This window comes from Ranitomeya variabilis, chromosome 2 (genome assembly GCF_051348905.1).
Source record: "Ranitomeya variabilis isolate aRanVar5 chromosome 2, aRanVar5.hap1, whole genome shotgun sequence".
Taxonomy (NCBI): domain Eukaryota; kingdom Metazoa; phylum Chordata; class Amphibia; order Anura; family Dendrobatidae; genus Ranitomeya; species Ranitomeya variabilis.
The window spans coordinates 1044728938-1044873116 of record NC_135233.1 but is presented as its reverse complement, the minus strand read 5'-3'; positions in this window follow the sequence as shown (position 1 = coordinate 1044873116).

Genomic DNA, 144179 nt, shown 5'->3' with positions numbered 1-144179 from the left:
CCTTTGCAGGTGGAAATCAGTAGCCTTCCTACTTGTGCCTGTGTGTTGTAGTACCTCCCTGCTGAGCACCACGGGATAGTCCTAACAACTCTTGTATCTGTTTCTGATGTTCTCTCTCTCTGTCCCCCAGTTTGGATAGGACGCACCCGTATGACGGGGGTAGGCCTGGAGCTATTTTATAGGGACCTGTTGTGATTTCCGCTCTTGGGCTCCCTCCGGTGGTTGTAAGTGGCACTTTTGTGAGTTCTGCTCTTGGGCTCCCTCCTGTGGTTTTAAGTGGTACGGCTGCTCCTTGGATTTAGCAGTCAGCAGCTGCTTCCACTGATCGTCTATTCTGGCTCGGCTATATAGCCTGGCTCTATCCTTCAGCCTGTGCCAGTTGTCAATGGTTCCTGGTTGGATACACATCTCTGCTTGGATTTCCCTGCTATTCTGACCAGTTCAGCAAAGATAAGTCCTTGCTTGTTCTTTTGCTGTCCACATATTGTGGACTTTATCGTTCAGCACATTCTATGTTTTTTCTTGTCCAGCTTGTCAGTATGGATTTATTCAGTTAAGCTGGAAGCTCTGGAAAGCAGATTTACCCTCAACACCTTTAGTCAGGTGTGGAGATTTTTGTAAACTCTGTGGTGGATTTTTCTAGTATTTTTATACTGACCGCACAGTATTCTGTCCTGTTCTATCTATCTAGCTAGATTGGCCTCCTTTGCTACATCCTAGTTTCATTCTGTGTATGTCATTTCCCTCTCCACTCACAGTCTATATTTGTGGGGGGCTGTCTGTCCTTTGGGAATTTTCTCTGAGGCAAGATAGCTTTCCTGTTTCTATCTTTAGGGGTAGTTAGTCCTCCGGCTGTGATGAGGTGTCTAGGGAGTGACAGGAACATCCCACGGCTACTTCTAGTGTTGTGTTAAGCTCAGGAACTGCGGTCAGTACAGGTACCACCTCCCCCAGAGCACGTGATACCTGGTCAGGTGAACTCCTTTAGTGCCATCAGACGTACCATCACTCCCCTTAGCGGCAGAGCGCAATACTGCATGACCAGGACTCTGGGGTGCTGCACTCCCCCCCGTTAAATCCAGTACTCCTGGACTGAGAAATGAAGAACAACAATACATGTTAGCAAAAGACATACAAAATTTTCAAATGCTGTAAACAATTAAATATAAGAGTGCTTCCCTTTATGGGAGGTGAGGACACTTGAACATTACAAACAGGAACATATTTACATTGTGTTGAAGATTTTAAATAACACTTATTAAATAACTAGCTATAAATAACTATCATTACCCAGCCAGGCATAGTATCTACTATCTACTAAGTGCAAACTTTTCTGGAACAATAATTTAACTTTTCCTTTAAGGGCGTATACTGGACCCACTAAAGGCATATTATAAAACTTTACAGTATTAATTAACTTTTCTTTATTTCTCTTTCTTCCAAGTGCAAAATCTATGAACCATCTCTCTATGGCTCTCCGGAGGACTCACCAACCCCTACGGGTTCACTTTATTGAAACTCAGCTTTCAAACTCCTTCGTCCTCAATTCCTAAGATTCATCATTAAACAATTCTCATTACTATCTAGCTAACTACATACTATTTCTATGCAACACATTATCACTGTTCAACTCTCTGAAGGCAACGTTATAGTTTAAACTAAGTGCAACAATTAGACATTCCCTTTAAGAGGGTACCAAGTCTCTTCTGAGGTAGTGCAAATTCTCCATTTGCAAGTCCGTTTAAAAGCAAGAACTTCTGCGATGTACTCAGGAACAGTCTCTTCAAAAAGCTCTTCTTTTTGTAAAACCAGTAGGGGGCACCTTTAAGAAGGTGCAAACTATATAAAGCAACAGTTTGTGAATCATTCACCGTCCATGATTCGGCAGTCTTTTAGAACAATGTGGAAAACTTGTGCAAAATCATAAAACAATAGGGATCCCGGGTAAACGAAGGGATCCCTTTAAGAACTAACCCTGGTCGGGTTTTAGCAGCAAAACAGCAGGAAAACAAACAGTTAACTATTCACATGCTCATGGTTCTGAGGTTTATTCTCATAGTAGGTTGCAAGGCATCATTCGGTAGCGAACACTTCCTGGCCTGGGAAGATCTGTCAGGTGAACTCCTTTAGTGCCATCAGACGTACCATCACTCCCCTTAGCGGCAGAGCGACAATACTGCACGACCAGGACTCTGGGGCGCTGCATTCACGTTATCAGTAAGTTGGCTCCGCAGGCAGCATGTAGACAGAGCTTGGTAATCGGTTAGAATAAGTGACATTTTGTTCTTATAACAGTGGATTAACTTATTGTGCTTCAAAAAAGTAGACCCAAGTCCACATATTTTCAATGATGTTGCTATCCAGAGAAAATATAATAAAAAAATTAAGCAACTTCAAAAATACTTTAGAATGAAAAAAAATCTACAAATTTTTTATGTCTGCAACTCATAGGTACAGCGAAGCACCAAACAAAAAAAGCCTAACAAATGCATGTTGACCTGCTCATATACAGTACATTGGAACAAAAATAGAAATTCACCGCACACTCTCATTTTGGGTGATGCCAGAAAATACATTTTATTACAATTGGTGAAAACAAAAAAGGAAAACTAGCAAAGCTCAGGAAAAAATTTGAGAGCGACTTCATTTAATGGTGACGTTTCGACCTGTCCTAGGTCTTATTCAATATGTCATTGGAAATCTGTAGTCATTGGAGTGTGTGCAGTCTGTATGGGGATAATCCCCAGGTTGTAATAGTATGTGTAGAAAGCTGTACAGTCCTCAATATGAAAGTGATATGGCGATATGCTTTAGATTCTGTTTACGGCAGCGCTCCTGAGCCTTGCTTCAGGCATCTCCTAAAATGACAGACTGTGCGGTGAATTTCTATTTTATGGACTAAGGGTTATTGGACCCATTACACCAGCACCTCGCTATACGACAGAATGCAGGCCAATACTTTTTCCACAATTACATTGGAACAAAGTCAGCCAAGATGCACATCCAGCTCAAATACACCCCTCCCCTTCCACCTTCAGGCCCAGTCGTGGTCACACATTCTGCAACCATAATCAGTTATTATGTCATTTATATTAAAATATCTGTTGCCTACACTAGTTGTTGTAGTACTAGTGCTGTCACAGGCTGGTTAATAGTGTCTCTTTGGTGAGACGAGAAGGGTCTCCTGTTCAGATATGCTACTATGCATGTGCTCTGCAAAATCTTAATTGGGCATGGAATATAGCTTGTTTAGGAAATGCTACAAATTTGACTCAAGAATCTAAAAGCAAGACTTTCCGATAGTTATCGCTTTGCTTGTTGCTTACTATATGGCTATCATCCCACAAGCAATAGAGCATACTGCCCACCATGCTTGTAGAACTGAGGTCAACATGGGTTCACCTTCCACATCTTCTTCAGGTAAAGAAGGTTGCAAGCAGCCAAAACGCGTTGTGTATATAGTTTTTATCAGTTTGAGTAAAACATTTTTTTACCTACAAGCAACCTGAAATTTCTGCACCTTGATTTCTCTCAGTGGCAAAGACAGCATTCTTCCTTCAATGCTGTGCAGTCATCTTGTCTCCTTTGCAAAAAACACCCCCAAAAGTATGTTTCCCCCACCATGATTCACGGTTGGGATGGTGTTCTTGGGGTTATACTCATCCTTCTTCCTCCAAACACTGCAAGTGCAGTTGATAACAAAAAGTTCTATTTTGGTCTCATCTGACCATATGACCTTCTCCCATGCCTCAACTGAATGATCCAAATGGCCATTGGCAAACTTCAAACGGGGTCTGGACATGTGCTGGCATGAGCAGGGGGACCTTTCGTGTCATGCTAGATTTTAATCCATGATGGCGTAGTGTGTTATTAACAGTAATGTTTGAGACTGTGCTTCCAGCTCTCTTCAGGTCATTAACCAGGTCCTCCCATGTAGTTCTGGGCTGATTCCTGACCTTTCTCAGAATCATCCTTACCCCATGAGGCGAGATCTTGCATGGAGCCCCAGACCGAGAAAGATTGGCAGTTATCTTGTGTTTCTTTCATTTTCTAATAATTGTGCCAACAGTTGTTGCCTTCTCATTAGGCTGCTTCTCTATTGTCCTATAGTTCATCGCAGCCTTGTGCAGTTCCATAATTTTGTCCCTGGTGTCCTTAGACAGCACTTTGGTCTTGGCCATGGTGGAGAGGTTGGAGTGTGATCAATTGAGTGTTTGGACAGATGGCTTTTATATACAAGTACCTAGTTAAAACAGGTACAATTAATACAGGTTAAGAACTAGAGGAAACATCTGACTACTGTAATTACAAATGTTTCTGTACAAAATATTAAGTTCTGTTTTTCTATTGTATCAAATACTTATTTCATGCAATAAAATGCAAATTACTTAATGTGATTTTCTGATATTTATTTTTAGATTCTGTCTCTCACAGTTGAAGTGTACCTACAATACAAATTACAGACCTTTCCATTCTTTGAAGGTGGGGAAATTTGAAAAATTGAAAATTTGAAAAATTGGCAGTGTATCAAATACTTAATTTTCCCACTGTATGTTCAACTTGTTTAATACTCCATTACTTGTATTAATAACGGTTCAGAAAGAATCAAATTGCAAAGTATTTCATTTCACTTGAACCTGTGAATTTCATAAAATTCAACTTGAATTTGATTTCCAGTTAATCAATTCACGCATCTTTAGTGCTAATTCAAGTCATAATTAGATGGTTCTTTAGTGTATAGAATCAAAGGATCGTTAAGAGCTAGGAAGAAGACTTATTGAATCCAGAGCCAACTTTATTGTGTGCTGCTCACCCAAATTACAGACCAAGTCTGTTGCATAGATACTGATTCTACAACCAATCTATTGGATTTCCAAGATCATTAATTACTTAAGGTCAATACTGCTTAGGCAGGCCCAAAGTCAGACCACCTTAGTGCACTAACTTTGTCAGTCCAGAATATAATAAGTTATCACTGATCCACAGAATAGGTAATATATTGCTGGCCACAAGGCCCCACTTGAACTCAAAAATGAATTTCTTGAGTTGCTAATTTCAATGAAGGAATGGTTACACTAGTGCCCATCAAAATACATTTAATCCATGGTGATAGCCAAGCCCTGAACTCAGCGATCTCCATGAGTCCACTGTACAATTAATAGAGCGGTAGTGTGCATGCAAAAGCATCATTCTATTCAAACAACTTTAGAATCCCGTTCTCTTGGTCGATAGTGATCACAGCGGTTAAGCTTGTTGTCAGCCTCATATCACCTATCCTAAATCAGTGTTTGTTTACAAATAAAATATTAAACTAGTATAAATCAATAATGAAGCCACTGGACCAGGTATTCAAATTAAGGATCATTGCACTGGCAATGAAGACACGACTTATACAGTACATAGTTTGGTCTTTTCTGTGGTAACATAAGGATGTGAAACCTAGACGATAAAGAAAAAAACAGAAGAAGAACTGATGCCTTAAAAATGTGATGCTGGAGAAGTATGTTATCAATACCATGGATGGCAAGAAGAACAAACAAACCAATATTGGCCAAAATGAAAGCAGACATGCAAGGATCACCAAGCTATGGTTTGCCTACTTTCGTACTAAGAGAACAATCAATGGAGAAGGACATAATGGTCAGAAGAATAGAAGAAACAAGGCGAAGAGGAAGACCAGTAACCCCATGGCTTGATACAATAAAAATAACAGTGGAAAAGATCTTATTGGACCTCTCGAGGTTTGCACAAGATCAATCTTCCTACAGGTCACCCATCCACCAAGTTGCCTTGGCTTGAGTTTGAGTCAAGCACCCAAAAAACAGAATTAAGGATTTCAGCCTACATGGTCAATATTATCAAAATTGTTCATTTAAAATGGAAGCACAACACAAAATAGAAGAAGGCCATATTTAATCAAGATTATTTGCAAATATACAATATATTCTATCCATTAATACTGGTGTTGTGGTATTTTGAACTACCATACTACTTACCCAAGGGCTGTTGTACATGTCTGTTACAATATACACCCCCTTGTCTAAATTAGAATGAAATTGTGAAGCATGCTTGGCCATGCCAAATGCCATCGGAGCGCACCACAAAGTGGCAGCGCTGTTGTAAAATTATTAAAAGATGCACATTTTTCATACAACTTCAAGTTGTGCAAAAGTTTTGTGAGATTTCATAAGTTTTACTCCAAAATTTGGGTGAAAACATCTCAGTGAAACGTGCCCTTTAATTCTTTTGTATTATGGACTCATTGAGGCAATTAAAAAAATTAATTGCTGAGATGGACATCACATTTAATGACTTTAATGACAGTTTTATTAGTTATTATGAACCGAGAACATCCTGTGAAATCTGGAGATATCTTGACATAGCTCATGCAATGAAGAGTGAAATGTGTAAATTGTCACTCTTCTTCTGGAGAAAATTAACTTCAGTGCCACATAATTGCTAATATAATTGTGTTTTCATCACATTTCTTTGTAAATAAGATTCATTCTCCATGTGATTCTGATTTATGGGAATTGCTGACCTTGGGGTTCCCTTGCATATCATTATTTTCTTAGTCTTGTTTGCATTAAGCCTGTGCAATACCAAGAGGTCAAGACCTCATACGTCAATGCATTTTAGGCTTAATAGTATTTTACTGTTGGTTAAAATTAATTTGCAAATCTTTACATTGCCTGGAATTAATTATAATTAGCTGCACTAATATAAATGGATGAATGACAACGCTAAAAATGGTAATTTCAATAAATTAGAATTAGTAACACATTTTCTCTTTGTGAGAGGCAAATTATTATTTTCCACAAGTTCATGGTCAAGGAATTCATATCTAAATTATTCAAATCAATTAATTTAACAAAAAACGTATTCTAATCTGACATTATAAGAAATGAGTAGGTGTAGGATTATTGGTTAGTCATACAAAAGGATAAAATGTAAGTTGAAAAAAATACCTAGGAAAATATCAGAAAATACTTTTTTTCCCTATTTTTGATTAGCAATACCTTTTTCTTATCCATTGTTGGTATTTATTGATTTTCTAATAATAATAATATTAATAATAATAATAATAATAATAGATCCAGCAACAGCAGCAGGAGCTCCAGCAACGGCAACAGCAACATGTCCAGCATCACAACAGCAGCAAATTGAATTGCTGACAGCGGCAGTTCATGGCACAGCAGCAGCTCCAACTACAAGCTGATTTTTCCATCCGGAGGCAGAAAGGAGAGCACTGGAGAAAATATCCATGAGTGACGTCATAGAGGTCTTTTTGACTGTTTTTGAAAGGGTTGCCGAGAGTGAGAAACTACTGCCAGAGCAATGGGTGCAAGTGTTGATGCCATACTTAACATGGAAGCCCCAGAAAGCCTACTATGACTTAGCCTTGCAAGATGCCAAAGAATATGTGAAACTGAAAAATGAAATTTTGGGGCGCTTGGGGGTGACAATGACCGAAAAATCGGTCCAACTCTGGGCATATCACCGTGACAAACCCCCTCACTCCCAAGTGTTTGATTTGCTGCACTGGGTCCAAAAATGGCTGCAGACAGAAACCTCTAACCTTGCACAGAAGGTAGAGCATAGGGTAATGGGCCTATTTGTGCACTCCCTTCTAAGGTCAATGCAAACTTGGGTTGCCCACAGTAATCTCTGAAATGAAAATAACCTGGTTGGACTTGTCAAAGTTATCAGGGGTTGAGGGTTCCTTGAGGAGGCACCCCATTCCATACTGGGAGTCCCAACAGTGGGCAGAGACCCAAAAGGGGATGAGGCATCCAAGTCCAAAGAGGTTGGGAAGGTAATGCCGAAGGTCTCAACTGGTGACATTGTATCCTGCAAATGTTATATCTCAGGTTATATAGACACGCGTTGTCCCCTGGACTGTAGCATGTTCATATTATGTGAATCCGGTCTGCAGTGTGAATGGTTCACCCAGCAAGGGGCCACAAGCTTGTCCTGTAAAAGGTGAATGGTCTGAAAGTGACTGGACTGCTAGACTCAGGGAGTTTGGTGACCCTTTTGAGGGCCACACTTCCTTGTCAGCTAATCCCTGGGAAGAAGGTTGGTGTCCGCTGCATCTATGGGGATGCTTAAGACTATCAATAGGCCAGAGTGGACATTAAAACAACCCAAGGTACTGAGTCCTATGAGATCAGTGTGGTCCATGACTTATTGCACCCTATTATCATAGGAGGTGACTTTTCTTTGTTTTGGGAACTGTGGTGGAAGTAGACAGAGCTTGGTTACTCGTATATGATGGGCTTCACCTAAAGTTGTGCCACCCCCCAGAGCCTGACAGGTTTCCCTTCTATTTCCTTATGGGGGATGAAAAGGTACTGTCCACTGAGGCCGATATTTCTGATTTAGAGGTGACAGGTGAAAATTTTGGGACTGCTCAAATGAAGAACTTTACATCAAAAGGGGCATTTGATAATGTTACTGTTCTAAATGAGGTCACTAAAGAGCTAGGGGACGTCACCAGATTTCCATACTTTGCAGTAAAAAAGGACTTGTTATACTGAGTTAGTTAATTGAGAGGGGAGGTAAAAGAGCAATTGTTAATACCAGGACACTATAGGCATAAGGTGTTAGACCCGGCCCACTCTCATGTCTTGGGTGGGCATCTTGGTATAGACAAATCCCAAGAGAGGGCTCTTCAGAGGTTCTATTGCCCTTGACATCAAGTAGAGATATTTAAAAATTGCCTATCCAGTCCCACCTGTCAGCTAACTGCTCCAGTCTCTCACTTCTGTAGTCACCTAGTGCCATTATCTATTTGACCTCATTTCTGTGGATATTTTCAGACCCCTAGTTAACTCCTCCAGAGGACACCAAGATATCCTGGTGGTCATGGACTACACAACACAGAACCCAAAGGAGGTAGCACTGATAAATGCCTACGCCTGGACTATAGCCTGAGAGCTAATCCATATTTTTTCCTGGATGGCCTGCCAAAGGTAATCCTAATGGATCAATGAACTTCTTTCATGTTTAAAGTGATGAGAGAGTTGTGTAAGGCCCTCCAGAATACGCAGCTCAGGTCATCGGTGTACCATCTGCAGACAGACTTCCTGGTGGAAAGTAAAAAACAAACCTTGAATCCAATGCTTAAGAAGGTCATGGAGAAGAATGGCCAAGACTGGGATTGCCTACTCCCGTATCTGCTGTTTTCCTTTAGAGAAGTCCCACAGGCTTGTACAGAGTTTTCTCCATTCAAGTTGTTTTACCCTTGGGGATCTCTGAATATTGCAAAACAGACCTGAGAAGCAAAGGTTACACCCCACTGGAGCATCATCAAGCATACCTCCCAGATGCAGGAGAGGATTACAAAGATGATGCAGATTGTGTGAAAGAGCCTCCTTCAGGCACAAGAGGCCCAAGTGTGAGTCTACAACCGGTCGGAAGACTGACACAATTAAGCACTGGATGTGTTAGTGCTTATTTCCACTGTCAAAAGTAAATTTCTGGCCAAGTGGCAGGAGCCACACAAAGTGGTTGAAAAGCTGAGAAATGTCAACTACAAGGTCCAATAGCAAGGGAGAAGAAAACTGTACCTGGTGTAACACGTCAACCTGCTTAAGCCGTGGCAAGACAAGAAACTGGTGAAAGCCACATGCCTGGGGGCCAAACTTGAAGCCAAGGTCGAGGCTGTCACAGTGGCTGTCAGGATGTGCTCAGGTCATTAAGCAAGAAATCCTGCCAGACCCGCATGTACAGGTAAACCTAAAGCCATATGGAATTCCCAAAGCCCGCCGTGAAGTGATTTTGAAGGTGGTTAGGAGAATGCCTAGGCATCATTGAGGAGTAAAAGAGCAGCTGGTCCAGCCCCATTGTTTTGGTGCTTAAATCCAATGGAGGATGGTGCAATTATAATGATAATAGGAAGCTGAATGAGGTGACCAGTTCAAAGCGTATCTAATGCCCCAGGACAATTAATTCATTGAGAAGTTCGACTCAGCCAGATATATCATCAACCTTCACCTAACGAAAGGGTACAGGCAAATTCTCATGTTCCAAAGTGATAAGGAGAATACGGACTTCTGTATACCTGGTGGTTACGTCTAATACACTACATGACTTTCAGGCTGCAAGGATCCCCAGCCACCTTCCAGAGGGCCATGGAACATATCTTAGCCCCTCACAAGAAGTACTCTTCAGCTTACCGCGATGATATTGTGATCTTCAGCCCGAAAGTCATCTGCAGTAGGTCCAGGTGGTAGTGTATGCAGTGAGGAGGCAAGGGGTTTACTATAAACTAAAAATCCAAAAAAGTGTACCCTGGGGAAGGAGAAGGCCAAATACTTAGGCTATGTAGTCAGGAGGGAAGAATTAAAGCCGCATATGAACAAAGTAGTGGCAACCCAAAATTGGCACAATAGATCTCAAAGAAACAGGTTAGGGCATTTCTGGAAATTGTGGGATACTATTGGCGGTATATCCCGAATTTTGCCATAATCGCTGAACCCCTGACTGACCTACTTAAGGGCACAGAGTCGTTAACGGCCAAGTGGTCTTCCAAAGTGCAAATGGCATTCCAAGAGTTAAAGCTAGCATTGAGTAAATAATCGGACTTGGTTGCACCTGACTTCAATAAGTATTTCTAATACTTCATCTTCCATGTAGAGCATAGGCCCTGAAATTACACGGTAACACAGATACCCTATCTAGACTGGCCTATTTAGTGACTGAAGGTGCCAAAACTCCCAGCATTGGGCAGAGGGGGCGGATATGTGAGAAGGTCACAGGTAAAATACTGGTGGTTGGATATGTATCATTCTGGATGTTAGCTTTAATGATAAAGGGAAAAATGCTCTAGCATACAAAGTGCTGAGAGGGATTAATCGGCCATATTAAGGGCTAGGTATGTTAGGTGTCGAGTTCCCGCCGCTGCACAGGGGGAATCTTAAACCACCTCCGCTGCGGTCTCGCATTCTTCTCCAGCCGCAGTGGAGTCTGCTCAGCGGAGACGTCGGTCCCAGCGTCTGGCTCAGGCAGATACTCTGCGCTTGGCTGCTGCTACTCTTCCAGGCTCAGCTGTTGAAGCCAGTACTGGTCAGTGGCAAGCAGACGCCTCTGGGATTAAGTATTGCTTTTCCCCTTCTGAGCATGCCTGAAGGAAGAGTTCTCTTTGGAGGTCGGGGGTCACACGCTCAGGTCCTGTAGCAACTTCCATTGGTCCTCTAGGAAGGGGTTTGTCTTCTGCAGCTATGAAAGGTTTGAATGGCCGCACGGTATCAGCTTATGTTATGAGCTTTGCTATTTGGTGGTCATGTCTGCTTGTGGTCAGGTTCAGCTGAAATAAGCCCCTATAATACCGGCACCTCCGGTGAGGAGTTTTGTGTGTTTGAATTCAGGGCAGGCGTATAGCCACTAGAATTCCGGCTCAACCGGAGAGGAGTTGTTTGTGTGTTAAGCTGACTGCATGACCACTAATTGCTTTCTGCTCTGTTAGGTAGCTGTGATTCTCTGTGAGGTTAAAAGGGCACAGCGTTTTCCTATCTAGGTGACTCTGTGAAGTAACACAGTAACGTCAATTGCTAGCAGCAGGTTCCTCTCCTGCATCATGGACCCCGGGTTGTGAATGCACTTTTAATAACATATATATTTGGTGTGTTCCGCCAGCCCTAACAAGGTATTTGTGAACTGCTGAAGAGTTCGTGGGAGGGTGTTCACTAGGGTTGAGCGACCTTTACTTTTATAGGTTCGGGTCGGGTTTCACGAAACCCGACTTTTTCAAAAGTCGGGTCGAGTGAAATCGGACGATCCTATAAAAAAGTCGGGGTCGGGGTCAGCCGAAACTCGAAACCCAATGCAGTGCATTGGTTTTCCAATGGTTCCCAGGGTCTGAAGGAGCGGAAACTGTCCTTCAGGCCCTGGGATCCATATTTAAGTGTAAAATAAAGAATTAAAATAAAAAATATCGCTATACTTACCCTCTGATGCACCCTGGTACTAACCGGGAACCTTCCTTCCTTAGAATCAGCCTTCCAGGGCCTTGCGGTGACGTCACGGTGACGTCGCGGCTTGTGATTGGTCGGGCGGCCCCCATGTGACCGCTCGCGCGACCAATCACAAGCCGCGACGTCTCCGTGACGTCACCGAAGGTCCTGGAAGGGCTGATTCTTAGGAAGGAAGGCTGCCAGAAAGAAGCCGAGGGTGAGTATATTCCTATTAGCTATATACTCACCCTCGTACATGCCCTGCTTCTTTCCGGCAGCCTTCCTTCCTAAGAATCAGCCCTTCCAGGACCTTCGGTGACGTCACGGAGACATCGCGGCTTGTGATTGGTCGCGCGAGCGGTCACATGGGGGCCGCCCGACCAATCACAAGCCGCGACGTCACCGTGACGTCACCGCAAGGCCCTGGAAGGCTGATTCTAAGGAAGGAAGGTTCCCGGTTAGTACCAGGGCGCATCAGAGGGTAAGTATAGCGATATTTTTTATTTTAATTCTTTATTTTACACTTAAATCTGAATTCCGATACCAATTCCCGATATCTTAAACATATCGGGAATCGGTATCGGAATTCCGATTCCAGATTCAGAAGATCGCCGACCTCATGGCCGACCCCACACAGGGGTCGGGTCGGGTTTCATGAAACCCGACTTTGCCAAAAGTCGGCGACTTCTGAAAATAGTCGACCCGTTTCGCTCAACCCTAGTGTTCACCATATCTCCACCTCAGGGTGTGGTCCAGAAGATAAATGTGGAGCCATTGGGCTCATTCAGTGTTCGATGTGTCTGGAAATGAGATCTCCAGAACTGCTCTCATGTTTACTAAAACTGAACCTTGTTTTTGTTCCCCTTATGGGTGGATTCCCATAGTCATGCAGTCTGTACTGTATGCTATTTTGTTTTTCCCCATTATGCCAGAAAGCCTGTGTTTGTTTATTTAATTTTGGACTGGTTTATGCAGTGCACTTTTAATAAACCAATTGAAAACTTAAATGGAAGTCTTCCTGTGATGATCTCTTTAAGCAGACAAGTGTCTATATATAACTGGAGATATGTCCTTCTGTCTGAAGCCTCAACACCTGTGCAGTGTGGTGCCAGAGTCAGCGCATGCACATACTGCACTACGGCGCCAACGCCAGCCCTTACTACAGCTGGATGTGTGTCCTCAGATGCACAAGCAGCAGAAGTGTATTGCAGCGTGTGAACTTGAGCCACAATACATGCTGCTGGCCAATCAGAGGTCAGAAGCTGACGTTGGCATGCACGTCACTGAGCACATGGCACTGATGCCATGCACCCCGGTCACTTGGAGACTGAAGAAAGCTGCTGGCTTCAGAAGACGATGCTAATGTACTGCAGGAGAGTTGAGGAAAAGTGAGTAGGGTAGGTGTGTTTATTGTTTTTTTTTTTTTCAATGTATTGAACAACAGCAGTGCAGGCAGGATGTGGGAGCATATACCAGGTTGGGGGACATATACCAGGACGGAAGAACAACTACCAGGATGGGGAATATATACCAGGATGGGGGAACATATACCAGGATGGGGGAACATATACCAGGATGGGGACATGTGTATACCAGGATGGAGGGACATATACCAGGATGGAGGGACATATACCAGGATGGGACATCAAATAACAGGATGGGAGAGCATATACCTGGATACTGGAGCATATACGAGGATGGAGGAGCATATACCAGGATGGGGGAGCATATTCGTTTATATCCGTAGTCTGATAGCCCTGCTCCTGTCTGTTGCTGCATTTTGCTGCCTTTGCCTGCTCTCTGTTGCCCCTGGCTGTTCTCTGCTTCTCCATCTGCTCTCTGCTGCCTCAATCTGATCTCTGCTGCCTCCCCACCTACTCTCTATTTGTGTTATTTTTTCTAAACTAAAATATCAGTATTCAGGTTAAATTGACGTGTTGGCACTTTGCGATAGGTAAGTGGGATTTAGGGTTGCAGTTTTGGCACTCGGTTTCTAAAAGGTTCACTATCACTGTTGTAGTGCATTACTTTAATAAAATAGTGCCAGAGTCAGCACTTGCACACACCGCGATCTGTGAAGCCATTTTATTGTAGACAGTGTAGTGTTGAGCATTCCGATACTGCAAATATAGGGTATCGGAATTCCGATACAGAGTTCCGATATTTTTGTGATATCGGAAATCGGAATCGGAAGTTCCTATAAGTTCCCAGGCGTGTGCGGTGCGTATGGTTCCCAGAGTCTGGAGGAGAGGAGACTCTCCTTCAGGCCCTGGGATCCATATTCATGTAAAAAATAAAGAATAAAAATAAAAAATATGGATATACTCACCCCTCCGACGGCCCCTGGCTCTCAGCGGTGCAACCGGCAGCCTCCGTTCCTAAGAATGCAGTGAGTGTAGGACCTGCGATGATGTCGCGGTCTTGTGACTGGTCGCGTGACCTGTCGCGTGACCGGTCGCCTGACCACGACGTCATCGCAGGTCCTTCACTCACTGCATTCTTAGGAACGGAGGCAGACGCTTGCACCACTGAGGTCCAGGGTCCGTCGGAGGGGTGAGTATATCCATATTTTTTTTTTTATTCTTTATTTTTTACACAAATATGGATCCAAAGGCCTGATGGAGAGTTTCCTCTCCTTCAGACCCTGGGAACCATCCAGGATCACTTCCGATATTTGTGTCCCATTGACTTGTATTGGTATCGGGTATCGGTATCGGCAATATCTGATATTTTTGGGATATCGGCTGATCCAATCCGATACCGATACTTTTGAATATCGGAAGGTATCGCTCAACACTAAGGCTGGTTTCACACTTGCGTTTTGATCTGCAGCGTTTTAAAAAAAACCGCATGTGGTGAAAAAACGCATGTAAACGCGGCAAAACGCTGCATTTTTTAGACGCATGCGTTTTTGCAAGCAGAAAAAAAACGCGGCGTTTTGCGGCATTTACATGCGTTTTTTCCTGCGTTTGCATTTTTTAAACGCATGCTGAGAAGTGTATGACAGCTGCCAATCATCAAAATCAACTAGAGAACCCACTAAAACAGAAATAGCTAGGGTTAGGGTTAGGGTTAAGGTTAGGGTTAGGATCCCTAGTAACCCTAGGGATCCTAACCCTAACCCTAACCCTAGGGATCCTAACCCTAACCCTAACCCTAGGGATCCTAACTCTAACCCTAACCCTAAGGGTTAGGATCGTAACCCTAACCCTAAGGGTTAGGGTTAGGATCCCTAGGGTTAGGGTTAGGGTTAGGGTTAGAATCCCTAGGGTTACTAGGGATCCTAACCTTAGGGTTAGGGTTAGGGTTAGGATCCCTAGTAACCCTAGGGTTAGGGTTAGGGTTTTCTTGTTTTTTCTTGTGTTTAGGGTTAGGGTTAGGGTTAGGGTTTTCTTGTTTTTTCTTGTGTTTAGGGTTAGGGTTAGGGTTTTCTTGTTTTTTCTTGTGTTTTTCTATAAAAACGCATGCGTTCTTAACGCAAGCAAACGCATGTGCTTAAAAACGCATGCGTTTACATAGACAGCAATGCATTTTTTTGCCGAGAATAAACGCATGCGTTTTTTTGTGGAAAAAAACGCCTCTTGAAATTACTACAGGTTGCATTTCTGCAAATGAACGCACGCAACAAAAAACGCATGCGTTGCTGAAAACGCGTCAAAACGCACGCTAAAAAACGCATGCGTTTTTTAATGTTAAGTATAGAAAAAAAAATGCATGCGTTTTTTAGCGCTAAAACGCTGCAGATCAAAACGCAAGTGTGAAACCAGCCTTAGACAGTGTATATGAAAATTTGCAGACAGTGTATCCTGGATGTAAATCTGTGCAGACCTTTTGGTTTTTGAGCTAGCTATCTTTTGAGTATCTTTATGCCTATGTATAGACCCTGGCTGATTTGGTTGAATTTAAATTACACATCCCGGGAATTCTAGAGTTTGTTTGCTCCCGTATACTATTTCCTGTCAAATATTTTTTGTACCCTCTTAAGACAATAATTTGCTTGCATACACCATACACTAATTTTTTTTTTTACAAAATTTTTACCTAATTGTGTTAAAAGGCTAGTGAATTTGCATCACATTTGGAGGAACCTGCAAAAAATGCTAAGAAAACAGAAGATATATTTGAAGGTCGAAGAGAAGAGTTTTCAAGCAATTTGAATAATCTATTTGACATTGTACACGCTGATGCACTTCAGTTATTGAAAATAGAAGATGATAAGATCTTTTTTGCAGCACCAGAGAGACTTAACTGAAGCAGATAGTAAACTGTCTGAAAAAGAGGAGCACGGGAGACAAAGGGCTACAAAAAAGGAAAGTTGATGAACAAAAATTTTCTCTCTATGGCATCAACATCTTTGGCAGCATACTACTGTATATTATATTATGAACTTACCTGATGATTCATTTCACAGTTCAGCTGATAATATTGAAAGTCCACAAGAGCAGTTATCAACTTTGACTGAGAACTCACAATCAAAAACTCTTGTGAAATGAGATAGGAAAGATTTTGTTACTCAGTTCACTGCGATATCCCCCCGCTATTCCCCGGCCTCTCCCCTCTGTCAATCCCTTCACTGGCTCCCCATTGCCCAGAGAATCCAGTGCAAAACCCTAACCATGACGTACAAAGCCATCCACAACCTGACTCCTCCTTACATCTGTGACCTCGTCTCCCGATACATTCCTACACGCAACCTCCGATCCTCACAAGATCTCCTTATCTACTCCCCTCTTATCTCCTCTTCCCACAATTGTATAAAAGATTTCTCTCGCGTATCACCCCTACTCTGGAACCCTCTACCACAACACATCAGACTCTCACCTACCATCGAAACCTTCAGAAAGAGCCTGAAGACCCACCTCTTCCGACAAGCCTACAACCTGCAGTAACCACCGATCGACCAAACTTCTGCATGACCAGCTCTATCCTCACCTACTATATCCTCACCCATCCCTTGTAGATTGTGAGCCCTCGCAGGCAGGGTCCTCTCTCCTCCTGTACCAGTTATGACTTGTATTGTTTAAGATTATTGTACTTGTTTTTATTATGTATACCCCTCCTTACATGTAAAGCGCCATGGAATAAATGGCGCTATAACAATAAATAATAATAATAATAATAATAACGGTATTTTGTTACCAGCTTTGGATGCCCTAAATTTCAAAGAAGAACTTATTCTTACAGAAATTTTATTTGAAAATAAAGAGCAACTTTTAATTGCGTGCCAAAACTGGACAATTCAATCGGCAAAGAACAGACACAAGCTGTTTGGATTGTGATCACTAGGGTTGAGCGAAACGGATCAGACAATTTCAAAAGTCGCCGACTTTTGGCAAAGTCGGGTTTCGTGAAACCCGACCCGATCCTAGTGTGGGATCGGCAATGCGTTTGGCGATCTTCGCGCCAAAGTCGCGTTTTGTATGACGCTTTCAGCACCATTTCTCAGTCAATGAAGGTGGACGCAGAGTGTGGGCAGCGTGATGACATAGGTCTCGGTCCCCACCATCTTAGAAAAGGGCATAACAGTGATTGGCTTGCTTTCTGCAGCATCACAGGGGCTATAAAGGGGCATGCAGGCCGACTGCCATCTTACTGCTGCCGATCTGAGCATAGGGAGAGGTTGCTGCAGCTTCGTCAGAAGCAGGGATATTGTTAGGGAGGAAAGATTAACCCTCAAACCGCTTGTGCTGTAGTGATTTCCACTGTCCAACACCACCTTTTCTTTGCAGGGACAGTGGAGGCTAGATTTCTGTGCATCAGCTCTGTAGCTTATAAGGCTCCCTGATAGCTGCATTGCTGTTTGCATGCCGCTGTGCAAACCAACTGCTTTTTTCAAAGCAAAAATCCTGTTGCTTCTTTCTGCACAGTTCACTTGTTTTTTTGTCCACACTCTTGTGTGCAGCAGTCCTTTTTATTTCTGCCATACTTGTCCTTTGATCATTGTAGGGAGATTGAAATTCTACTACAGCCCTTGTATTTTTTTATATATCTGCCAGCCACTTTCTGCCAATCAAACTGTGTAGTGTAATACAGTGGGCCTGATTTTTTCCTGCATTCTCCCACACATAAAAAGGGAGATTTATATTGCCACTGAGTGCATCTGCGTCAGTCCTGTTTGTGGCATATCTGCCAACCACTTTCTGCCACTCAAACTGTGTAGTGTAATACAGTGAGCCTGATTTCTTTCTGCATTCTCCCACACATAAAAAGGGAGATTTATATTGCCACTGAGTGCATCTGTGTCAGTCCTGTTTGTGGCATATCTGCCAGCCACTTTCTGCCACTCAAACTGTGTAGTGTAATACAGTGGGCCTGAGTTTTCTGCTGTCTCCCACACATAAAAAGGGATATTTATATTGCCACTGAGTGCATCTGCATCAGTCCTGTTTGTGGCATATCTGCCAGCCACTTTCGGCCACTCAAACTGTGTAGTGTAATACAGTGGGCCTGATTTCTTTCTGCATTCTCCCACACATAAAAAGGGAGATTTATATTGCCACTGAGTGCATCTGCGTCAGTCCTGTTTGATGTCTTCAAAAGGAGATTTGTAGTTAAATTTCCGCGCTGCCGCTAAGATGAATTTCAGGAGAGTATAGTTGATTCACAGTGGTTTTATTCAACGCGTTTCAGGGGTCTCATGCCCCCTTCATCAGGTGTGGTATTTCCTGATGAAGGGGGCATGAGACCCCTGAAACGCGTTGAATAAAACCACTGTGAATCAACTATACTCTCCTGAAATTCATCTTAGCGGCAGCGCGGAAATTTAACTACAAATCTCCTTTTGAAGACATTAATTTCTTTGGTCGGTGAAGACCTGTGGATCTGCAGCAGCCGCTATCTACATGCTCTAATCTCATCCTAACCAGGTGAGCAAATTTGGTGTATATTCTCCTCTATGTAACGTGGATAAGACCCTATTGCGCTTTTTGTCTCCCCATTGTTTTGCAATCAGTCCTGTTTGAGGCATATCTGCCAGTCACTTTCTGACACTCAAACTCTTTAGTGTAATACAGTGGGCCTGATTTTTCTGCTGTCTCCCACACATAAAAAAGGGAGATTTATATTGCCACTGAGTGCATCTGCGTCAGTCCTCTTTGTGGCATATCTGCCAGTCACTTTCTGACACTCAAACTGTGTAGTGTAATACAGTGGGCCTGATTTTTCTGCTGTCTCCCACACATAAAAAGGGAGATTTATATTGCCACTGAGTTGATCTGTGTCAGTCCTGTTTGTGGCATATCTGCCTACCACTTTCTGCCACTCAAACTGTGTAGTGTAATACAGTGTGCCTGATTTGTTTCTGCATTGTCCTACACATAAAAAGGGAGATTTATATTGCCACTGAGTGCATCTGCGTCAGTCCTGTTTGTGGCATATCTGCCAGCCACTTTCTGCCACTCAAACTGTGTAGTGTAATACAGTGGGCCTGATTTTTCTGCTGTCTCCCACACATAAAAAGGGAGATTTATATTGCCACTGAGTGCATCTGTGTCAGTCCTGTTTGGCGCATATCTGCCAGTCACTTTCTGCCACTTATACTGTGTAGTGTAATACAGTGGGCCTGAATTTTGCAGCAGTCCCCCACACATATAGAAAGGGAGATTTAAATTCACAACAAGTTTACATACACCTTCTACCTTGTTTTATAGTACCATATAATGGTTGTTAGATTGGTTACATTTTCCTAAGAATGAGGAAGTCTGGTGGAAGTCGTGGCCGTGGGCGGTCATTGCCAGCTGGTAATGATGGTGGTGGTGGTGGTGGTGGAGCATCTGGTGGTAGTGGGAAAAGCAAAATAGCACCTAAGGCTCGAGTTGTTGAGCCAGCATCATCATCTGGCTACACAAGGCCTCGAAGGCTCCCTTTTCTGGAAGTAGGAAAACCGCTTTTAAAGCCAGAGCAGCAGGAAAAAGTTTTGGCTTTCCTTGCTGACTCAGCCTCTAGCTCTTTCGCCTCCTCCTCCAAAAGTTCCAAATTTAAAAGCAGCGAGTCGTCAGTGGATGCTCACGGTCAGGAACAAGTCGCTTCCTTGTGTCCTTCACCCAAAGCAAAAGTGAAGGATGCGGCAGGCGACACTACAGTTTACTCCATGGAGATATTTACACATACCGTGCCAGGGTTAGAAAGGGAAATAGTTCACAGCCCATTACAAGATGAATCAGACATGGAGTGCACAGATGCACAGCCACAGCTAGATTATTATGCTGTTCCATTGACTCAGATCACAACATTGCCCTCTCAGTGTACTCAGCCAGAATCTGACCCTGATGAGACTATGGTGCCCTGTCCCGAACGCTATAGCACCTTACACGGTGACACAGAGGAAGGTGGACAGGACATTGAAGAGGAGGTGATAGATGACCCAGTTGTTGACCCCGATTGGCAGCCATTAGGGAACAGGGTGCCACTGGCAGTAGCTCTGAAGCGGAGGAGAATGAGCCGCAGCAGGCATCAACATCGCAACAGCTTTCATCTGGCAGGCCCGCATCAGGCCCAAAACGTGTGTCAAAAACCACAACAGGTGTAAGACAGCGTTGCAATCCAGTGACTGTAGCACGGCGTGCAAAGCCTGAAAAGGTATTCCATAGTAGGACGAGTGCAGTGTGGCAATTTTTTAACCAAGATCCGAATGATCAGTCCAAAGTTATATGTAAGAAATGCTCCAAGACCTTTAGCAGAGGGAAGAATCTACAAAGTTTAAATACAACGTGCATGCATAGACATCTAACCAGCAGGCAATTGGAAGCATGGACTAACTACCAAACTTCCAGTACCGTTGATGGACCTGCTCAAATTGAAGTTAGTCAGCAACGCAACATTGCTTCCCTCACTGGAAGCCCACCAGTTATGACACCACCAGTAACAAATGTGGAGGCATTGTCGCAAGGCCAAAGCAGTCAGGGAATCACAAGGTTCTTGGTTGGAAACACTGTAGGTAGTCCCACATCAAGAATACCATCACCAAGCCTCTCTCAATCTGCCATGTCCACCACCACCCCCGCTAGTTCCACCATATGCAGCTCTCCAGTCCAGCTCAGCCTACAAGAGACTCTCGATAGGAAAAGAAAGTACTCTTCCTCTCATCCGCGTACACAGGGTTTGAACGGCTACATTGCTCGACTAATCTCGATAGAGATGATGCCATACCGGTTGGTTGAAAGCGATGCTTTCAAAGCCCTGATGGCCTACGCAGTACCACACTATGACCTACTCAGTCGACACTTCTTTGCGAGAAAAGCCATCCCAGCACTCCTCCAACATGTCAAAGAACGCATTGTCCATGCACTGAGGCAATCGGTCAGTAGAAAGGCGCACCTCACAACTGATGCATGGACCAGTAGGCATGGCCAGGGACATTACGTGTCCATCACGGCACACTGGGTTAATGCGGTGGATGCAGGGTCCACAGGGGACAGCCATAGTGGCACAGTTCTGCCTAGCCCATGGTCTAGGAAACAGTTGGCTGTAGGTGTTTGCACCTCCTCCTCCTCCTCCTCCAGAAGCGAAAGCTCGTTCACAGTGCTCAGTCGGACGAACACTCCATCCGCAGCTGCCAGTGTTGCACCCGTGGTGTCCCATTATGGAACATCTAGTGGTAAGTGTTAGCAGGCTGTGCTGCAAATGAAATGTTTGGGCGACAACAGACACACCGCGGAAGTACTGGCCAAGTACTTGCAGCAAGAAACTCAGTCATGGCTGGGCAGTGTACATCTTGAGGCAGGCAAGGTAGTCAGTGATAACGGAAGGAATTTTATGGCTGCCATAGCCCTTTCCGAAATGAAACGCATACCTTGCCTGGCTCACACCTTGAACCTTGAATTACTGCTTTTCGCCTTCCGCCATTACATCTATGAGATTGTGTTGAAAAGTATGTTTGAAGTCAAAACTCACCAAGTTACAACAGGCCTAGATATTTCTCTTTTAAGAAAGTTGGAAAAACATAGATGCCAATAAGATACAAATCTGCAAAGAAACTGTGGAAGCGCACTTAAACTCAAAAAGAAGAGAAAATATAGCAAGTTAATAGAATTTTCCTTCAAATTCTAAAGTGGAGATGTTGACCTGAAAATCAGACCTCCAGGTGCCATGCAGCAAGCTCGTTGGATGGCGAAAGCACTTTTTCTTTCTCAAGATATTGATTTGCAGCTCTCAATTCAGACTTACTCAGAAAGACAAGGCAGTACTGCTAGACTTGAGCTTGTTTATTGTCACATGCTATGTTAAGCCATGACTTAAATATGTTTCCTCAGTAAAAGAACCTTACTAAGATTTATGCTTCCTAAAGTAGATGAAAGTTTCTGAAAATGTAGACAAAAACATTTCGAAAGCAGCTTTATAGAAGTTTTGCCAACATTTGTGGTATTTAACAAAGTAGCTGTCTTGTCACTCTTTGACAATGAAGTTGACCAAGAAAGAAAAGCAAGAATGGTGACAAAGTTAAACAACAAAAATATATTGTCCCATGGGAAATCATACATGCAATCGAAGGAAAAACTTTGTAGGTCACTGTATGGAAAATGTATTGATAAACTTCATTATTCCCTTACCATTATCATGCTAACCGTTTTTTCTTTTAGTTCCGAGAAAATCATTGATGATTTTTTCAAGAGCAAGGATTTGTTCTCTCCTCTCAAGATTTTCTCCAAGAGTATCTTTCAATGGAGACTAGATCCTCATTTTTGGAAGCCAAAAATAGTGTATTGCCCTTTAAAGCAGTGAACGATACAGCTGAAAGGGCTGTAAACCTGATACAAAACTTCCATGGTCTAATTACTTCAGAAGAGGAACAAAAACAATTTTGGTTATGTTGGGTACAAGAATACAGAAAGTTGCACCCTGACTGAAAGAAAGAAACTGTTCAAATAAAATGTCCCAATTAATTATTACGAATGTATTAAGATATTATTATTTAAAAGTATTTATTACTTTATTTAATGTAAAATAAATAATCGATAATTTCAATAAATTCTTGCTTTTTTCTCTACAGTGGGGGAAATAATTATTTGATCCCTTGCTGATTTTGTAAGTTTCCTCACTAACAAAGACATGAACAGTCTATAATTTTAAGGGTAGGTTAATTTTAACATTGCGAGATAGACTATCAAAAATAAAATCCAGAAAATCACATTGTATAAATTACCTTATTGTTGGATTATATAAGACGCACTTCCCACCCCAAATTTGGGGGGAAAATGGGGGTGAGTCTTATAATGCGGATATACTTTACTGGTACTGTTGCTGCAGGCCACAGGCTGGGATGAGGGGGTGTCTAGCGATGCTGCAGGTGCCCGGCGCAGCTGCGGAGGGTGTCTGGCACTGCTGTGGGGATGTCCGGTGCTGCTGCAGGGGTCTCCGATGTTGCGGAGGGCTCTGCCGAAATTTTGTGAAAGGCCAGAGCCCCCATACAGTTCCATGGTTTCCTGTGTGGTGGACTCCAGGAAAATGGCCGCCGGGGAGTGACGCATGCCCAGATGGAGATCTCGGCACCAAGATCTCAGGATGCGAGATAGAGTCGGAAAAGGGGTGGCAGTGGACAAGGTTGCTGCAGCCATGCTAGCAGCCTGAACAGCAACTGCGGTTACATCCACAGCTGAGGTTGTGCGCTCAAGAGCCGCCAAGCTACCGCCCAGCTGCTGGATGTACCGCATGGATTGCTGTGTGTCCGCCATTGCTAGCCAGACCCTGGCGCTAGTTTTATGTTAGGGCTGGCGGAACGCACCAAGTATATTTAGATATTATCAACTCAAGAGAAAAACGAAGCTGCACAGCCGCTATATATATCAGCTTCAATAGCCTCGTAGTGAAAAAGGAGAGCCTGATCCTCACAGCAGCGGTGCTCGCATGAAGACAAGTGAAAGTCCATACCATATAGAAGAAAAAATGTATGCGGCAGCACTCACCGAAGATGTGTGGTCCAAGTCCTTTATTGAGAACGCTTACAGTGAAGATAACATGCTGACGGCACGGGGGAGCAGGAGAAACAAGGAGGTGAGCACCTCCTTGTTTCTCCTGCTCCCCCGTGCCGTCAGCATGTTATCTTCACTGTAAGCGTTCTCAATAAAGGACTTGGACCACACATCTTCGGTGAGTGCTGCCGCATACATTTTTTCTTCTATATGGTATACAGTGGGGCAAAAAAGTATTTAGTCAGTCAGCAATAGTGCAAATTCCACCACTTAAAAAGATGAGAGGCGTCTGTAATTTACATCATAGGTAGACCTCAACTATGGGAGACAAACTGAGAAAAAAAATTCCAGAAAATCACATTGTCTGTTTTTTTATCATTTTATTTGCATATTATGGTGGAAAAAGAGTATTTGGTCAGAAACAAACAATCAAGATTTCTTGCTCTCACAGACCTGTAACTTCTTCTTTAAGAGTCTCCTCTTTCCTCCACTCATTACCTGTAGTAATGGCACCTGTTTAAACTTGTTATCAGTATAAAAAGACACCTGTGCACACCCTCAAACAAGCTGACTCCAAACTCCACTATGGTGAAGACCAAAGAGCTGTCAAAGGACACCAGAAACAAAATTGTAGCCCTGCACCAGGCTGGGAAGACTGAATCTGCAATAGCCAACCAGCTTGGAGTGAAGAAATCAACAGTGGGAGCAATAATTAGAAAATGGAAGACATTCCAGACCACTGATAATCTCCCTCGATCTGGGGCTCCACGCAAAATCCCACCCCGTGGGGTCAGAATGATCACAAGAACGGTGAGCAAAAATCCCAGAACCACGCGGGGGGACCTAGTGAATGAACTGCAGAGAGCTGGGACCAATGTAACAAGGCCTACCATAAGTAACACACTACGCCACCATGGACTCAGATCCTGCAGTGCCAGACGTGTCCCACTGCTTAAGCCAGTACATGTCCGGGCCCGTCTGAAGTTTGCTAGAGAGCATTTGGATGATCCAGAGGAGTTTTGGGAGAATGTCCTATGGTCTGATGAAACCAAACTGGAACTGTTTGGTAGAAACACAACTTGTCGTGTTTGGAGGAAAAAGAATACTGAGTTGCATCCATCAAACACCATACCTACTGTAAAGCATGGTGGTGGAAACATCATGCTTTGGGGCTGTTTCTCTGCAAAGGGGCCAGGACGACTGATCCGGGTACATGAAAGAATGAATGGGGCCATGTATCGTGAGATTTTGAGTGCAAACCTCCTTCCATCAGCAAGGGCATTGAAGATGAAACGTGGCTGGGTCTTTCAACATGACAATGATCCAAAGCACACCGCCAGGGCAACGAAGGAGTGGCTTCGTAAGAAGCATTTCAAGGTCCTGGAGTGGCCTAGCCAGTCTCCAGATCTCAACCCTATAGAAAACCTTTGGAGGGAGTTGAAAGTCCGTGTTGCCAAGCGAAAAGCCAAAAACATCACTGCTCTAGAGGAGATCTGCATGGAGGAATGGGCCAACATACCAACAACAGTGTGTGGCAACCTTGTGGTGACTTACAGAAAACGTTTGATCTCTGTCATTGCCAACAAAGGATATTTTACAAAGTATTGAGATGAAATTTTGTTTCTGACCAAATACTTATTTTCCACCATAACATGCAAATAAAATGATAAAAAAACAGTCAATGTGATTTTCTGGAATTTTTTTTCTCAGTTTGTCTCCCATAGTTGAGGTCTACCTATGATGTAAATTACAGACGCCTCTCATCTTTTTAAGTGGTGGAACTTGCACTATTGCTGACTGACTAAATACTTTTTTGCCCCACTGTATATTTAGATATTATTATTGGTGCGTTCGCAGCCCGGGGTCCACTGTGCAGGAGACCAACCTGCTGCTAGCAAATGGTGGCACAATATGGCTGTAGAAGCGAACTCTGTTACTTCACACAGTCGAACAGAAGGGAAAATGCTGTGCCCTGTTAGCTTCACAGGGGAACACAGCTGCACACAAACACCTCCTCTCCGGTGGAGCCGAAATTCTAATGACTTTACGCCAGCCCTGAATTCACCATACAAACTCCTCACCGGAGGTACCGGTATTCTAGTGGCTTATTTCAGCCGGACCCTGACCACAAGCAGACAAGACCACTGAGTAGCTAAAGCTCATAACATAAGCTGATACTAGCACATGGCCGTGGGGCCATGCAAACCTTTTATAGCTGCAGCAACTTCAGGACCTTCCTAGAGGACCAAAGGGAGCTGCCACAGTACCTGAGCAACTTCAGGACCTTCATAGAGGACCAATGGGAGCTGCCACAGTACCTGAGCATGTGACCCCTGACCTCGAATGAGAGGTCTTACCCCAGGCATGCTCAGAAGGGGAAAAGCAGGACTTAGTCCCAGAGACGTCTGTTCGCCACTGACCGGTACTGGCTACAATGGCTGAGCCTGGAAAGGAAGCAGTAACCATCCGCACAGTATCAGGCTGAGCCAGACGCTGGGACTGACATCTCCGCTGAGCAGGCTCCACTGCAGCTGGAGAAGAATGGGAGACCACAGCGGAGATAATAATTTTTATAATAATAATTTTTATTTATATAGCGCCAACATATTCCGCAGCACTTTACAATTAGATGGTTCGAGATTCCCCTTGTGCAGAGGTGGGAGCTCGACCCCTAACACTCAGAGCTGAAATCTCATCTCCAGAGATCTTGGTGCCAAGATTTCCATTTGTGCATGCGCCGCCCCCTGGCGGCCATTTTCCCGGAGTCCATCACACAGGAAACCATGGAATTGCAGGGGCTCTGGCTTTTAACAAAATGTCAGCTGTTGTGGATTCTGTTTGCGGGCTCCCTCTGGTGGTTACTGCTGGTACTGGGTGACTTTGGTGGGTTGCGGCCTTTGGTTTCCATCTGTCCATCAGAGGCTGGGTGTTTCCTATTTTACCTGGCCTCTCTGTCATTTCCCTTGCCGGCTATCAATGTGTTCAGATGTGCTCTGTTTGGTTCCTGCCTACCTGCTCCCAGATCTTTCAGGATAAGCTAAGTGCTGATTTTCAGTTGTTTGTTTTTTTGTCCAGCTTGCTTAGAATGTCTCTTTGTTAGCTGGTTGCTCTAGTGGACTGAGGTTCTCCCCATGTGCCATGAGTTGGCACATGGGTTCTTGTAATCTCAGGATGGTTTTTTTGATTAGGGTTTTTTGCTGACCGCTCAGTCCCCTTTTGTGTCATTCTGCTTTCTAGTTTTCAGCGGGCCTCTATTTGCTAAAGCTATATACATCATCTCTATGTGTGTGCCTTCCTCTCATTTCACCGTCAATACATGTGGGGGGCAACTATATCTTTGGGGTTAATTCCTCTGGAGGCAAGTGAGGTCTTTGTTTTCTCTGCAGTACTAGTTAGCTCTTAGGCTGGTGCGTGGCGTCTAGAACCAACGTAGGCACGCTCCCTGGCTATCTCTAGTTGCGTTTGTCAGGCATAGGGCAGCGGTCAGCCCAGGTTCCATCACCCTAGAGCTCGTCCGATATTTATTATACTTTGCTCATCCTGTGCTATCCCTAGCCATTGGGGATTCATGACAGTATAGCCGGCCCACAAAGTGTTAATTGTTTGGGCTGAAGCAGGAGAATAAGAAGTGTTCAAGGAAAATATATATTTTTTTTTTCCTTCAGAGTTTTGCTGCCTAGCCCTTAATTGCTGTCTAGCTGCTTCTTACCTCCTCTTAACCCTTGAATGGCTCTGATCTTAGCTGTTTATCATGGATGTCCAGAGTTTGGCTTCCAGCCTGAGTAATCTCGCGGCAAAGGTTCAAAACATACAGGATTTCGTTGTTCACACTCCCATGTCTGAACCTAGAATTCCTATTCCAGAGTTTTTTTCTGGAGATAGATCTACCTTCCTGAATTTCAGGAACAATTGTAAATTGTTTCTCTCTTTGAAATCTCGCTCCTCTGGAGACCCTGCTCAACAGGTCAAGATTGTTATATCGTTCCTACGGGGCGACCCTCAGAATTGGGCATTTGCATTGGCACCAGGGGATCCTGCATTGCTCAGTGTGGATGCGTTTTTTCTGGCATTGGGATTGCTCTATGAGGAACCTAACCTAGAGATTCAGGCTGAAAAGGCTTTATTAGCCCTCTCTCAGGGGCATGATGAAGCGGAAATATATTGTCAGAAATTTCGGAAATGGTCGGTGCTTACTCAGTGGAATGAGTGCGCCCTGGCTGCAAACTTCAGAAATGGTCTTTCTGAGGCCATTAAGGATATTATGGTGGGGTTCCCTGCGCCTACAGGTCTGAATGAGTCTATGGCTATGGCCATTCAGATTGATCGGCGTTTACGGGAGTGCAAACCCGTGCACCAGTTGGCGGTGTCTTCTGAACAGGCACCTGAGACTATGCAATGTGATAGAATTCAGTCCAGAAGTGAACGGCAAAATTATAGGCGGAAAAATGGTTTGTGTTTTTATTGTGGTGATTCAGCTCATGTTGTATCGGCATGCTCTAAACGCACAAAAAGGGTTGATAAATCTTTTGCCATTGATACTCTGCAGTCTAAGTTCATTTTGTCTGTGACTCTGATTTTTTCACTGTCTTCCATTTCCGTCGATGCCTATGTGGATTCAGGCGCTGCCCTGAGTCTTATGGATTGGTCATTTGCTAAACGCTGCGGTTTTAGTCTAGAGCCTCTGGAAGTTCCTATTCCTCTGAAAGGAGTTGATTCTACACCATTGGCTATGAATAAACCGCAGTATTGGACACAAGTGACCATGCGCATGACTCCCGTTCATCAGGAGGTGATTCGCTTCCTTGTACTGTATAATTTACATGATGTACTAGTGCTTGGTCTGCCATGGTTACAAACTCATAATCCTGTCCTGGACTGGAAAACAATGTCTGTGCTAAGCTGGGGATGTCACGAGGTTCATGATGATGCACCTCCGATTTCTATAGCTTCATCTACTCCTTCGGAGATCCCTGCGTTTTTGTCGGATTATAGGGATGTTTTTGAGGAGCCTAAGCTCAATTCGCTCCCTCCCCATAGAGAGTGTGACTGTGCTATAGAATTGATTCCTGGCAGTAAGTTCCCTAGGGGTCGTTTATTTAATCTGTCACTGCCAGAGCATACTGCTATGCGGAATTATATTAAGGAGTCCTTGGAAAAGGGACATATTCGTCCATCTTCGTCCCCTCTGGGAGCAGGTTTTTTTTTCGTGGCAAAAAAAGATGGTTCCCTGAGGCCTTGTATAGATTATCGCCTTCTGAATAAGATTACAGTCAAATACCAGTATCCATTGCCATTATTTACTGATTTGTTTGCTCGCATTAAGGGGGCTAGGTGGTTCACTAAAATAGATCTTCGTGGTGCGTATAATCTGGTGCGGATAAAACAGGGTGATGAGTGGAAAACCGCATTTAATACGCCTGAGGGCCATTTTGAGTATTTGGTAATGCCTTTTGGACTCTCCAATGCTCCGTCAGTCTTTCAGTCCTTTATGCACAATATTTTCCGTGAATATCTGGATAAGTTTATGATTGTGTATTTGGATGATATTTTGGTGTTTTCTGATGACTGGGAGTCTCATGTTCTACAGGTCAGGAAGGTGTTTCAAGTTTTGCGGGCCAATTCTCTGTTTGTGAAGGGCTCAAAGTGTCTCTTCGGAGTCCAGAAGATTTCTTTTTTGGGGTACATTTTTTCTCCTTCTACTATTGAGATGGATCCCGTTAAGGTTCAGGCTATTTGTGACTGGACACAACCTACATCTGTTAAGAGCCTTCAGAAGTTCTTGGGGTTTGCTAATTTTTATCGTCGGTTCATTGCTAATTTTTCCAGTATTGTTAAACCTTTGACTGATTTGACTAAAAAGGGTGCTGATGTTGCTGATTGGTCTCCTGCGGCCGTGGAGGCCTTTCGGGAACTTAAGCGCCGGTTTTCTTCTGCTCCTGTGTTGTGTCAACCAGATGTTTCACTTCCTTTCCAGGTGGAGGTTGATGCTTCCGAGATTGGAGCGGGGGCGGTTTTGTCACAGAGAAGTTCTAATGGCTCGGTGATGAAGCCATGTGCTTTCTTCTCTAGAAAATTCTCGCCCGCCGAGCGCAATTATGATGTGGGTAATCGGGAGCTTTTGGCCATGAAGTGGGCATTTGAGGAGTGGCGTCATTGGCTTGAGGGTGCTAAACATCGCGTGGTGGTCTTGACTGATCACAAGAATCTCACTTACCTTGAGTCTGCCAGGCGTTTGAATCCTAGACAGGCTCGTTGGTCGTTATTTTTTTTCTCGTTTCAATTTTGTGGTTTCATACCTGCCAGGTTCAAAGAATGTGAAGGCAGATGCTCTTTCCAGGAGTTTTGTGCCTGACTCTCCTGGAGACACTGGGCCTGCTGGTATCCTTAGGGATGGGGTAATATTGTCCGCCGTATCCCCAGACTTGCGACGCGCATTGCAGGAGTTTCAGGTGGATAAACCGGATCGATGTCCACCAGAAAGACTGTTTGTTCCGGATGATTGGACCAGTAGAGTCATCTCCGAGGTCCATTCTTCTGTGTTGGCTGGTCATCCTGGAATATTTGGTACAAGAGACTTGGTGGCCAGGTCTTTTTGGTGGCCTTCCTTGTCTAGGGATGTGCGTACCTTTGTGCAGTCTTGTGAAGTGTGTGCTCGAGCTAAGCCTTGCTGTTCACGGGCTAGTGGGTTGTTGTTATCCTTGTTCATCCCGAAGAGGCCTTGGACGCACATTTCCATGGATTTTATTTCTGATCTCCCGGTTTCACAGAAAATGTCCGTTATCTGGGTTGTGTGTGACCGCTTTTCTAAGATGGTTCATTTGGTGCCCTTGCCTAAGTTGCCCTCCTCCTCTGAGTTGGTTCCTTTGTTTTTTCAGAACGTGGTTCGTTTGCATGGGATTCCGGAGAATATCGTTTCTGACAGGGGATCCCAGTTTGTGTCTAGATTTTGGCGGACGTTTTGTGCCAAGATGGGCATTGATTTGTCTTTCTCGTCTGCATTCCATCCTCAGACGAATGGCCAGACGGAGCGAACTAATCAGACCTTGGAAACTTATTTGAGGTGTTTTGTTTCTGCTGATCAGGATGACTGGGTTGCTTTTTTGCCACTGGCCGAATTTGCTCTTAATAATCGGGCTAGTTCGGCCACGTTGGTCTCTCCTTTTTTTTGTAATTCGGGGTTTCATCCTCGTTTTTCCTCTGGTCAGGTGGAGTCTTCGGATTGTCCTGGAGTGGACGTGGTGGTGGACAGGCTACATCACATTTGGAATCAGGTGGTGGACAATTTGAAGTTATCTCAGGAGAAGACTCAGCAGTTTGCTAATCGCCGTCACCGCGTGGGTCCCCGACTTCTTGTTGGGGACTTGGTGTGGTTGTCTTCTCGTTTTGTCCCTATGAAGGTCTCTTCTCCTAAGTTCAAGCCTCGGTTCATCGGTCCTTATAGGATCTCGGAGATTCTTAACCCTGTATCTTTCCGTTTGGATCTTCCAGCATCGTTCGCTATTCATAATGTGTTCCATCGGTCGTTGTTGCGGAGGTATGAGGTGCCTGTTGTTCCTTCGGTCGAGCCTCCTGCTCCGGTGCTGGTGGAGGGAGAATTGGAGTATGTTGTTGAAAAGATCTTGGATTCTCGTGTTTCCAGACGCAAACTCCAGTATTTGGTTAAGTGGAAGGGTTATGGTCAGGAGGACAATTCCTGGGTGGTCGCCTCCGATGTTCATGCGACTGATTTGGTCCGCGCCTTCCATAGAGCTCACCCTGATCGCCCTGGGGGTTCTCGTGAGGGTTCGGTGACCCCTCCTCAAGGGGGGGGTACTGTTGTGGATTCTGTTTGCGGGCTCCCTCTGGTGGTTACTGCTGGTACTGGGTGACTTTGGTGGGTTGCGGCCTTTGGTTTCCATCTGTCCATCAGAGGCTGGGTGTTTCCTATTTTACCTGGCCTCTCTGTAATTTCCCTTGCCGGCTATCAATGTGTTCAGATGTGCTCTGTTTGGTTCCTGCCTACCTGCTCCCAGATCTTTCAGGATAAGCTAAGTGCTGATTTTCAGTTGTTTGGTTTTTTGTCCAGCTTGCTTAGAATGTCTCTTTGTTAGCTGGTTGCTCTAGTGGACTGAGGTTCTCCCCATGTGCCATGAGTTGGCACATGGGTTCTTGTAATCTCAGGATGGTTTTTTTGATTAGGGTTTTTTGCTGACCGCTCAGTCCCCTTTTGTGTCATTCTGCTTTCTAGTTTTCAGCGGGCCTCTATTTGCTAAAGCTATATACATCATCTCTATGTGTGTGCCTTCCTCTCATTTCACCGTCAATACATGTGGGGGGCAACTATATCTTTGGGGTTAATTCCTCTGGAGGCAAGTGAGGTCTTTGTTTTCTCTGCAGTACTAGTTAGCTCTTAGGCTGGTGCGTGGCGTCTAGAACCAACGTAGGCACGCTCCCTGGCTATCTCTAGTTGCGTTTGTCAGGCGTAGGGCAGCGGTCAGCCCAGGTTCCATCACCCTAGAGCTCGTCCGATATTTATTATACTTTGCTCATCCTGTGCTATCCCTAGCCATTGGGGATTCATGACAGTCAGCAGAGCCCTGCAGCACTGGAGACCCCCACAGCAGTGCTGGAGATGCCCACAGCAGCACCAGAGACCCCCACAGTGCCGGACACCCCCGCAGCATCGAACCCCCACAGCAGCATCGGAGATTCCCGCAGCACTGGTCACCCGAAGCAGCATTGGACACCCGCAGTGGTGCACCGCACATCTGAACACCCCATCACCCCATTCCTCCCTCCTCCAGCAGTGACCCTGGGACCCTGCTTCACTGCAGCCACCACCCCCGGTAAGCAATAAGACGCATGGATTATAAGAAGCACCATCAATTTATTAAAAAAAAAATCCTATTTTTCTCCTCCAAATTTGGCATCTTATAATCAGGAGCATCTTATAATCCAAAAAATATGATATATAAATTTATTTGCATTTTACAGTGAGAAGTAAGTCTTTGATCCCTCTGGCAAATAAGACTTTATACTTGGTGGCAAAAACCCTTGTTGGCAAGCACGGAAGTCCGACTTTTTTGTAGTTGATGATGAGGTTTGCACGTATGTCAGGAGGAATTTTGGTCCACTCCTCTTTGCAATTTGCAGTTTACCAATCAGGTTAATTATTTTTATATTTTGATAGATGAGACTTTCTAAAAGCGGAGATGAATATGTGGGTTTTTTTTTATTTTTTTCAATATCTTTATTTTCAATGAGGATAAATGGGGGGGAGATGAACTTTTAGTATTTTTTCATATTTTTTAAAATTTTTTACTGATCTTCTTAGCTTGGGGGACTTGAAGCTGTGATCATCTGATCATTTGTGCTATATGCAGAAATGCCACAGCGATTATTAGCGGCAGGTCCTAACTGTTATACGCCCTCACAAATAGAACAAAATGAACAGCACATCGAAACTAGTGTGAACAAGTGCCAACTAAAAAAATATAACTATTGAAAAAGATTACGTTACACACTGAATTGCTAAGAATGATAACCCTTAAACATTGGAACTGCATTGCTGCCATAGAAAATAGGAAGCCGCTACATTATGTACGCATGCTATGAAAAGTTATAGTGAAAAAAAGATACTTAGGGCATAGATTGTCCAATATATGTGAGCCCAACTGCCACATCAGGGCGTCCATCATTGTTGGGTCCCTGTTCTGATGAGACACCTCTCCTGGGCAAAAAGTCTAGAATTTCTGGGGCAGGAAGGAACCAGCTAACTATTTAAAATCACCTGAGGCTGATGGGAGTTGGAGTGCACATTTCAAAAAACGTTTGCTACAAGTAAAAGAAATTGACTAGCACGTCACTAGTGTGAACAGGTACCACCTAAAAAAATATAACTATTGAAAAAAATTAAGCTGCACCCTGAATTGATAGAAATGAAAACTCTCGAACATCAGCCTCAGATGATTTTAAATAGTTGGTACCTTCCTGCCCCATAAATTGTAGGCTTCTGGCCCAGGAGAGGTGTCATATCAGGACAGGGACCCAACAATGAAGGACGCCTTGACATTGGCTTTTGAGTTCACATATATCGGCCAATCTATGCGCTAAGTACCTTCTTTTTTACTGTATCGCAATATTGCAGTTCTTTTTTCCAATATTCCATATGTAGATAATGTAGTGGTTTCCTTTTTTCTGTGGCAGTAATGCAGTTTCAATGATCTAAAGTTATAATTCTTAGTTTCTGGGAGCAAGTAATACACCTGCCGGGTACAGGGAGTGTTTAGGACTAAATGAAAAAAACTTGGAGGGTATTTGTATTGGATATCGTAAAAAAAAAGTGCCTAATGTACGGGACCCCCTAATATATATACACTCACCGGCCACTTTATTAGGTACACCATGCTAGTAACGGGTTGGACCCCTTTTGCCTTCAGAACTGCCTCAATTCTTCGTGGCATAGATTCAACAAGGTGCTGGAAGCATTCCTCAGAGATTTTGGTCCATATTGACATGATGGCATCACACAGTTGCCGCAGATTTGTCGGCTGCACATCCCAAAGATGCTCCATACAAGGCAGGATGGATCCATGCTTTCATGTTGTTTACGCCAAATTCTGACCCTACCATCCGAATGTCGCAGCAGAAATCAAGACTCATCAGACCAAGCAACGTTTTTCCAATCTTCTACTGTCCAATTTCGATGAGCTTGTACAAATTGTAGCCTCAGTTTCCTGTTCTTAGCTGAAAGGAGTGGTACCTGGTGTGGTCTTCTGCTGCTGTAGCCCATCTGCCTCAAAGTTCGACGCACTGTGCGTTCAGAGATGCTCTTAGGCCTACCTTGGTTGTAACGGGTGGCGATTTGAGTCACTGTTGCCTTTCTATCAGCTCGAACCAGTCTGCCCATTCTCCTCTGACCTCTGGCATCAACAAGGCATTTCCGCCCACAGAACTGCCGCTCACTGGATTTTTGTTCTTTTTCGGACCATTCTCTGTAAACCCTAGAGATGGTTGTGCGTGAAAATCCCAGTAGATCAGCAGTTTCTGAAATACTCAGACCAGCCCTTCTGGCACCAACAACCATGCCACGTTCAAAGGCACTCAAATCACCTTTCTTCCCCATACTGATGCTCGGTTTGAACTGCAGGAGATTGTCTTGACCATGTCTACATGCCTAAATGCACTGAGTTGCCGCCATGTGATTGGCTGATTAGAAATTAAGTGTTAAAGGGAACCTGTCACCACGTTTTTGGAAGATGGGATAAAAATAGCGTTAAATAGGGGCAGAGGTGGGCATTACATTAGTGTGTTTGTTATGCGTTTATTACCCACCTAAGTTGCCGAAATACCTTTGCAAAGTCTCCGTTTTCGCCTGTCAATCAGGCTGGTCTGGTCAAAAGGGCGTCTTGTCTTCCCCCAGATTTTGCGTAGTTTTCCGTTGGTGGCGTAGTTGTGTGCGCATGCCCAAGGTCCCAAATCCTCTGCCAGGGGATGTAAAAGAGCGCGCTGTTCGTTATTTCATTGGTGATCGGTGGGCGCGGCCATCTTCCTGGGATGCGGGATGCCGCGCGTGCGCAGATGGATATCGCGGCGGCCATTTTCCTGAAGCCGCGGCCAGCAGAGCGCCGCTTCTGCGCACGCGCGGCCAAAGGAAGATGGCCGCGCCCACCGATCACCAATGAAATAACGAACAGCGCGCTCTTTTAAATCCCCTGGCAGAGGATTCGGGACCTTGGGCATGCGCACACCACTACGCCACCAACGGAAAACTACGCAAAATCTGGGGGAAGACAACGCCCTTTTGACCAGACCAGCCTGATTGACAGGCGAAAACGGAGACTTTGCAAAGGTATTTCGGCAACTTAGGTGGGTAATAAACGCATAACAAACACACTAATGTAATGCCCACCTCTGCCCCTATTTAACACTATTTTTATCCCATCTTCCAAAAACGTGGTGACAGGTTCCCTTTAACAAGAAGTTGGACAGGTGTACCTAATAAAGTGGCCAGTGAGTGTATATTAGAATGTAAGTCCACAAGGACAGGGTCCTCTCCCCTCTGTACCAGTCTGTCACTGTAAACTTGTTTACTGCAAAAGATATTTATAACCCTGTATGTAACCCCTTTCTCATGTACAGCACCATGGAATTAATGGTGCAATATAAATAAATAATAATAATATATATACATATATATGTAATATTTAATTTTATAGATTCTAAGTTTTTAGTTTTAATCTATATCTACTATATAATTGTCTAAGGGTCACTTCCGTCTGTCCTTCTGTCTTTCTGTCTGTCACGGATATTCATTGGGCGCGGCCTCTGTCTGTCATGGAAATCCAAGTCGCTGATTGGTCGCGGCAAAACGGCCACGACCAATCAGCGACGGGCACAGTCCAGTGGCAAAATGGCCGCTCCTTACTCCCCGCAGTCAGTGCCTGCTCCAAACTCCCCTCCAGTCAGCGCTCACACAGGGTTAATGGCAGCGGTAACGTACCGCGTTATGCCAAGGGTAATGCACTCCGTTACCGCTGCTATTAACCCTGTGTGACCATTTTTTTATTATTGATGCTTCCTATGCGGCATCGATAGTAAAAAGATCTAATGTTAAAAATAATAAAAAAATAAAAAATAGTTATATACTCACCGTCCATCGGCCCTCAGATCAGGAACAGGCCTTCCCCGCTCCTCGCGACGCTCCGGTGACCGCTCCATGCATTGCGGTCTCGCGAGATGATGACATAGCGGTCTCGCGAGACCGCTATGTCATCATCTCACGAGACCGCAATGCACTCTTGGGACCGGAGCATGCGAGGAGCGTCGGATCTGGGGCCAACGGAAGGTGAGTATATAACTATTTTTTATTTTAATTCTTTTTTTAACAGGGATATGATGCCCACATTGTTATATACTGCATGGGCTGTGCAATATACTACGTGGGCTGTGCAATGTAATACGTAGGCTGTGCAATATACTACGTGGGCTGTGCAATGTACTATGTGGGCTGTGCAATGTACTACATGGGCTGTGCAATATACTGCGTGGGCTGTGCAATATACTATGTGGGCTGTGCAATATACTACATGGGCTGTGCAATATACTACATGGGCTGTGCTATATACTACGTGGGCTGTGCTATATACTTCGTGGGCTGTGCTATATACTACGTGGGCTGTGCAAAGTACTGCATGGGCTGTGCAATATACTGCGTGGGCTGTGCAATATACTACGTGGGCTGTGCTATGTACTACATGGGCTGTGCTATATACTACGTGGGCTGTGCTATATACTACGTGGGCTGTGCAACATACTACATGGGCTGTGCAATGTACTATGTGGGCTGTGCAATGTACTACGTGGGCTGTGCAATATACTGCATGGGCTGTGCTATACATTACGTGGGCTGTGCAATATACTACGTGGGCTGTGTTATACACTACGTGGCCTGTGTTATACACTACGTGGGCTGTGTTATACACTACGTGGCCTGTTTTATACACTACGTTGGCTGTGTTATACACTACATGGCCTGTGTTATACACTACGTGGGCTGTGTTATACACTACCTGGGCTGTGTTATATACTGCGTGCGTGGGCTTTTATATACTACGTGAGCTGTGTTATATGCTACGTGGGCTGTTATAAACTACGTGGCTGTGTTATATGCTATGTGGGCTGTTATACACTCTGTGGGCTGCGCTATATACTATGTGGCTCTGCTATATACTCTGTGGGCTGTGCTATATACTACGTGGCTGTGCTATATACTATGTGGCTGTGCTATATACTACGTGGGCTGTTATATACTACATGGTTGGCTGCGAACAATCAGCGACAGGTGCAGTCCGGCTGCAAATTGGCGCGGGATTTGAACCACACTTCGCTAATTGGTCGCGGCTGGACAAATCCTGTGTATTCAAAGTATTATTCTAAAATCTTCATAAATAAACAGAAACTGCACTCATCAAGGTGACCAATGACCTTCTGACAGCAAAATGTAACGGTGACCACTCTCTGCTCATTCTCCTCGATCTTTCTGCAGCTTTTGACACGGTTGACCACCCTCTCCTACTCTCTATGCTCCAGTCACTAGGCATTAAGGACACTGCTCTCTCCTGGTTCTCTTCCTATCTTTCTGAACGCTCCTTCAGTGTTCTGTTCTCCGGCTCCACTTCATCTCCTCTTCCTCTCACTGTCGGGGTACCTCAGGGCTCAGTCCTTGGCCCCCTTCTCTTCTCCCTCTACACGGCCCCAATTGGACAGACCATCAGCAGATTTGGCTTTCAGTACCATCTTTATGCTGATGACACACAACTATACACGTCATCCCCTGACCTTACCCCCGCTGTACTACAGAACGCCACTGACTGTCTGTCCGCAGTCTCTGACATCATGTCCGCTCTCTATCTGAAACTCAACCTCTCCAAAACTGAACTTCTTCTGCTTCCGCCTTCTACTAACCTCCCTAAATCTGACATTTCCCTCTCCGTGGGTGGCACCATAATAACACCCCGGCAGCAGGCACGCTGTATGGTTGTTATGTTTGACTCCCATCTCTCCTTCACCTCCCACATACAATCTCTTGCCCGCTCGTGCCGCTTACACCTAAAGAACATCTCTAGAATCTGCCCTTTTCTCACCAAGGAGACAACAAAAACTCTCACTGTCGCCCTAATCCACTCCCGTCTGGACTACTGTAACGCTCTATTAATTGGCCTCCCCCTCACGTGACTTTCCCCTCTCCAGTCTATCTTTAATGCAGCAGCCAGGGTCATCCATCTGGCTAATCGTTACTCAGATGCATCTGCTCTTCGCCAGTCGTTACACTGGCTGCCCATTCATTACAGGATACAATTCAAAGTACTTGCTCTCACCCACAAAGCTCTGCACAGTGCGGCACCCCCATACATCTCCTCCCTCATTTCTGTCTATCGGCCTAACCGACTGCTGCGCTCTGCAAATGACTTTCAACTCACCTCTGCACTAATCCGTACCTCCCACTCCCGACTCCAAGACTTCTCCCGTGCTGCGCCAATCCTCTGGAATGCTCTACCCCAAGATATTAGGACCATCCACAACTTGCATAGTTTTAGGCGCTCGCTCAAAACTCATTTGTTCAGAGCGGCCTATAACGTTCCCTAATCAAACTCATGTTATGTTTGTGTGTGTGTAGCCCATTCACTATCTCCATCTACCCCCCACCCCCTGAAGATGGCTGGACCATCATTGTAAATACATCATTGTAAATACACACCTGTGCTTTGTATCTCCCCCACCCCATTGTAGATTGTAAGCTCTCACGAGCAGGGTCATCTTATTTTGTCTTATTTTGCTTTATTACTGTATTGTTAACATTGTTACCTATGACTGTTGTGTTTGAAACTGTTAAACTGTAAAGCGCTGCGGAATATGTTGGTGCTATATAAATAAAGATTATTATTATTATTATTATTATTATTATTAAACTACATACATATTCTAGAATACCCGATGCGTTAGAATCGGGCTACCATCTAGTACATATATATACACTGTGTTCCAAATTATTATGCAAATTGGATTTAAGTGTGATAAAGATTTAATTGTTTTGTTTTTCAAATAAACTCGTGGATGGTATTGTGTCTCAGGGCTCAATGGATCACTGAAATAAATCTTAGGGTACCGTCACACAGTGCCATTTTCATCGCTACGACGGCACGATTCATGACGTTCTAGCGATATCCATACGATATCGTTGTGTCTGACACGCTACTGCGATCCGGATCCCCGCTAATAATCGTACGTCGTAGCAGATCGTTTGAAACTTTCTTTCGTCGTCTAGTGTCCCTCTGTGGCGGCATGATTGCATCGTGTGACACAGGTTGTATACGATGTGCGCACAGTAACCAACGGCTTCTACATCGCAAATACGTCATGAAATTATCGCTCCAGCGCCGTGTATTGCAACGTGTGACCGCAGTCTACGACACTGGAGCGATAATCATACGATGCTGCAACGTCACGAATCGTGCCGTCGTAGCGATGAAAATGGCACTGTGTGACGGTACCCTTAAACACGTGTGATGATTAGTTTTCCATGCGATTCTAATTAAAGGAAAACTACTTAAAAATGATGTTCCACATTATTAAGCAGGTCACAGGTTTCAAGTAACATGGGAAAGAAAAAGGATCTCTCTGCTGCTGAAAAGCATCAAATAGTGCAATGCCTTGGTGAAGGGATGAAAACATTAGAAATTTCCCGAAAACTTAAGCGTGATCATCGTACTGTTAAGAGATTTGTGGCTGTATCTGAGCACAAATGTGTTTGTGCTGATAAAGGCATAATGAGGAAGATTTCTGCCAGGCAAGTTCATCGGATTAAGAGAGCAGCTGCTAAAAAGCCATTACAAAGCAGCAAACAGATATTTGAAGCTGCTGGTGCCTCTGGAGTCCCTCAAACCTCAAGGTGTAGGATCCTTCAAAGGCTTGCTGTGGTGCATAAACCTACTATTTGGCCACCCTTAAACAGTGTTCACAAGCAGAAATGGTTGCATTGGGCCCACACATACATGAAGACTACTTTCCAAACATTCTTGTTTACTGATGAGTGTCGAGCAACCCTGGATGGTCCAGATGGATGGAGTAGTGGATTGTTGGTGGATGGCCACCATGTCCCAACAAGGCTGCGACGTCAGAGGTGGAGGAGTCATGTTTTGGGCTGGAATCATGGGGAACCAGCTGGTAGGGCCTTTTAAGGTTCCTGAAGGTGTGAAAATGACCTCAGCAAAGTAAATAGAGTTTCTGACTGACAACTTTCTTCCATGGTCTAAAAAGCAGAAATGTGCCTTCAGGAGCCAAATCATCTTCATGCTGACAATGCACCATCTCATGCTGCAAAGAATAACTCTGAGTCATTGGCTGCTATGGGCATAAAAGGAGATAAACTCATGGTGCGGCCACCATCTTCCCCTGACCTCAACCCTATAGAGAACCTTTGGAGAATCATCAAGCAAAAGATCTATGAGGGTGGGAGGCAGTTCACATCCAAACAGCAGCTCTGGGAGGCTATTCTGACTTCATGCAAAGAAATACAAGCAGAAACTCAATGGATGCAGGAATTGTGAAGGTAATATCAAAGAAGGTTCCTCTGTTAACATGTAACTTGGCCTGTTAGGAGGTTTTGGCGTTAAATATCTTTTTTGTTCAGTGAATGTGACCTCCTAATGCTGCAAATTCCACAAATGAGCATTTTCAGTTCTTTAAAACATATCAAATGTTTAGAAATTCTACTGTGCGTAATAATTTGGAACAGTACGTTTTAAGTTTTTATTCATTTTGGAGATTATACTGTTATCATTGGGAGGTTTCTTCAATAAAATTCAATGTATAATCTAACGGGTGATGACTTTTATTAGACTGACTGTCATTTGCACCGACCATTTAGGAAAATCAGAGAAAAATGTCATTTGCATAATAATTTGGAACATAGTGTATATATATATATATACAGTTAGGTCCATATATATTTGGACAGAGACAACATTTTTCCAATTTTGGTTATAAACATTACCACAATGAATTTTAAACAAAACAAAAGGGACCAAAAGTAATTGGACAGATTCAATAATTTTAAATAAAATGTTCATTTCTAGTACTTGGTTGAAAACCCTCTGTTGGCAATGACTTCCTGAAGTCTTGAACTCATGGACATCACCAGACGCTGTGTTTCCTCCTTTTTGATGCTCTACAGGCCTTCACTGCGTTTAGTCTTTAACAAGTGAAATGCATGCTCAATTGGGTTGAGATCAGGTGACTGACTTGGCCATTCAAGAATATTCCACTTCTTTGATTTAATAAACTCCTGGGTTGCTTTGGCTTTATGTTTTGGGTCATTGTCCATCTGTAGTATGAAACGATGACCAATCAGTTTGGCTGCATTTGGCTGGATCTGAGCACACAGTATGTCTCGGAATACCTCAGAATTCATTTGGCTGCTTCTGTCCTGTGTCACATCATCAATAAACACTAGTGACCCAGTGCCACTGGCAGCCATGCATGCCCAAGCCATCACACTGCCTCCGCCGTGTTTTACAGATGATGTGGTATGCTTTGGGTCATGAGCTGTACCACGCCTTTGCCATGCTTTTCTCTTTCCATCATTCTGGTAGAGGTTGATCTTGGTTTCATCTGTCCAAAGAATGTTCTTCCAGAACTGTGCTGGCTTTTTTAGATGTTTTTTAGCAAAGTCCAGTCTAGCCTTTTTATTCTTGATGCTTATGAGTGGCTTGCACCGTGCAGTGAACCCTCTGTATTTACTTTCATGCAGTCTTCTCTTTATGGTAGATTTGGATATTGATACGCCTACCTCCTGGAGGGTGTTGTTCACTTGGTTGGCTGTTGTGAATGGATTTCTCCTCACCGTGGAGATTATTCTGCGATCATCCACCACTGTTGTCTTCCGTGGGCGCCCAGGTCTTTTTGCATTGATGAGTTCACCAGTGCTTTCTTTCTTTCTCAGGATGTACCAAACTGTAGATTTTGCCACTCCTAATATTGTAGCAATTTCTCGGATGGGTTTTTTCTGTTTTCGCAGCTTAAGGATGGCTTGTTTCACCTGCACGGAGAGCTCATTTGACCACATGTTTACTTCACAGCAAAACCTTCCAAATGCAAACACCACACCTCAAATCAACTCCAGGCCCTTTATCTGCTTAATTGAGAATGACATAATGAAGGGATTGCCCACACCTGCCCATGAAATAGCCTTGGAGTCAATTGTCCAATTACTTTTGGTCCCTTTAAAAACAGGGTGGCACATGTTAAGGAGTTGAAACTCCTAAACCCTTCATCCGATTTTAATGTGGATACCCTCAAATGAAAGCTGAAAGTCTGAACTTCAACTGCATCTGAATTGTTTTGTTTAAAATTCATTGTGGTAATGTCTGTAACCAAAATTAGAAAAATGTTGTCTCTGTCCAAATATATATGGACCTAACTGTATATATATATATATATATATATATATATATATATATATATATATATATATATATATATATATATACATATAATTGTCTAAGGGTTTTTCCGTCTGTCTGTCTTTCTGTCTGTCTGTCTTTCTGTCTGTCTGTCTTTCTGTCTGTCTGTCTGTCCTGGAAAACCCGCGTCTCTGATTGGTCGAGGCCGCCAGGCCAGAGATGGGCACAGCATGGCGACGATGATGTCATAAAGGTTGCCATGGCAACGATGATGTCATAAAGGTTGCCTCGACCAATCAGCGACGGGCACAGTTTGCCGCGAATTCTGTAATCATCATTGTCCATATACTATGGGGACATGCATATTCTAGAATACCCGATGCGTTAGAATCGGGCCACAGTCTAGTATATATATATATATATATATATATATATATATATATATATATATATAAAACGAGTGTATGTGTGTTTGTGTGTATGTGTGTGTGTGTCGAAGATGATGTCATAATGGTTGCCATGGCGGCGATGATATCATAAAGGTTGCCATGGCGAATATGATGTCATTATGGTTGCCATGGCGACGATGATGTCATAATAGATTGCAATGGTGAAGGTTATTTCATAATGGTTGCCATGGCGACGATGATGTCATAATAGGTTGTAATGGTGACGGTTATATCATAATGGTTGCCATGGTGACTATGATGTCATAATAGGTTGCCTTGGCGATGATGATGTCAGAATGGGTGCCATGGCGAAGATGATGTCATAATGGGTATATGAGCACGGAACTATGGGATGGAGAATTTGTGATGGGTATATAGGCGCATGACTATGGGATGGAGGATATGTATGATGGGAATATGGGTATGTGACTTTGGGATGGAGTATATGTGTGATGGGTATATGGGCACGGGACTATGTGATGGAGGATGTGTATGATGTGTATATGGGCATGGGACTAAGGGATGGAGGATGTGTATGATGGGTATATGGGCAGGGGACTATGGAGGATAATCATTATAATTTGTTATAACTAACCACAGTTAGTTACTATGCCTGGGCAACGCAGGTCTCTTCAGCTAGTCTTTTATAAAGTGAATTTTGAAAGTTCTAAATGACAAATGTATGCTTCCTTAAAGAGAACCTTACAGTGTATACTGTACATGGACAGCATGTATTGGATGCTGGCTTAATTTTAAAACTCTATACATGCAGGCAGCAAGCTACCCATCACTCAAGGAGAGCAGATGTGGAGAGGCCAAGGGGAAGCAGCCATTTCAACAAGTCACCTGTGTATCTCGGTCCTTTGTGACTTTTACGGCATGTTTTTCTCTAAAATTTCTCACTATTTCAGAGTCAAACATACATGGCTGAAATCCCCCAGCAAGTGTCTGATAGATGCTTCTCGTGGAAAATAGTAAAAACAGAATTCTAAAAACAGTAATGAAATTACTTTTTTTTTACCATTTCACCCCACTTGGATTTTTTTTCATGTTTTCAAAACAAAATATTGAAAAATCAATGGGACCACAAGAAACTAGCCTGCTTAAGGCTATGTGCACATGTTGCGGATTCGGCTTAGGAATTTCTGGTGCGGATTCTGTCTCTCCTGGCAGAAAACGCACCTGCGGTTTTTTGTGCGGTTCCGCAGCGTTTTTGTGTGCGTTTTTGCTGTGGTTTTCTTGCGGATTTGCTGCGTTTTTTACCTCTGCGGTTTTCTATAATGAAATGGGTAAAAAACGCTGCAGATTCACAAAAAAGAATTGACATGCTATTTCTTTAAAACCACAGCGTTTCTGTAGCGGATTTTTCGCAAAGTGTGCACAGCATTTTTTTTTTCTCATTGATTTACATTGTACTGTAAATCAATTGCGGATCTGCAGCGTTTCTGCACCTCAAAAAACTCTGTGGATCCGCAGAGAATCCGCAACGTGTGCACATACCCTAAAGCTGCCTCAGCAGAAAAATAAACAGGTGTGGAACAAATGAAAACTTAACCAGGAGGAAAAAGGTTGACTATGAAAACAAATGAAATGGAACTGTAGATCAACCTAAAATACGACAATTGTTCTAAACAATGTATTAAACATTGCATGATTTACATATTTTTGTATAGCATTTATGCGTTGGTGTAATGAAATATAACACTGTACTTGGTGGCACCTTTCTTCCATTATTGTTCATATCATTTTTAAGAACAGAATTTTGGCAGCAAATTTCAATCACATATGTACTCCTTGTCCTAATAAAGAGATCTTTGGATCTGGCAACTAATCTTCTTTGTATCTGATTACTAGCAATATTTATATATAATCCGTCCTTTTACTTCGTTTTATCTATTCTATAATCAGGCTGTAAATTTGTCTACGACCATAGTTTTGTCATTCATGTACTTTATTTCATTTGGCTGCCCTCTACGGTTTTCCTGTTTTATCGTATGTTTAAAGACATCATAATCTTACAAATATTACATTCATTACGCTATCAATGTAACATTAGGAAATTAGAGTACACAATGGAGGTTATTTAAAAAAGATAAGCTAAGGAAAACACAGACCTTTTGCTCAGACACTCAATTTAAGTCACATTTTGTCCATTTCCGTGTGAGATGGTTCTACTGCTTCATTGGAGTCCAGCTGTGTTTAATTAAACTGATAGGACTTGATTTGGAAAGGCACACACCTGTCTATGTAAGGCTACTTTCACACTAGCATTTTTGGCTGCACATCGCAATGCGTCGTTTAGGAGAAAAAACGCATCCTGCAAAGTTGTCTGCAGGATGCGTTTTTTCCCCATAGACTAACATTACCGACGCATTGCGAAGTATTGCCACACCTCGCAACCATCGTGCGACGGTTGCGTCGTGTTTTGGCGCACCGCTGCCACAAAAAAAGTTACATGTAACTATTTTTGTGCGTCTAGTCCGCCATTTTCGACCGTGCATGCGTGGCCAAAACTCCGCCCCCTCCTCCCCAGACCTTACAATGAAGCAACGTCGGGCATTTTTTTCACAGTATGCGTCGGTAAGTCGGGCCGACGCAGCGGGACGGCCCCGCACCGACGCTAGTGTGAAAGCAGCCTAAGAAATCACAGCTCACAGTGCACATCAGACCAAATGAGAATCTTTAGGTTAAAGGAACTGACCAAGGAGCTCAGAGACAAAATTTTGGCAAGGCACAGATCTGGCCATGGTTACAACAGAATTTCTGCAGTACTCAAGGTTCCTAAGAGCACAGTGGCCTCCATAATCCTAAATGGAAGAAGTTTGGGACCACCAGAAGTCTTCCTAGACCTGGTCGTCCAGCCAAACTGAGCAATCTTGGGAGAGGAGCCTTGGTGAGAAAGGTAAAGAAGAACCTCAAGATCACTGCAGCTGAGCTCCAGAGATGCAGTAGGGAGATGGGAGAAAGTTCCACAAAGTCAACTATCACTGCAGCCCTCCACCAGTTTGACCTTTATGGCAGAGTGGCCCGACAGAAGCCTCTCCTCAGTGCAAGACATATGAAAGCTGCACAGAGTTTGATAAAAAACACATGAAGGACTCCCAGACTATGAGAAATAAGATTCTCTGGTCTGATGAGATGAAGATAGACGTTTTTGGTGAAAATTCTAAGCGGTATGTGTGGAGAAAACCAGGCACTGCACATCACCTGCCCAATATAATCCCAACTGTGAAACATGGTGGTAGCAGCATAATGTTATTGGGGGGGGGGTTCAGCTGCAGGGACAGAACAACTGGTTGCCATTGAAGGTAACATGAATGCCATCAAGTACAGAGATATCCTGGATGAAAACTTCCAAATTGCTCTGGACAATGATCCTAAGCACACAGACAATGGACAATGACCCTAAGCACACAGCTAAAATAACAAAGGAGTGGCTTCAGAACACCTCTATGACCATTCTCGACTGGTCAAGCAAGAGCCCTGACCTAAACCCAATTGAGCATCTCTGGAGAGACCTGAAAATGGCTATCCACCAACGTTCACCATCCAACCGGACGGAACAGGAGAGGATCTGCAAGGAAGAATGGCAGAGGATCCCCAAATCCAGGTGTGAAAATCTTGTTGCATCATTCCCAAGAAGACTTATGGCTGTATTAGCTCAAAAGGGGCTTCTCCTCAATACTAAGCAAAGGTTCTGAATACTTATGACCCTGTGATAGTTCAGTTTTACTTTTTTAATAAATTTGCAAAAATTTCTACATTTCTGTTTTTTTTCAGTCAAGATGAGGTACAGAGTGTACATTAATGGCTGCAATGAAACAAAGAGTGAAAAATTTAAAGGGGTCTGAACACTTTCCATACCCACTGTATCAGAGTGGGAATAATAAAATTTAACACAATTGAGCTCCTAGAAATCAATATTTCATGTATTCATTTCCAGTTCTTGTTGACCACTGATTGAAAGCAGCAATTTGTAGATGTATTTATTTATGAATATTGTCATACTATTACATCAATCATCTCCATTATTGATCACTAAATATATTTGAGAAAAGCCTAAAGGCCACTGCACATATTAGTCAAAGTCAGTCAGCCTCATGTTCCGCTATCTGATGTGTGTGCCTGATTCTTTTGTTCTCAGGAGAGATAAGTCACTGCCAAAGGAATCTCACAGCAGCTTTCTTCCCTTTGTACATTGAAAACACATAAATACTAAACCAATATGTAAGGGAAAATCAGGAAAGATACTTGTCAGCCAATTGAGCAACAGCTATCCCAAGTATAGTTGACTAATTAGGGAATGGGTCATCAGTAGTGTTGAGCATTCCGATGCTGCAAGTATCGGGTATCGGCCGATACTTGCTGTATCGGAATTCCGATACCGGGATTCCGATACTCTTGTGGTATCGGGTATCGGGTATCGGAACAACATTAATGTTAAAATGTGTAAAATAGAGAATTAAAATAAAAAATATCGCTATACTCACCTGTCCGACGCAGCCGGGACCTCAGCGCAGGAACCGGCAGCGTTGTTTGTTTAAAATTCCCGCTTTTACATGGTTACGCGAAGTCCCGGCTTGTGATTGGTCAGGGCGGCCATGTTGCCGGGCCGCGGACCAATCACAGCAAGCCGTGACGAAAATACGTCACGGCTTGCTGTGATTGGTCCGCGTCCCGGCAACATGGCCGCCATTAACCAATCACAAGCCGTGACGTCACGGGAGGCTGGAAACGCGCTCATTTTAAAAAGGGCGCGTGTCCAGCCTCCCGTGACGTCACGGCTTGTGATTGGTTGCGTCGCGGTCAACCAATCACAAGCCGGGAGGCTGGACACGCGCCCATTTCAAAATGAGCGCGTCCAGCCTCCCGGCTTGTGATTGGTTGATCGCGGCGCAACCAATCACAAGCCGTGACGTCACGGGAGGCTGGACACGCGCCCATTTCAAAATGAGCGCGTCCAGCCTCCCGGCTTGTGATTGGTTGATCGCGGCGCAACCAATCACAAGCCGTGACGTCACGGGAGGCTGGACACGCGCCCATTTTAAAATGAGCGCGTGTCCAGCCTCCCGTGACGTCCCGGCTTGTGATTGGTCAGGGCGGCCATATTGCCGGGACGCGGACCAATCACAGCAAGCCGTGACGTAATTTCGTCACGGCTTGCTGTGATTGGTCCGCGTCCCGGCAACATGGCCGACCTGACCAATCACAAGCCGGGAATTCACGTAACCAAGTAATAGCGCGATTTTTAAACAAACAACGCTGCCGGTTCCCTCGCTGAAGTCCCGGCTGCGTCGGACAGGTGAGTATAGCGATATTTTTTATTTTAATTCTTTCTTTTACACATTTATATGGTTCCCAGGGCCTGAAGGAGAGTTTCCTCTCCTTCAGACCCTGGGAACCATCAGGGATACCGTCCGATACATGAGTCCCATTGACTTGTATTGGTATCGGGTATCGGTATCGGATTGGATTCCGATACTGTGACGGTATCGGCCGATACTTTCCGATACCGATACTTTCAAGTATCGGACGGTATCGCTCAACACTAGTCATCAGATTGTTTTATTATGCTAACTTATAAACCCTGATGAAGCATCAGTGAAACGCGAATCAGATCATTGGTGGGTAAAGGTACCTTCACACTAAATGATATCGCTAGCGATCCGTGAAGTTGCAGCATCCTGGCTAGTGATATCGTTTAGTTTGACACGCAGCAGCGATCAGGATCCTGCTGTGATATCGCTGGTCGTTGAACAAAGTTCAGAACTTTATTTGGTCGTCAGACCGGCGTGTATCGTTGTGTTTGACACCAAAAGCAACGATACCAGCGATGTTTTACACTGGTAACCAGGGTAAACATCGGGTTACTAAGCGCAGGGCCGCGCTTAGTAACCCGATGTTTACCCTGGTTACCAGTGTAAAATGTAAAAAAAACAAACAGTACATACTCACCTTCGCATCCCCCGGCGTCCGCTTCCCACACTGACTGAGTGCCGTAAAGTGAAAGTGAAAGTACAGCACAGCGGTGACGTCACCGCTCTGCTGTTAGGGCCGGCGCTCAGTCAGTGCAGGAAGCGGATGCCGGGGGACGCGAATGTAAGTATGTACTGTTTGGTTTTTTTACATTTTACGCTGGTAACCAGGGTAAACATCGGGTCACTAAGCGCGGCCCTGCTCTTAGCAACCCGATGTTTACCCTGGTTACCCGGGGGCCTCGGCATCATTGGTCGCTGGAGAGCGGTCTGTGTGACAGCTCTCCAGCGACCAAACAGCGACGCTGCAGCGATCGGCATCGTTGTTGCTATCGCTGCAGCGTCGCTTAATGTGAAGGTACCTTAAGCCTGCATGTATTCTGTTGATTAGTGATGAGCAAACCCATGGGTGTTAGCCAGGTTTGGGCGGACTTTTTAAAAAGTTGAGTTCGGGACCCAAATTTGACCCCGTACTCCAAGACTTCATCACCGGCAGCTTTCTCTCTGAAGCAGCAGCTTGCTGAATGAGAATGTCATCCTGCTGCGCTGCTGTGTCAGATAGGAAGCGCCGGGCAGGAAGCAGGATGGCATCGGATCCCTGCAGTTATGCAGGATCGCTCCCTACCCACTGATTGCCCTCAGTGTTAGCCACCCTGCAGGGGCCCACCTCCAGGGTGGCTCAAGCCCCTGGAGCAGCAGGGGCCCTAGGCAGCTGCCGGCCCTGTATGCCAGCAGGTGTAAAGGACTGGGTCCACCGGAGAATCCTCCAGTTCCCCGGTGGGCCAGTCCGACCCTGATTAAGACCCTATTGTGCACTGTTTTTCCTAGTTTCCCATATCTACTTCAAGAGCCACCACAAACAAATGCATCCAGGACATGGGCTACAAGTGTCTCATTACTTGTGTCAGCCACTCATGACCAATAGACAACGCCAGAAGCGTCTTACCTGGGCCAAGGAGAAAAAGAACTGGATTGTTGTTCAGTGGTTCAAGGTGTTGTTTTCAGATAAAAGTACATTTTGCATGTCATTTGGAAATCAAGGTCCCAGAGTCTGGAGGAAGAGTGGAGAGGTCACAATCCAAGCTGCTTGATTTTTCTAGTGTGAAGTTTCCACAATCAGTGATGGTTTGGGGAGCCATGTCATCTGATGGTGTAGGTCTACTGTGTTTTATCAAGACCAAAGTCAGCGCAGTCATCTACCAGGAATTTTAGAGCACTTCATGCTTCCCTCTGCCGACAAGCTTTTTTGACTTGGCACCTGTCCACACTGACAAAAGTACCAATACCTGGATTAAAAACAACAGTATCACTATGCTTGATTGGCCAGGAAACTTGTCTGACCTTAACCCCATAGGGAATCTATGAGGCATTGTCAAGAGGAAGATGAGAGACACCAGACCCAACAATATAGACGAGCTGAAGGCTGCTATCAAAGCAACCTGGGCTTCCATAACATCTCAGCACTGCCACAGGCTGATCGCCTCCATGCCACGCCGCATTGATGCAGTAATTGATGGAAAAGGAGCCCCGACCAAGTATTGAGTGCATTTACTGAGTATACATTTCAGTAGGCCAACGTTTCAGATTTTCAAACTGGTGTTATAAAGTATTCTAATTTACTGAGATAATGACTTTTGGGTTTTCATTGGCTGTAAGCCATAATCATCAACATTAACAAAAATAAACACTTGACATAGATCACTCTGTTTGTTATGACTCTATATAATATATGAGTTTCACTTTTTGTACTGAAGAACTGAAATAAATTAACTTTTTGATGATATTCTAATTTTGTGAGAAGAATATGAACATGTTTATTTCCTGGAACAACAGGGAGTTAGAGTCTTAAATAGGCCAAGCAGCTGGTGTGAAAATTGCAAACTTTCAAATTTTTTCTTTTAATTCACACCATGTTATGAAAAAAAAAAAATGCCAAAAATAAAAAAGTGTACTATACACAAAAATCTGATTTAAACAATAGATAATTTTCTGATGACTCATTTTTTTTCAACCTCAATACTATATTAAGCAGAAACATAACAACATGGGTTCACCATCCTATGATTGTTTTCTATAAGGAAAACTGTAGACACTCTGCAATAGTGGATCGTGCTGGATCATCACATCCTCATCCAGCATCTTCATTTTGCCCTATCTATGTTTATTATAATCTGGGGTCTAGAGACACTCAATGGCATTCTAAAAATCGTCAAAATCAAATCCTGGCCAAATTCAAGCAAAGTGCTGAATTCAAACGTCGGCAGATTCCTCTAAAGGGGTTGTCTGACCATGGGGTACACATCTGCAGTCACCCTATCGGACTGCAGTCTTGTGGAACCTCACATCATGGGTATTCATAGGATTCTCAGGTGCTGGTGCCAGGAGTGGACAGTCAAGTGACACAAGTATGTGATTTATACACAGTACTTCCAGGCCAGCTACATTACAACTAGACCTGTCCAGCCTCTCTCCATACACTTGCATTGATCAAGGTGTACGTCTAGTCGGCACATGACCGCATGTGTGCAAAGTACATGCATGAATTTAGGCTCCTGGCGATCCCTGTGTCGGCACCAGAGAATTCTCACAGCGTGCAATGTGGAATGTGCTCAGCTCCTGAGCCTGCTCTATACAACTGCACCGCATACATTAGGTATTGGTATGTCACATAGCGGGAAGAGGTTAAGTTGTGCTTTCTACATATATTTTATTGACATAACTATAAAAAGATGGCTTTTACAATTTGTGGCAGGAATTTTAGAGTGCTTATAACAAAGCCGTAAACAGTTCTGCCGCTTTTTGTACTTCTTTTATTCCTCATTCATGTTTATATATAAATTGCCAACTAGGCGCCCCCAACTGGTAACACCCATTTGTCACTGCCGACATATCAGAGTGGTCATGAGTCCTCTTTAAATAACACTGTATAGATTGTTATGAGAATATTGTATCCATTATTTATTTTTTATGACATTTGTTATAATGTAAAAACCATATAAAACAATTTGCTTTATTACTTTTTATTTGTCTTTCACATCAACTGCTGCTGTGCCAGCAAGATAACAATGAAATATCGATCTAATTTTCCGAATGCCAAGTAGTCAGTTCACATAACATCTTTATATGTCATAGAGAGGGTAGAGTTTATATACTTTTATTACAGCAATCATCCCCTTTTACTATCCAATGAAAATATACTGTAATGCATGTACACTGCAAATCTGTTTTGATTTTAATTTTTTCCATGATTACCCCAAAGCGTTATAGTACTATAAAGGTGAGCCATGTGCAGTAGCTGCTACAGAAAAGGCCTAGTTTTAGCTGGTCTTATCAAGATTTCAATGAATGGTGAGGACCTGCACAGGGATGGACCTAAAATATTTGAGAATATCACTTTTAAAGGGTCATTTTTTTTCCTTTATACTTTATTTAAGAATGTTGGAACGAATGACAGCATAATTATACACAAAAAGAGAAAAAGCAAGTGTGTACATTGAGTATATCAACATTCGTTTTATATATGGGGTACAAACTTAAGGAGTCTGGGAGTGGAAGAAAAAGGAAAAGGGGGGTACTAAACAGGGAAAGTTCTGCTGAGAACTAGCAAATATTCTCCTTTATAGTGGAGAGACTACTAAAAACAAGTATAATTATAAAAGTGTCATATTCTGATCTTTACTATGCACATACTCTATGTACACCACCTATGTACACCACCGATCACTCCTACTCATCAAAAGAGTGATTGTGAGAATATAATAGCATTCTAAAGCCACATTCACATGTTCAGTATTTGTTCAGTAATTTACATCAGTATTTGCAAGCAAAAATCAGGAGTGGGTAAAAAATGCAGAAGTGGTGACGTGTTTCTATTATACTTTTCCTCTGAGTTATATTTCTGATTTTGGCTTACAAATACTGATATCAAATACTGACCAAATACTGAAAGTGAACGTCGCTTAAGAAAAATAGTCACACTTAGAACTCGTTCACATGACCATATTTTCAGTCCGAGTGCTATACATGAAAAAATTAGATTGCACAGGGACCAATGTAATTCAATGGGTCAGGGCAGATTAACATTTTTTTTCACTGAGTGAATCTGCACGTGAAAAAAAAAATCACAGCATGCGCAGTGATTCTTGCCTGCATCAGCAGTCTCCCATTCGGCTTTGGCCACTGTGGGTGCTGTTGAGCATAGACATCGGTCTCAATATCTTGCTCAGGCTCGTGCTGTTCATCTGGTTACTGCTGGCTCTTCAGCCAAGCCTAGGCAGTGACGAGGGAACGCTCTGGAGACTAAGTCCAGAAATCACCCTACTGAGCATGTTCGTGATATGGCGACATCTCATTGGTGGTCGGTCGTCAGCTGCTCTGGTGATGTGGCAGCTCCGGATTGGTGTGCGAGCAAGGTCCTGTCTGACTGGACTTGAGCTGAACATATAAAAGGGTCTCAGAGTGCGCTAGTATCAATCTCTTTATGTGTTTGTATGGTACATTGTAACAGTGTGGTCTTTATCAGCATGTGCTCAGGGTTGACGGTAAGCCGTTAGAATTTTGGTTCTCCGGAGAGGAGATTGTCTGAATTAATTCAGGGCTGGCGTCTAGTCATTAGAATTCCGGCACCTCTGGAGAGGAGTTTGTTGAGTGCTTTAGCTGACTGTGTGTCCACTGTTTGCTTCTAACCACGTGTGCGGGCTTCGTTCACCTGTAAGGTTAACAGGGATAATATCTAGCATTACCTATTCCATTACTGTGTTAGAGTGACACAGCTCTATAGCAGAGCATCTATTCTGTTATTGTGTGCGACTGACTCAGCTTCATGTGCTGTTCATTGAGTGACGTTTAACTCAGTGTGTGCAAGCAATCGCTTGCTGTGTGTTCCGTCATTGTTCACACTAGCTGCAGTATTACATCTCTGCACGGTGGATCCCGGGTTGTGATTGCACTTCTCTATTAAATTTATTTAGAGCAATCTGCCAACCCTAACACACAGTTTTTCTTCAAAAATCAGATGAGACTCACCCATTCAAGTGTATAAGTGCCAGAAAATTTTCAGATGAAATACAAAGCTACAGTGTAGCATGCGATATTTACGGGTACATTGAAATTCTGTAACGTAGGAGACTTTAAATGGTTGCGTAAATGATTAGTAGCTGCTGTAAAAAAAAGGATTGTATATGGAAAGTGAGAAAAAAATCATCTCACGTTTTTGGATGAAACTGAACGATTTTTTTTACACTTTCATGTGAATCTCCCTTTAGGTGTAGTGACCCCGCTGACCACTGACCATGAAGCAGACAGTACTCATGTTTATAAATATATCTTTATTGTCACATGATTCCTAAAAGTGTAACTAAACTTATGTGAGCATTTGGGCCCTGAAACTCAGAACCTGTAATGGGTTTACTGAGACAGAGGAGCCAGGAAACTGCAGTGTCTGATTTCTTCCACTTCTACAATGATTAGAAGCACTTCACCTTCATTTTAAATGGTGTAAATTTCATTTAGCAGTGCAAGAGTTAGTCTGCTCAGTTGAGAGATCCTGGAAGCTTTCCTGCATTAAGGCTCTCCACTGTGCATTGTTAGCCACTCCGTCTCCTATATATTCTGGACCCTGGCTAGCACTCATTGTCAGAACATCTTATGCTGCATGGCTGGTACTTGTTTGTGGTTGTTGTTGGAAAAAGTGTTTGATTGTTTTATCTGTGACTGTTGCTAGGTTTTGAGTGTGTAATAATTCCATTTCTTCTTCTATTTTGGTTTAACCCCATCCACTACTCCCCGATGCATTCCTCTATTGTCTGTGTGAGTATATTTGTATGTTTGGTATTTTTTGTAACCCCTGTAGTTTGGTTGGTGTATTACTGTACACTACTACTTCCGTCTTCCCTGCGTGGGGGAAAGGTACAGACTGTTAGGGTTGACGGAACGCACTGAATATATTTATTAGATGGGATTGGTGCGTTCGCAACCTGGGATCCACCGTGCAGGAAAGAACCTGCTGTTAAGTAAATGGCGGCACTATATGGCGGTATGAACCAGCTCTGTTAGCTTCACAGAGCGGCCGAGAAAGCAAAGCTCTGTGCCCTGTTAGACTTTCACAGAGGCACAGGCTAACTACCCAAATGAGAGCAGTCAGTGGTCATGCATGCACACAAATCTCCTCGCCGGAGGTGCCAGCATTCTAGGGGCTTATTTCAGCCGGGTCCCTGAACACATACAAACGCATGACCACACTGGCGCAAAGCACATAGCTTAGGGCTCATTTCCACATGCGAGTCACACGTCTGTATCTCGCATGTGGAAACCAAGCTGTGGAGCCGGCACTCCAGAGCGGAGCGTGCGGCCGCATAGGAACACATGGAGCTGCACAGCTCCGCTCCTGAGTGCCGGCACCAGGGCTTGGTTTCCTCATGCGAGATACGGACGTGTGACTCGCATGTGGAAATGAGCCCTTAGGAAGATACTAGCGCATGGCCATGCGAGCCTTAAATAGCTGCAGCATGTACAGGACCTTCCTAGAAGGACCAATGAGAAACTGCTACAGAGCCTGCGTACCTACAGGACCTTCCTAGAAGGACCAATAGATTTGGCTGCAGTACCTGAGCATGTGACCCTTGATCTCCACTGAGAGATCTTACTCTGGGCATGCTCAGTGTGTGCAAAGCAGGACTTAGTCCCAGAAAAGCCTGCTCGCTGCAGATCAGTGCAGAGTACAATAGCAGAGCCTGGAGAGGCAGCAGTAACCCTTTGCACAGTATCGGTCTCAGTGAGACGCTGGGACCGACGTCTCCGCTGAGCAGGCTCCACTGCGGCCAATGCAGAATGGGAGACAGCAACAGACACGGATCGAGATTCCCCCCTGTGCAGCAGAGGAAACTCAACTCCTAACACAGACTGAGGGCAGATTCAGGAGCTAAGGCAAGGCACTGTATATGGTCCCGGCGTCTTCACCATCTGAAGTAATCCGGGGAACAGGGTGAGCTAGGGTGCCCCTAGCATTAGGGACAGGGAAAGAGCTTCTGTTGTAGGGACACCCAACAACAGAGTCATGGCAGAACACTTAATCAAAAGTTCATTTAAAAAAAAAAATAGATCAGGAGGTATAAGTGGTCAACTAATGCCAAAGTGCTCGGAAGGAGCATTGTATGGTCTTGTAGACTTTTTGTTGAACTCTTATGGTCGCACTGTGTGCTCACTCAGTCAGGAGTTAAGAGCTTCTGTCTCATCAGAAACCAGACTCCAACAAATATGCAGGACATTTAAGGGTTCAGAAATAGTGATCAAAATTGAATGGAATGGTATTTGCAGGTAACAGCAAATTCAAATAATTTGCAAAATGACAAAAAAGTCAACCTACTTTTTACACATTGAGAAAGATAGCATCATGTCTGAAGGCTGATGTGACCTCAGGTCCAACTTTCCAGGCTTACCGATAATGATTGAAAGCTATCACATAACAATGCATAGCACAGTTAATTATAAGGGACTACCATAGCCTGTAGAAAAGTCTAAGAAGGGAATACATCCACCATTTTACATTGATTTAGAATAGTGACAGAATGTCAGAACTGAGCCATAGAAATAAGAAGAGAAAGCCCTAAAATACTGGACAAATACTCAAGACAGTAATGTGTTGTACAACTGCAGCAGCAAAGAAAATCAGAGTGATAGTCTATGAATAAGGGCTCATACTCACCTGCAAGAAACTCGGATGAGTCTTGCATGATAACCCCTTAATCCCATTTGACGTACTATCTCGTCAAGGTGACCTGGAACTTATTTCCAAGGGACGGGATAGTACATCATAGCGATCAGCCGCACTCACGACCGGGTGTCAGCTGACTATCGCAGCTGACATCCGGCACTATGTGCCAGGAGCGTCACGGACCGCCCCGGGCACATTAACCCCCGGCAAACTGCGATCAAACATGATCGCAGTGTTCCGGCGGTATAGGGAAGCATCGCGCAGGGAGGGGACTCCCTGCGTGCTTCCCTGAGACCCTCGGAGCAATGCAATGTGATCGCGTTGCACCGAGGGTCTCCTACCTTCTTCTCCCTGCAGGCCTCGTATCCAAAATGGCAGCGGGGCTGCATCCGGGTCCTGCAGGGAGGTGGCTTACCAAGCGCCTGCTCAGAGCAGGCGCTGGTAAGCCAGGAGCAGTGCACGTCAGATCGCTGATCTGACACAGTGCTCTGCTACGTGTCAGATCAGTGATCTGACCTTATAACATGATGCCCCCTCCCCCGGGGCAATGTTATAAAGTAAAAAATATATATATATTTAGTTGTGTAAAAAAAAAAAAAAAACCCTAAATAAAGAAAAAAAAAAATTATATATATATATATATATATATATATATATTATTCCCATAATTACATTTCTTTATTGAAATAAAAAAAGAATAATAAAAGTACACATATTTAGTATCGCCGCATCTGTAACGACCCGACCTATAAAACTGTCTCACTAGTTAACCCCTTCAGTGAACACCGTAAAAAAAAAGGCAAAAAACAACGCTTTATTATCATACCGCAAACAAAAAGTGGAATAGCATGCGATCAAAAAGACGGATATAAATAACCATGATACCGTTGAAAACATCATCTTGTCCCGCAAAAACGAGCCAACATACATCATCATCAGTGAAAAAATAAAAGTTATAGTCCTTAGAATAAAGCAATGCAAAAATAATTATTTTTTCTGTAAAATAGTTTTTATCATATAAAAGTGCCAAAACATAAAAAAATGATATAAATGAGGTATCGCTGTAATCATACTGACCCGAAGAATAAAACTGCTTTATCCATTTTACCAAACGTGGAACGGTATAAATGCCCCCCCCCCAAAGAAATTCATGAATAGCTGTTTTTTGGTCATACTGCCTCACAAAAATCAGAATAAAAAGCGATCAAAAAATGTCACTTGCCCGAAAATGTTACCAATAAAAAAGTCAACTTGTCCTGCAAAAAACAAGACCTCACATGACCCTGTGGACCAAAATATGGAAAAATTATAGCTCTCAAAATGTGGTAACTAGTGTTGAGCGATACCTTCCGATATTCAAAAGTATCGGTATCGGATTCGATCGGCCGATATCCAAAAAATATCAGATATCGTCAATACCGATACCCGATACCAATGCAAGTCAATGGGACACAAATATCGGAACATAAATAAGCCCTTTCTGTCCTTCTATATGCTGTTCCGGGGGGGGGGGAAGAGTTTGGGCGGTGCGTGGGCGGACACTGTGAGTGTCTGTGTGTGCGGGCGGGGTCTGTGCGGGCCTGCCAGGGATGTGTGCGGGGCTGCCAGGGATGTGTGCGGGCTGCCCGGGCTCTATGCGGCGTGCCGGGGCTGTATGTGGGCTGCCCGGGCTCTATGCCGCGTGGGGGTTTTTGTGCGGCGTGAGGGGGCTCTGTGCGGTGTGGGGGGGCTCTGTGCGGCGTGCCGGGGGTCTGTGCGGCATGGGGGGTCTGTGCGTGTGTGCAGGCATTGTCCGATGGGACTACAAGTCCCATCGGATGATGCCTGCTACACTGACAGTGATTGACACATTAGCCAATGATGGGAGTAGTAGTCCCATCATCCGGCTAATGTGTTGAATGAAAAAAAAAATATATTCCATACATACTACATACATACTGCATACATACATACTCCATACATATTCCATACATATTCCATACATCCTCCATACATCCTCCATACATACTATATACATATATACTGCATACTGTAGGGATTCACTCGCTCAGGTGCAACGGCTGACACGCAGGAGACACGTTCCTTTAAAAGTTGACAGGTTTATTTGCTCCATAAACCAGCAAGGCAGCAACAAAGAGGATAACAGTCCGTACGTCAGGCCAACATAACATAAAAGTCCATAGAAGATCTCTGCTCTTCTCAGGCCTGACGGCACTCAGGCTCTGTCTGAAGCCACAGACAGAGAAAGGCTTCTCCGTCTCTTTACACAGACTCCTGTCTGTAGTGTCCAGCTTAGACACACGGAAATCTGTCCACCATGACAGATTCCCACACTCACTCCCATGTGCCAAACACACCTCCATTATGTAGCCTGAAACCACACCCAGTAGCCCATCACATGATTAGACATGTGGTTCTGACATCACCACAGGTCCTGAAACAAACATAGACAGGCATGGTTATGCCCCTTACCCAGGGGTGAGGTATATGGGTAGCCAGACCCTCCCATCTCTCATAGCTACCTGTAACCCGGACCCAAATATACTACACAATTCCTTATTACTTTATGAGCATTACAGAAAACACTCCGGGTCACATCACAGCGACAAGCCTTCTCTGTGATACATACCTCCCATCGATTAGACACCCTTTAGCCATGCTACAATAAATACTGCATACATACTACATACATACATATTACATACATACTACATACATACTACATACAGTACATTCATACATTACATACATATAGACATACAGTACATTAAACATAGATTACATACTCAGCATTACTTGTCATTTTGATCCCCGAAGCCAGTGTCAACCTGTAAAAAAATATGAAAAAAACAAATAACCAATATACTCCCTGTCCGCAGAAATCCACGAGTGTCCCATGACAATCTCCCGTGGAGAATGTCAGCAACAGCTGCTGCGACCACTCTCTAGGGGCCTCAGGAACACAATGATGGAAGGAAGGTATCCTTCCGCACTGTATTCCTCCGCCGCTGTAAAAAAAAATAGTCCCTAGTCTCACTTATGGCATTGCTGGGTGAGAAATTTTCTCACACAGCAATTGCCATAAAGTGACACTTTGAACTATAGTAACCTCAGTGATGCACTGCAGGAGCCATTGTGTCCTGTCAGTGAGTCACTGAGGGTCCTATAGAGCAGTGACATCACCCGATGTCACTGTTCTATAGGGGAGATCGTCGTGGGACACTAGTTATTAATTGGACTACGGCAGACAGGTAGTATGCGGTTTATTAGTTTACATTTTTTGCAGGCGCTGAAGTATGGTAAGTATGGTTAAATGAAGAATATTAAAATACTTTTTCCTAATGTGTGCGTGTTTTATTAACCCTACTATTGGATTAATAATGGATAGGCGTCTTATTGACGCCTCTCCGTTATTAACCCGGCTTAATGTCACCTTACAATAGCAAGGTGACATTAACCCCTTATTACCCCATATCCCACCGCTACACGGGAGTGGGAAGAGAGGGGCTAAGTGCCGGAATTTCTGGGGTGGCTGCGGAATGGTATTTTTAGCCGGGGGGGCAAATATCCATGGCCCCTCTTTAGGCTATGAATATCAGCCCGCAGCTGTCTGCGTAGCCTTTTTTGCTATAAAATATAGGGGGACCCCACGTCATTTTTTTGGAGGGGTCCACCTATTTTAATAGCCAGTAAAGGCTACGCAGACAGCTGCGGACTGATATTCATAGCAGGCTACAAATATTGGCCCACGGCCGTCGGCTTTCCCCTTCTGGCGCAGAAAATTGTGCGGGAGCCCATGCCATTTTTTTCCGTTTTTTTTTTTTTAATTCAACGCTCATAAAGGCCTCTTTTCACACTTGCATCAGTACGGGTCCGTCCCTATGCGTTGGGCCGACGTACCGACGCACGTTGTGAAATTTCTGCATGACGTGGGCAGCGGATGCAGTTTTTCAATGCATCCGCTGCCCATTCTGAACTGCGGGGAGGAGGGGGCGGAGTTTCTGCCGCGCATGCGCAGTAGAAAATGGCGGACGCGACGGAGAAAAAAAGTTCACTTAAACGTTTTTTCATGCCGACGGTCCACCAAAACACGACGGATCCGTTGCACGACGACGCGACGTGTGGCCATCCATCGCGATCCGTCGCTAATACAAGAATATGGTTAAAAAACGCTTCCTACGAGCACATTTGCAGAATCTGTTTTTTTCCACCGGATCCGTTTTTTTCTGCCGGATCCGATTTTTCCACCGGATCGGTATTTTTCCTCCGGATCCGTTTGTTTACGCCAGATCCGTTTTTTTCTCATAGAGTTGTATTAGCGCCAGATTGTGCCTGATGGCCACACGTTTCATCCGTTTTTTGCAGGATCCGTCAAAAAAGCTGTTTCTGCCGGACGGAAAACACATACAGAGGAACGGTTTTTCTGTCCGGCGAAAAAAAGCACAGCGACGGATCCAGCAAAAACCGGATGAAACTGAGATGTGAACTGATGAATCCGGCCTCCGAATCCGTTTTCTCATGCATGTTTCCATTCAAATCATGCACATTTTCTGTTTATTTATTTATTTATTTCTAATAACTGCATCAAAACCACGCAAAAAAATGGAATGAAAACTGCATCAAAAACCGCATCAAAAACCGCATCAAAAACTGCATCAAAAACTGCATCAAATACTGCACCAAAAACTACATGTCGTGTTTGGCGGACCATCGGCACGAAAAAACGTTCAAATGAATTTTTTTTGTCCTTCGCGTTCGCCATTTTCTACCGCGCATGCGCGGCAGAAACTCCGTCCCCTCTTCCCCGCACTTCAGAATGGGCAGTGGATGCGTTGAAAAACTGCATCCGCTGCCCACGTCGTGCACAAATTTCACAACGTGCGTCGGTACGTCGGCCCGACGCATAGCGACGGACCCGTACTGACGCAAGTGTGAAAGAGGCCTTTATGAGCGTTGAATTTAAAGTAAAAATAAGAAAAAAAACAAAAAAAACGGCATGGGCTCCCGCACAATTTTCCGTGCCAGAAGGGGAAAGCCGATGGCCGGGGGCCAATATTTGTAGCCTTCTATGAATATCAGCCCGCAGCTGTCTGCGTAGCCTTTACTGGCTATTAAAATAGTGGGACCCCGCAAAAAAATGATGTGGGGTCCCCCTATATTTTATAGCCAGAAAGGCTACGCAGGCAGCTGCGGGCTGATATTCATAGCCTAGAGAGGGGCCATGGATATTGGGCCCCCCCCCGGCTACAAATACCAGTCCGCAGCCACCCCAGAAATGGCACATCTGTAAGATGCACCAATTCCGGCACTTACAGTCATATGAAAAAGTTTGGGCACCCCTATTAATCTTAAGCTTAATGTTTTATAAAAATTGTTTTTTTTGCAACAGCTATTTCAGTTTCATATATCTAATAACTGTTGGACACAGTAATGTTTCTGCCTTGAAATGAGGTTTATTGTACTAACAGAAAATGTGCAATCTGCATTCAAACAAAAGTTGACAGGTGAAAATTTCTCACCCAGCAATGCCATAAGTGAGACTAGGGACTATTTTTTTTTTACAGCGGTGGAGGAATACAGTGCGGAAGGATACCTTCCTCCCATCATTGTGTTCCTGGAGCCCCTAGAGAGCAATCGCAACAGCTGTTGCTGCCATTCTCCACGGGAGATCGTCGTGGGACACTCGTGAATTTCTGCGGACAGGGAGTATATTGGTTGTTTTTTTTCATATTTTTTACAGGTTGACACTGGCTTCGGGGATCAAAATGACAAGTAATGGTGAGTATGTAATCTATGTTTAATGTACTGTATGTCTATATGTATGTAATGTATGTATGTATGTAGTATGTATGTAGTATGTATGTATGTAGTATGTAGGTAAGTATGTATGTATGTATGTAGTATGTAGTATGTATGTAGTATGTATGCAGTATGTATGTAGTATGTATGTATGTAGTATGTATATAGTATGTATGTAGTATATATGTAGTATGTATGTAGTATGTATGTAGTATGTGTGTATGAATGTAGTGTGTATGAATGTAGTGTGTATGAATGTAGTGTGTATGTATGTAGTGTGTATGTATGTAGTGTGTATGTATGTAGTATGTATGGAGTATTTTTTTTTTTCATTCAACACATTAGCCGGATGATGGGACTACTACTGTCCCATCATTGGCTAATGTGTCAATCACTGTCAGTGTAGCAGGCATCGTCCGATGGGACTTGTAGTCCCATCGGACGATGCCTGCACACATGCAGAGAGCCCCAGCACACACACACAGAGGCATGGCAGCCCGCACAGAGGCACGGCAGCCCGCACAGAGGCACGGCAGCCCGCACAGAGGCACGGCAGCCCGCACAGAGGCACGGCAGCCTGCACAGAGGCACGGCAGCCCGCACAGAGCCTCGGTACACAAGCACAGAGCCCCAGCACACAAGCACAGAGCCCCACGGTCACGTACAGACACCGCCCGCACACACACATGCATTCTCCGCCCACACACCACCCACACTCCATTATAGTGCATAATTGCACTATAGGAACTTCCGATTCCGAATTCCGATATCGCAAAAATATCGGAACTCGGTATCAGAATTCTGATACAGTGAATATCGGCCGATACCTGATATTTGCAGTATCGGAATGCTCAACACTAGTGGTAACGCAAAAAAATATTTTTTGCAATAAAAAGCATCTTTTAGTGTGTGACAGCTGCCAGTCATAAAAATCTGCTAAAAAACCCACCTTAAAAGTAAATCAAACCCGCCTTCATCACCCTCTTAGTTAGGGAAAAATAAAAAAAAGTATTTATTTACATTTTCCCATTAGGGTTACGGCTAGGGTTAGGGTTAGGGCTAGGGTTAGGGTTTGGATTACATTTACGGTTGGGATTAGGGTTAGGGGTGTGTCAGGGTTAGGGGTGTGGTTAGGGTTATGGTTGGGATTAGGATTAGGGGGTGTGTTGGAGTTGGGGTTAGGGGTGTGGTTGAGATTAGGGTTAGGGGTGTGTTTGGGTAAGGGTTTCAGTTAGAATTGGGGGTTTCCACTGGTTAGGCACATCAGGGCTCTCCAAACGCGACATGTCGTCCGATCTCAATTCCAGCCAATTCTGCGTTGAAAAAGTAAAACAGTGCTCCTTCCCTTCCAAGCTCTCCCGTGCGCCCAAACAGGGGTTTACCCCAACATTTGGGGTATCAGCATACTCAAGACAAATTGGACAACAACTTCTGGGGTCAAATTTCTCTTGTTACCCTAGGGAAAATTAAAATTTGGGGGGCTAAAAAAACATTTTTGTAGGAAAATAAATGATTTTTTATTTTCACGGCTCTGCGTTATAAACTGTAGTGAAATACTTGGGGGTTCAAAATTCTCACAACAAATCTAGAAAAGTTCCTTGTGGGTCTAGGTTCCAATATGGGGTCACTTGTGTGGGGTTTCTACTGTTTAGGTACATCAGGGGCTCTGTAAATGCAACATGACCAATCCATCTAAGTCTGTATTCCAAATGGCACTCCTTCCCTTCCGAGCTCTGCCATGTGCCCAAACGGTGGTTCCCCCATATATTGGGTATCAGTGTACTCAGGACAAATTGCACAACTTTTGGGGTCCAATTTCTCCTGTTACCCTTAGGAAAATACAAAACTGGGGGCTAAAATATAATTTTTGTGGAAAAAAAAAATATTTTCATGGCTCTGCGTCATAAACTGTAGTGAAACACTTGGGGGTTCAAAGCTCTCACAACACATCTAGATAAGATCCTTATGGGGTCTACTTTCCAAAATGGTGTCAATTGTGTGGGGTTTCAATGTTTAGGCACATCAGGGGCTCCATCTTAATTCCAGCCAATTTTGCATTGAAAAGTCAAATGGTGCTCCTTCCCTTCCAAGCTCTGCCATGCACCCAAACAGTGGTTTACCCCCACATATGGGGTATCAGCTTACTCAGAATAAATTGCACAACAAAGTTTGGGGTACAATGTCTTTTAAAAAATTGGTGGCGAAAATTCATTTTTGTGAAAAATATTATTTTTTATTTTTACGGCTCTACCTTATAAATTTCTGTGAAGCACTTGGTGGGTCAAAGTGCTCACCACACATCTAGGTAAGTTCCCTAGGGGGTCTACTTTCCAAAATGGTGTCACTTGTGGGGTGTTTCAATATTTAGGCACATTAGTGGCTCTCCAAATGCAACATGGCATCCCATCTCAATTCCAGCCAATTTTGCATTGAAAAGTCAAATGGTGCTCCATCCCTTCCGAGCTCTGCCATGTGCCAAAACTGTGGTTTACCCCCACATACCGGGTATCGGCGTACTCAAGACAAATTGTAAAACAACTTTTGGGGTCCATTTTCTCCTGATACCCTTGGTAAAATAAAATAAATTGGAGCTGAAGTAAATTTTTTGTGAAAAAAAAGTTAAATGTTCATTTTTTTTTAATATTCCAAAAATTCCTGTGAAGCACCAGAAGGGTTAATAAACTTCTTGAAAGTGGTTTTGAGCACGTTGAGGGGTGCTGTTTTTAGAATGTTGTCACACTTGGTTATTTTCTATCATATAGACCCCTCAAAATAACTTCAAATGTGATGTTGTCCCTAAAAAAATGGTGTTGTAAAAATGAGAAATTGCTGGTCAAATTTTAACCCTTATAACTCCTTAACAAAAAAAAAAATTTGTTTCCAAAATTGTGCTGATGTAAAGTAGACATGTGTGAAATGTTACTTATTAAGTGTTTTGTGTGACATATCTCTGTGATTTAAGGGCAAAAAAATTAAAAATTGAAAAATTGCGAAATTTTCAAAATTTTAGCCAAATTTCCGTTTTTTTCACAAATAAACGCAGGTGGTATCAAAGAAATTTTACCACTATCATGAAGTACAATATATCTCGAGAAAACAATGTCAGAATCACCAGGATCCATTGAAGCGTTCCAGAGTTACAACCTCATAAAGGGACAGTGGTCAGAATTGTAAACATTGGCCCGGTCATTAATGTGCAAACCACCCTCGGGGCTTAAGGGGTTAATACCCGGCCCTGCTGCCTGTACTCAGGAGCAGAGCGTGTGGCTGCATGTATTCCTATGTGGCCGCACACTCCGCTCCTGAGAGCCGGCAGCAGCGCCGGGTATTAACATGCGAGACTCATCCGAGTTTCTCGCAGGTGAGTATGAACCCTAAGGCCGAGTTCAGGTGAGTGTAATGAAAAATCATCTAACTTTTATCCAACAAACTCAGGCTATTTTTATTTATATTATCATTTATATGATCCTTCAGATGGAACCTGAAAACCCACCCCTTCAGGAAAGCCTACAGCCTGCACTGACCCCCCTGCCTCCGAGTCCTCACCACTACTGCAGCTATCGCCTCACCAACACGAGAGCTACTGCAATCCCCAACCTATTGTTTCCATCCCCACCATCCTTTAGAATGTAAGCCCGCAAGAGCAGGGTCCTCGCCCCACTGTATCAGTCTGTCATTGTTAGTTTGCTTACTGTAAGTGATATCTGTAATTTGTATGTAACCCCTTCTCATGTACAGCACCATGGAATCAATGGTGCAATATAGATAAAAAATAATAATAATAATATTCCATCCGTGTCTCATCTGAGTGTCTGCTTTTTATATCCGTGTGATATCTGTTTTTATACATCAACAGTTTATTGTACACAATCAAATACAGTTTGCTTTGTCAATAATGGCAATGTAACTGCAAAAACCTGATGCAACATGGATGGTCTAAATGAGATCCAATTTATGTTGCACACCCACAGACTTGAATAAATGTGTCTCTTCCGAGATATGGAACAGAATACTGCATACAGCATTTTTTTTCACCCAGATGCTCAGTCCATGTGAAGAAACTATAATCTGAACATCTCTATAGAATAACATCATGCTGTCAGTGTGTGATCTGATTTTAACTGGGACTGCACAAATCCCTATTATTATTTGCTTGCCTGAACAACCCATTATACAAAGATTCAATTGGTACAAGGAGACAAAGATAAGGGGTGACAGCAGCAGCAGTAACAGACTGTCATTGATTAGTGATATGATGTTTCTGACATCTGTTCTGCTGCATAAGAATTACACTTTAATTTTTATCATTCTTAATGCACTAGAAAGCTGCAATAAGGCAGTACAATATAGTTATCATCTGATCCTGTGGTGAGGTCACTTTGACTTTTGTAAGTTTATGCTTGTACGAAAGAACATGAGTAGGGTTCAATACAGTCCTATGAGATGTCAGTGTTGTCCATATCTATTAAGGGCAATCAGAGGTTTTGCAGTATTGCGATTCACAGAGAATCAATTCTCTAATTTAATTTTTTTTAAATATTTAGCAAACTTGACAAATTCTAATTTCAAAAGATGCTATAATCTATTCTTTATCTATAAAATAATTTAAAAAAATGCTCAGAAGTTTTATTTACACTTTAACATTTTTCAAATTAGTACAAATGGCTTATAGGAGTAGAAAATATAATATGAGGTAGTTCCTCATATCAGAGGTGAACATAACATTTTTGTGACCAGTGCAGGTACACAGGAGTCACAAATGGTTATAGGTGACCCATTTCTAAATTCAAAGCAACTTCTGTCTATTACACATAGCTTGGCAACATTTCTTAAGGTGTTTAATTCCTACCCCAACTCCATCCCTGGCCACCCAGGGAACACGCCAGAACCATCTAGGAACAGCTACTTTTGGGTTGGGAGTTACATAAACCCAGCCAGATTTTAGCCAAGGCGTCCATGGAAATCCGGAACAGTTGACAACTATGCTTATAGGTTGCATATAAAGTACTGTGCTAATGAATGTGATGGATGACAATTTGTAGGGTATTGACAAAGACTGAAAGCTAATGTGAACAGGTGCCAACTAGCCGCAGCTACCTCCATACACAACAAACAAAGTTGCGCTCTGTAGTGCTAAAGCATGTCAATATGAAATATATGAAATATGAATAGCAATACTGCTTCTGGATACTAAGAAAAAATGAGACGCTTAGCACATAATTTGGCCAATTCATGCATGTCCAACAACCAGCGACAAGGTGGTTTCAAAACTGTTGGATCCTAATGTGTCTAGTGTGAATACCTCTCTAAGGCTGAAGTCTGAATTCCTGGGTTGATGTTAATACCTCTCTTCCAAGTCAGGTTTTTTGTTTAATTTATAGGGTATTGTTAGAGATACCACGTTCTCTACGATGAGATAATCGAGAGCATGGAGCCCAAATTCTAATAATAGTAATAATTAGGGTTGAGCGAAACGGGTCGTTCATTTTCATAAGTCGCCGACTTTTGGCAAAGTCGGCGTCTCATGAAACCCGATCCGATCCCAGTGTGGGTCGGCCACGTGGAACGCGAACTTGGCGCCAAAGTCGCGTTTCGAATGACGCCTTCCCCGCCATTTTTTCGAGCCAATTAATTGTGGGCAGCGTGATGACATAGGTTCCGGCTCCTGCGGCATCATAGTGCTATGTTACGTTTTCGGACGTAGTAATTTCCGGAGTCAAAAAATAACATATGCCTTGCACGGAGGAGAGAGAGAGAGAGAGAGAGAGAGAGAGAGAGAGAGAGAGAGAATAAAAAAAATAATTTCATTGACATACATTGGGTTTCGTGTTCCGGGTCCGGAACCCGACTTTACAGTAGAATCGGCCGATTCCATACGATCCGACATCCGAGAAGGTCGGGTTTCACAAAACCCACCTCGATCCTAAAAAAGCTAAGGTCGCTCAACCCTAGTAATAATAATACTTTTATTTCTATAGTGCCAACAATTTTCACAGCACTTTATAACTAACAGGGCCATGTATAGATAATAATAAAGACATTACAAAGTAACACACAGTTCACCAGTCACAAGAGAAGTGACGGTCCTGCTCGCAATCTTAACAATCTATAAGGAAATAGGGGGAACACAATAGGTAAAATGTACAGTACTTGTCATATGTGATCCAGCCATCATTATAATAAATAGGGCATGTCAAATAAGCTGTGTGATCTAGTCATCAGCCAGTATCTGTCTATCTACGGTTAGCAAGTGATATTTGTTGCGTGGATGATGTAAAGACAGATGAGTAAGAAAGGCCAGCATCTGAAAAAATTTTGGAAAGAGGGAACAGCAAAAAGTTAGATTAGTCAAGTGAGGTGATAGACTTTTCTAAAGAGATGTGCTTAAAAAAGTAAGGGCTAGATATTAAATCATATCGTCTGTGTTAGAGCATTCCATAAAATTGGTGCAGCATGAGAGAAGTCTGGGAGACATTCTTGAAAAGTAATGTTTGCCATGTGTGTTTTTCTTAGACCTTTAGAACAAAGCTCTACCAAGAGAATCCAGAGAGTGGAGCCAAAAACATCTAAATGTTTGCAGCTTTGCAAAAAAGAAATGAGAAAAACTGTCTAAATAAAGCAAACAGGGCATCTACTTTGCTTGCTGTTCAGGACCTCATTTTCTGGAGTGTGGGTTTACTTTATTGGCTGGAGTCTTCAGTTAATCTGAAGCTCATGTATGCAATCATTACACCAAAGCATGCAGTTCGTACACGTGAACTTGTAACCCCATCACATTTCTGGCTCTAAAATACAAGGTAAAGATATTGAAGTGGGTCAGGGCTTGAGTCCTACTAACCGCAACCTCTCAAAACATATAATGTTTCAATCCCGAAGTTTGTAATATTAAACAATGAAAACATTAATTGACTGCAGATGTGGAAACTGTCTGTGGCTTTTCTTCGCTCTATACCATATTTTTTTCCTCTCGTTTCATTCTCCAAACTTTAAACTTGAGTCTACAAACTGAAAAAGCATGAAAAAGCCAGACAAATAAATGGAGATTGTTTTAGAAACCACTAAGTGATCTTCTGCGGTATGGCATTTCCTTTCACGTACGATGGAATGTTTAAAGATTCTTGAAGGGATATTTGAGATAAAAATCAAGCCAACTATACAGTAAATTCTAAAGGAGTAGAAAATTCTGAACTTAATCCATTCCCTAATTAACTTCTCAACATCGTGTGCTAGAAATATTAGCTATTTACTGCTCTTTCCAGGGTTAGTAGGGTGTAGATGTACGGTAATCAATTTTAATATGTAGGATTATTAGTCTATTAAATGAAATGTGTCATCAGAGAATAACCTACTGTGTAAATCGTGTTTTATGTTGAAAGTTTTTATTTTAACTTGGTAGTGTTCTTTTATTTTTCTTATTACAATTTGTATTATATAAAAATAATATCAATCTTGCTATTCTTACTATGGCCAATGGGGCTGTTATAGACTCCTGCTTTCTGTTTTTTTCAGGAAATCCACAATAGGTTGACTCCAACTATATATTTTGTAATAAAGCATCTAATCAGCTTGTCAAAATTCATTGTGGAGGAAGGGGAAGCACAGTGAGCTGTGACATTACCTATTCCGAATGACAAATCCTATGGTATCAGCTTTGTTAACTGTTATTGCATTACTCCCTGTGATGATAATGAGACTCGTGAAAAATACAAGTTTCTAAAATCTCCAGTGGACAATGTGAAAATTGCAAGATTTCAATTTTTTTATATAACTGGTAATTTTGAAAAAAATTAATAATACTTTTGACACACAAATCTGATTTAAAAAGAACTTAATGTGGCGCCCCTAGGGGTATTTGCCACAAAAATAGTTATTGACACCAAATACAAATATTAAAATAGCAAGACTGCACTACCATCTCCGGCCAGAAGGGGGAGCTCCAGAGACTCCCCTTGATCTATTCTCGTCTGAGAAAAGGACTGGCAGTTGGGTTGAGGAACTGAAAGTGTGAGGTTGTATAACTGAACTCCTAACAGCCCTATGACGGATTATAGGCCTGTAATACCCATAGTAGGAAAAGAGGAATAGAGAAAAAGGACATTGTGAGAACTGGGTAGCAATAACCTCTACCCAAAATAGGCGCAGAGACGGATACCGGATCCGTGGCTATATTCGTTATATATAATACAGCAACCGGAAGAAAGTGAGGTGATATCAGCTTCACCAGGGTAAGACGCAGCAACAGACACAGAGTTCAGCGGTACTCCCAAAGGGGGTAAGCCGACAAAAAGGACTCGGGTTGTCCATCGAACCAGAGCACAGAAGAGACAGATTGGGTTGGCAGCCAGTTCACAAACAGCAGCAGGGCCATACAGAAACTGTGCATAATAAGAGGTGGAAATCCTGACAGGGTCAAAGTAATTCAGAGTTCTAAAACAGACTCCGGTGACAGTATTGGTTGCAAATCCCTTTTTGTTGAAGTAAACTGGTTAAACGTTTCAGCGCCTCAGTCTTTCATTTGGACAATAGCCATCGATCCGGGATCGAGGTCATCACAGCTGAGAGGACCTGCTGCTGATCAAGTAAGTGTCTGTTCCTTCCTGATATCCCTTGCACTGTGCATCGCCTGAGGCCACAGCACCAAGTCAAGCCACTAGTGACATCCCCCTCAAGAGACGGACCTCTTTGATCTGGTGCTGGGTACCTCGGTCTCCCGGGCGTCACAACTGGCGTCACAAACAGGATTGGGCCAGCCCGTACACCAGGTATTGTGTGCCGTAACTGTTAAAATTTGGATGAAAAATCTTGGAAATTGACTTTGTTAAAGAAAATCCTGTTCCCCATTGAAAACTATTGAAAGTGACTTTTCTCCATTGGTTATAATGGGGTAAAAATGGCCGCCATCCCCTGATGTGATCATCTCATAACCGTTAGGCACAAAACTGTTAATCGAGCTACGTCATTACCCAAGCCCCAGTCTAACTGAAAAACTTCAAAATCCACCATCACAGAGCGTGCGGCAGTTAGAGGCAGCAGGGGGCGTGTCATTGTCATCCTGCTGCACAGAGGAACGAATCTACATTATCTAGACGGAAGCTGGGACCGGAGGGGTCTGGATTAACTAAGGGGGTACAGTATGTCGCAGCACGGAGACGCCGCAGCACCCGGCGACGCTAATGCAGCTGAAAGACAGAGTGTCGATAGAGAGCCTGGCAGTGCAGCAGTGCAAGGAGTGGCGCCCATCATGCCGGTGTTGATGCCATATACCCCGGGTGGCCCGTGGCTTCCAATGTATGAAGGTGAACCTAATACCCTTGACGGTTTCAGGGAAAAGATGCTGGCTCATTTTGATATGTTCCCCGTGGGTGAAGCTCAGCGTGTTAGTCTCCTGATGATGCAGTTAAGTGGCCATGCTAAGCGAGAAGTCACGGCATGGGCAACTGATCTAAAAGGTACTGTTGAATGCATATTTGCTGGATTAAAAGCTACATTTGAAACCACTGCCAGCAGCAAAGCTAAAGTACGATTCTTTAATTGCAAACAAAAAGCTAATGAGGGCGTGAGAGATTTTGCCTTAAACCTGCAGGAAGCCCTTAAATCACTTACACTGGCTGAACCCATTTTTAATACAGGAGCCGATAAACTGCTAAGAGATTAATTTATTGAGGGACTCTACACCCCTTCTCACCGGGGGCATGTGAGCATGCTTGTTTTTAAGAACCCTGAATTGACATTTGCCCAATTAAAGGAGAGCGCTATACGTCTCCAGCTGGCAGAGGCACCTTGGGATCAGGATCTCACACAACCCATGGCAGATGCACTTCAGCAACGGGGAATGCCAGTGACATCAGCTACATCCGGTGCCAGTGCTAAGTCCCTGGGGCCCATTACTAATGAGACTCTTCAGCAAAAGCTTGACTCTTTAACTGATGTTGTTGCTTCAATGGCTAAAACCATGCTGGAGATGAGAGAACCCAAGATGGAGTTGGTAAACCATAGAGAGGATGTTCCATGGATGAGGTCCCGGAGATACTCGACATGGAGAGGACGGCCCCGTGACCGCTACCAACCGGATGGACAGCCCATTTGCCGCCGTTGCCAGCAGCCAGGCCACTTTGCACGAAATTGTGATTTAAACGGGAATCCCCTGGGAATGCGGGCCGCTTCGCAGGAATGAATTTTCAAGGCCCAACACCCTGGCACGACAGATACATCGGAGGACGACCCATCATCCCTATCGTGCTGGACGGAATTCCCCTCAATGCTTTGCTGGATACAGATTCCCAGATTTCATCTATACCATATATCCTTTATAAGAGGTACTGGGCTGAGGTAGATATTGATAAAGGACCCTCTGATGTTGAACTAGATATATGGGCCAGTAATGGTAAGTTGGTACCGAAACTAGGATTCAGGGAGATGACCATAAAGATTGGTAAAGCAGAATTGAAGAAACAGGGTATAATTGTCATTGATGTTGATCGGCAGAACTGTGAACCAACTGTATTGATAGGGATGAATGTGTTAGATAATTGCTTTCCGAAGTTATTTCTGTCTTACAACAAATTGCTGAAACTGCCCGATCCTGCCAGCAGAGAGTTCTCCGGAGGGAAATAAAAGTATTAATGTTAAAGCAACAGATAGAAGTTGCAGGTGGAGAAATCGGCAGTGTGAGGGTGAGTGATCCAACGTCTATTGTAATCCCACCAAAAACAGAAATGCTGGTATGGTGTAGAGCGGCCATTGGTACTAAAGGATGAGACTATCAAGCCTTAATAGAACCAGCGTACACCGACAGCAGGCGCACTATACTCACGGCATGAGGGGTGGTCGAGGTACACCGGGGACGGGTGCCGGTATGACTTTTGAACTGTGGAGAGGAAGAGGTCACTTTGCCAAGGTACGCTACAGTGGCAAAGTTATATACTGTTGACAACAATGCCATCACAACCGTTGAGCCCTTAGAATCGACCTGTCAGGTGGAAAATAACGGCTCAGATGGAGAATCGGAGGATTGGTGCCAACAGCTAGACGTGGGTGTAGATTCAACACCTATCCATCAAAGACAAGTGGTGTATAGATTAGTGACGGAATATGAACAGGTCTTCAGTAAACACCCATTGGACTTCGGACGGATAGAAGGGGTGGAACATACAATCCCCACCGGTGACCATCCCCCGATAAAAGAAAGATATAGACCCATACCGCCCGCTCACTATCAATGCGCGAAGGACATGCTGAGAGAGATGAAACAGGCCGGGGTAATAAGAGATAGTAGTAGCCCTTGGGCGGCCCCTCTGGTGATTGTCAAAAAAAAGGACGGAACCATGAGAATGTGCGTAGACTACCGGCGGATTAATAATATCACCCATAAAGACACCTATCCCTTGCCTAGGATAGAAGAGTCCTTGACTGCTTTGAAATCTGCTAATTATTTTTCCACCTTAGACTTAACAAGCGGGTATTGGCAAGTCCCTGTGGCTGAGAGAGATAAAGAAAAAACGGCATTCACCACACCAATGGGTCTAAGCAAATTTAATTGCATGCCGTTCGGACTCTGCAACGCATCCGGTACTTTCCAGCGACTGATGGAATGTTGCCTCGGACACAAGAACTTCGAGACCGTCCTCCTGTACCTAGATGATGTGATCGTCTACTCAAAGACTTACGAACAGCACTTAACAGACCTGGCAGAGGTGTTCGAAGCCTTATCCAAGTATGGTATGAAAATCAAACCATCCAAATGTCACCTTCTCAAGCCAAAGGTACAATACTTAGGGCACATCGTGAGTTCAGAGGGAGTAGCACCGGATCCCGAGAAAATAACTGCCATAAGGGATTGGCCAAGACCTACCAACGCAAAAGAAGTGAGGCAATTCTTGGGATTAGTGGGTTACTATCGTAGATTTATAAAAGGATTTACCACATTGGCAGCGCCCTTGCAAGATGCTTTGATAGGGCAGACGAAGAAACCTTCAAACTGAAACCCTCCTTTTCAGTGGAACGACGAAAGAGAAGACTCCTTTGAACAACTAAAGAAAGCACTAACCGGAGAAGAAGTTCTGGCGTACCTGGATTACCATCAACCTTTCATCCTCTACACCGATGCCAGCAATGTGGGATTGGGAGCGGTGCTGTCACAAAAGCAAGAAGGTCGGGAGAAAGTCATCACCTTTGCAAGTAGAAAACTCCGGCCTACTGAAAGAAATTCAGAAAATTATAGTTCCTTCAAATTGGAGCTACTGGCCGTAGTTTGGGCTGTGACTGAACGTTTCAAACACTATTTGACTGGTGCAGAATTTATTGTCTATACTGACAACAATCCATTGACCCACCTAGACATGGCTAAATTAGGTGCGTTAGAACAGCGATGGATAGCCCGGTTATCTAATTACAACTTCGTGATCAAGTATTGAGCAGGTCGCAAGAATGGAAATGCCGATGCCCTATCCCGGATGCCACACTTGAGAGATGTAGAAGAAGAAATGGGGGAGCTTGAAAAAATTGAACTACCAGCCTTTCATCAGCCCAAGGCTAAACATCGTCAGTCAAATACCTATCAGAAACAATAAGAAGTGAATTTTAATCCGTTAGCACACCATAGATGGCCTGACACCCAAGATAGCAATCCTCCGGCTGTGAAGCTAGTGAAGGAACTATTGACTGAGCAAAGTGCATATCCCGATGAGGATGCCCCAGAAGAGACGCATCAACACTGGAAAGAGAGAGGCAAAATGTTCCTGTATCAAGGGAAACTCTGTAGAAGATACACCAATCCGAAAACACATGAATTGGTTTGGCAGATTATCGTGCCTAAACAAGATGTGAAGATGGTCCTCGAGGCTTACCACAATGGTGCTGGTCACTTTGGTTGGAAAAAGCTAGAAGTACTTCTGAGAGAAAGATTTTATTGGGTCGGGATGAGAAAATCAATCGAACAGTGGTGTAGAAACTGTGGCCCGTGCAACCTCAGAAGGAACGATCAAAAGAGCCAAAGAGCACCACTGCAGCCCATAATCACCAAACAACCACTTGAACTGGTAGCCATGGACCACGTGAAGTTGACACCAAGCCGGTCCGGTTACGTCTATGCCTTGACCATCGTGGACCATTATTCACGCTTCTTGGTAGTAGTACCTGTAAAAGATCTAACTGCAAAAACAGCAGCCAAAGAGTTCCAAACGTACTTTTGTAGACCCCATGGATATCCGGAACAGGTTCTCACTGACCAGGGTACAGCCTTTGAATCAGAGATCTTCAGAGAATTCTGTAATATGTATGGTTGCAAAAAGATACGGACGACGGCCTATCATCCGCAAACAAACGGCTTATGTGAGAAGATGAACCATATTGTGATAGACCTACTAAAGACTTTACCTGAAATGGAAAGGAATCAATGGCCAGAGAAATTGCCTGACTTGGTAGATCTGTATAATCATGTCCCGGTGAGCTCTACCAACTGCACCCCAGCTTATCTTATGCGTGCAAAACCCGGCCAATTGCCAATCGATCTAGAAATGGGAATTCTGAAACCAGACGCAGAAGTTCAAGACTCCAATTGGGATGTCGTATGGCAAAAGCAGTATCACCAAGTGCAAGAGAGTGTGGAAAGAAGCCTCCAGCAAACCAGAGAAAGACAAGAGCGAACTTTCAACCAGAATGCTCTAGCAACTCCATTAAGACCGGGTGACCAAGTACTCAAGAGGAATCGTCGAACCAATAAACTGGATAATCAATGGGAAGCCATACCCTACACAGTTTTACCAACAAGAATGGATAATCCTAAAATGTGTCTCATTAGCAAAAACGGAGGTTTAACATCTGTACTAGTGTCAAGAGACAATCTTAAATTATGTCCGGAAACGTTGAAAGAGCCAGAAGTTGTCCAGCCAGAATCAGAAGTTATTCAACCTATACAGGTTCAACCAGTAAAGGAAAAAGAGGAGGAAATATATCACACCTGTATAGGAGACTTTCCCAAAACCCTACTAACATACCATGGTGCAGTAGTGGTTCCCATGGTGGCCTTTTATCCAACACCGAACCCAATATTAGAAGTCCCAAGACAGGAAGAGGCTGACCCCGTACTACAAGAGGTTCCAGGTCAGGAAGAACAGATTCCTGATCAGAATGATCCCATTCACGGTGGACTTGCCAACCCCATAGTGGTGGAATTATCTATAGCAGAGAGGGCAGATACTATATCCGCAGTAGACAGTAGTACACCACATAAAGAGACACCGCTATTACGTAGATCCCAGCGTAGTACCCAGGGTCAATTACCGGCCAGGTATGCGGATTACCAACTATAAAACTATAGTCATTGTTATCGTTCTGTAACGTTTAAGCCCAGTACCTACAGAGACTTACCTGTATGAACTTCTTGCATATTCTTGAACTTTTATCAGCCCGGAAACACTAAATCAAAGCTCCGGAAAGACTGCTTTGTGAACTTTGCTTCCTAGTACCTTCAAGGATAAAACTGTATTAATGGACGCTATTTGAAGTGACATTTTACAGAATTCCATTTTTTTTGTTTCTTTGAGTGGTTTTTGTAACTTTTCATTTTTAAGACTCTGTACATATCAATTGTTATTTCAAAATGTTATCGTCCCACAGTCCCGGAGTACTGTTCTTAACTAAGGGGGAATGTGGCGCCCCTAGGGGTATTTGCCACAAAAATAGTTATTGACACCAAATACAAATATTAAAATAGCAAGACTGCACTATCATCTCTGGCCAGAAGGGGGAGCTCCAGAGACTCCCCTTGATCTATTCTGGTCTGAGAAAAGGACTGGCAGATGGGTTGAGGAGCTGAAAGTGAGAGGTCATATAACTGAACTCCTAACAGCCCTATGACGGATTATAGGCCTGTAATACCCATAGTAGGAAAAGAGGAATAGAGAAAAAGGACATTGTGAGAACCGGGTAGCAATAATTTCTACCCAAAATAGGCGCAGAGACGGATACCGGATCCGTGGCTATATTCGTTATATATAATACAGCAACCGGAAGAAAGTGAGGTGATATCAGCTTCACCAGGGTAAGACGCAGCAACAGACACAGAGTTCAGTGGTACTCCCAAAGGGGGTAAGCCGACAAAAAGGACTCGGGTTGTCCGTCGAACCAGAGCACATAAGAGACAGATTGGGTTGGCAGCCAGTTCACAAACAGCAGCAGGGCCATACAGAAACTGCGCATAATAAGAGGTGGAAATCCTGACAGGGTCAAAGTAATTCAGAGTTCTTAAACAGACTCCGGTGACAGTATTGGTTGCAAATCCCTTTTTGTTGAAGTAAACTGGTTAAACGTTTCAGCGCCTCAGTCTTTCATTTGGACAATAGCCATCGATCCGGGATCGGGGTCATCACAGCTGAGAGGACCTGCTGCTGATCAAGTAAGTGTCTGTTCCTTCATGATATCCCTTGCACTGTGCATCGCCTGAGGCCACAGCACCAGGTCAAGCCACTAGTGACATCCCCCTCAAGAGACGGACCTCTTTGATCTGGTGCTGGGTACCTCGGTCTCCCGGGCATCACATTATTTTCTAACGATACATTCCCCGTAAATAGGGTTACTTAGGGAAATTTTAAGTTCTAGATGTTTGTTGTTTGTTAGGATCCTTATCTTCTGAGTGGAGAGCAGCTACAAGGAATGTCTCTCACTTTGGTGGACTTGTCCCACATTAAACAGATAATTCATAAATCTGAATGGACAGTGTGTAATACTTCTATTCCCCTGTGGTGGCGCTGCAGGAAAATTGAACACATTGAACTTGACCCAATGCCTCTTACGGTATCTTATTCTGATCACTGGGTATTACAGCAAGGGGACACTTCCTGGAATTACGTCCAACAATGATATAAGTTAGTTGCAGCCATATCTTCTTCACATATGTTGCCTCTTTGCCCTTCTTTGGGCTAAATAATACATTAGATGTCAAGTATTGCATGAAACCCACACCAGCTACTGGCCTAGATTCTCTACACAATTTACCAATAAGCCTTCCACTAAAAACTGAGTGTTCCAACATCTTGAGGTAGTCACTAATCATACTGACTGGTCAACTACCGGATGGTTAACATGTAGTGATGAGCGAGTGTACTCATTGCTCCGGTTTTCTGAGCACGATCGGGTGACCTCCAAGTATTTGTTATTGCTCGGAGATATAGTTTTCATCACCTCAGTTGCATGATTTACGGCTTCCAGATACGCTGAATACATGTGAGGAATGCCTGTTTGCTAGGGAATTCCCACATGTATTCAGCTTATCTGGAAGCCGTAAATCATGCAACTGAGGCGATGAAAACTATATCTCCGAGCAATAACAAATACTCGGAGGTCACCCGATCATGCTCTGGAAAACCCGAGCAATGAGTATACTCGCTTATCACTATTAACATATACTATGTAGCCACAGATGAACATAACAGAAGTTAAAAGTGATACGCAATACACCAAACTGTGGTAAAATTTTGCTTAATTATCTTTTTGTATTTTACAATCTAATCTTTTCAGTCTTTGACTTCAATGAACTCACTTTATGGAGATACTCCCATCAATAAAAGAGATAGAAATTTGATCGGATATGCCATTGCCTTTCCATCAGTGAGTTAGGACCAATTTCTGAGACAAAGGCTCTCAAGCAAAATAAAGCAAAATCTGTCAAATCCACTGACATTGATGGTGTCAGAGGAAAGAAGGATGGTTGAATTTCAACATGCCTGATCCTTTGTTCTCACAGGAGATAAGTCACGACCACAGGTGTCTGTATGGTTGCAGGTTACTACTGTATCACATGCACACCTAGTTAAGGTGAGCATGAATGTTTATTAGGGGTAAGGAGGAAAAGCTGTTCACTGAAAAAGCTGACAACTATTGAAGGTGCAGTGGCACTTTAAGAGAAGTTGAAATGCAATAGATAATTACAGTTTAAGCAGAAACACAAAGAAGTTTGAGTTCTTAAAACTGCCTTCACTTGCATTAAACATAATCTAATTATATATAACTAAGATTAGAAAAGAACAAGAACATTCCTAAGCTCACCAGGAGACTAGCCGTTCACAGGCACAGTGCACGTACAACCCAACAGCTCTCATTATGAGTCAACTAGATTATCAAATTTACTTTCAAAGGAAAAAATATATTAAATGTCCCATTTCCAGTGGAGAAATATATTCATTATAGTTTTTGTGGATGCGTTTAACTCAATGAATATCTTTGGAGTAGTGTTGAGCATTCCGATACTGCAAATATCGGGTATCGGCCGATATTCGCTGTATCGGAATTCCGATACCGAGTTCCGATATTTTTTCGATATCGGGAATCGGGATCGGGATCCATATTCACGTAAAAAATAAAGAATATAAAAATAAAAAATTTGGATATACTCACCCACCGACGGCCCCTGGCTCGCAGCGGTGCAACCGGCAGCCTCCGTTCCTAAGAATGCAGTTAGTGTAGGACCTGCGATGATGTCGCAGTCTTGTGATTGGTCATGTGACCGCTCATGTGACCGCTCACGTGACCGCGACGTCATCGAAGGTCTGCATTCTTAGGAACGGAGGCAGTCGCTTGCAGCGGTGACAGCCAGGGCTCGTCCGAGGGTGAGTATATCCATATTTTTTATTTTTATTCTTTATTTTTTACATGAATATGGATCCCAGGGCCTGAAGGAGAGTTTCCTCTCCTTCAGACCCTGGGAACCATCCAGGATCACTTCCGATATTTGTGTCCCACTGACTTGTATTGGTATCGGGTATCGGCGATATCCGATATTTTTTGGATATCGGCCGATCCAATCCGATACCGATACTTTCAAATATCGGAAGGTATCGCTCAACACTACTTTGGAGACATCTAACTTTGACAGGTCAACTAAATCATGCTTATGGATATTGAGGTTGATAGTGTCATGTGTTAAGATGTCAAAGCTTTTGTTATCTATGATAGCAGTCATGTAAGTCATGGGCTGAAATATTATATTATATTTCAATTGTGCAGCTATTTTGAGACTTTATAGAGATATCAGGATCAGTGTTACCTTCAAAGCATGGTATGGTACTGGCTCCCAGTAAGGAGACCAGTAGAGTGTGGAATCTTGCTGCCAATAAGATCCCTCCTAGAGGAAAGAAAAATACGGTACCTGTTAAACATATCTATTCTATAAGTCAAAGTTGGACACTTTATTTTTTAAGGGGAATCTGTCAGTTGGATGAACCACTCTAATCCGTCTATATGGGCATTTAGGTAATAGGAATCTGCATGAAATGATACTTTGATATTTGCGATCCGATGTCTTATTGCAGAGAAAACCATTTTTTCTTATATGTAAATGTGTAAATGAGCTGTTCAAAACTATGGGCCGGACATAGATCTCCATAAAAATCCATGAGAGCTACTTTTTAATATAAGGTTGCATTACAAGTGTGAAACATGTAACTAACACAAAACAATAAAAAATATTTTTTGCTTCCTTACTAGTGTTGAGGGATACCTTCCGATACTTGAAAGTATCGGTATCGGATAGTATCGGTATCCGAAAAATATCGGATATCGCCGATACCGATACCCGATACCAATACAAGTCAATGGGACACACGTATCGGAAGCTATCCTGGATGGTTCCCAGGGTCTGAAGGAGAGGAAACTCTCCTTCAGGCCCTGGGATCCATATTCATGTAAAAAATAAAGAATAAAAATAAAAAATATGGATATACTCACCCCTCCGGCGGACCCTGGACCTAGTGGTGTTAAGCTGCAGCCTCCGTTCCTAAGAATGAGCGAGTGAAGGACCTTCGATGACGTGGCGGCTTGTGATTGGTCGCATGAGCGGTCACATGAGCGGTCACGCGACCAATCACAAGACCACGACGTCATCGCAGGTCCTTTAATCGCTCATTCTTAGGAACGGAGGCTGCCGGTTGCAGCGGTTACAACCAGGGCGCGTCAGAGGGGTGAGTATATCCCTATTTTTTATTTTTATTCTTTATTTTACACATGAATATGCATTCCGATCCCGATTCCCGATATCGCAAAGTATCGGAACTCGGTATCGGAATTCCGATACCGCAAATATCGGCCGATACCCGATACTTGCGGTATCGGAATGCTCAACACTATTCCTTACAAATATATTTGCTGCAGCTCTCACAGCTCTGCTGAATTGCAGCATTGGATGCCTGTGAGATGGAATGTGAAGCACAGAGAGGAACCTCCAGATGTGTCAGTTATAATCACACACAGCTCTGCAGCGAGATCAGGAGAGCAGAAAGCAGCCATTACACATCACACTGGTTACTCCCTCTTTCATGTAAAACAATCTCTGGAGGCAGATTTTTGGGAAGATCTTGTCCTCCTAATATATTTTAAGAGCTCATTTATATATAAGAAAAACATTGATTTCTTCGGAGTAAAACATGAGATCACCAAGCACCATCTGCCCAGGAGCCTGGAAGAGGTGACGGATATGAAGCTCTTTCCCATCCATTTTAGCTTATTTCTCAGGCACCTAGACCTGTTTGTTGGGTCCAGCAGAAAAATATTCGGCTTTCACGTTGACTTGCATTGGATCCCTTATTCGGTGCGAATACACGGATGTTAGAAAGTATCCGTGCCGATTTTCCCAAATCCGAATATTTCACTATTCGCTCATCACTAGTTACAATCCTTGGTGCTCCTATATTAAACACCCTGCGAGTGCATTTGTCATTTGACAAGGTTTTGGTGAGTCTGCTCTTCATGTTGTGTTTTTTTTTTAGTTTTTCTATGTTAGCTGTTTTTGATATTAGAGTAAGACTTGCAGGTTGGTGAGGACCCTTGATGTTGGGCTGCAAGCTTATCCATTTTGGCCAAAATTGTAACTAATACCTCATCTAATGTATTATATACATTATTTAATTTTTCATCTTTTTTGCACTTTTTATAATTTTGCAGGGTGCAGCAGGGCCCCTTTATGCTGTTCCTTGTGTGTTGCATGTATATATATAGTGCTGGGTGTGATCAATATGTTGTCCAGACACTGTGCATCACATTTATCTGTGTGAATAGTGTCTTATGCAAGCCTTACCTGTGTGCATTTTTGCTACTAGGCAGCCAACCCCTTTAATGTTTGGGCGAGTGGGTGGTTGCTCTCATCAGTAGCTTGCACCTGTGCTGCTTTAGCATTTATTATTGGGGGCCTGCTGCACCCTGAGAGTGCATTTGTCATTTGACAAGGTTTTGGTGAGTCTGCGCTTCATGTTGTGCTCCTACTTTAAACCAACACTCTGGTTCTCCTCCTGACTTGTTGACCGAACACGACTACATCTCTTGTTGTCAACTGTGTCTCATCATCATCGACTGCTTTAGACACTAATTACTGTTGCACACCGTTGTCTTCTTCTGACCATGGCTGCTGAATTATATGGACATCACTAAACATGATTTCCACATGTCCCTCATGAAATGTGCAGGTCGAGAAGCCATAATCAATAAATGGAATTGTAAAGACTCACTCTTCATAGTGTCCGAGTGTGGGATCACTTGTCTCCTGGGACTCTACACCATGGGAGGAAGAAGGATCAAGTTGAGAATTACATAGCACAGATTCTTGGCTAGTGAGGCTAGACTGTGGAAGACAGGGTGTTGCTGAGAAACATACTAGAAGCATTTTCTCCTATCCAACCAACCATCTGTTTGCACTGTTCTTTATTCAAGAGTGTTGTCCCTCGCCCCCCTGCAAAGTGGAAGAGGAATCTGAGTCTTGTGGATGACCTTGTTTGTTGTGCTCCCACCTGCAAACAGCATGATGTTATTTTTGTAAATAAAATATGTAGCCCTGAAAATGAACTTAGCATAAGGGCCAGAAAAAAGTTACGTGTTAGAGCCACCTGATGGCCCTATGACTGAGGGAGGGCAGCCTGATGATCCTCTAAAATGTATGACTTGGGGCTGCCTGATGGCCCTCAAAAAATTTGGAATGAGGGTTGTGTGATAACCCTGTTGATATGGTGTAGGAGGAGGAAGAGGACAAGAAAAATAATAAACCATGAACAGTATACCCTTTTTGGGGTGGAAATGGGTGCATGGGAATACACCAGGACAAAAAGGAACATTTGATTTGGCTTTATCTTCCGCTGCTGTCATCTCCTGGGGTTGAGAAGTCTGGGCCAATCTGAGCCTTGTTCATTTTGAGACGGATGCACCTATCACTTATTATGCCTCCGTTGGCACTAAAACCCACAGAATCAACTTAAACATGAAGAGAGCAAGTCAGTCTGTGGTAACTAAATTTATGAGTGAAGTCCGCCTGATGGCGTCAAAATTTATGAGTGAGGGCCGCCTGATGGCCCTCCAAAATGTTCGAGTGAGGGCCGCCAAACATTTACCACAACTTTTTACAGTTGAGTATAAATCATTAAAGGAGTTGTCCAGAATGGAAAACGTGGCTGCTTATTTCCAAAAAAAAACCTATTCACAGGTTGTGCTCAGTCTGATTAAATAGATCTACGCTGCAAATCCAAACACAATTAATGGACAGTTATGGCACAAATTAGCAGCAATTATGAAAGGAGTTCTACAGAAATAAAAATATTGTGTTCCCATCTGTGTACAGAATTATAAGAATACTTAATTTAATTCATTTTTACTATTTTCTTTCTTTCTTTGTTCCTGTTTGTGTTTACACCTCGATGGTCCTTATACTTTTACTTGGAATCTTTTATTTTATGATATTTAAAAAAAAAAGCATTTGCCTCCTCTGATGTTTTCGGTGAATACATTGCCCTTGTTAACAGCCCGATTTCTGGCCTGTTAATTAATTGTGTAATTATGCGGGGTTAAATTAATGAATCATGCATTCACTTTGGTTAAATCAATATAAGGTTAATGACCTGGTTTTTCATCATGCTGAACCGTGGAGTTAGCAGGTTTGTGAGATAGATAGATAGATAGATAGATAGATAGATAGATAGATAGATAGATAGATAGATAGATAGATAGATAGATAGATAGATAGATAGATAGATAGATAGATGATATAGATTTTTTATTGTAAATTTGGCATTGTGAATCGACTTAAAATGAAAAAAATGCAATGGATCAAATCATAATATTTTATATTTAAAATTAAGCTGAGTTCTCATTGGTTTTGAGGTCAATTTTAAAGTTTAATTTTGCAGACCCCACATCAAAATTTGTCGCACTCCCCTGCCTTGAAGAGTGCAGATGTGAATTCCTATTAAATTACTAAAATATTGTGCAATGCATGTATTCTGTGTAAAGTCGCGAGAGAGAGCGATTCTTAGCTGTTTGGAAGGAAAATCCGTTTTCTCTATGACACACACATTGACCGCTCCCAGCAGGCAGACATATAGCATGTGACACAAAGTGCAATCGAATGCAAAGGAAAAGTAATGAAAAACATCTCAGGATGTAGCTCAGCACGGCTTTTCTTGAAATGTAGAAATGAAGCTGTCCATAGGGACAGGGGATGCAGACAGAAAAATAAATATTCCTTACCTTTTTGAGCAGAAATTATGGGCTTGGAAACATCTCCGGAATCCGTAAATGCAAAATAAATCAAAGTCCTAAGCAAAAACACACACACAAGCCGCCTAAATAGCGTTACGTCTGATAAGATTCGTGATGCCAATATACCCAAGTGGAATACAATTGTAGAACTGAGTGTAGTAGAGAGTATATTAGTTGTGCGCATAATATATTCAACATCATAAATGATTAAAATTGCAAAGTGCTTCTTAAAAGCAAAGAACTTTTCAATTTACCTCTTAGGCTACTTTCACACAACCGTCGGTACGGGGCCGTCGCAAACCGTCTGCCCGACGTACCGACGGACGTTGTGCTAAATTTAGAACAACGTGGGCAGCGGATGCAGTTTTACAACGCATCTGCTGCCCAATGTGATGAGCGGAAAGAAGGGGGCGGAGTTCCGGCCGCGCATGCGCGGTCGGAAATGGCGGATCCGACGGACAAAAAAAACGTTACATTGAGCATCGCACGACGGATGCGACGTGTGGCCATCCATTGCAATCCGTCGTCCATTAAAGTGTATGACAAAAAAACGGATCCTGCGGGCACACTTGCAGGATCCGTTTTTTTTCCATAACGATGGATTGCAACGGAGGCAAAGAGACGGAAGTAGCCTTATTAAAAATCCTTTCTATTGTTCAGAACGGAGGGATTTTTATCTCTTTAATTTACTGATCATTTCTTAGGTTACCAGTCATCTCTGCACGCTATCGGAGATGGCCAGTCTCTTAGGCAAGACAATGAGTGCAGCACTTACAAGCTCTATGCTATAGAGCTTGTAGGCACTGCTCTGAAGCTGGATGGGTCACTGGATCTGTCAAGCTTCAACACCTATACGCTCCTCCAATGCTGCAGATGCAAACGTCCCCCTGCTAACAGCATCGGAGAGCGCACAAATTTGGCTAGCCTTGCAAACATACCTGTGGTCCAAACTGTCAATCAATCCACACAGTTCTTGGCCAGCAGAGTCTGGAGAGCGTGGAACAACTGAAGTTCTATGTTCCGACTACCCTTTAACGATAAGAACCGGATGTGACGTTGTGCTGTATGGACGACCATAGATTCCTTACTTTTACATTTTTTGTAAAAGTAATTCAGGCTTAACTTTTAGCACATACTCTGGAGTAACCTATAGCTGCATACATCACACATAAGCACCTAGGTCAAAAAACACATACTGCCTGTATACTATTTTTTGCTTTGGTCTGCTGTATAGAAAAGTTCAGCAGAATACACATTACTATACAGTTAAATAAAGGTAAACTCATATACACTGTCCCCATGGATGAGAAAAGGACACTCATGATATAGGTGTATACAATATACCCCGTAATATTTATGGTAATTGTAGAAGAACGTAATTGCTCCCCACAGATAATTCCACCTCGATGGGCTCCATGCTCCTTGCTTCTGCTCATTTCCCTTTTCCAATAAAGGAAGGTAAATGAGAACCTAATGATATGGAGGAACAAGCTCTCAGTCAACCTCTGTTGCCTAAAGCTATCTGACTACTCTGACTGATAATATGTTCAGCACATATATAATCTGGTGGCTTCATTGAGGGAAATGTCCATATCCTGATGGAGTGGTGACAAGACTGACTGCAGTGGTTTAGGAGCCAGTATTTCTCATCTTTATTTATATGCAATGGATGGGTTAGGTATTTATATACAACGGTTCGGTTGGTACGTATATACAACACTAAGGTTGGGTTTTGCCACTCTTTCTACCCAAAAATAGTGGTCACGATTAGGGTATACTGTTTTCATAAATGCCAAACTGTTTTTCATGAAAATTGAGATGGTTTTAACAAAACTGTCACCCTGTAAATATGGATATAAATTGGGTGTTAGGTATGTAACGTCGTACTGTAAGAATAGCTACTTATGTTTGGGAGCTCCGATAAATATTACCTAATGGTTCTTTTAGATGGGCCCATCAAGTCACCACCATTAATAAGCTCCGGTCGACTTTACAGAAGTCAATCAGCGGTTGGTTACTCACAAGTTGAACAAATGAACATGGGTAAGAACAGAACAGTTCCCATACAGCATCATGTTTTCGGCAACACATCCCCTGTTTTTTGCCAGCATAACCGATCATCCGATGAATAAGCGTTTTGCTTGCTCGCTCGTTGATCGTTTACATAAGAATGCCAGTGAATATCTAGTGGTGTAAATGCACCATAAGGCTCTCTTCACAAGGTATTAACAGGGAATATTTTGATGGGAAAGTTCCTGGTGAGTACATCTAATGGATCCTTAGGGCCTAGATTGCCAGATTACCTGGCCAATACATTTTGGGGTTTCTGTCTGAGTTTTGCAACCTGTGCTGGTAGATACGACCTGTGACCTGTGCTGGTAGATAACACTGCTTTTTTTCTGTTATTTTTTTTTTATTTTGTTGGTCTCTTTGCTGTCTTTTTACTTTTAATGTTAGGGTAGGGATTCGCAAGACAATGAGGATCTTTAACTTGGGTTGCAATCATGCATACTATATATATTTTACTGCACATTTTTTCATGTCTATGGTTTTCCTTTCAGTTTTTATACTTTGCACAAACAGGGGCGTGGCTGCTCTTTTGGGCCATCCATTTTGTTTTTATAGTTTTCCCCGGACGGATGGCTGAACAGTCAGGACCCAGGTGCTGCTCTGCCCTTATCTATTTGGATGTCTGCTGACTAGTGTTGAGCGATACCTTCCGATATGCAAAGGTATCGGTATCGGATTGGATCGGCCGATACCCAAAAAGTATCGGATATTGCCGATACCGATACCCGATACCAATGCATATCAATGGGACACAAAATATCGGAATGGTTCCCAGGGTCTGAAGGAGAGGAAACTCTCCTTCAGGCCCTGGGATCCATATTCATGTATAAAATAAAGAATAAAAATAAAAAATATTGATATACTCACCCCTCGGGCGGCCCCTGGCTCTCACCGGTCCAAGCGTCTGCCTCCGTTCCTAAGAATGCAGAGTGAAGGACCTTCGATGACGTCGCGGCTTGTGATTGGTCGCGTGACCACTCATGTGACCGCTCACGCGACCAATCACAAGCCGCGACGTCATCGCAGGTCCTAAACTCACTGTATTCTTAGGAACGGAGGCTGCCGGTTACACAGCTAAGGTCCAGGCTCCGCTGGAGGGGTGAGTATATCCATATTTTTTATTTTTATTCTATATTTTTTACATGAATATGGATCCCAGGGCCTGAAGGAGAGTCTCCTCTCCTCCAGACCCTGGGAACCACACACTGGGAACTTCCGATTCCGATTTTCGATATCACAAAAATATCAGAACTCGGTATCGGAATTCCGATACCGCAAATATCGGCCAATACCCGATACTTGCGGTATCGGAATGCTCAACACTACTGCTGACACATACCGAGGTGAACTACTATAGTTAGATACCGTCCCGATTGAGTACACCTTGTCGCAGTGGGATGGCTTTTATTTTTTTATCATAATAGTGTAACCTAAGTAACCTTTGTTAGTTACATACACTATTACTATTTATTCATTTACTTACAACAGGGTATTTGCTCATTCTGCTTTTATCTTAGGTGCTGTCAGTTAAATGATCACAGTGAGAATGCCCACGTATTCATTTCAATCATACCAACATATTGTGTGGCTCATTTCTTTTTGTTTTATCTTAGAGTTTCTGTCTGAGTTTTGTGACCTGTATTGGTAAATATGGCTGTCTTTTTTCTGCCTTTTTTATTTTTTTAGTCCTTTTGCTGTGTTTTTACTTTTAACTTTAGGATAGGAACTTGCAAGGCAATGAGAAACCTTGCCTTCGCCTTCGACTTTCCATCTATAAATTTCACCACACATTTTTTCATGTCCATGCAGGATGCAAGCCCACAAGGTTGGCCTTAGAAATCAGGGGGTCTGTCCTTGTGGGTGCACTTTTATAGTGCTGGGCTTCCCACCTGATCTTATATTATGGATGTAAGCCAAACACTGTGAACTACACATATCTGTAAATTTATTATATTAGAGCATTCAGAATTGCTATTTTTTTATTTGTGGGGTAAGCCTCTCCATTAAGACCAATGTAAGCATCTGCATTGCCCAAAAGCTGACCGCAATCCTGAATTTCCTAGGGCAGTTCAGAGGGTTCAAATACAATCCCAGCAGATTCAGGACGATTTCTGGCCCAAAGAGGAGACTGAGCTTTACATAAAATTGATCCAAAAGAATGTGTTCCTGAGTGGGTCGTTCACGTTCCCAGGCTGGATATGTTGACAAGACTTACTTTTCCCTGTGTTACTAACTCTAATATTGCATGCACTGTCCAATCAATCATCTCATGGTCTCTGCTTTCTACAATGTGGAACATATTATTAACCCTCTTCTTAAAATCCCTTAGATCTTTGTATTTTACACAGTCGTAAAATGAAATGGCTCACCCCATACGTCTTATTAACAATGCAGTACAGTATGATTTGTTGATCAATGTAGAGACTTCCTGAATAATAATCCTCCAGAAGGCCGCTGCTGCGTTTATTAATTACCATTCTCTGACACTTGATACTTGCCATTGTAAATTATTTGGTGAGACCCCATGTAGTGAGCTGTAAATACAAAGTGCTTTATCGATGCCTCCTAAATGCTCCTCAGCCCCAGAGCCACACTAAGTAATGCATCTAACAATGGAGAAAGCCAGGCAGGCATAGGGCTACAATAAAGGATGGGTGCCATGGAGTATTGCATACTTTGGATTAATGACTGTATACACTGAATATTATACAACCGTCTAATATACTTTGTGTTTTAATTCACATCATGAGAACTACAAGAGTTAGAAACTGTCCCTATTGAGTACATCTTGTCGTACTAGAATGGCTTTTACTTTTTTAATCAAAATAATGTTTACTAAGTACCGTATATTATTTACATGTGGTATTAGTATTTACATATTTATTTACGGTGGGGTATTTGCTCATATTGCTTATGTCTTATTATCTTATTGTCGTAATCCATTTTTGGATTTGTGGCAGATCTGGTTCCATGGAGTTAAACCTTTTTTCCTTTTGGACTATCGGTGATTAATGTCAGTTTTTCACCCTGCTGGCAAGCTGGTGTAATGGCATTCTTGCTGGGTCAGCTGATGTGGGCGGTGACCACTCCCACCATCCTTTAAAAGGTCACCTGATGCGCCAGCTGACTATCGGTGCTAGAGCAATCTGTAGTGACAAAGCTGGAGTAAGGAGCTCTCTGGGTGCAGTAGTGCTTCTGCTGAGTTTGTCTTTCTTCTGCTGTGCGATGCTTTGCAGCAGAGAAAGCTAAGTGTGAAATTTTTGTTACCTTATCAATTTGGACAGTTAAGGGCAAGGTATCCTGATGGCAGCTGGGGAAGGACCCTCATAGGGCATTAGGGGAGTGCAGGGTCAGGCTCAGGTTTGAGCTCAGGTGGTGACCATTCCCCATTCCCTACTCACTTCACTTGTATCAACACATTTCCCAGCTAATTTTTTTTTGTTTTACCATGCCAGTGGTGTCTATGTATAATATCTATCTTTCACTGAGAACTGATGATCAGTGATTAAATGTGGGAGACCTTATATATATATATATATATATATATATATATATATATATATATATACTAGATTGTGGCCCGATTCTAACGCATCGGGTATTCTAGAATATGCATGTCCCCGTAGTATATGGACAATGATGATTCCAGAATTCGCGGTAGACTGTGCCCATCGCTGATTGGTCGAGGCAACCTTTATGACATCATCGTCACCATGGCAACCATTATGACATCTACGTCGATACTGTGCCCATCGCTGATTGGTCGAGGCAACCTTAATGACATCATCATCACCATGGCAACCATTATGACATCTACGTCGATACTGTGCCCATCGCTGATTGGTCGAGGCAACCTTTATGACATCATCGTCACCATGGCAACCATTATGACATCTACGTCGATACTGTGCCCATCGCTGATTGGTCGAGGCCTTGCGGCCTAGACCAATCAGAGACGCGGGATTTCCATTATGACATCATCGTCGCCATGCTGTGCCCGTCGCTGATTGGTCAAGGCCTGGTGGCCTCGACCAATCAGAGACGCGGGATTTCCAGGACAGACAGACAGACAGACAGAAAAACCCTTAGACAATTATATATATACTAGATTGTGGCCCGATTCTAATGCATCGGGTATTCTAGAATATGCATGTCCCCGTAGTATATGGACAATGATGATTCCAGAATTTGCGGCAGACTGTGCCCGTCGCTGATTGGTCGAGGCAACCTTTATGACATCATCGTCGCCATGGCAACCATTATGACATCTACGTCGATACTGTGCCCGTCGCTGATTGGTCGAGGCCTGGCAGCAGACTGTGCCCATCGCTGATTGGTCGAGGCAACCTTTATGACATCATCGTCGCCATGGCAACCATTATGACATCTACGTCGATACTGTGCCCGTCGCTGATTGGTCGAGGCCTGGCGGCAGACTGTGCCCGTCGCTGATTGGTCGAGGCAACCCTTATGACATCATCGTCGCCATGCTGTGCCCGTCTCTGATTGGCCGAGGCCTGGCGGCCTCGACCAATCAGAGACGCGGGACTTCCAGGACAGACAGACAGACAGAAAGACTGACAGACAGACAGACAGAAAAACCCTTACACAATTATATATATATATATATATATATATATATATATATATATATATATATATATATATATACATTGGATTACATAGGTATTCACCCCCTTAGCATTTTTCTTGCTTTTCTATCTTACATAATGGAATTTTATTTTTATTTTTCTTATTTTGAGGGTTTGCATCAGTTCAGGTAAAAAACATGCCTACAACTGTGAACATTCAGTTTTCTTTTTTTAAGCAAACAACAAATAGGACAAAATAATTGAAAACTTCAGTGTGTGTACCCATTCACCCCTCTAAAGTCAGTACTTTGTAGAGCCTCCTTTTGCAGCAATTACAGCTGCAAGTTGCTTTAGATAAGTCTCTATGACCTTTCCATAACTGGCCACTGGGATTTTTGCCCATTCCTCAAGACAAAACTGCTCCAGCTCCTTTAAGTTAGATGGTTTCCTGTAATGAATAGTGATGAGCGAGTATACTCTTTATTCGGGTTTCCCCAAGCATGCTCGGGTGGTCTCCGATTATTTGGACTTGCTCGGAGATTTAATTTTCATCACCACGGCTGCATGATTTGCGATTGCTAGAAAGCTTGAATACATGTGGGGGTTGCCTGTTTGTTAGGGAATTCCCACATGTGTTAAGCCTGTTTAGCAGTCGCAAATCATGCAGCTGCAGTGAAGAAAACTAAATCTCTGAGCAGTCACAAATACTCGGAGACAACCCGAGCATGCTCGGGGAAACCCAAGTAATGAGGAAAACTAAATCTCTAAGCACATCCAAATACTCAGAGACCACCCGAGCATGCTCGGGGAAACCTGAGTAATGAGTATACTTGCTCATCACTACTAATGGACACTAATCTTCAAATCGAAGCACAGATTCTCAATTGGATTCAGGTTTGGGCTTTGACTAAGCCACATCAAAATATTTATACATTTCCCCTTAAACCACTTGAGTGTTGCTTAAGCAGTATGCTAAGGAGAATTCCTGCCCATATATTCAGCCTTCTAGACAGAATATTATGCAATACTTACATTAATTTTAATAGAAAGTAATTGCTCCAAACAGATCATTCCACCTTGATGGACGCCATGCTCCATGCTGCTTCTCATTTCACTTTGCCAATAAAGTAAGGTAAATAAGATCCTAATGATATGGGGAAATGAGCTGTCATTCAACCTTTGGCAGTATGCTTTGGGTCATTGTCTTGTTGGAAGGTAAACCTCCGTGTCAGTCTCAAATCACTGACAGACTGAAACAGGTTTTGCTCAATAATATTCCTGTATTTCGCATCTATTTTCCCATCGACTTGGACCATTTTCCCTGTCCCTGCTTCCGAAAAACATCCCCACAGAATAATGCTGTTACCACCATGTTTCACTGTGAGGATTGTTATGATCCCAGTGGCTTAGGATCACAAATCTAACCAGCTAAGTCAGAGACAATAGGACGAGCTCTGGGGATGTGGTAACTGGACTGACCACAAAGCTGATCCTAACCAAACACACTAAAGGTAGCCGCGGAACGTTTCCTGAAATCCTAGACGTCTCTTCACAGCCTGAGAAACTGACTACCCCTAGAGATAAAGTAAGACCTCACTTGCCTCAGAGAAATAACCCCAAAGAAATAGAACAGCCCCCCACAAATAATAACGGTGAGTTAAGAGGAAAAGACAAACGCAGAGATGAAACAGGTTAAGCAAATGAGGCCCGCTAACACTAGATAGCAGAAAATAGCAAGGGATCTGTGCGGTCAGTAAAAAACCCTATACAAAAATATCCACGCAGAGAATGCGAGAACCCCCACACCAACTAACGATGTGGGGGGAGCAACTCAGCACCCCAGAGCTACCAGCAAGCAGAGAAATCACATATTAGCAAGCTGGACAAAACTCATAATATTCTAGGAACATATTGAACACAGATGAGCAAGAATAAGCAAACAGAACTTAGCTTCTCTTGAAGAGACTGGTAACAGATGTAGACAGGAGCAAACAGAATAGCACTGAATACAACGACAGCAGGCATAGACTGAGATTCCAAGTGAGCTTTAATAGAAAACCAGCCCACAGATAACGAGACAGCTGATGCCAGTCACAAACCTGCAGAAAGACAGCACTCACACAGTACCACTTGAGACCACAAGAGGGAGCCCAGAAATAGAGTTCACAACAGTACCCCCCCCCTTGAGGAGGGGTCACCGAACCCTCATCAAAACCCCCAGGGCGATCAGGACGAGCCACATGGAAGGCACGAACCAAATCGGCCGCATGAACATCAGAGGCGACAACCCAGGAATTATCCTCCTGACCATAGCCCTTCCACTTAACCAAATACTGAAGCCTCCGTCTAGAAATACGAGAATCCAAGATCTTCTCCACCACGTACTCCAATTCGCTCTCCACCAGCACCGGGGCAGGGGGCTCAACAGAAGGAACCACAGGCACCACATACCTCCGCAACAAAGACCTATTGAACACGTTATGAATGGCAAACAACGCTGGGAGGTCCAAACGAAATGACACCGGGTTAAGGATTTCCAAAATCTAAGGACCGATGAAGCGAGGCTTGAATTTAGGAGAGGAAACCTTCATAGGAACATACCGAGAAGACAGCCATACCAAATCCCCAACACGAAGTCGGGGACCCACACAGCGACGGCGGTTGGCAAAGCGCTGAGCCTTCTCATGTGACAACTTCAAATTGTCCACCACATGGTTCCAAATCTGCTGCAACCTATCCACCACAGAATCCACCCCAGGACAGTCAGAAGGTTCAACCTGACCCGAGGAAAAACGAGGATGAAAACCAAAATTGCAGAAAAAAGGCGAAACCAAAGTAGCAGAACTAGCCCAATTATTAAGGGCAAACTCGGCCAATGGCAAAAAAGTCACCCAATCATCCTGATCAGCAGAAACAAAACATCTTAAATAAGTTTCCAAGGTCTGATTAGTTCGCTCGGTTTGGCCATTCGTCTGAGGATGGAAGGCCGACGAAAAAGACAAATCAATGCCTATCTTAGCACAAAAGATCCGCCAAAAGTGGATACAAACAAAACTGGACACAAACTTGGATCCTCTGTCAGACACAATATTTTCAGGGATGCCGTGCAAGCGAACCACATTCTGAAAAAATAGAGGAACCAAATCGGAGGAGGAAGGCAACTTAGGCAAGGGCACCAAATGGACCATTTTAGAAAAACGATCACACACCACCCAGATGACAGACATTCTCTGAGAGACTGGAAGACCTGAAATAAAATCCATGGAAATGTGCGTCCAAGGCCTCTTCGGGACAGGCAAAGGCAAAAGCAAACCGCTGGCACGAGAACAGCAAGGCTTAGCCCGAGCACAAATCCCACAGGACTGCACAAAGGAACGCACATCCCGTGACAAGGAAGGCCACCAGAAGGACCTAGCCACCAGATCCCTGGTACCAAAAATCCCAGGATGGCCTGCCAACACCGAAGAATGAACCTCGGAAATAACTCTGCTGGTCCATCTATCTGGGACAAACAGTCTCTCTGGTGGGCAACGGTCAGGTTTATCCGCCTGAAATTTCTGCAGCACTCGTCGCAAATCTGGGGAAATGGCAGACAAAATCACTCCCTCTCTGAGGATACCAGCCGGCTCTGAAACTCCCAGAGAGTCAGGCACAAAACTCTTAGAAAGAGCATCAGCCTTCACATTCTTCGAACCAGGCAGGTACGAGACCACGAAATCGAAACGGGAGGAAAACAACGACCAACGAGCCTGTCTAGGATTCAGGCGCTTGGCAGACTCGAGATAACTCAGATTTTTGTGATCAGTCAAGACCACCACACGATGCTTAGCTCCCTCGAGCCAATGTCGCCACTCCTCAAATGCCCACTTCATAGCCAACAACTCCCGATTACCAACATCATAATTCCGCTCGGCAGGCGAAAACTTTCTTGAAAAGAAAGCACAAGGCTTCATCACAGAGCCATCAGAGCTTCTCTGCGACAAAACAGCCCCTGCTCCAATCTCAGAAGCATCAACCTCGACCTGAAAAGGAAGAGAGACATCAGGCTGACACAAAACTGGAGCCAAAGGAAACCGGCGCTTCAGCTCCCGAAAGGCTTCCACGGCCGCAGGAGACCAATTAGTCACATCAGAACCCTTTTTGGTCAAATCTGTCAAGGGTTTAACCACGCCAGAAAAATTAGCAATGAAGCGACGGTAAAAATTAGCAAAACCCAAGAACTTCTGAAGACTCTTAACAGATGTAGGCTGAGTCCAGTCATGAATAGCCTGGACCTTGACTGGGTCCATCTCAATAGTAGAAGGAGAAAAAATAAAACCCAAAAAGGAAACCTTCTGTACTCCGAAGAGACATTTTGAGCCCTTCACAAATAAGGCATTAGCACGCAGGACCTGAAATACCATCCTGACCTGCTTCACATGGGACTCCCAGTCCTCAGAAAAGACCAAAATGTCATCCAGATACACAATCATAAATTTATCCAGATATTCTCGGAAGATGTCATGCATGAAGGACTGGAACACAGAAGGAGCATTAGAGAGTCCAAAAGGCATCACCAAGTACTCAAAATGGCCCTCGGGCGTATTAAATGCTGTTTTCCATTCATCCCCCTGCTTAATACGCACAAGGTTATACGCACCACGAAGATCTATCTTGGTGAACGAACTGGACCCCTTAATCCGAGAAAACAGATCAGATAATAATGGCAAAGGATACTGAAATTTGACCGTGATTTTATTTAGAAGACGATAATCTATACAAGGTCTCAGAGAACCATCCTTCTTGGCCACAAAAAAGAATCCAGCACCAAGAGGGGAGGAGGATGGGAGAATATGTCCCTTCTCTAAAGACTCCTTTATATAACTCCGCATTGCGGCATGTTCTGGTACAGACAAATTAAAAAGTCGTCCCTTGGGGAACTTACTACCAGGAATCAAATTTATAGCACAATCATAATCCCTGTGAGGAGGCAGGGCACCGGATCTGGGCTCATCAAATACATCCTGGTAGTCCGACAAAAACTCAGGGACCTCAGAAGGAGTGGAAGAAGCAATTGACACCAAAGGAGCATCGCCATGACTCCCCTGGCAACCCCAACTTGAAACAGACATAGCTTTCCAATCCAGAACTGGATTATGGGCCTGCAGCCATGGCAGACCCAAAACGACAACATCATGCAGATTATGCAGCACAAGAAAGCGAATCACCTCCTGATGTACAGGAGTCATGCACATGGTCACTTGAGTCCAATACTGAGGCTTATTCTCAGCCAATGGTGTAGCATCAATACCCCTCAGTGGAATAGGGAATTCCAAAGGCTCCAGGACAAAACCACAGCGCCTGGCAAACGACACATCCATCTGGTTCAGGGCAGCACCCGAATCCACAAAAGCCAGAACCGAGTAGGATGACAAAGAACAAATTAAAGTAACAGACAAAATGAATTTAGGCTGTATAGTACCAACGGTGACAGATTTAGCGATTTTTTTTACGCGCTTAGAGCATGCTGAGATAACATGAGTTGAATCACCACAGTAAAAGCACAACCCATTTTGACATCTATGATTTTGCCGCTCAATTCTGGTCAGAATTCGGTCACATTGCACAGACTCAGGTCTCTGTTCAGAAAACACCACCAGATGGTACGTAGATTTGCGCTCCCGCAAACGCCGATCAATCTGAATGGCCAAAGCAATTGAGTCATTCTGACTTGCAGGCGTAGGGAACCCCACCATAACATTCTTAATGGCTTCAGAAAGACCTTCTCTGAAATTTGCAGCCAGGGCACACTCATTCCATTGAGTAAGCACCGACCATTTCCAAAATTTTTGACAATACACCTCAGCTTCATCCTGGCCCTGAGAGAGAGCCTGCAAGGCCTTTTCTGCCTGGTTCTCAAGATTAGGTTCCTCATAAAGCAGTCCAAGCGCCAGAAAAAAACGCATCCACATTCAGCAATGCAGGATCTCCTGGCGCCAGGGAGAAAGCCCAATCTTGAGAGTCACCGCGTAACAAGGAGATAACAATTTTAACTTGCTGAGCGGAATCACCAGAGGAACGAGGTCTCAAAGAAAGAAATAATTTACAATTATTCTTAAAATGCAGAAACCCAGATCTATCTCCAGAAAACAACTCAGGAATAGGTACTTTTGGCTCAGACATAGGACTGTGAACAACAAAATCCTGAATGCTTTGCACCCTTGCAGCAAGATGATCCACACTAGAAGTCAGACTCTGAATATCCATGTCTGCAGCTGAACTCAAAGCCACCCAGAGATTAAGGGGATGAGAGAAGCTGGACAGACTGCAGCAAAGGGAGAGGAAAAAAAAAATTGTACTCAGGACTTCTCTTATCCCACTTCTGCGATGCATTAAACACTTTTTGGCCTGCTGTACTGTTATGATCCCAGTGGCTTAGGATCACAAATCTAACCAGCTAAGTCAGAGACAATAGGACGAGCTCTGGGGATGTGGTAACTGGACTGACCGCAAAGCTGATCCTAACCAAACACACTAAAGGTAGCCGCGGAACGTTTCCTGAAATCCTAGACGTCTCTTCATGGCCTGAGAAACTGACTACCCCTAGAGATAAAGTAAGACCTCACTTGCCTCAGAGAAATAACCCCAAAGAAATAGAACAGCCCCCCACAAATAATAACGGTGAGTTAAGAGGAAAAGACAAACGCAGAGATGAAACAGGTTAAGTAAATGAGGCCCGCTAACACTAGATAGCAGAAAATAGCAAGGGATCTGTGCGGTCAGTAAAAAACCCTATACAAAAATATCCACGCAGAGAATGCGAGAACCCCCACACCAACTAACGATGTGGGGGGAGCAATTCAGCACCCCAGAGCTACCAGCAAGCAGAGAAATCACATATTAGCAAGCTGGACAAAACTCATAATATTCTAGGAACATATTGAACACAGATGAGCAAGAATAAGCAAACAGAACTTAGCTTCTCTTGAAGAGACTGGTAACGGATGTAGACAGGAGCAAACAGAATAGCACTGAATACAACGACAGCAGGCATAGACTGAGATTCCAAGTGAGCTTAAATAGAAAACCAGCCCACAGATAACGAGACAGCTGATGCCAGTCACAAACCTGAAGAAAGACAGCACTCACACAGTACCACTTGTGACCACAAGAGGGAGCCCAGAAATAGAGTTCACAACAGAGGATGGTGTTCTTGGGGTGATGAGCTATGTTGGTTTGACACCAAACAATTCAATTTTAGTGTCACCTGACCACAGTAAATTCTTCCATACTTTTGGAGAGTCTCCTACGTGTCTTTTGGTAAACTCAAAACAGGCCTTACAATTTTTGTGCGTAAGTAAATGATTTTTTCTTCCCATTCTTCCATAAAGGTCACCTCTATGGAGTGAATGACTTATTGTGGTCGTATATAGAGATGAGTGAACCTTTCAAGGTTTGGTTTGGATCGGTTCGGCGAATGACCCGATGTTAGCCAAACATGTTCGCCAAATGGTTCATTGAACGTACCCGAACCCCTTTGAATTCAATGGGAGGCAAAACCAAACATATAAACAACACCTTAAGGGGGTATAAAAAGCATCTCAGACAGCTCAAATTAGGGACAGACATCAGGAAAAGTGGCATCAATTGACTCAAAGTACAAACAGCATAATTGTGCAGCATGGATGCATGGGACCAGCATTTCTAGCTGAAACATTGATCAGTAAAATGTGGATGAGAGATAGGTGTAGGCCATGTGATCTGAGAAGTCTGCTAAATTCAGGCAACACACATTAAGGAGACCCAACTTGTAGTCCAAATAATTCAAGAAATTAGGGGCAGACACCAGGAAAAGTAGCATCAATTGACACGCAGTAGAAATTTAATAATGGCAAAGCAGCAGTCAGTCATGTGCCCTGCATGAGGTATCAGGGTCTGGGCCAGCATTTAGAGTACTAATGTTAGAAAAATGTAAGGATAGTAACACAGGTAGTTGATTGATCAATTGACCCACATTTTATAATGGCACAGAAGCAGTCAGTCATGGGTTATTCATGAGGTATCAGTGTCTGGGACAGCATTTAAAGCTTCGATTTGAAGTTTTAATTAAGACAAGGTGGGTGAGGGAACAATATAAGCTTTCTTTGCTGGAAGCCCTGATACCTCATGCAACATTTCAAACTGTTTTTTTTCTCCCAGCTACACTCAGGTAGCACAAACATCAGTAAAGTACAATTGGTAGAAAAATACCTACACAGGTAGTTGACTGATCAATTGACCCATAGTATACTATTTTATAAGGTCTCAGAAGCAGTCAGCCATGGGCAATACATAAGGTATTAGGGTCTGGGCCAGCATTTAGAGCTTTTATTATTATTAACTTTCTATTAAGACAAGATAAGTGAGGAGTAGTGTTGAGCATTCCGATGCTGCAAGTATCGGGTATCGGCCGATACTTGCTGTATCGGAATTTCCGATACCGAGATCCGATATTTTTGTGATATCGGGTATCGGTATCGAAACAACATTAATGTAAAAATGTGTAAAAGAAAGAATTAAAATAAAAAATATCGCTATACTCACCTGTCCGACGCAGCCTGGACCTCAGCGAAGGAACCGGCAGCGTTGTTTGTTTAAAATTCGCGCTTTTACTTGGTTACGTGAATTCCCGGCTTGTGATTGGTCAGGGCGGCCATGTTGCCGGGACGCGGACCAATCACAGCAAGCCGTGACGAAATTACGTCACGGCTTGCTGTGATTGGTCCGCGTCCCGGCAACATGGCCGCCATTAACCAATCACAAGCCGTGACGTCACGGGAGGCTGGACTTGCGCACTTTTTAAAAAACGCGCGTGTCCAGCCTCCAGTGACGTCCCGGCTTATGATTGGTCACGGCGCCATGTTGCCGGGACGCGGACCAATCACAGTAAGCCGTGACGAAATTACGTCACGGCTTGCTGTGATTGGTCCGCGTCCCGGCAACATGGACGCCATTAACCAATCACAAGCCGTGACGTCACGGGAGGCTGGACACGCGCGTTTTTTAAAAAGTGCGCAAGTCCAGCCTCCCGTGACGTCACGGCTTGTGATTGGTTAATGGCGGCCATGTTGCCGGGACGCGGACCAATCACAGCAAGCCGTGACGTAATTTCGTCACGGCTTGCTGTGATTGGTCCGCGTCCCGGCAACATGGCCGCCCTGACCAATCACAAGCCGGGAATTCACGTAACCAGGTAAAAGCGCGAATTTTAAACAAACAACGCTGCCGGTTCCCTCGCTGAGGTCCCGGCTGCGTCGGACAGGTGAGTATAGCGATATTTTTTATTTTAATTCTTTCTTTTACACATTTATATGGTTCCCAGGGCCTGAAGGAGAGTTTCCTCTCCTTCAGACCCTGGGAACCATCAGGAATACCGTCCGATACATGAGTCCCATTGACTTGTATTGGTATCGGGTATCGGTATCGGATTGGATCCGATACTTTGCCGGTATCGGCCGATACTTTCCGATACCGATACTTTCAAGTATCGGACGGTATCGCTCAACACTAGTGAGGAGAATCCTTCTTGCTGGGAGCCCTGATACAACAGCTCAAACAGTTTTTTTTTCAGGCACACTCAGGTAGCACAAATATCAGATTCGTAGATCACTAATGTTAGAAAACTGTAAGGATAAGAACACAAGTAGTTGACTGAAAGTAAGTGCAGACCTCCTGATCTGGGATTCCTACTGCTACCTGCAACTCACATGAAGGAGACCCAACTTGAAGTGCAAATTTTTTAAAAAATATTGCCACACACCACTAAAGTGACATCAATTTCCCCTGAATAGAAACAGTATAAAGGGGCTATGACACCCCTTCCACTACAGGCAAACCACCAGATTGAGACCCAACTTGGACTTTCCATGTTTCCAAAAATTATTGTCACACACCACTAAAGTGGCATCGATTTCCCCACAGTAGAAATATTATGATGGGGCTCTAACACGCCTTTCACTCAGGCAACCCACCAGACAGAGACCCAACTTGGAGTCTCCATACTTCAAAAAAATCATTGTCATACACCACCACGTGTCATCAATTTCTCCAGAGTAGAAACAGTACAGAATGCCTCTGACACACCTTCCACTACAGGCAACCAAACAGATGGAGATCAAACTTGGAGTCTCCACATTTCCAAAAATTATTGACACACACCATTAACGTGGCATCAATTTCCCCACAGTAGAAATAGTATAATGAGTCTCTCACACCCCTTCCACTACAGGCAACCCACCAGATGGAGACCCAACTAGGAGATTCCACATTTCAAAACATCATTGTCATGTACCACTAAAGCAACATCAATTTCCCCATAGTAGAAATAGTACAATGGGGCTCTGACACACCTTCCACTACAGGCAACCCCTCAGATGGAGACGAAACTTGGACTCTCCACATTTCCAAAAATTATTGTCACACACCACTAAAGAGGCATCGATATCCCCACAGTGGAAATAGTATGATGTGGCTCTGACATTCCTTTCACTCAGGCAACCACCAGATAGAGACTCAACTTGGAGTTTCCCTCCATACTTCAAAAAATCATTATCATACACCACTAACGTGGCATCAATTTCTCCAGAGTAGAAACAGTACAGAGTGCCTCTGACACACCTTCCACTACAGGCAACCCAACAGATGGAGATCAAACTTGGAGTCTCCACATTTCCAAAAATTATTGACACACACCACTAATGTGGCATCAATTTCCCCACAGTAGAAATAGTATAATGAGCCTCTCACACCCCTTCCACTATATGCAACCCACCAGATGGAGACCCAACTCGGAGATTCCACATTTCAAATCATCATTGTCATGCACCACTATAGCGGCTTCAATTTCCCCATAGTAGAAACAGTATAATGGGGCTCTGACACACCTTCCACTACAGGCAACCCATCAGATGGAAACCAAACTTGGAGTCTAGACATTTCAAAAAATCATTGTCACGCACAACTAAAGTGGAATCAATTTCACCAAAGAAGAAAAAGTACAATGTGCATCTGACACACCTTCCAATACACTAATAGAATAGAAACAGTATAATGGGCCTCTGACACACCTTCGACCGCAGGCAACCCAACAGACAGAGACCTAACTTTGAGTCTCCACACTTCAAAAAATGTTTGTAACATCAGCAACAGTAGCAACAACAGTAGACACAGAAGACACGACAAGGTGTCACAGACTGCAATGACGCGAGATCAATACATGACATGAAAAATGACACCATCGCCTAGTCTGCGCAGTCTGTGACTAAGGTGCAAAAGTCAATGGAGATTCATGAAGCCATGACTCTGCTGTTTGGTGTTCCAGGACCAGGGGCTCCTTCCCTGTCCGTACTCTAGGGGTGCTTTTGTTCCCCGGATTACTTCTGATGGTGAAGACGCCGGGCCAGATGCCTTGCCTTAGCTCCTGAATGCGCCCTTAGTCTGTACCCTTTCTCCACCCAGGGAACAGGGGAGCATTTGTGTACCATAATACACCAAGCAAACTAACAAGGTAATATGAATGGGGTAACCAAAAATACCAAACATACAAATATACTCACACAGACCACAGAGGAGTGCACCGGGGAGTGGAGGATGGGGTTAAACCAAAGTAGGAGAAGAAAGGGAATTATCACACACTCAAAACCTAGCAACAGTCACAGATAAATCCAATAAAGGCCTTCTCCAATAATAAATATTAACAACCTCTAGCCATGCAGCATAAGCTAACTCTGACAATGAGGGCTAGCCAGGACCCAGCTTATATAGGAGATGGGAGAAGCTAACAGTGCACAGCTAAGCCATAATGCAAAAAAGCTTCCAGGAACCAGCATATAGACACAATAACCACCCCTTATTGTAGCATAGGAACCGGTTCACAATTATCTACATACCCAGGAATACAATGAGATACTGTAAGTCATCCACCTTAATGTTCTTGTTCCCCGGCCTATATGTAACGAAAAAGATGAACGTAGTGAAGAACAATGCCAATCTTGCCTGTCGAAGCATTAAACTTTTGAAGACTCTAGATATTCCGGATTCTTATGATCTGTGATTATCATAACTGGATGAACTGCCCCCTCCAGAAAATAACACCACTATTCAAAGGTCCACTTGATTGCTAAGAGTTCCCTGTTACCAATGTCATAATTTCCCTCCGAAGATAACAGTTTTTTAGAAAAGTATGCACATGGACGCCATTTGCCAGGAGATGCACCCTGCAACAATACAGCCCCCACCCCCACTTCTAACGTGTCAGCTTCTACAATAAAGGTAGAGTGATGTCAGGCTGTTTGAGAATCGGAGCAGATGCAAAACACTCTTTCAAGATACCGAATGCCTCCCTGGCCGGACTGGACCACTTAGAAAAGTCTTTCCCTTTCCTGGTCATATCCGTCAGAGGTTTGGCCACTACCAAAAAGTTTTTGATGAACTTATGGTAGTAGTTGGCAAAACCCAAAAACCTTTGTAATGCTTTCAAATCCTTAGGGCGATCCCAATTCAGTAGACAATCCCAATTCAGTACCACCCGTATATCCATGCGAAAACAAGTGGACGATAACACATATCCTAGAAAAGGGATCTCCTCAAGCAAAAACATACATTTCTCTGGTTTAACAAATAATTTATTGTCTCTGAGTATCTGTAAGACCTGCCTAACATGTACCTGATGTGAATCAAGGTCAGGTGAATAGATTCATATGCTATCAAGATAGATCAAATAGATACAACAAATCTACCTACCAGGTTACTAAAAATGTAATTTACAAAATGCTGAAAGACAGCGGGAGCATTTGTCAACCCAAAACGCATCACAAGGTTCTGATATTTTCCCTCAGGCATATTGAAAGCCGTTTTTCACTCATTCCCCTCTTTAATACGAATGATATTATATGCCCCTTTGAGATCCAGTTTAGAAAACCATTTTAATCTTAAAATCTGATCAAAGAGGTCCAGGATGAGAGGGAGCGGATGCGGATGCGGATCCCAGACCGTGATCTGATTGAGTTTGCTGAAATATAGGCAGCGGCGTAACCCTAATCTTTCTTCTTTACAAAGAAAAACACCACAGCAATGGGGGAAGAGGATGGTCTGATATGACCCTTTGCAAACTTTCCATGATATAGTCCTTTATGGCCGGCCTCCCAGGATTATTGATATTATATAGTCTGCTATTTGGCAGCTTGGCCCCAGGGATAAGATTAATGGTGCAGTCATAAGGATGATGGAGAGGAAGTTCTTGGCATGGCACCCCGACCTTTATGCTGAATAACAGACTGCATGGTTTCCTGAGATGACTCAGACAGTTTCAGTTGACCACCTCTGAAACTTGGAGTAAGGAAACTCCGCCGGCCTGTTTTCTTGCTGAAACTGACATAGTGTGGACTCAGCTAGGGATTCGTGGTCGGGGTTGTATACCCTGAAGGAGAGAGATTATTATCCCCACCAGTTGCACTTCAGCTCCTGAGGAACAAGGATGTAACCTGAAGTATAGTTTACAGGCCTCCCTGAAAACAACAAACTTGTCACCCTCCCCAGGTAACCTGTCAGGCAAAGTGATAATGTGCTGCACTAAGGGTTGCCCGGGAGCCATTGTAACCAAACCTGATGTGTTAGAGTGCTGCAAAAGGACAGTACGTAGATCTGTAACCTCCAAGCTGAGCTGCTGTAGTTGCCCAGTCAGAGCAGTGATAGGATCCATAACAAATCAAAAATGATTTCAGTCAGAGCTAATGTCACGACTCTGTTGTTGGGTGTCCTGGGACCAGGGACTCTTTCCTTGTCCCTACTGCTAGGGGCGCCCTAGCATGCCATGATTACTATTGATGGTGAAGTGAAGAATACGTTTTTTGATTTTTTGATTTTACAGTAATAAATGGGTAAAAGAGAGTAGAGAGTTTTTATTTCAAATAAAGGAGTCTGTGTGTTTATTTCAAGTAAAGGACTTTTTACTTGCTGTGTCTTTATTACAATACGACTATGACGTTAGTACTGGAGACATCTTATAGACACCTCTACATTACTAACCTGTGGGCTTGATGTCAGCTGACATTACAAAACTGACATCAACCCCACAACTATTACCCCACTTTCCACTGCACCAAGGCAAGTGGGAAAAGCAAGGCTGAGTGCCATAATTGGTGCATCTAATGGATGCGCTATTTCTGGGGTGACTGTGGGCTGCTATTTTTAGGCTGGGGGAAATATCCATGGCCCATTTCAAGTCTGAGAATACCAGCCCCGTGCTGTCTGCTTTAGCTTGGCTGGTTGTCAAAAATGGGGGACCGTGCATGGACACTTGGTGTTCCGTATGGACCCCAAACTTTACAGTTTGGGTTTGCCCATTGCTACATATATCACATTCACTTAATAGCAAGTTGACCATTGTGCTCTCAATTACCAGTCCCAATCTGACATAGATATAGTTCTATATGCAGTTGACTATCTGCATCACTGAGTAAATCTCAGCATCAGTTTAAGGGCACAATTACATAAAAATATCAAATACATTTAATTTGGTCTCCTGTTCATATCGATCCTTCGTCAACAAACTTTAAAAGCCATGTTAGGCCTCCTGAATATGGTTGTTTTTTTGGGCTGCCTGTTGTACAAATCCAATTAAAATCCACAGGCCATAGTTTAGTTTTGTGTCCTGATTAGAGAATTTTCCAGGAAATTCAATTTGCAGAGAATTTATTTTCCAGGAATTTAATGTCCCTTAATGTGCTCTGGGATTTATCCAGAACCCAGAGCATAGTAAGCAAAAGATGTGAAATGTAAAGAAAAATCCTTATCCTCAGTTTAGTGGTCACCTCTCTGGCCCCTCCACTCCTCACCATAACTCATTCAAGCATTGCCATATTTTGCAAGTGTTGTTGTTGGTGCTGCAATCCCCTCCCATGAGGCCCAAGAGGGCAGAGGTGTATCTAGGATTTCCAGCGCCCGGGGCAATAATTCAGTTTTGCTACACCCCCCCCACCCCCCGAGAGAAGCAGAAAGAGAAGCTCGTTGTCATGTCGGACGCTATTCACACTAGGGCGTCCGACAGACAGCGGTAATTCCACATTCGTCCACTATACTCTCAGTGGCGCCAGCTAGATTTTATCCAGGTTGTCCGGGGTTAATCTAGCTGGTAATCTGGTTGGAGGCTGGGTCACGCCCGTGGCCTTTAAATAGTCATTCTGGACTTTGGACGTCGCCGATTATAGCTTGTGTCTTGTGCCTGGTGATCTCGGTCTGGAGTGGTGGTCTAGGAGAAGAAATATCGTATCTGGTGGTGTATTATCCTTTGTCATATTTCTCCTTCCTATATTTGTGTTTGTTTTGCCCTGTGCACATTATAATGTTTTCCTGTGTGTCTGCGGCGAGGTGCGTTTTTTAGTTTTCCCTGTCTGTGCTTTCTGTGGAGGCTGGTGTGTGGTCTTATCACTGGGTGGCGGGTTGAGGTTTCAGCATAGGGCTGAAACAGGAGTCAGGGTCATGCCTGGCGGCTCAGACAAGCACACCATCAGTGTAAATTCTGGGAGAGGGACAGACAGGGTTTTCCCTAGTCTGAGGGATATCGCAGGGGCCCGGTTTATCAGCTGTAGTCTACCCAGTACCCGTGACATTATAATCGGCCTAAATAAATTTTGGATGCCATGGATCCCATGACTTCCATAACCCGCCAGTTGGAGGCGCTGTCCTTACAGGTCACCGAGTTGAAGGGGGCAGTTCAGCAACAGGGTCTTGTAGTATCTAATGTGCAAGCTGAGACTGCAGGTAGAGTTGCAGAACCAAAGATCCCTTTACCTGAGAGGTTTGCTGGGAACGCAGTAAATTTGTTGTTTTTCGTGAAGCTTGCAAATTATATTTTTGTATGCGCCCGGTTTCCTCAGGTAATGAGGCTCAGCGTGTGGGCCTGGTATTGTCACTACTGAACGGAGACCCCCAAGCATGGGCATTTTCATTACCATCTGACTCAGCTGCATTTAACTCAGTGGAGATTTTTTTTTCTGCTCTTGGACTCATATATGATGATCCTGACAGACTGGCTCTAGCAGAATCTAAAATATGCGCTCTCCGCCAGGGGGAGCGAATGGCAGAGGATTACTGTTCTGAATTTCGCCACTGGGCGGTGGACACACAATGGAATGACCCTGCGCTGCGGAGTCAGTTTGTACATGGGGTTTCGAGAAGGGTTACACAAGCCCTCCTGATGTATGAGACTCCTGCTTCTCTATAGTCTGCCATGAATCTTGTTGTCCGCATTGATCGCCGTTTGCGTCAGGGGGTGCAAGAGACGCCGCTTATGGGGGAGGGCATAGGTGCACATGAGGTTGCTGCAGGTGAGCCCACGGACCCTATGCAAATCGCAGGGGTGTCACATCATCTAGCCCCCTCACTCAGGAAGCAGGGAGCCTGTTTTTGCTGTGGTAAAAAAGGGCATTATGTAAATGCTTGTCCTCTGTTTTCTAAGAAAAGCGCAACGGCGGAAAACTACTAAGCTCAGAGGGTGTGGAGGAGGCCAATCTGAGCTTATGCATATCCTCCATGGTGGTCTCTCAATGTATGCTCCCTGCCAGAGTTATGGTTGCTGGCAGAGAGCTGCCAATCACTGTTTTTGTGGATAGTGGGTCGGCCACTAATCTCATTGATGAGGAGTTTGTGCGCACGGCCGGGTTCACGGTCAAAAAACTGCCTCATCCTATCCGGGTGGTCACCATCAATGCTACTCCACTCCCACAGGGGGAAATTACTGAGTTTGTGGCTGAGGTCAAACTCCACATTGGGGTCCTACATTCTGAGCAAGTTACATGTAGGGTGCTCAGTAATCTTCCTACACAAATGGTTCTGGGTTTTCCATGGTTGTCTATGCACAACCCGGTGATTGACTGGAAAATTCAGGACATAATTCAGTGGAGCGGATTCTGCCAGGAGAATTGCCTGGCCACATGTGTGTCCGCTGTGACTCCTAGCATTCCTGAGACACTGCTGGATTTCGCAGATGTGTTCTCTGAGAAGGGTTGCTCAGAATTGCCACCACATCGACCCTATGACTGTACTATTAGGTTTAAACCAGGGGCCAAATTGCCAAAAGCTAGGATGTTTAACATCTCTGGTCCTGAGAGGCAAGCTTTAAAAGACTACATTGCTGAGAGTTTGAGCAAAGGGCACATCAGGCCTTCGTCCTCGCCGGTGGCAGCGGGGTTCTTCTTTGTTAAGAAGAAAGATGGCGGACTACGCCCGTGTCTGGATTTCAGGGAGTTAAACCAGATTACGGTTCGTGATCCATACCCTATGCCACTGATACCTGATTTGTTCAACCAGGTGGCTGGTGCTAAGTGGTTTTCCAAGCTTGACCTCAGGGGGGGTACAACCTCATAAGAGTCCGTCAAGGTGATGAGTGGAAGACGGCTTTTAACACTCCTGAGGGTCATTTTGAAAATTTGGTGATGCCATTTGGGTTGACAAATGCGCCTGCTGTATTTCAACATTTCATAAATGATGTATTCTCGCATGTACTGGGGAAATTCGCTATTGTGTACCTAGATGACATTCTCATTTATTCATGCGACCGTGATACTCATTTAGAGCATGTGAGGCAGGTGTTACAGCTACTCAGAGAAAATTAGCTCTAAGCAAAACTTGAGAAATGTGTGTTTTCAGTTCAGGAGTTGCCTTTCTTGGGTTATATTGTGTCTGCTTCAGGGTTTAAAATGGGCACCGCTAAGGTGCAAGCGGTGCTGCATTGGGAACGGCCTGATAACCTAAAAGCTCTCCAGCGGTTCCTTGGATTTTCTAATTATTATAGAAAATTTATCAAAGATTTTTCTACCATTGCTAAACTGCTTACTGACATGACGAAAAAGGGTACCAATTTCTCCGCCTGGCCTGAGGCTGCTGTGCGCGCAATCGAATTTCTGAAGAACAGTTTTGCTTCGGCCCCCATTCTGGTGCAACCGGACATATCAAAACCATTTACCGTGGAAGTCGATGTGTCTGAGGTTGGAGTGGGGGCGGTGCTGTCACAAGGCTCATCCTTGGGCGAGTTGCGTCCATGCGCCTACTTTTCCAAGAAGCTGTCGCCCGCCAAACATTACTATGATATCGGCAACAGGGAGTTGTTGGCTATCAAGTTGGCTTTTGAGGAATGGCGACACTTCTTGGAGGGGTCGGTCCACCAGGTTACAGTTATCACCGACCATAAAAATCTGCTTTATTTAGAGTCAGCCAAGCGTCTGTCCCCCAGGCAGGCTCGCTGGGCATTGTTTTTCACGCGATTCAACTTTTTTGTCACGTAGCGTCCGGGGTCTAAGAACACTAAGGCAGATGCTTTATCCAGGTGTTTTCCGGGGGGAGAACCTCGGGAAGATCCGGTACCCATCCTCCAAAAGGGTGTAGTGGTCTCGGCTCTCACGACAGAGGTTGAGGCTCAGATTGCCGAGGCTCAGGAGGAAGTACCACCAGAGCTTCCCATTAACAAATCATTTGCCTAAAGGTGTTGGGTGAGCATCATGATGCTGTTCTGACTGGCCATCCAGGGGTTAGGGGTACCTTGGAGTTGGTGTCGCGTCGGTTTTGGTGGCCCAAAATCCGACAGGACGTGGTCTCGTATGTATCAGCATGTACCACGTGTGCTAGGGCTAAGATGCCTCTCTCCCATCCTGCTGGCTCATTACATCCTCTAGGGGTACCCAGTAGGCCATGGACAGAGATCTCCATGGATTTTATTACAGACCTACCCTCCTCAGCTGGGAACATGGTCATCTTGGTGGTTGTTGATAGGTTCTCAAAGATGTTGCACTTTGTGTCCTTGCCTTTGTTGCCTAACGCGAAGACTCTGGCTCAGGTTTTTGTGCAGGAGGTGGTCAGACTTCACTGGGTCCCGTCTGACATAGTGTCTGATAGGGGTACTCAGTTTGTGGCAAAGTTTTGGAAAGCATTTTGCTCATGGCTGGGGATCAAGTTGTCGCATTCTTCGGCGTTTCATCCTCAGTCAAATGGTCAGACCGAGCGTATGAACCAGAATTTGGAGCAGTACTTACGCTGCTTTGTTTCTGACAACCAGGAGGAGTGGTCGACGTTCCTTCCTTTGGCTGAGTTTGCCATTAATAATCACCGCCAGGAATCGTCTGGGGAGTCCCCGTTCTTTTGTGTTTATGGGCTACATCCTCAATTTTGTACTCTGCGTCAGGGTGGCTCTGCTGGCGTTCCGGAGGAGGACCAGCTAGGAGAACAACTGTCATCCATTTGGAGGAGAGTGAAACAGTGCTTGCTTAGCGTGGGTGCAAGGTACAAACGAGTGGCTGACAGTAGACGTGTGCCAGGTCCGGACCTGAGTGTGGGTGATTGTGTGTGGTTGTCCACAAAAAACATAAAACTCAAAGTACCATCCTTGAAATTGGGTCCAAGGTTTATTGGTCCATTTAGGGTCGCCGCCATCATTAACCCGGTAGCCTACCGATTGGAGCTTCCTACAGTATATAAAATACACAACGTGTTTCACAGGTCACTTTTAAAGAAGGTGGTGGGTTCCGTGGACGTGGCGCCGATGCCACCTCCAGTCTTGGTGGATGGCAATTTGGAGTTTGAAGTCTCCAAGGTGGTTGACTCTCATATAGTGCACCGCACATTACAGTACCTGGTACACTGGCGTGGTTATGGGCCGGAGGAGAGGTCTTGGGTACCAGCTTTGGTCATACATGCGGACCGGCTGGTCAGTATGTTTCACCACTGCCATCCGGACAAGCCGGGTCCTATAAGTCGTTAGGACCCTGGGGTCCCTCGTAGAAGGCGGGTACTGTCATGTCGGACGCTATTCACACTAGGGCGTCCGACAGACAGCGGTAATTTCACATTCGTCCACTATACGCTGAGTGGAGCCAGCTAGATTTTATCCAGGTTGTCCAGGGTTAATCTAGCTGGTAATCTGGTTGGAGGCTGGGTCACACCCGTGGCCTTTAAATAGTCATTCTGGACTTTGGCCCTCGCCGATTATAGCTTGTGTCTTGTGCCTGGTGATCTCAGTCTGGAGTGGTGGTCTAGGAGAAGAAATATCGTATCTGGTGGTGTATTATCCTTTGTCATATTTCTCCTTCCTATATTTGTGTTTGTTTTGCCCTGTGCACATTATAATGTTTTCCTGTGTGTCTGCGGCGAGGTGCGTTTTTTAGTTTTCCCTGTCTGTGCTTTCTGTGGTTGGTGTGTGGTCTTATCACTGGGTGGCGGGTTGAGGTTTCAGCATAGGGCTGAAACAGGAGTCAGTGTCAGGCCTGGCGTCCCAGACAAGCACACCATCAGTGTAAATTCTGGGAGAGGGACAGACAGGGTTTTCCCTAGTCTGAGGGATATCACAGAGGCCCGGGTAATCAGCTGTAGTCTACCCACTACCCCCGTGACACTCGTTTGCCACAAAACATAAGTATGAAAGTCGCGTATGAGTGAAGTGTCCATGTGATGACTACAGGATCCTGCAGAGCTGAATCCTGACATTGCAGGCTTCTCAATTCTCACAACTAATGCACTGCACACTTTTTGGATTCTCACTAGCCGATGGACAGTCATGAAAGCACAAGCATGCAATTTGTATACTTCTGACCACATTCCGACTAGACGTGCCCTGCCTCGCTCAGTTAATTTTCATTGAGTGAGGCCACACATGTCTAGTCGACACGTGACTGCATGTACGTAAATTGCCAGCACAAGAGAAGACTGACAGCGTGCAGTGCGCACTGTGAGAACTCAGAAGTCTGCAGTCACATAGAACGACTGCAGACTCATTACAACCCCTTTAATGTTCCTAATTAGTGATGAGCGAACGTGCTCGCCACTACTCATTACTCACCCGAGTATCAGTGTAATCGGTGTACTCGGCGAGCTGCGAGCATTTCCGGGATTATTCGGCGGTAACTGGTGTCTCCACCCAGCCTTTTTGGTGGACTTTAGATACCCAATCACACTGCAGGGATTTTCTGTCAGGCCATGAAACGCCGCAGCCATCTTTGTTGTGGTCGTGCAGTGATTGGCTTGGCCACACAGCATCATCCTGATTATAAGAGACCTGGTGCCGCCCTGCTAGCCGAATTCAGCTCTGGATTCAGCGAGAGTAGGGGTATCTGCTGCCGGGATAGTGTGAGATTCGTGTTTTTAATAGGTAGTGTAGGTCTGCAACTGTTAATTCCACAACTCCTCAGAAACCAACAGTCCTTTTTAGGGCTAATTTGTGGGTCCCGAGATTGCAACGCTAGGTAGGCAGGGCACAGCATATCCACATCAGTGCAAGGCCTGCAGGCACTGTATGTGTGTCCATTGCTCCTACTGCATCCCTCCCAAAGCTCCATAACTGTCTGCTGCTGCTTATTTACTATATACCTAGTTGCAGTTTTCCTTTTTTTTTTTCTAAAAATTCACCCCCCAAAAAAAAATATACAGTCTGTTCTGTCAGACTGATGCCTGTTTAAAAATCATAGTTTGTCAGGCATACATAGCATAGTTGCAGGGCCAGCGTCAGCACCCGGCGCACCTGGGAAAGTGTCGGGGCCCTAGCGAGACAAGGAAGGCCCATTTTGACAAGTGTGACCAACTTTTTACTATTGATGCTGCCTATGCAGCATCAATAGTAAAAATATAAAATGTTAAAAATAATTAAAAAAAATAAAAAATCATGCTATTCTCACCTTACGACGGCCCCTGCAGCCTTCCCGATCTTCGCGATGCTCACGGCAGCTCCCGTTCCCAGTGATGCCTTGCGAAATGACCCCAGATGAGGTAAGATCACGCAAGACTGATATGTCATCACACGTTATTGTCGCAAAGCATCACTGGGTATGAGAGCTGACGGGAGCATCGCTAAGACCTGGGCTGGATCCGGGGCTGCCAGAAGGTGAGTATATAATCATTTTTTATTTTAATTCTTTTTTTTAACAGGGATATGGTGGCCACACTGCTATATACTACATGGCTGTGTAATATACTACATGGCTGCTATATACTACATGGGCTGTGCTATATACTACATGGCTGTGTAATATGCTACGTGGCTGTGATACATACTACGTGGTCTGTGCTATATTTTATGTGGCTGCTATATACTACGTGGGCTTTGCTATATACTACATGGCTGTGTGTTGTGTATCCGCTTTTTGGGCTCCCCTGGTGGTTGCTGGTGGTACTGGTGACTTGTTTGCACTTTGCTTCTTCTGTTCACCTGCTTCCATCAGTGTTTGGGAGTTTCCTATTTAGCCTTGCTCTCCAGTCATTTCCTTGCCGGTCATCATTGTAACCAGAGCCTTCGGTTGCATGTTCCTGCTACTAGTCTGCTGATCAGCTAAGTGGACTTTGTCCTTTTGTTTTGTACCTTTTGTCCAGTTTGCAGTTTTTGTAATCCTCTGTAGCTGGAAGCTCTTGCGGGCTGAAATTGCCACTCCTGTGTCATGAGTTGACACAGGAGTCTTAAAGTAATTTCAGGATGGTTTTTGAAAGGGTTTTCAGTTGACCGTGAAGTCCTCTTTTGTATCCTTCTGCTATCTAGTAAGTGGACCTCTCTTTGCTAAATCTACTTTCATACTGTGTATGTCTTTTCCTCTTAATTCACCGTTATTACATGTGGGGGGCTGCTATCATCTTTTGGGGTATTTCCCTAGAGGTAAGCCAGGTCTGTTTCTTCCTCTACCAGGCGTAGTTAGTCCTCCGGCTGGCGCGTGGCATATAGGAAGCTGTAGGTATGCTCCCTGGCTACTGTTAGTTGTGTGGTAGATTTAGCTCACGGTCAACTCGAGTTTCCATCACCCGAGAGCTCGTTCGTTACTTATGTGTTTTTTACGTTCCCTTGCCATTGGGAACCATGACAGTATGACCGGCCTACAAAGTGTTAATTGTTTGGGCTGAAGCAGGAGAAAAAGAAGTGTTGAAGGGAAATTTTTTTTTTTTTCTTTCCCTCAGAGTTTTGCTGCCTAGCCCTTAATTGCTGTCTAGCTGCTTCTTACCTCCTCTTAACCCTTGAATGGCTCTGACCTTAGCTGTTTAACATGGATGTCCAGAGTTTGGCTGCAGGTTTAAATAATCTTGCTACGAAGGTTCAAAATTTACAAGATTTTGTTATACATGCTCCTATTTCTGAACCTAAAATCCCTACACCAGAGGTGTTTTCCGGAGATAGATCTCGGTTTTTGAATTTCAAATATAATTGTAAATTATTCCTTTCTCTCAGACCTCACTCCTCAGGAGATCCTGTCCAGCAGGTTAAGATTGTAATCTCTTTGCTGCGAGGTGACCCTCAAAATTGGGCATTTTCATTGGCACCAGGGGATCCTGCGTTGCTCAATGTGGATGCGTTTTTCCTGGCTTTAGGGTTGCTTTATGAGGAACCTAATTTGGAGATTCAAGCTGAAAAAGCTTTGATAGCCCTATCTCAAGGGCAAGATGAAGCGGAGATATACTGCCAAAAATTTCGTAGGTGGTCTGTGCTTACTCAGTGGAATGAGTGCGCCTTAGCGGCAAATTTCAGAGAGGGCCTTTCTGATGCCGTTAAAGATGTTATGGTCGGGTTCCCTGCACCTACAGGTCTGAATGAGTCCATGACAATGGCAATTCAGATTGATCGGCGTTTGCGGGAGCGCAAACATGTGCACCATTTGGCGGTATCTTCTGAAGAGACGCCAGAGAAAATGCAATGTGACAGAGTTATGTCCAGAAGCGAGCGGCAGAATTATAGGCGTAAAAATGGGTTATGCTTCTATTGTGGTGATTCTGCTCATGTTATATCGGCATGCTCTAAGCGTACTAGGAAGGTTGACAAGTCCATTTCAATTGGCACTTTACAGTCCAAATTTATTTTGTCTGTAACCTTGATTTGTTCATTATCAGTTATTACCGTGGATGCCTATGTGGACTCGGGCGCCGCTCTGAGTCTTATGGACTGGTCCTTTGCCAGGCGCTGTGGGTTTGATTTAGAGCCTCTGGAAGTCCCTATACCTCTGAAGGGTATTGATTCTACACCTTTGGCTTGTAATAAACCACAGTTCTGGACGCAAGTGACTATGTGTATGACTCCAGACCATCAGGAGGTGATTCGCTTCCTTGTGTTGTACAATTTACATGATGTTTTGGTGCTTGGATTACCATGGTTACAGTCTCATAACCCAGTCCTTGACTGGAAGGCTATGTCTGTGTTAAGCTGGGGATGTCGGGGGGCTCATGGGGACACTCCTATGGTGTCCATTTCGTCATCTATTCCATCTGAGATTCCGGCATTTTTTTCTGATTATCGTGATATTTTTGAAGAGCCTAAGATTGGTTCACTCTCTCCTCACAGGGATTGTGATTGCGCCATAGATCTGATTCCTGGCAGTAAATTTCCAAAGGGTCGTTTGTTTAACCTATCTGTACCTGAACATGCTGCTATGCGCGAGTATATTAAGGAGTCCCTGGAAAAGGGACATATTCGTCCTTCTTCATCACCTTTAGGAGCCGTTTTTTTCTTTGTCTCTAAAAAGGATGGCTCTCTGAGGCCTTGTATTGATTATCGTCTCCTGAATAAAATTACAGTCAAATATCAGTATCCATTGCCTTTGCTGACTGATTTGTTTGCTCGCATAAGGGGGGCTAAGTGGTTCTCTAAGATTGATCTTCGTGGGGCGTATAATTTGGTGCAAATTAAGCAGGGGGATGAGTGGAAGACCGCATTTAATGCGCCTGAGGGCCATTTTGAGTATTTGGTAATGCCTTTCGGCCTTTCTAATGCACCTTCTGTCTTTCAGTCCTTAATGCATGATATTTTCCGGGAATATTTGGATAAATTTATGATTGTGTACTTCGATGATATTTTGATTTTTTCTGATGACTGGGAGTCTCATGTTCAGCAGGTCAGGAGGGTTTTTCAGGTTTTGCGGGAGAATTCTTTGTGTGTAAAGGGTTCAAAGTGTGTTTTTGGGGTTCAAAACATTTCATTTTTGGGGTATATTTTTTCCCCTTCTTCTATTGAGATGGACCCTGTCAAGGTTCAGGCTATTTACGACTGGACGCAGCCTACTTCTCTGAAGAGTCTCCAGAAATTCTTGGGCTTTGCTAATTTTTATCGTCGATTTATAGCTGGTTTTTCTGGCGTTGCTAAACCTCTGACGGATTTGACTAAAAAGGGTGCTGATGTTGCCAATTGGCCCCCTGCTGCCGTGGAGGCCTTTCGGGAGCTTAAGCGCCGCTTTTTGTCTGCCCCTGTGTTGTGCCAGCCTGATGTTTCTCTTCCCTTTCAGGTTGAGGTCGATGCTTCCGAGATCGGAGCGGGGGCGGTTTTGTCGCAGAAAAGTTCCGACTGCTCAGTGATGAGACCTTGTGCGTTCTTTTCGCGAAAATTTTCGGCCGCCGAGCGAAACTATGATGTTGGTAATCGGGAGCTTTTGGCCATGAAGTGGGCATTTGAGGAGTGGCGTCATTGGCTTGAGGGTGCCAGACATCAGGTGGTGGTTTTGACTGATCACAAGAATTTAATTTATTTGGAGTCTGCCAGGCGCCTGAATCCTAGACAGGCACGTTGGTCGTTGTTCTTTTCCCGGTTTAATTTTGTGGTCTCGTACTTGCCGGGTTCTAGGAATGTGAAGTCAGATGCTCTTTCTAGGAGTTTTGAGCCTGACTCTCCTGGGAATTCTGAACCTGCTGGTGTCCTTAAGGATGGAGTGGTTTTGTCTGCTGTCTCTCCAGATTTGCGACGTGCTTTGCAAGAATTTCAGGCGGATAGACCTGATCGTTGTCCGTCTGGTAGACTGTTTGTTCCTGACGAGTGGACCACTAGAGTCATCTCGGAAGTTCATTCTTCTACTCTGGCAGGTCATCCGGGAATTTTTGGCACCAGAGATTTGGTGGCTAGATCCTTCTGGTGGCCTTCCCTGTCTCGAGATGTGCGTGTTTTTGTGCAGTCTTGCGATGTGTGTGCTCGGGCCAAGCCTTGTTGTTCTAGGGCTAGTGGGTTGTTGTTGCCCTTGCCTATTCCGAAGAGGCCTTGGATGCACATCTCTATGGACTTTATCTCGGATCTCCCTGTTTCTCAGAAGATGTCTGTCATCTGGGTGGTGTGTGATCGTTTTTCTAAAATGGTTCATTTGGTGCCATTGCCTAAGTTGCCTTCCTCATCTGAGTTGGTCCCTCTGTTTTTTCAAAATGTGGTTCGCTTGCATGGTATTCCGGAAAACATCGTTTCTGACAGGGGTACCCAGTTCGTGTCTAGATTTTGGCGGGCAGTCTGTGCCAGGTTGGGCATTGATTTGTCCTTTTCGTCTGCATTCCATCCTCAGACCAATGGCCAGACGGAGCGAACTAATCAAACTTTGGAGACTTATTTGAGGTGTTTTGTGTCTGCGGATCAGGATGATTGGGTTGCCTTTCTGCCGTTGGCGGAGTTTGCTCTTAATAATCGGGCTAGTTCTGCCACTTTGGTTTCTCCTTTCTTTTGCAATTCAGGGTTTCATCCGCGTTTTTCATCTGGTCAGGTTGAATCTTCGGATTGTCCTGGAGTGGATGCGGTGGTGGATCGGTTGCATCGGATTTGGGGACAAGTGGTGGATAATTTGGAATTGTCCCAGGAGAGGACTCAGCAGTTTGCTAACCGTCGTCGTCGTGTTGGTCCCCACCTTCGCGTTGGGGACTTGGTGTGGTTGTCTTCCCGTTTTGTCCCTATGAGGGTTTCTTCTCCCAAATTTAAGCCTCGGTTCATCGGTCCTTATAGGATTTTGGAGATTCTTAACCCTGTTTCCTTTCGTTTGGACCTCCCGGCATCTTTCGCTATCCATAATGTGTTCCATCGGTCGTTGTTGCGGAGATATGAGGTACCGGTGGTTCCTTCTACTGAACCTCCTGCTCCTGTGCTGGTGGAGGGTGAATTGGAGTACGTCGTGGAGAAGATCTTGGACTCCCGTATTTCCAGACGGAGACTTCAATATCTGGTTAAATGGAAAGGCTATGGTCAGGAAGATAATTCTTGGGTAACTGCCTCTGATGTTCATGCCTCGGATTTGGTTCGTGCCTTTCATAGGGCTCATCCAGATCGCCCTGGCGGTTCTTGTGAGGGTTCGGTGCCCCCTCCTTAAGGGGAGGGTACTGTTGTGTATCCGCTTTTTGGGCTCCCCTGGTGGTTGCTGGTGGTACTGGTGACTTGTTTGCACTTTGCTGCTTCTGTTCACCTGCTTCCATCAGTGTTTGGGAGTTTCCTATTTAGCCTTGCTCTCCAGTCATTTCCTTGCCGGTCATCATTGTAACCAGAGCCTTCGGTTGCATGTTCCTGCTACTAGTCTGCTGATCAGCTAAGTGGACTTTGTCCTTTTGTTTTGTACCTTTTGTCCAGTTTGCAGTTTTTGTAATCCTCTGTAGCTGGAAGCTCTTGCGGGCTGAAATTGCCACTCCTGTGTCATGAGTTGACACAGGAGTCTTAAAGTAATTTCAGGATGGTTTTTGAAAGGGTTTTCAGTTGACCGTGAAGTCCTCTTTTGTATCCTTCTGCTATCTAGTAAGTGGACCTCTCTTTGCTAAATCTACTTTCATACTGTGTATGTCTTTTCCTCTTAATTCACCGTTATTACATGTGGGGGGCTGCTATCATCTTTTGGGGTATTTCCCTAGAGGTAAGCCAGGTCTGTTTCTTCCTCTACCAGGCGTAGTTAGTCCTCCGGCTGGCGCGTGGCATATAGGAAGCCGTAGGTATGCTCCCTGGCTACTGTTAGTTGTGTGGTAGATTTAGCTCACGGTCAACTCGAGTTTCCATCACCCGAGAGCTCGTTCGTTACTTATGTGTTTTTTATGTTCCCTTGCCATTGGGAACCATGACAGCTGTGTTATATACTACATGGCTGCTATATACTACCTGGGCTGTGCTATGTACTATGTGGCTGTGTTATATACTATGTGGCTGCTATATACTATGTGGGCTGTGCTATATACTCCGTGGCTGTTTTGTATACCACGTGGCTGCTATATACTGCATGGGCTGTGCTATTTACTATGTGGCTGTGTTATATACTATGTGGCTGCTATATACTATGTGGACTGTGCTATATACTATGTGGGCTGTGCTATATCCTACGTGGCTGATATATACTACATGGGCTGTACTATATAATACATGGCTGTTATATACTGCATGGGCTGTGCTATATACTATGTGGCTGTGCTATATACTACGTAGCTGACCCCAGATGAGGTAGGATCATGCAAGACTGCTATGTCATCACACGTTATTGTCGCAAAGCATCACTGGGAATGAGAGCTGGCGGGAGCATCACTAAGGACTGGGATGGATCCGGGGCTGCCAGAAGGTGAGTATATAATCATTTTTTATTTTAATTCTTTTTTTTTAACAGGGATATGGTGGCCACACTGCTATATACTACATGGCTGTGTAATATACTACGTGGCTGCTATATACTACATGGGCTGTGCTATATACTACATGGCTGTGTTATATACTACGTGGCTGTGATACATGCTATGTGGCCTGTGCTATATACTACGTGGCCTGTGCTATATACTATGTGCCTGCTATCTACAATGTGGGCTGTGCTATATACTACGTAGCTATGTTATATACTATGTGGCTGTGTTACATACTACGTGGCTGCTATATACTACATGGGCTGTGCTATGTACTATGTGGCTGTGTTATATGCTACGTGGCTGTGTTATATACCACGTAGCTGCTATATACTATGTGGGCTGTGTTATATACTATGTGGCTGTGCTATATACTATGTGGCTGTGTTATATACTATGTGACTGTGTTATATACTATGTGGCTGCTATATACTACCTGGGCTGTACTATATACTACGTGGCTGTTTTGTATACCACGTGGCTGCTATATACTTCATTGGCTGTGCTATATACTATGTGGCTGTGTTATATACTACGTGGCTGTGCTATATACTAGGTGGCTGTGTTATATGCTATGTGGCTGCTGTATACTATGTGGACTGTGCTATATACTATGTGGGCTGTGCTATATACTATGTGGCTGATATATACTACATGGGCTGTGCTATATACTACGTGGCTGCTATATACTGCGTGAGCTGTGCTATATACCATGTGGCTGTGCTATATACTACGTGGCTGTGCTATATACTACGTGGCTGTGTTATATAGTATGTGGCTGCTATATACTATGTGGACTGTGATATATACTACGTGGCCATGTTATATACTACGTGGCTTTGCTATATACTACGTGGCTGTGTTATATACTATGTGGCTGTGTTATATACTACGTGGCTGCTATATACTACATGGGCTGTACTATATACTATGTGGCCATGTTACGTACTACGTGGCTACTATATACTACGTGGGCTGTGCTATATACTATGTGGCTGTGTTATATACTATGTGGCTGTGTTATATACTATGTGGCCGCTATATACTACATGGGCTGTGCTATATGCTACGTGGCTATGTTATATACAGTACTACGTGGCTGTGTTATATACTACGTTGCTGTGCTATATACTATGTGGGCTGTGCTATATACTACGTGGGCTGTGCTGTATACTATGTGGGCTGTGTTATATGCTATGTGGACAGAATGCTGGACACGGGGGGCAGAATGCTGGACACGGGGGACAGAATGCTGGACACGGGGGCAGAATGCTGGACACTGGGGCAGAATGCTGGACACGGGGCAGAATGCTGGAAATGGGGCATGATTGGAGACACAGGGGGCAGGATGAAAGACATGGAGGCATGACTGGAGACACTGGGGGCAGGAATGGAGACTGGAATGGAGGCAGGAATGGAGATACGAAATGATTAGAGACACGGGGCTGAATGGAGATACGGGGCATGATTGGAGATACGGGGCAGGATGAAAGACATGGGGGCATGATTGGAGACACTGGGGCCAGAATTGGAGACAGATGGGGCAGGGTGGGAGACAGATCGTGCAGGATCATGGGGCACAATGAATATGATGGAGACAGATGGGGCAGGATGGGGAGATCATATGGGGCAGAATGAATACTCATGAGGACAGGATGGGAGAACATATGGCTGAAGCCAGGAATGAGACACACGGGGGCTAGGATGAGGAATATTATTACCATAGGAGCTAATTAAGGGATATTATTACTGCAGTGAATGATGTAATTATTTTATTTTTGGAGTATACTGTTTTAAATGGGGGACCCAAGAGCTGAACCACCATAGATACGGAAAACACCAGAAAGTCTTAAAGCCTTAGGAATTTTTTGAATAAGCCTATATTTCTAGAAATGGCAACAATATATTAAAAAGTGTATAAGAAAAAATTTTTTATATAACAAATATGAACATATACACTCACCGGCCACTTTATTAGGTACACCATGCTAGTAACGGGTTGGACCCCCTTTTGCCTTCAGAACTGCCTCAATTCTTCGTGGCATAGATTCAACAAGGTGCTGGAAGCATTCCTCAGAGATTTTGGTCCACATTGACATGATGGCATCACACAGTTGCCGCAGATTTGTCGGCTGCACATCCCAAAGATGCTCCATACAAGGCAGGATGGATCCATGCTTTCATGTTGTTTACGCCAAATTCTGACCCTACCATCCGAATGTCGCAGCAGAAATCGAGACTCATCAGACCAAGCAACGTTTTTCCAATCTTCTACTGTCCAATTTCGATGAGCTTGTACAAATTGTAGCCTCAGTTTCCTGTTCTTAGCTGAAAGGAGTGGTACCCGGTGTGGTCTTCTGCTGCTGTAGCCCATCTGCCTCAAAGTTCGACGCACTGTGCGTTCAGAGATGCTCTTAGGCCTACCTTGGTTGTAACGGGTGGCGATTTGAGTCACTGTTGCCTTTCTATCAGCTCGAACCAGTCTGCCCATTCTCCTCTGACCTCTGGCATCAACAAGGCATTTCCGCCCACAGAACTGCCGCTCACTGGATTTTTTTTCTTTTTCGGACCATTCTCTGTAAACCCTAGAGATGGTTGTGCGTGAAAATCCCAGTAGATCAGCAGTTTCTGAAATACTCAGACCAGCCCTTCTGGCACCAACAACCATGCCACGTTCAAAGGCACTCAAATCACCTTTATTCCCCATACTGATGCTCGGTTTGAACTGCAGGAGATTGTCTTGACCATGTCTACATGCCTAAATGCACTGAGTTGCCGCCATGTGATTGGCTGATTAGAAATTAAGTGTTAACAAGAAGTTGGACAGGTGTACCTAATAAAGTGGCCAGTGAGTGTATATGAAACCACCGCAAGGACAGGATTTAAAATGCCCATATACAAAATAATACCCCGATAAAAAAATAATATATATATAAATTCCTTATATCTTATTTTATTTACGCTGTGTACATAATAAAGTGCAAAGAAGTAGAAGGTGCAATAGTCATATAAACGTGTTGTAATGAGAGCCACGCCAAATATTACAACATTATATCTGTGAAAAGTCCATACAGCAATTCCATAACAATGTGCAAAATACGCAATAGCAGCTGTGAACAAATCTTGACCAAATTGTGTAAAAAGAAAAAAAGAGGGGAATTTAGTGCACTATCTCTGAGTAATTTGAAAAAATATAACACTACATATCTTGTAAAGTGCCTTAGTGCATAAACCAATGTGAAGACAGTGGAAAAATGTCCGTACACAGCGATATAAAGCTGCAGCAGTATAGCCACTATATATACCTGGGGATGTGCTGGGTCCTGAGCCTGCGGGCGCCCGACGCGCGTTTCGGATATATATTTCCTTTGTCAGGGGTATATATAGTGGCTATACTGCTGCAGCCTTATATCGCTGTGTACGGACATTTGTCCACTGTCTTCACATTGGTTTATGCACTAAGGCACTTTACAAGATATGTAGTGTTATATTTTTTCAAATTACTCAGAGATAGTGCACTAAATTCCCCTCTTTTTTTTCTTTTTACACAATTTGGTCAAGCTTTGTTCACAGCTGCTATTGCGTATTTTGCACATTGTTATGGAATTGCTGTATGGACTTTTCACAGATATAATGTTGTAATATTTGGCGTGGCTCTCATTACAACACGTTTATATGACTATTGCACCTTCTATTTCTTTGCACTTTATTATGTACACAGCGTAAATAAAATAAGATATAAGGAATTTATATATATTATTTTTTTATCGGGGTATTAATTTGTATATGGGCATTTTAAATCCTGTCCTTGCGGTGGTTTCATATATATGTTCATATTTGTTATATAAAAAAAAATTTTATACACTTTTTAATATATTGTTGCCATTTCTAGAAATAAAGGCTTATTCAAAAAATTCCTAAGGCTTTAAGACTTTCTGGTGTTTTCCGTATCTATGGTGGTTCAGCTCTTGGGTCTCCCTAATCACAGTGGTTCCCACTGTTGTTTTTACAGTACACCCTGATCACCGGTTATTTGTCATCTTGAGAAGAGACATATATATATATATCAGTGGTATAATTTCAGGGATTAAATAAGGGTATACTGTATGTAATTTACTGTTTTAAAGGGGGGGGGCGGTCCTGTTACTGTGTAGAGTGATACTATGTCGCCTTTTTTTCTTCATGTGGTGTAATGTAGAAGTTGGGAAAAATTAAGTAATGTGTTCTGCAAGCAGAGCTCGAGATAACTTTTATTATTATAACTTTTATTTCCTGCAGAGATGAGCCCTGGCTGGAAGAAGTGATGGCGGTCTGTGCTGGATGAAAGATGAAAAACAAAGATGAAGGACTTCACCTAGAGACGTCACTGATGAGTCAGTGTGTTACCTATACATTGACATTATACACTGTATACTATATACAGAGGTCCTGTGTATAATGTCACCAGTGACTACTGTATTACCTATACATTATATACAGAGCTCCTGTGTATAATGTCACCGGTAATCACTGTATTACCTGTACACAGACACTGCATACTAAGTACAGACCTCCTGTGTATAATGGCACTTATGGTGATATTAGTATTGTGTTTTTTTATTACTGATCAGTATTGTAGTATTCAGTCACTATGTGGTGGCAATATGTGGTCTGGTCATGGTGTTGTGGTATTTGTTCCTTGTATGTGATATTATTCGTTCACTCTGGTGGTAGCAATTTTCAAATCAAATCTTTGGTATGCCACCGAGTTGCACTACTGGTTTATATTTTTTGTGTTCTTGTTTTTATAGCTCTTAAGCTGCATTTTTGCACATGTCACTTACTGGGGTCAGTCATCAGCACTACAAATCGACAGTGAATTCAAAACAATGGGACAACGAATACTGATGTGTTGCTATGCTGTAACCCATTTTGCACTTTTACAAATGTTCTACGTTAATACTTTCTAATGTTTACTTTAAAAACGTTTCCATTAAAAAATTGTCATATTCAATGTATGCAGTTTTTTCTTTGCAGCAAGTTCAGCTATCAATAAAATGCCTACTGGTAACTGAGGAAGAGGGAGTAGGTCACAAAAATTGGCATATAAGGGGTATACTTATATAAAGCCCCACTGCTGTGTCATATTGTAGAATTTAAATACCGTATATACTCGAGTATAAGCCGAGATTTTCAGCCCAAATTTTTGGGCTGAAAGTGCCCCTCTCGGCTTATACTCGAGTCATGATCGGTGGTGGGGTCGGCGGGTGAGCACTGTCATATACTTACCTAGTCCCGGCGATCCTGACGCTCCCCCTGCCTGTCACACTGTCTTCGGTGCCGCAGCCTCTTCCCCTGAGCGGTCACGTGGAACCGCTCATTAGAGAAATGAATAGGCGGCTCCACCTCCCATAGGGGCGGAGCCGCCTATTCATTTCTCTAATGAAGCGGTGCCGGTGACCGCTGATAGAGAAAGAGGCTGCGGAACCGAAGACAGGCAGGGGGAAGGAGCGGGACGCCGGGAGCAGGTAAGTATCGCATATTCACCTGTCCTCGTTCCACACGCCGGGCGCCGCCATCTTCCCGGCGTCTCTCCGCTCTGACTGTTCAGGCAGAGGGCGCGATGACGCATATAGTGTGCGCGCCGCCCTCTGCCTGATCAGTCAGTGCAGAGAGACGCCGGGAAGATGGCGCCGAGGAGCTGCAAGCAAGACACGTGAGTATGTGTTTTTTTTTTTTTTATTGCAGCAGCAGCAACAGCTATGGGGCAATAATTGACGGTGCAGAGCACTATATGGCACAGCTATGGGGCAACGGTGCAGAGCACTATATGGCACAGCTATGGGGCAATGGTGCAGAGCACTATATGGCACAGCTATGGGGCAACGGTGCAGAGCACTATATGGCACAGCTATGGGGCAATGGTGCAGAGCACTATATGGCACAGCTATGGGGCAATGGTGCAGAGCACTATATGGCACAGCTATGGGGCAACGGTGCAGAGCACTATATGGCACAGCTATGGGGCAATGGTGCAGAGCACTATATGGCACAGCTATGGGGCAACGGTGCAGAGCACTATATGGCACAGCTATGGGGCAATGGTGCAGAGCACTATATGGCACAGCTATGGGGCAATGGTGCAGAGCACTATATGGCACAGCTATGGGGCAACGGTGCAGAGCACTATATGGCACAGCTATGGGGCAATGGTGCAGAGCACTATATGGCACAGCTATGGGGCAATGGTGCAGAGCACTATATGGCACAGCTATGGGGCAATGGTGCAGAGCACTATATGGCACAGCTATGGGGCAACGGTGCAGAGCACTATATGGCACAGCTATGGGGCAACGGTGCAGATCACTATATGGCACAGCTATGGGGCAATGGTGCAGAGCACTATATGGCACAGCTATGGGGCAATGGTGCAGAGCACTATATGGCACAGGTATGGGGCAATGGTGCAGAGCACTATATGGAACAGCTATGGGGCAATGGTGCAGAGCATTATATATATGGCACAGCTATGGGGCAACGGTGCAGAGCATTGTATATATGGCACAGCTTTATGTGGAGTATCTATGAGGCAATGGTGCAGAGCATTGTATATATGGCACAGCTTTATGTGGAGCATCTATGGGGCCATAATGAACGGTGCAGAGCATTATATGTGGCACAGCTTTATGTGGAGCATCTATGGGGCCATAATGAACAGTATGGAGTATCTATTTTTAATTTTGAAATTCACCGGTGCCTGCTGCATTTTCCACCCTAGGCTTATACTCGAGTCAATAAGTTTTCCCAGTTTTTTGTGGCAAAATTAGGGGGGTCGGCTTATACTCGGGTCGGCTTATACTCGAGTATATACGGTAGCTATCACTCATGTAAGAAATGAAATCTGGAATTGTACTATACCTATATTTCTCTGCTGTATCTGTGCATCATAAATCGTGGTGTGTGTTAAAGGGGGAGCCACTGAGACTCTTTTGCCTGGGGCCCTCAAAAACCTGGAGCCGGCCCTGCATAGTAGTGTGTGCTAGCCTTGTGCCACTTTTTTTTTTTTATTATTCATCCAAAAGCCCCCCAAAAATTAATACACTCTGTTATCTCAGGCTGAGTCCTGGTGTATCTGTTTTTGAAAAACCGTATTTCCACAGGGATACATAGCATAGTTCTGTGTGCTAGACTTGGTCAAATTTTTTTGGTTTACATTCACCAAAAAGCAAAAAACACATTAATACAGTCTGTAGTCTTTTAAGCCAGACTGAGTCCTGGTGTATCTGTTTTTGAAAAATCAAATTTCTGCAGTAGCATAGATCTGTGTGGTAGCCTTGTGCCACTCTTTTTTTTTGTTTTTAAATTCACAAAAACCCCCCAAAAAGGCCTCATATATCTGCGTGCTCCAAGTTTGGGCATTTTAGGGCAATTTTCCACAGTTTTTGCTGTCTGTGACTCAACTTATATACAGCACTATTTTGCATTTAAAAAATACAGGCCACATATTTGGCAGTGTTGTATATCCGGGACAGGCCTCATATATCTGTGTGCTCCAACTTTGTGCATTTTAGGCCATTAATCCATTTTTTTCCTGTCAGTTACTCTACTTATATACAACACTATTTTGCATTTAAAAAAATACAGGCCATATATTTGGCAGTGTGGAATTTCTGTGACAGGTCTCATATATCAGCGTGCTTCAAGTTTGGGCATTTTAGGCCTGTTTTCCACCGTAACCTGGTGACGGCTCTGAGGCAAGGTGAGCTAACACAGGTACCTTGCTTGGCCCATGTGCTTAACCTCGTGGTTCAAAGTTTTCTGAAAAGTTGCCTGGAGCTGCCGGATCTGCTAGTGAAAGTACGCCGTCTGTCTGCCCATTTTAGAATGTCAGCTACAGCTTCAGCCGCCCTTGCCGTGCTTCAGCAGCGTTTGCAGCTTCCAGCTCACAGACTGGTGTGTGATGTCCTTACGCGCTGGAACTCTACGCTGCATATGTTGGAAAGGATTTGTGAGCAGAAGAGGGCAGTTGTTGACTACAAACATCAACAAGGCCGTCGATATTCAGTTCAGACTCCACACATAAGACCTCAGGAGTGGACATGGATGTTAGACATATGTACCATCCTCCAAAACTTTGAGGACTGCGCCAAGATGGTGAGCTGTGATGACGCCATAATTAGCGTCACCATCCCGATTCTCAGCATTCTGAAAACCTCTCTGCTCACAATTAAAGAGGATGCATTGCAGGCAGAGCACGAGGACATGGAACAAGGAACCATACAGGGGGATTACACTCTACCCAGTCTCATGTCTTCTCAACCTGGATTAGTAGTCAATGAGGAGGAGGAGGAAGAACAGCAGCTACTTTCATGTGCTATAGACGATACTACAAGCACAGCTGTCATACTGTCTGTTTAACGTGGATGGCCTGAGGACAGGGAGGAGGAGGAGGATGAGGATAAGGAGGAGGACAGCATGGTCAGCCGTCCTGTTGGGGAGGACACGGAATTCTTGCCTGTTAGCCGTCTGGCACGCATGGCTGACTTTATGTTGCGCTACCTTTCACATGACCCTCGCATTATTAAAATTTTGGGTGACACTCATTACTGGTTGGTGACATTTCTAGACCCACGCTACAAGGAGAACTTTCAATCTCTTCTTCCAGAGGCAGAGAGGTGTATTAAAATGTTGCAGTGCCAGAGGGCCGTTGTAGTGGAATTACTTAGAAAATTCCTATGTGAGAATGCTGGCAGCAGACGTCAGAGTTTGTTGTACAACCAAGGAGTCCAAGCGAGAGAGACAGAAGTACAATCCAGTTCAGGCAGGTGAACAATGGCAAAGTTCTGGGACAGTTTTCTCAGACCCTCCCATCGTGATGGCACAGAAGCTAGGGGTGCTGTCACAGGAAGTGCAATGTTTGGGAAGATGGTGAGGGAGTACCTTGCAGATCGCACAAACATCCTCTGTGATTCCTCTGTGCCTTTTAATTATTGGGTTTCCAAGCTGGACACGTAGCATGAACTGGCTCTCTGCGCCTTGGAGATCCTGGCCTGTCCTGCTGCAGGTTTTCTGTCAGAGCGGGTTTTTAGTGCCACTGGTGGAATTATAACAGATAAGCACATCCACCTGTCAACTGAAAATGCTGACAGGCTGACTCTTATAAAAATGAACAAGGGCTGGATTGGGAAAGACCACCAATTGAAACAGAGAAACATAACCTCAAATACTTTCTCTGTTTTGGGGAGGTGTATTCTCATGTATCTCTTCGCAACCACACAAGGGTATACGCCACCAAATTTGGTCTGTTTGTTCTTGTCCTCCTCCTTATCCTCATCATCCAGAACCACTAGATGACCAGGGTGAACGTGCTCTGTACTGTTATAGGCTGGTGAATTTTGGTCAAGGGGATGTGATGGCACTATTTTATTTATTAAAAAAGGACCCCCATTGGAGAATTGTTTTTCAGCTCCCTACTTCTTAACTCTGTCTCCCGCAATGTGTCCTTTAACTGCCACTAGATGACTAGGGTGAAAGTGCTCTGTACGGTGAATTTTGGGGAAGGGGGCTGGGATGGCACTATTTTATTTAGTAAAAAAAGGACCCCACATTGGGAAATTGTTTGTCAGCTCATGCCCTCCATTACAAGTCTCAGACACTCCTACATTGGGCCTACTTCTTAACTCTGTTTCCTGCAATGTCTCTTCCTTATCTCCGATGACATTACCTGGGTGAACATGTTCTGTACTTTTATAGGCCACAGAATTTTGAGCAAGGGGGGGCTGTAATGGCAATAGTACATTTTTAAAAAGGTACCCCCATTGGTGAAACCACATCTTGTTGGCAAAGACTTCATAACATTTGTGTACCTTAAAGAGCTAACTTGAAAAGCTCCCTTAATGTTGCCTGGTTGCTCACATTGGACACAATACACTTCATATAAATTTGATAAAGCAATGCTGTTAGTTTGGCTCAGTAGTTCATTACAAATATTTCTTTGTCTACTATATTAGTTTCTCTCGAGAGCCATAACTTTGGCTGCCTCAAATGTACAAATGGCGAATATACCAATGGCGATTTGTAATCCAGATTAAAGTACTGTATATCGAGTGCATTCAGACAATCACATAGCTGCATTTCTTGTAAAACAATTACAGATGTGGGAGACAATGCTCATAGTGACACAATTTGAGAAATGTTTGTTTATTCACTTCACAAACAGTTCTAAGCCTCTATATGTTTTCTGTTTGTCATTGTAAAACATTAAGGTTTACTGAAACTCTGCCTGTGGTGGTTTGATCTAAATCCTTGTGGTTTTTATTTTCTAGGCATTTATGGCCCCTCGTCTGATGACTCCATGATATCTCAGTTTCATACAACCTTGAAAGCTGGCCACTTGAAGGGCTGGGTGAAAATAGAGTTACTACATAGTGTAAATCACTATATAAGACAAGAGAAACATGACTAAGACAGATGCCAAAACTGGGGTACCTCTACATGTACAGTGTGCTCGTACCTGCATAATTGGGGACACCCATGCAGTGTAAGTAATCTCCCAGGGGTTCTCTGTCTTGATCTTGCTTCTCTGATATTCCAGACGGATGATGTTTAAAAGCCTCTTGTGGATGATGTAAGTATACTGTATGTAGTTAATCTTTATATATACGTAATCACTATATGTATTTAATCCTTATATGTACTTATTAATCTTTGTATGTTAACATATACAAAAGTGTACGCACTCACACTATTCAATCATACTATTCCTTGAATTTTGTAGTTTGCAATAAAATTGCATTGTATTGCAAGTATTAGCCTTATTTAAAGCTGTATCTGAACCCTAGTGTTAAAAACATGGCAAATAAAATTGCCAAATTCTCCTGTAAATAATTCTGCAAAGAGGGAACCATCATACCATTAAAAAATACAAGTGGATTTTCATAGGTCTATCCAGTATGTCGGTTCCAAGGCGTAATGGGGTGCATATGGCTGACTATGCAGCAGGGCTGGCCTTGCTGCCAATGTGTAAAACAATGGAGTACAGGAGTACAAAACAAATATTGTGATGTGGATTTTCATGGGCCCATCCAGTATGTGGGTTACAAGGCATAATGGGGTGCACATGACTGACTATGCAGCAGGGCTGGCCTTGCTGCCAATGTGTAAAACAAAGGAGTACGGGAGTACAAAATGAATATTGTGATGTGGATTTTCATGGGCCCATCCAGTATGTGGGTTCAAAGGCGTAATGGGGTGCATATGACTATGCAGCAGGGCTGCCCTTGCTGCCAATGTGTAAAACAAAGGAGTACGGGAGTTAAAAATGCATACTGTGAAGTGGATTTTCATGGGCCCATCCAGTATCTGGGTTCCAAGGCGTAATGGGGTGCATATGACTCTGCAGCAGGGCTGGCCTTTCTGCCAATGTGTAAAACAAAGGAGTATGGGAGTACAAAATGAATATTGTGAAGTGGATTTTCATGGGCCCATCCAGTATGTGGATTCAAAGGCTTATTGGTATGCATATGAATTAGTAGCAGGGCAGGCCTTGCATTCAATGCAACATTTTTTCAGGAGGCCCTCCTGGACATCTTATGAAAGGGTATTGTGGTGCGTCATGATTCTTGGCAGCCCATCCACTCACAGCATAGGCTACAACAGTTTAGGAGACCCACTGTTTAATAATGAAGATTAATGCTGCCTGGTGCACTAGTAAAAATAGACTCTGTGACTTTAAGAGTCCCTCCTTCATAAATGAAACAAGATGGGTCTGCTTATGTGTCACACACCACATGGCCAGCTAGGGTTGTTAAAGGGAACCTGTCACCCCCAAAATCGAAGGTGAGCTAAGCCCATCAGCATCAGAGGCTTATCTACAGCATTCTGGAATGCTGTAGATAAGCCCCCCGATGTATCCTGAAAGATGAGAAAAAGAGGTTAGATTATACTCACCCAGGGGCGGTCCCGCTGCAGTCCAGTCCGATAGACATCGCGATCCGGTCCGGGGGATCCCATCTTCTTACGATGATGTCCTCTTCTTGTAGTCATGCTGCGGCTCCGGTACAGGCGTACTTTATCTGCCCTGTTGAGGGCAGAGCAAAGTACTACAGCGCGCAAGTGCTAGGAAAGGTCAAAGAGGCCCGGCGCCTGCGCACTGCAGTACTTTGCTCTGCCCTCAACAGGGCAGACAAAGTACGCCTGCGCCGGAGCCGCAGCATGAATACAAGAAGAGGACGTCATCATAAGAAGATGGGAGGCCCCGGACCGGACCGCGATGCCCGTCGTACTGGGACCGCCCCTGGGTGAGTATAATCTAACCTCTTTTTCTCATCTTTCAGGATACATCGGGGGCTTATCTACAGCATTGCAGAATACTATAGATAAGCCCCTGATGCTGGTGGGCTTAACTCACCTTCAATTTTGGGGGTGACAGGTTCTTTAACTTTTACAATGACATTTCCCAGTGAATGCATTTGTAGTGGTTGAAAGCAATGTTAAAGTTGAAAAGCGCATCAAAAACGCTGCGTCTGAACTAAGCCTAAGTGGGGGAGGAAATTTTCGGTCTGGTGTTAATTATTTAACCTGCAAAGGATGTACCTTGACATATTTCCAAGCAAAATCCATTTTGGTTTTGTTTTAGTGTATTTTTGTGGCACCCGGAAAAATGGCATGATTCTCGAAAAAAATGTTTTAAGCTGTGAACTAGGAGTCAGGAATGCTTCCATGGGCGATCCCCATGAGGTCCCTGTATCATTTGAGCAGTGTTTCCATGATTTTCAGACGTTTTAAGATCTTAAAAGGACTCCCGGGGGGGGATCGCGGTAAAAATAGTCGGGTCTCCCATAGACTTACATTGGGCTCATTGTTCTGGCCTAGTACCCGAGTATAACAATCTGCTCGACCCGAGCAACAAGCACCCGAGCATTTTAGTGCTCGCTCATCACTATTTCTAATATAAAAAAATGGGAATTAGTTAGTATCACAAATAACATTTAAATCCAGGTACCTTCTAAATGACGTCGTCTCTGGAGTCGTTCTCCTTCTTTTCTTCATCTTGTCCAGACCTCATGATGAGTTTTCTCATCCACAGCCATCTCTGCAGACTTCCATCTTCTCCGCACTTTTGCAGAAAATCTCCACATGATGCCCTTAAAGATAGAAGTGTCATTATAATGCTCCTGAATAAAAAAAATTGCCCCTCACTATATTGTCTGCACAAAATATGACCCCCGCACTGTCCCTCTTATGGTATATGTTCTTTACACTGACCTCTCCTTTCCATACCAGCCCCTTTCTTCACACTGTCCTCTCAAACTGTGTCCCCCCTATAGGGCCCAGTATTTATACTGTACTCTTATCACACTCCCCCTCCTTGGTATACTGTCCCCTCCTGGCTGTGCCCTTAACTGTCCCCCCATGCTACGCATGCACACATATTATCACCCTCACTCCCAGTACTCTGTCCAAATAAATTTTTCACATCGCTACTCATACTGTGTCCACATACATTCCCCCGTTCGCTCCCCATACTGTCTGCACCCATCCCCATACTGTTTCCTCATATATGCCCTCCATTTCCCCATACTGTTTCCTCGTACATTCCCCCCATTTCCCCATACTGTTTCCTCATATATGCCCCCCATTCCCCCATACTGTTCCTCGTACATGCCCCTCATTCCTCAATACTGTTACCTCAAAAATGCCCCCATTCTCCAGTACTGTTTCCTCATACATGCCCCCCATTCCCCTGTACTGTTTCCTCATACATGCCCCCCATCTCCCCCTTTGCTCTTCATTTTATGTCCTCAAATCCCCCACACATTAAATCTCCCATCCTCACTCCAAATCTCCCCCCACATTAAATCCACCATCCCCACTACAATTCTCCCCCACACAGTAAATCCCCCAACCCCACTCAAATTCTCCCCTCACACAGTAAATCCCCCATCCCCACCCAAATTCTCCCCCACACAATAAATCCCCCCCATCCCCACTCATATTCCCCCCACACACAATAAAGCCCCCCATCCCACTCAAATTCTCCCCCCACAGAGTAAATCCCCCATCCCCACTCAATAAATCCCCCCCTGCACCTTCGGTGTCTTCAGCTCCACTGGAACACTTACCACCGATTTGCGTCTCTGGCTCTGCAGCGTGGGTGAGTGATGTCAGCAGCGTGATCACATGATCTGATCATGCTGCTCACATCACGTCCCTCTGAACCAGCAGTTAGAGCTTCAATTGTACTCGTGTCTGAAAGCCACGAGTACAATTGATCCCTTTGAGCCGGTGTGCTGCAGCTTCTCTGTGCCAGCTGTCAGCTTAACAGTCGGCACAGAGAACAGCTGACTCCTAGTCCGGGCGTGGCAGAATGTAGCCGTTGGGGGAGACACTGCGGACCGCCGCATTAGGCGGCCCGACCGCACCTCCTGCCGGCTGTGCCCGGGACACATGCCCTGGCTGCCCCCCCCCCAGATACGCCTCTGCAAGAGGGTTCTGTGCAACCATGCAAAAGGTCACAATATCATGACATCATTACATGCGCCATGACCTTGAACATCAGAGTCTGATATTACTGCCTAGCGTGAGAAGATGGAGATTTCAGCGCTTGCGACAGGGATCAGAAGATGCATTGGCTGAATAGGTGATAGTGAAGTCGGACCTTTTGATGTCCCAGAAAATGGTGGCCCTGCTGAATCCTGCAAGGAAATGAATTACAAAATATCTGCATGTTCGCGAATGCTGATTTTTATACAATTCAAGTAGAATACAGTTTAACTCAAATATATTCACTCATCTTTGGTCCTGATTAGTGTTGAGCGATACCTTCCAATATTTGAAAGTATCGGTATCGGATTGGATCGGCCAATATCCAAAAAATATCGGATATTGCCGATACCGATACTCGATACCAATACAAGTCAATGGGACACAAATATCGGAAGTGATCCTGGATGGTTCCCAGGGTCTGAAGGAGAGGAAACTCTCCTTCAGGCCCTGGGATCCATATTCATGTAAAAAATAAAGAATAAAAATAAAAAATATGGATATACTCACCCTCGGACAAGCCCTGGCTGTCACCGCTGCAACCGGCAGCCTCCGTTCCTAAGAATGCAGAGTGAAGGACCTTCGATGACGTTGCGGCTTGTGATTGGTCATGTGACCACTCATGTGACCGCTCACATGACCAATCACAAGCCGCGACGTCATCGCAGGTCCTACACTCACTGCATTCTTAGGAACGGAGGCTGCCGGTTGCACCGCTGAGGTCCAGGGTCTGTCAGAGGGGTGAGTATATCCATATTTTTTATTTTTATTCTTTCTTTTTTACATGAATATGGATCCCAGGGCCTGAAGGAGAGTCTCCTCTCCTCCAGACCCTGGGAACCATACGCACCGCACACGCCTGGGAACTTATAGGAACTTCCGATTCCGATTTCCGATATCACAAAAATATCGGAATTCGGTATCGGAATTCCGATACAACGAATATCGGCCGATACCCGATATTTGCAGTAACGGAATGCTCAACACTAGTCCTGATAGATATTTATTTTTAATTATTTAGAATTTGTAAGGTAATCATGTTGCATGTTCTGTTGTTACCATATTACAGTGGTATTCTGCATCACTCAGAAACCCCCAGTTTGAGTTTCATGCGACAAGCTTTACTACTCATAGAATACAAACATATCGCAAATGATGTACTCCCAGAATACTGCATATATCTTAATGGGCAGAACCGAAACAAAAAGTTCACTACATTCCCATGCCAAAAGTAAACCCTACTGCTCCTAGGCTCAGATGTGCCACATGTGGTATACAGTGTCATGTAAAAGTTTGGACACCCCTGGTTAAAATTACTGTTATTGTGAACGTTTAACCAAGTTGAAGATGACATTACAGTGCCTTGCGAAAGTATTCGGCTCCCTGGAACTTTTCAACCTTTTCCCACATATCATGCTTCAAACATAAAGATACCAAATGTAAATTTTTGGTGAAGAATCAACAACAAATGGAACACAATTGTGAGGTTGAACGAAATTTATTGGTTATTTTAAATTTTTGTGGAAATTCAAAAACTGAAAAGTGGGGCGTGCAATATTATTCGGCCCCTTTACTTTCAGTGCAGCAAACTCACTCCAGAAGTTCATTGTGGATCTCTGAATGATCCAATGTTTTCATAAATGCCTAATGATGATAAATATAATCCTCTTGTGTGTAATAAAGTCTCAGTATAAATGCACCTGCTCTGTGATAGTCTCAGGGTTCTGTTTGAAGCACAGAGGGCATCAAGAAGACCAAGGAACACAACAGGCAGGTCCATGACACTGTTGTGGAGAAGTTTAAAGCCGGATTTGGATACAAAATGATTTCCAAAACTTTAAACAACCCAAGGAGCGCTGTGCAAGCGATCATATTGAAATGGAAGGAGTATCATACCACTGCAAATCTACCAAGACCCGGCCGTCCCTCTAAACTTTCATCTCAAACAAGGAGAAGACTGATCAGAGATGCAGCCAAGAGGCCCATGATCAATCTAGATGAACTGCAGAGATCTACAGCTGAGGGACAGTCTGTCCATAGGACAACAATCAATCAGACACTGTACAATTCTGGCCTTTATGGAAGAGTGGCAAGAAGAAAGCCATCTCAAAGATATCCATAAAAATTGTTGTTAAAGTTTGCAACAAGCCACCTGGGAGACACAACAAACATGTGGAAGAAGGTGCTCTGGTAAGATGAAACCAAAATCGAACATTTTGGGAACAATGCCAAACGATATGTTTGGCGTAAAGGCAACACAGCTCATCACCCTGAACACACCATCCCCACTGTCAAACATGGTGGTGGCAGCATCATGGTTTGGGCCTGCTTTTCTTCAGCAGGGACAGGGAATATGGTTAATATGCTGTTCATTCTGCCTCCCAAAAATCACAATAGATAGCGATTAAAAAATGTCATGTGCTCAAAAATATTACCAATAAACACGTCAACTCGTCCTGCAAAAAACAAGCCTTCACATGACTCTGTTGGCCTGAAATATGGAAAAATTATAGCCCTCAAAATATGGTGATTCCCAATAAAAAGCGTTTTTTAGCATGTGACAGCAGCCAAACATTAAAAAACTATATAAATCTGGTAACGCTATAATCGCACCGACCCAAAGAATAAAGTCACCTAGTCAATTATACTACATGAGGAACGGCGTAAAAAATAAATAATACCAATTCTCCATCTGCTGTTTTGTTTATTCTGCCTCCCAAAGATTGCAGTAAGTCTTGGCTCACAGTTATCCTGTGTTCTGCGCTGAGAGCTTACACCGGAGTTTCCATGTAAATCTCTGAAATATGTAATTCAGACGGAACCCCCAACAGAAGATTTCCCATAATGAGGCAGATGGTGGCACCGTGGACACCATAGGACCTGTGATCCGGCAGTGTCTGTCTTTTTAGGATTGCATTAAAGTGTCGTCTGCCACAGTTTTGTGCACTTGCAAAAAAAGAATGACAACACTGAGCAGAAGCCAGACGGAGTCTAGTGTAACTCTGCTGCCTCATTATAGTGAATGGATCCCTCTAGGGTTTCATCTGAATCATGTCACTCAGAGATTTAGATGGAAACCCCAAAGTAAGTGCTCAACATAGAGCATCGAATAACTGTGATCCCAAACTTTATGTAGAATGTTCCCAATAAAAGGTTCAAATCAATCCACAAAAAAAGGAAGTGCCCACTCAGGTCTGTCATCTGTTAAGAGAAATATAGGGGGCTTCCATGTTACTGGTAGTACAAAGGCTCTGGAAAAGTGAAATGGCTCTGCGCCCCTCAAAAGAAATTCAGAAAATTCTGCACTCCCAAATCCAAATGCCGCCCTCCCTTCTGAGCCTCACAGTGTATCTAACCACATAAAGTGTCCACAAGTTTGTCATTCCTGAAGCGATGAGAGCCTGCCTAACTTACGTGTGCATGTCTGCAGAAGCATGAGCTGGACATAACATACTGGTGACTGCAATGTACTGGTCACTACAATGTACTGATCACTGCAGTGTACTGGTCAGTTTGCAGTTTTGACTTGGCAACATTCAAAATCATCACTACACCTGCAGATGAAATCCCAAAAGGCTAGAATTTCCAAAATAGGGTCACTTGAGAGGGGATTTTACTCTTCTAGCACTCAGGGGCTCTGTATATGGAGTCCACAAACTATTCTAGGAAAATTGCTCCAGGTGGCAAATAGCACTCCGACCCTCCCGAGTCTCTCCGTATGGCTAAGCAGTACTGTACAGCCACATATGGGGTATTTCTACATTCAGCAGAAATTGCAGGAGGACAAATTTTGTTGCCATTTTTACTTTTTTTCCTAGTGTGAAAATGTAAAATCTAGGGCTAAAACAAAATTTTGGTGGTAAAAATGTAGCTATTTTTTCTTCACTGCCCAATGGTATAATATTCTGTGACACGCCCATGGTCTCAATATGATCACTGAACTCCTAGATAAATTCGTTGAGAGGTGTAATTTGTAAAATTGGGTCACTTATGGGGGGTTCTGTTGTTCTGACAACTCAGAGGTTCTCCGAGTGGGTCAAGGCACCCGCAAACCATAACAGTAAAATCTGCACTATAGTATGGCACTCCTTCCCTTCTGAGCTTTGCACTGTGCCTGAAAAACATTTCCCAATTTCATATAGGGTATTGGTGCACTCAGGAAAAAATGCACCTCAGTTTGTTCTAAAAATAATTCCTATTAGCCTTTAGAAAAATAAAAAGATTGGGGCTAAAACAACATTTTAGTGGTAAAAATACAATGTATTCTTTCTTTACTGCTCAATGGTATAACATTCTGTGAGGCAAATGTGGTGTCAATATGATCACTGCACCCCTGGATGAATTCATGGCGGAGTGTAGTTTGTAAAATGAGTTCAGATATGAGGGGTTTCTGTTGTTCTGGCACCTCAAGGGCTCTGCCAAAGTGACATGGCAGCCTCAAACCATTCCAGCAAAATCTGAATTCCAATATGGTGCTTCTTCCGTTCTGAGTCTTGCACTGTGCCTCAAAAGTAGTATTTTCTGACAAATGGGATATCAGCGTACTCAGGAGAAATCGCACAACAAATTGAATAGTGCAATTTCTCCTGTTACCCTTGTGAAAATAAAAAAATTGGGGCTAAAATAACATTATTGTGGAAAAATGTTATTTTTTTTATTTTCACAACTCAACGTTATAAACTTCTGTGAAGCACTTGGGAGTTCAAGGTGCTCACCACACATCTAAATACATTCCTTGAGAGGTAAAATGGGGTCACATGTTGGGGGGTTTCCACTGTTTAGGCACATTAGAGTCTTTCCAAACTGGACATGGTGTCCGCTAAAGATTACAGGAAATTTTAACTTCAAAAAGTCAAATGACGCTCCTTCCCTTCCGAGCCCTGCGGTGCACCCAAACAGTAGTTTTCTCCCTCATATTGGGTATTGGCATACTCAGGATAATTTGCACTACAAATTGTATTTTACATTTTCTCCTGTTAACCTTATGAAAATGCAAAATTTGGGACTAAAAAACATCAGTTCCCTGAGTGGTCTAGTTTCCAAAATGGTGTCACTTGTTGGGGATTTTCACTGTTTAGGCAAATCAGGGGCTCTCCAAACACGACGTGGTGTCCGATAATTATTCCAGCAAATTTTGCATTCGAAATGTCAAATGACACTCCTTCCCTTCCAAGCTTTCCCAAATAATGGCTTTCCCCCACATATGAGGTATCAGCACGCTCAGGAGAAATTGCACAACAAATTTTGTGTTCATTTTTTCCTGTTACCCTTGTGAAAATAAAAACATTTCGGTCTAAAGTAAGTTTTGTGTAAAAAAAGTTAAATGTTAATTTTTTTTCCACATTACAAAAAATCCTGTGAAGCACCTAAAACGTAAATAAACTTCTTGAATGTGCACATCACTCTGTAGTCTGTCTGCAGCCACAGTCGGTTGTAGTCACTTAAGGGTGCGTCACAGCCTCATACAGTTAAATCCATTGTCCTTTTTTGCCAAATAGTGCCGCCGTACACCGCTGCTGCGTGAAGACCAAATTGAAGCCATTGTCGGATGGATGGCAGCTAACGCTTCGACTTCAATTAGTGCCACATCCTCTCAGGCACAGAGCACTGGATGCCCAACAGCTTTGTCTCTCTGACCCACAGTGCCTGGGCCTTTTTTGACACAATTGCAGATGACATTTCCTTTGTCAAATGCAAGGTGTGTCATCAGAAAGTCAAACGAGGGTGAAATGCCAGCAACCTCAATACCACAAATATGTGGAAAGATATGCGGAGCAGGCACGCGGCGGAGTTACAAAAACACACTGAAGACCTAGGCCAACCAACAGTGGCACCTACCACCTCTTCAGCTCGTGTTGTTGCCTCTTCCTCCAGCTCACACACAGCTGGTTCGGCTTCCTCACAGGAACGCCATGGAAGAACCTCTGGCACTGTTGTCCAGAGACCCACTGTAATTCCACCCACAGCACCACATTCCCAGTCATCCTCACAGTCCCAGCCCAGTCCACAGCCATCGGTAGCACAGGCATGGGAAAAAAAACGGTCATTCTCGGCAAACCACCCCCAAGCACAAGCTCTGAATGCTGGCATTGCAAAACTACTGTCCCTTGAAATGCTCTCATTCAGGCTGGTGGAGACTGACAGCTTCCGTAACTTGATGGCATTGGCAGTCCCACAATACAATGTGCCCAGCCGCTTTTATTTCAGCAGGCAAGCCGTCCCTGCCCTGCACAAGCATGTGGAGGGACTCATAAAACACGCGCTACTGAACGCCGTCAGTAGCAAGGTCCACCTCACCACCGATGCGTGGACCAGTCACCATGGACAGGGGCGATACCTTTCCCTCACTGCCCATTGGGTTAATGTTGTTGAGCCAGGTACAGATGGTGCGAGTGGCGCAGGACGTGTTCTGCCAACTCCAAGGATTGCAGGAATCCAGTCTGCATGCATTGACTCCTCCTCATACACAAGTTCCTCAGAATCATCGCTGCAGGAGCCGTCACAGTCCACCTCCACATGGACCCGTGAACGTTTACCTGTTACGACCGATATGAGCACAGCCATGGCCAAACGTCAACAGGCCGTCTTGAAATTAATTTCTTTGGGGAATCGAAGCCACACAGCGCAGGAGCTCTGGAATGCCATAAAGCAGGAGAGCGACGTGTGGTTTGTGCCAGCGAATCTCCAGCCAGGCATGGTAGTGTGTGACAATGGCCGAAATCTGGTGGCAGCTCTGGGCCAAGGCAACCTCACTCACATCCCATGTCTGGCACATGTGCTCAACTTGGTCATGCAAAGTTTTTTGAGGGACTATCCGGATCTTGATGCACTGCTGCACAAAGTCCGCCTAGAGTGTGCTCACTTGCGGCATTCCAGCACGGCAAGATCGCGCATTGCAGCTCTGCAGCGCTAATTCCGCCTTCCGGAACATCGCATCATATGTGACCTACCCACCAGGTGGAATTCCACGTTACATATGTTGGAGCGGTTGTGTGAGCAGCAGCAAGCAGTAATGGAGTACCAGCTGCATCAGGCGCAAAGAAGTCGCACACCGAGCCGTTCAGACTTCACAACCACAGAGTGGGCCACTATGAAGGATGTCTGCCAGGTTTTGCATCCCTTCGATTATTCCACACAGATGGCGAGTGCAGATGATGCACTAGTCAGCATGACTGTCCCCCTTATCTGCCTGCTTCAACAAACACTGCAAGCGCTAAGGGATGATGTTGTGGAAGAGATGGGGATGGGAGTCACCATTTCCATCAGCTTCCGGACAGTCAGCGCTACGTGGTTCCTCACAAAGGCGTAGGCAGGGGACAATTTGTGAGGAGGATGAGGAGGAGTCAATGGAGGAGGAAGACATCCGTCCAGAGGAGGGAGTTACACGATTGTCCAGTAGTCAGTGTGTACAGCGAGGGTGGAGTGATAAAGAGCAGGCAGAGATCACGCCTCAAGCAGGGGACAGCATTTCTTGGCCAGTTGGCAGTCTGCAGCACATGGTTGATTACATGCTGCAGTGCCTGAGAAACGACCGCCGCATCGCCCACATTCTCAACATGGCTGATTATTGGGTGTACACCCTCCTAGATCCTCGCTACCGGGACAACTTACAAAGCCTCATCACACCGTTGAACCGGGAGCATAAAATGCGGGAGTACCAAGACACACTGGTGAATTCCATCATCTTCTCCAGTCCAACTGAGAGCAGTGCTGCTAGTGCTTTACAAAGCAGCTCAGTGCGTTCAGGCAGTGGAGGAGGCTCTGCACAAAGAGGGAGCAGAAGCAGTGCCTCTGCCCAAGGCAAGACCAGTATGGCCGAACTGTGGCACAGTTTTGTGTGCCCACCAGAAATATCTACACCATTACCGGCAGCTCCAGTCAGCAGGAGGCAACGGTTCCGTCAGATGGTGACAGACTACATGTCTTGCCCTCTTACTGTACTCCCAGACGGCTCTTCCCCTTTCAAGTTTTGGGTCTCTAAGCTGGATACATGGCCAGAGCTAAGCCAGTATGCATTGGAGGTGCTGGCTTGCCCTGCAGCTAGTGTATTATCGGAACGCGTCTTTAGTGCCGCAGGTGGTGTACTAACAGACCGTCGCATGCGACTATCCTCCGATAACGTTGACCGGCTTACTTTTCTTAAAATGAACCAGGCCTGGATCTCGCAGGAATTCTTCACTCCTCTTCCTGATTAAATAATTTGGTGTCTACAGTATCCAGGTCTCCTGTTGTGTTCATCTTTCTACCACCTGACCTGTAATCCCTGGGCTCCAAAAACGCCTGTTGATGCTCAGAAGTGCTGTCTGCACAGTCAAAACACACGACCCACTGTTATTGGGTTTCAGTAAAGTCAGCTGATTCCCAGCTGAGTATCCGGCAATGTGTCCTGCGACCGCCACGCTGACACAACAACTGAAATTTAAGGGAACCTGTCCCCCCCTAGGCATTTGTTACTGAAAGAGCCACCTTGTGCATCAGTTATGCTGCACAAGGAAAAGGTAGTTCTTATAGTTGTGCTCCTTGCACACGCTGAACTTAACTCTTATAAAATGTGTCCACTGATACCGCAAAACCGTCCCGGAGGTGGGATTTTCCTTAGTAATGGAACGCAGCACAGCCATCATCTCTACCCCCTTGGCGCCTTGCGCCGCCTCCTTAGCATTGTTTTAATCTGTCCCGTAGCCTGCGCTGCTATGTTCAACCTTGGCCATGCGCTGTTTGCGCTGCCCGTCTTCTTACATCATTTGGTGTCAGGTGGACTGGGCCTGTGCGGCCGCGCTGTCCGAGATCCCTCCTCGCAGTGTCTTCTGATTTCATCATACTGCGGGCCTGGGACCCATGGGCATGCGCAGTGCATATCTTCGCCTCAGCCTCTTACTCATCTCCCTCCGGGTTCTTCAGACTGTGCGCCATCAGCTGATCCCTAATAGCATGCCACAGCCATGACGCCGCACAGTCTGAAGAAGCCGAAAGGAGGTGAGTGAGAGGCTAAGATATGCACTGCGCATGCCCATGGATCCCAGGCCTACGGTGTGATTACATTAGACGACACAGCGAGGTGGGATCCCGGGCAGAGCGACCGCACAGGCACAGCCCGCCTGACACCAAGTGATGTCAGAAGACGGGCAGCGCTAACTGCGCATGACCAAGGTTGAACATAACAGCGCAGGCTCGTGACAGATTCCAACAACGCTGAGTGTTGTGAATTCCGCTCTTGGGCTCCCTCCGGTGGTTTTGAGTGGTATGGCTGCTTCTTGGATTTAGCATCAGCAGCTGTTCTCACTGATCGTCTTTCTGGCTCGGCTATATTAGTCTGGCTTTAGCCCTAATTCAATGCCAGTTGTCAATTGTTGAGCTTGGAGTCATGGCTCTCTGAGGATTTCCCTGTCACTCTGAC